Source organism: Rhipicephalus microplus, chromosome 5, assembly GCF_043290135.1.
Source record: "Rhipicephalus microplus isolate Deutch F79 chromosome 5, USDA_Rmic, whole genome shotgun sequence".
Classification (NCBI taxonomy): Eukaryota; Metazoa; Arthropoda; class Arachnida; order Ixodida; family Ixodidae; genus Rhipicephalus; species Rhipicephalus microplus.
Window position 1 is genome coordinate 134801066 of NC_134704.1, and position 144179 is coordinate 134945244.

Genomic DNA, 144179 nt, shown 5'->3' on the forward strand with positions numbered 1-144179 from the left:
CATTCCTCTTGTGTTACGTTCCCGCAGCTGGGCTTTTTCTGTAGCGATGCAAATTTCGCGGTTGATCAACAGGTGCTGGTTGCCTTCAACAACTGCTTGCATGTCTGTTCATTCTTTAGTGCAGACGAAAATCCCTACGCGGGAGCGAGAAGGAACGGTGACAAGGTCTTCGAGCATATTCAAAACGTGCCTTCCTGACGGCGTGTGTGGGAGCAGTGATTTTTCTGTGTATATTGTTATTGCCTCAGACCTTAGGTCGATGACGCCACCATGTTTACTCAAAAAGTACATCCCAAGTATCGCATGCCTGAAGCAGTGCAGTGGAATGAGTAAGCTGACGGGATAATCACGGTTAAGGATGGTAACTCTTGCTATGAAAACACCAGCTGTTGTTATTATGTGACCCCCAGTGGTCCGGATTTTAAGGCCTTTCCGAGCAGTCTTCACTTCCTTCAACTTCATCGTGAAAGGCCCACTGACGACGGAGTAGTCGGCCCCAGCGTCGACGAGAGCGGTGGTGTTGTGGCCGTTGAGCTCACTAGTTCATCTTTGTGCGTTGCGGTTTGGTCGTGGCGTCGGGTCACGGCTACGTCAGTTTGCTCGAATGCTTCCACGTGGCGACGTCAGGTCGCCTTCTGGCCGGGAAGTTTCTACTTCAGAGCTCTGTCAGCCTTGCGGCGTATTTCCTTGCAGTCGTGTCGTCGTCGGCAGCGGAGGGTCTGCGGTTGTTCGTCGTACAGCAAGCGCACCTCCATCGGCCGCTGCCCTTAATTTTCCGATTAGAGGCTCCCGGAACGACCCCTGTTGGGGCTGCTCTACTGCTGTCGCCGATTACTGGACCTGTAAGGTCCAAGTGATGATAAACAGAAGAAATATCGAGGTGCGTTTCGATACGTTTGAATGCGACGTTCCAAAATCGCAGACGGAAGACTGACTCATTAAAGTGCGCACTGCTCCCGCCCCACCACAGTGGTCTAGTGGCTAAGGTACTCGGCTGCTGACCCGCAGGTCGCGGGATCAAATCCCGGCTGTGGCGGCTGCATTTCCGATGGAGGCGGAAATGTTGTAGGCCCGTGTACTCAGATTTGGTGGCACGTTAAAGAAGCCCAGGTGGTCAAAATTTCCGGAGCCCTCCACTACGGCGTCTCTCATAAACAAATAGTGGTTTTGGGACGTTATACCCCACAAATCAATCAATCAATGCGCACTGCTCCCAAAGTTCTTTCAAACTACAGCACTCGCTTCTTGTTAGAGGCCTGAAAAGAGCCGGTCAGAAGAAATATCCTCATTGTGAATAATTCATTGAGAGCATACAGGGATGCTAAAGATGAGCTATAATGAGTAATGGTATCCACAGACGCCTAAGCAGAGCAAGATGACTCTTCATAATATTGACAAACGCACAATGAAATGAAGACATTAGTTGCACTGTGTTGCACCAACTGAAAAATGACAATTTAGGGATTAAGAAGAGGAATAGAGTGGCTCATGAACACAGCTAATAAATGAGTACAACATTGGAAGAGCGTATACAAGAGCTCATGAAACTCAGGTTGACGCTTGTGCAGAGCAATCTTGAATTCCTTAATCATGCCTTCAACGAATGATTGAAATCCCGCGCGATTGATGCGTCAAGTAGGCCAAAGGAGAACAATGTAGATTATGGCGACAACCGTGGTCACCGTTATATTTTTTTAAACGCTGAGCAGAAACGCATACATAGCATCTGAAATGGCGCCCCAGTCTACGTGACGTATTTGAAAGTTTTATTTATTTTATCGGTTGACTACCCGGGCTGTCTCGCAAACCTGGGCATTAGGACTATTACCGAATTTACTAACCAATTTCCCAAGACGCCTTTTACTGACGGATCTGTTCGCAACATCGGTGATTCCTATCTTGCATAAGTAATTGCCCTAAACCCTACGTATAAAAGCGCTCAGCCACGTGGTTGTTCTTTATGCAAACCTCGGCTTCAGTTGTTGATGACCACGCAAAATAGCCACCTACAGTATTATACATTCTGCAGAAAATGCCAAAAAGTTCTTTCTAACTTGTTTTTGAACGCGAGTAAATTGTTGTTGATTGACGATAATTTGATTTAAAACAATACTTTAAAAGTTTCCACCTTATTTGCAACCCTTTTCCTGAAGAAACGCTAAAATATCATAAAATCAGAAAAATTTTTTAAAAAACTTCGCTGAGAAAAGAACAACTAAATCAGCTACACGAAACTTTTCACGATCCGAGACAGCTTCATTATTTTCAGTGTAGTTCACATCGAGACGTTATGCAGGAGCGCCCGTCTCACTGGTTGTGCACTTGTGCGTGAGCACACGCGAAAGCACTCAGAGATGGCGCTACGGGCGCGTGTGCAGGCGTACAGGCGCGTGTGCTCCCTTTCTCCCACCCACCCTCATCTCCCTCTCACCTCCAGCGAGCGCCTTCTCTGGAAGCCACGCCTACGAATCAGCGCTCTGGGCGGCTTGACTCGGTTCCTTTTCCTTCCCCCACGCAACCGCGCTAGTGGGGAACAAAGGATGCGCGGCGCTGTATTGCCGCTGCGGCCCACGGCTCAGTAGCAGGCGGTCTGCGCTCCCGCTCGGTGGCTTCTGCTGCACACTGCTCGCGTTGGAGGAAAGATTTTGTTGAGCCAAGTGACAATCACCTGTTTTTGACCTCTGCAATTACGAAACGTCCCTGCGTCCACTCAACTCGTCCAGCCAGCGTCTACAGAGTAGTGATTTCGCATCGCAGGTGTTAAACCATCAGTGTCCGTAGCTCACCGTAATCTCTTCGGACAAACACCAGATGGTGATGTGTACAATATCCTCGATGAGATGTCCCACGAGACAAAGGTTTCCACCACGTCAAATGCATCCTCGACGTGCCATTTGAACTTTACTTTCTCGAGGCCATCGATTTGTGAAAGTTTCAATTAGCGCACGCTCGTGAACACTTTAAGCCACATGGTTACTGCGACCGATGTCTAGTTATTGAACTTGGGAATGCGTGTATCGGCGTGTTTTTTACAAGTTGGATATAAGTGCTTCCCTGCTGCATCAACTCGGACGTGGTAAGAACACGGCGCTTGAGAAAGTTATTTTGTAGTTACTGGCACCTCACTCATACAACATTTTAGTCGCTGCCAAAAATGTTCTGGGTTCACTCAAGGTTAATATGGATTCAGTTTAGTGAAACATGAGAAGCTCATAGCTTTATTTTTTTTCATGAAGCACTTTCCTTTTTGTTGGGTTAAAAGACTCGTAAATTTCTAAAAAAAATCTAACATTTCGAAAACATTTTTTGGGCTGGTAGATATGAGCTTGCTTTAAAAATGCGCCATTTATTAGCAAGAGCTCCGGAATTATCAATTATTTACCTTAGATATCGCTTTTCATTTTCTAACGAAGCATCAACAATGTTTCGTGTATGCTTTTAATTTTTATTAGACAGGCTCAATAAATTTCGCCGACCATCTTGTGCTCACTTTTAGGGGCGCGAGAAAGGTAGAAGAACATTTAGACGTCTCGGATATTTAGATGACCTTTCGAGCTAACACGGTTGACTTGGAAATTAAAAAAAATAACCTTTATAATCTCATGTGTAGCATTTGGAACCGTGGAATTTAACAGAAAAGTGTTTTTGCTGAAGCGGATGTTCAAAATACTAAAATTCGAATACATGTGTTTTTATCCACATATTGATGAGTGATTGCATACAGAGTGAAAGAGCAGTGTAATACAAGTAGCTTGAAAGTTTTCTCATAAATATACTTAACAATAGACTCCCGCTTACTTGGAAACAGAATTGATAATACCTGCACTGCCTGTGGACTCAATGAAGAAAAGCAGTCGCCCTCAGCGTTCAAGTGCAGAGTAATCTTCTGGTGGAATCTTCTTCCGAGAACATGGCCTGGGAACTGTGGTGCACCGTGTATAGAGCAAGCTGGACTTTCGCTCGAGGGACCCTTTTGGTGCTCTGTATATCAATGGCTACAGCGCCACTACTTTGGCAGTGTGACACAGTAGCGGCCTTACCAGAAGTCATACGGATAGGTAAGTTTACACATAAAACAACTCCTCCCTGATTCTATTGTCGCTTCACTTCTAAGGCACATCTCAGTGATTAAGCCTCGTGAAGCCATTCTTGTCGTTTACTTTAAAGAAAAAAAAACATTGTGAATATTGACTTCAAGCGATTACTTCGCTCATGTGCGCTAAGCTGTTCTCCGTGGGAAACTGCTCAGGTAAGAAATGTACGCTGCAATATCCTAGGACCCTGATCGTAGACTCTGCATGCATTTCTACTTCACTATACCTTTCCCTCCATTTTCCCTCTACCAAGTGCACGGAAGCCTCCCAGGCTCAGCCCTGGTTGATCTCCCCGTCCTTCTCCTTATTCTTTCTCTCTAGCTGAGCACCAAGCTGGCCATCTGCTTGGAATTGTATATTTCTTGAACTTATATTTTCAACTTTCGTCGTCTCTTAGGGCTCATGCGGACATCCTGTATTATGAAAACGAGTCTCGGGCGTGAAGAATTTTTTCGTCTGTCACAGCCTCAGTCAATGCTCGAGAGTAAAACATGTGAATTAGCGTTTTCGAATTTTCCGACGTTCTGATCTACATGCTTGTGTAGGAATGCAAGCTTCCGATCACATTACTATTGTGCTGCACATAAAGAGAATTTGAGTTCTCCTTTCATTACTATGTGCATCAGTAATTGATCTCTAACACGTGTTTAATTTCATTGAGTTCAGTGGCTGAAAAATAGACGAAGACAATTTACATCCCGGGTGAATGTCCCTGTTCATTCCAGGAAGTTCTTTTCAGTTGAATATTTTCCCACGTACTTGCTGCTTGGAGGGCACTTTTGCACGAGTGTTGTGATTAAAAAAGTTTTTTGCTGGTATTGACAAGTACAAGTTAAATTATAGGTATCGGTAAAGAAACCAAAGTGCAACGGAAAATGACCGAAGCGAAATCTGTCTTTTTTGTTCATGCGATAAGGTGAAAAGTTGGAAAAACGCATCAGGAACATACAAAGGTGGGCCAACTTAACCATATGATTACTTTATAGAGCAGAATATCATCAGCATCTGAAGTTTCATATCTAATTTTAACTGAAGCAATAGCAGACGAAAGCAGCGTACTAAAACGAGTTGATCATGAAAGAAATGCCGAGAGGTACATGATAAGTGCCAGTTTGAATGCATCGCGACAAATGAAGTCACATTGCGATGGATTAACTGTACTTCAGAGGCTATAAAATCAAATGCTATAAAAAGTGCAAACTCTGCTGCATTCCAGAGGTAAATACGCTAACGCAGTGGTAGTGTCAAGGCAAAAAAAAGCACATGAGAATAATATCAAATAAATATTAACATAAGCGAATCGCTTTATATTGCTACTTTACTGAAAAAAAAATTTAGTCGTACAAAAAGTTTGAATACTGCCGCTCGCATTTGCAACTTGGCTATATTACACAAAAAGCACACTAATTACTTCTTTTTACCTCGCTTTTATTTGGCTTACTGAGCCTCCTTGGAGAGCCGAGGGTATGCACACGTCGTTAGGCTACGTCGAGGTTCCGTAGACTCTTGTGTATAATGAGCGTATATATTTATGAACGGCAACGAGACCTATAAAACAGAATCTTTTAAGCTACTCTAGGTGTGGCACTGTGACGGTAAGTTTATCACTTACAGAACCATCTTGTTCGTGATCATCTTCGTTTTCTAGTAACTTTTCCGTGGTTAACGTTAAGTCTCAGTCCACTCAATGGAATATATCGAATTATATGGTGAAAAGTGGCAAAGTGAGGTACTGGCCTAGTCAATTTCGAGTGATTGAAATATTGCGCTTAAATCAACACGTGTATTCAACCTACCCTCTTTTTTGTCAGTAACTGTAGCACCGTATTTTAATGAGTCAAAATGAGCAGGCCAAACTCGCGTGTTCAATTCATACTTACTGGCCTTTGAACAACAAAATAAATTAACAAAACTGCTGTACGATTGATGACAAGTGATCAAGACGCATAGTCACCCGCGAGCCTCATCGTTCGAAGCGAGCGATATCTGCGTTAATACACGCATTCCATCTTCTTTTTGGAAGCGCTGCTATGCAAGATGCACACAGAAAAAAACGCCAGATTTTGACTAGGCTGACTTCGGCAGCTATTAACATAAGTACTTTTCTTTGTTTTTCTACATCAGCGGTAGGCACTGGTATCTGTCTGCATTTTTATGTGTAAAAGTTTGTCATCGCTCACAGTGTTCCCGTGGGAAAAGTTACGTGGCTGGTGTCGGTGTCTTCGCGACCCTTCGAAAAAGGGCGAAATTCTGTTTGTCTTAATTATTGGATCCGTTCGTTAAGCTATATACTCTGACGTCAGTACAAGAGCTTACGCATTTACTTCGTGACATTATACTACTAGCTGCATACCACCAAGAGTTTGCCTAATTTGGTGCTTGCTTGGAAAGCGGAAATGTTTTTGAATTCGGGCATGTTGGAGGGGCAAAACGCTACAAAAATCATCAAAATTTCATTGGGAGTTTCTTATTTAGTTAACCAATAACGCATAATGAAGAAATATTATAACTTTTTTGGAGGACTAAGGCATACAAGAGAGAGCATTATATAGAGCTTCATTGGTGGAAAACGGCACGAAAAAGTGCAGACTGCTGTGGAGGACAGGACTCACTCTATTTGCGCTACTTCGAGGCTGTTCCTTTCCAAGGATACTTTCAAAAGACGCGTGTGAAATTTAAAAGATCTTCAGGTCGAGCCATTCAGAAACACCTTTCAGAATCGAGTTTAATGAGTCATTTTTTTATACTGAAAAAATAACAAGCTAGGGAAAATTTGAAAGTCATCACCTCAAAATGACTGACAGAGAATTTTGAAAGTTATAAAATGCCCGTGCAGTTCTGCATCCGAAACGGCAAAAAGAGGCAAATAGACTGCATCATAACATATCTAGGTTCATATTATTGAATAACCTAATGGAGTGCAAGCGTCCAACAAAAGAAAGCATTAGCACAAAGAAGGACTGGAAGTGCTTGATTTGCTAGAATTTTCGGAGCAAGATACCACCGGTTTCTGGCCGAATTCATTGCGTAGATGGCAAATAGTGGGCCCATAAAAACTGCTTGCGCGCCCTTGGAGTCAATTTAAGCTGCTCATTTGGCAATATACTGCAAAATCTGAAGGGATGACGTTTTTGTTTTCACATTTTCTCATTCTCACCCCCACTGCGTCTCGTTTTGCCCTGCAGGTTAGAGAAAAATGATAATATGATGCATTTTTTATGCAATAGCGTTAAAGAACTCATTTCGCAGAAATTCTGGCATCGGCGTTGGTGTTGGCGACACTGTTTGTGAGCGAAAAATTATTTTCTCATGCGTGGCCGGAAAATTGACAACGATGCAAATAAAAAAAATGATTAAAAAATCCTGGAGCAGAGTTGGGTCTTAACCAGGATTGTTGGGGTCCAAGTGGGAATCAAACCCAGATCCTTTGCGTGGCATGCGAACGTTCTACTTCGCGGCCACGCCTCTGCTTGCGAAAACAATGAAAAGGACTTGCTCTGCTTGGAAATGCAGTGAAAGTAGCTTTCACGCTTCATAAATACATGCGTCCTGTATACATGCTTCAGAATGCAACACGAAGTATTGCGGTAGCAATGCGTGGCACAAATGCGCACTGCCTAAGGGTGCCATAATATGCGACGGTGATAATGGCTCCGTGGTTGAAAGCTGGTACCTCACTACGAAGGCGCACACGTTACTGCGCCTATTATCTTAATGCCACGTAGAGGGCGCATGAAAAAACCGAAAGGTTTTTTCATGCGCCCTCTACGTGGCATTAGTGGCAGTGCCCTCTACGTGGCATTACGTGGCAGTGTGTATTTCAAGTGTTTGAAATACACACTAGGAACAGGCAGTCGGTATTGCGTTCCACTCCTAAAAGGGAAGCTTTAGGGTTCCCAGTTTTTTTTTAATTTACAGTGAAAGCTGAAATGAGATCACAACTCTGGTCACGCGCGGCGCCGTAGTTTACCTCTGCCTCCACTGGTGTCCGTGACCACTATCACACGAAATAAAAAAAAATCGCAGCATATCCATGGAGTCATCGATGATTGGGGCGAAGCGTTCGGCAGCCCGTCCGTGCTTCCCTCCGTCCGTTCGTTATTGCTTCTGTCCATCCGCGCGACCATGCGTGTGTCCATACTTACGTCCGTCCACCCATCTGTCTGTTTGTCTGTTCGTGCGTCCACCCTTCCGAACGTCCCCAGCTGTCGAAATAAAAATAAAGTTAAATAAATTAAATGAAACCCCAGCTGGTCGAAATTTCCGGAGCCCTCCACTAAGGCGTCTCTCACAGGCCGCAGTACTTAACACGTGGTGATTTTGGTACGTTAAACACCACATATCAACCAATCTTTTCAATACGCTCGGACGCTGGACGTGCTGAAACGCGCATGCGTCAAAGCAAAGCAGCGCGGCGCGCACCTGCGAGTATATGGCCGGACCGGCGCCTGGCGTGGCAACACCGGCGTGACGCGACGAAATGAACGCCGGCGAGCAGGCGCATCGCGCCACGTCGAAATGTAATGGTGCCTTGACTGTGGCATGTAATTATGTTCAAACATGACATGCATCTTATGATTATTATGTTTGCACCCGTCGCATAACTTTGTCATCTATTGGCGTTATGTGATACCAAATTTGGCACATCTCAAGCTAGCAAAACAGCCGCGAGTGCATCATATGTGGCATGCAGTCATGTTGGGTCATCACACACATGTCGTGATTATCATGTTCGGATGTGTCATTTACCTATGTCGTCCGTTCGCGTCGCGTAATACCGAGTTTGGTACATGCGAAGCTAGCGAAACGGCCGCGAGCGCATCATCAGCGCAGTATGTAGTCATGTTGTTACGCGACACGCATCTCATGTTTATCATGTTTGCACCAGTATCATACCTTCATCATCCATTCACGTCCCGTAATACCATATTTGGTACAAGTGAGGCTGGCGAAACGGCCACCAGCACATCATGAACGTGGCATCTAGTCATGTTGTTACATGACACGAATTTAATGATTATCATGTTTGCATCAGTCACATACCTTGGTCATACATTCACGTACCGTAATACCAAATTTGGTATGTGTGATGCTACCGAAACGGCCGTGAGCACACCGTGAGCATGGCGTGTAGTCATGTTGTTACAGGACACACATGTCATGATTTTCATGTTAGGTTTTCCCGATTGCGATCGCCATGCAATCATGTCATACCATACCAGTTTTGCAACAAGCCATGTGAACGAAACCACCGCAAGAGCTGCAAGACCATGTAAATTATGACATTTATGACATACATGTCATCATTTTTTTGTTATGACTAACTGATTATATTCTTCATAAAGTCATTTATGCCATCCCAAGTTTCGTATCCATACCATTATCGAAACGGCCAGGAGAGATAAAAGTCGTAGGCGGCTAGATTGATAGATATGCTCAAAGTCGCTGAAGTTTGCTAAGAAATGCGTCGCATTTAAAATTGGTGGTTACCTGGGGTGACCGCCAAAGAACACCAGAAGTTCATTCGATGAAGCGTGAATTAGTCTCCGCACATCTTTCACAGCAACCTCTTTGATACCGCGCAAGAAAACATACGAGAAAATTTGGTGAGAACGTCTACGAATATAAACTTGGTGGCGTAAAAAGCAACGAAGGAGAGTTCGTTTGATAATACAAAACAATAGTGAGCAAACTGTCTAACTTTCTACGTGACAGGGTAGAAAGTTAAACAGTTTAGACAGTGTAGAAACAGCAAGCATTTTTTTCCAGTTCGTGACGTCAAAAAGCTTGAATAAGTTGGTTACACCAGATGAAGAGTGCACAAAAAAACGCGCCCGCGTGTGCTTTCGTCTTCAAAGTGGTTGACTTATTCACAAATTTTCTATTCACCGAAAGAAAGAAAATTGCCCCCATACAAGGAACGGGGGCAGGAAAAGAAAGAATTTTATCGAAGTTCTGAAGGAACGGAGATATCATATTTTTTCTCTGCAAAAATAATTGTAGTAACGCAAGCTTAAGGAAACAAAGCACGCATTATATTTCACTAAAATACAAAATCAAACTGCATCCCTTCGATGATCCCAGTAAGGAAATACGTGAGGTGTATGAGTGATATTTCAAAAACCTCAACATACTTCATCCGCACTCTGAAATGAGGAAAGAAGCCAGCAGTTGTGAATAAAAAAAACTAAGAGGCTAGGGTAAAAATATTGCCTCATCTTCCTCGAAAATGCGAATTAAAAATGCTTTTCGCATTTACTCCAACTACCCCTACCGGTAAACGCCACGGCCTTCCCATTCTGCCGCGAAGTATTACGGGCACCAGAGCCAGCAATGAAACCATATTTAAGCCATGGTTTTATCTCTTAGAACTGACAAGCTGAATGCCATTTCGCATTTAGTGTTATTTTTGCCGCTTCCACGGCGCTGTCACGCGCCATAACGCCCTTCTGATGCCGTTTTCTCCCTTTGGAAATGCGTCCCAGGAGATTTGAGCAGGCTTATGCAAACATTAGAAAGAATTATCACTAGTTTGAGACTTCAACATAGATGTAAGTGGAACTTTTCGTTGATGCACGCCTTTGTTTGCTGTTCCTTGCATAGTGCAATGTGGCATGTTCCGTATTCAATAAACACTAAAAAAGAAAGTGTCATATTTTGCGCTTCTTGTATTGCAGGCCTCGTTTTTGTTTATACTAGTGCCTCGAAAGGGCGCGGCAATATCTTACTTGAGTTGTCTGTTTGCTTCCTTCGTTTGTCTTCGTCAATGACTTGTGTTGCATTTATTTACTTCAGTACGTTTTACAAAAATTAATCAAAAACGAAAAAAGTCAAGCGAACGTATTAGGAACGTGCGGTAGAAATTTTCAGGCATCTTAGGGTAACGCGGCTGACATTACTCGCTATAAAATTGCCAAGAAATAATTTAGTATTATTTGAAAGTATTATCAAGGAATAGCAAACGTTAACTGATTTACCTAAGTGTGATGATATCTCATTCAATCTACGATAGTTTATAATCAACATTACCCGGCACATGGCCACGAATAGGGTGTGTTAGGGAGGTTCGTACCTCCTCAGAATTTAATTTTGCTTACGCACACATACACCCACACCTACAAATTCATGCGTGAATACATGTAAAGTACCGATAAACAGCCGTGCCCTGAACCAAGAAAATAATAATAGCAACTCTGCCTGCGCCCGTGAATGATAGCGACAATCAAATCAACTTTCAAGTTGTAAATGGTGGCCTGGGAGCTAAACAGCAAAATAAAGAAAACAGTTTTTGCTTTTTCACGAAGCACCTCGAAAAATTCCCAATGGGATTGAGCTTCATATGCGTAAAATAGTGTTCACGCCAACCGAAAGCATTCTTTGGAAATTGAGCATATGCTCTTGATCCAAGATCTCGAATCTATCTGACACCTCGTACTCAAAAGCGCGTGCGCTGGCAAGCTCTTCCACCACAGCCTGCGAACAGTGTGCTCCATGGAAAACTAAAAGTTTACGACGCGTTTTGCGAGCTGCGAGCATTGCGGCGTAACGTAACTGCGAATATCTGACTTTCTATTCTTGTAAGTCACATTGTGTTTCGAAACAGGAAGAGCTTTATTGCCCTGAACAGAATGTGGAAATAGTTACAACAAAGCAGAGTTTTTCTTTCAATCAACCGTATAGAACCTGACATGGGAGTAGAAGGGTTAACTAAAGTTGGCTTGCGTGAATGTGATTGTCAAAGCCAGTATACAATAACCTTGCTTTATATGACGTCTCAGGTTGTACCCACCATGTCGAAGAAGGCTTAGTTACTCCAAGTAAAACTACGTAAGCAGATAGAGCGGACTTCGCGTGCTTTACCAAAAGCGCAATAAACATGGCAAGTGAATGATCACGGATTTCGTCAGCAAGCGTACCATCAAATGTTAGGCCGTTTCTCAATTAAGGACATCCGCCTTAAGAGAAATTATACAGCTGGCACAATGTAGCTTGATGTTCCTAAGCTGTATTCCCATGTTGCCTTAACAATGACCAGTAACACTGCATAACAGATATTAACAAGGAAGCCACATACACTGCTCATAATATTTTGTTGTCAAACAGCTTAGTCTAAGACAAACTACTTCCTGCGCCAAATTTTTTAGACAACGAATGAACCAGACAAAAGCGGGCGCTCTTTTGCCTGGTATTTAACAAATTTTACGCAAGAAGTATTTCATCATGGAATACCTACTAGGTCGAGCCCACACCTTGTTGATCTAAGGTGAATTAGACGATTGAGACAGGAATGCAGGACTACATGAACTACATGACAATCACTAATACTAACAAACTTACGGCGTTGCTGTGAAATCTCAAATCATTGAGGGTTAATGACATTAGAACAGGCGAATGCCCATCCAGCAGGCTTTTTTCGTGTATTGCGTTTCATTTACTGTTTATCGCACGCCTAGCGTACTAACAAAATCATTTTCTGGCAGCCACTTCTTACACGTGTCATGGCTCATACTTCTCGAACTTCTTCTGCTCATTGACTACCCTCAGAATAACACAGTGAGGCATGGTAGAACATTCGTTCTGTGTTACAGAGCCAGAGACAGCTAGGAGGAAGAAGGAACCATTATGTCTCTGAAGAGAGGTTTCCCATTAGGAGGAGCCGTCCAGCGCGAATCACGAGCGGATGACAGGAAGTAGAAATAGACTGCGCATTGCCACCAGTTGCACAATTGCATTCACCCAGCGCGCCATCATTCCTTTCTCTCCTTGAGAGGCCCTCGGACGAAATGAGACCACCAACTTATGGAACCCGCGGGAAAAAAAATCTTTTCAGGAAAGGAATAAGACATAATACGCTACGTACAGTTACGCATTGTTTTGGCCTCTCAGAAGCCACAGCATTGTTTTCATTTTTTTCTCTGTTTTAGACGCTAGCACGGCGTAAAGAATGTGTGCGGTTCTCTATAGGGCGAACCTATTTTGCGGGAAAAGCGAACACAGCACTTCCTCCAGGCACTCGAAAAAGAAAACGTTTATGGGCTTGCGAACTTATCAGCCATTAATTGGGTGTTCTTTATCCCCAGGCAGTTCTTCTGACGTCGCCATCTAGGCAGAAATTATACTTTGCTGCAATAAAAGCACTCTTTTTTGACGAGTGACAATCCCCACTTGGCAAACTTTACTGTGTAATTTTGTCAATTTTTGTTTTTTACATTAATGTCATCTCGTTCTTCACTATGGGAAGCTCAATTTTTTTATCAACATTTTGTATCACTTCCTGGCTGCACAGCGCTGCGGCCGTTCTCGTCACGCTTGGGATGTTCAATCCACTACGGTTTCAGTCGACACAATTTTCATTTTTCTTTCTTTTTTTATTAGTATTCATAAACGCGATATATGTGCGAGTAATAACAAAATGAAAGATAAAATTTGCTTATTCAGCTCTACTTGATACCTTCAAAAAGACTTGCAAGGACTTTTTTACGGAATTGAAATGTGTACAATATATGAGGCAAATCTTTTGAGGCACTAAATTTACTTTCCTTGAAGCAGAAAGCACGCGAAGTGACATAAAAATAAAGCTACATGGGTGTTCCTAATTGCGAGATTCATCTCTGTTTTGCAGCTGGCCTATCGAGAAAAGCCACGTGAAAGCCAGAAATAAAATACCCATATAGTGTCTTCCTGCCGCATTACGTTAATCACGATTTTTCTTTTAATGTTTAGGTTATGTGAAAAGGAAATAAAATATTGAGATTAAGAGGGCACTAATTGATCAATTTACCCTTTAGAAAGATATTGCAGAGAACAACATGGCAATAAAGAAATACATTCTTACATATGTGCTCAATATTTGCAGTCTTCGAAGTGAGTAGTAAGTACTGCTGATATGACGTAAATACAAAGAAAAGTAAGCTGGCCACTTGTATTCTTCCTACTGTAAATCAAGCTACAACTGTCGTGGCGCTGCAACCTTCAACTATCTAGACTACGGAACTATTTTTTTATGTTTACGATAGCGTGGGCATAAGCAACAGTACGTATACGCTCTATCTTGCACAACAAGCATGAAGTAGGATAGACAGGTTTTCTCGAAGCAGAAAAAGTGGCGAAACAATTATAGTGTCTCGCGAAAAAAAACTGTTGGTTAAAAAAACCGTGAAAGCAGTTAAAATAACATATTCTTCGAATTTTATTTTTCAGTTTTCGAAACTTACTCCAACACGTTAAAGTATGTGTACAGGAGACGCTCTAAGGAGGGAAAATCTCCTACCTCCCGAAGTAAGCTAATGAATGCTTATAATATGGAATGCAAGTATTACGATATTACCTTGAAATGAAACCATTGTGTGTAATAATTTGTAGCCACACTGCTATCGGGGATTTCTCCTTCGCTTTTAACTACCAAGGCACTAATGCTAGTTTTATCATCCTCTGGATTAGTACCCGCAGAGGAAACAAAAGCAGTGTCCCTAAATAGCAAGAAGGTGAAATATTGCGCGTACGTGCGCCCTTCCAGTCAGAACTCATAACGCAAATGTTTCGAGACGTAGAAACAGTAGGGGGCGTCTGAAACAAAACAAAATAGTATTGAAGCATTTTTGAGGACTATAATGTTGATGCAGCCAGGCAGTTTCGAATATAAATCTGCATTTTATTTTTTTCAATAGATAGGCGATGCCTTCACTGCTTTTGATATGCGGAATCAGAAAATGCTCAAACTCGCCTCGAAAATTGAGCACTTTGTGTTCCACCACCATCACTGTCTAGACACTTGCTTAACCCATTTCTTTGAATGTCTGTCATTTTGTCTTATTCAATTGATGTCGAGGTCAACAAGAGAAACAGACGTGACAACATAATTAAAATAGATCAAAAATATTTCAGTTGGCTTTACTTGAACTCGATGATGAAAGTTGCATTTGACGAGGTAGGCGGTAAGCAATGATTGCTTCATAACGCACAAGAGAAAGAGTATCACTACCGTGGAGAGTTCCTCTATCCTCCAGATGAAGCATCGAGGTCCCCGATTTAATTATTGCATTCACGTCAAAGAATCAACGAGAAAAGAACACCAGGGGTCAAGAATATTGGATGGAATACAAAAGGTACTGCCGTACTAAATAAAGCAGCCTATAAAGGAGCAGCCGCGAACATGCGAAGAGATGGGGTGTGAGCTCTCGCCGTGTCTCGATGAGAGTTGGCACGCGAGCCAACTAGTAATAAACACGGAGGATATCTCTCCAGATAGTCCTTCTAAACATATACATACATAAGGGTACGGAAAGGGGCTCCGTCTTGGCGGCAGTGCTATATGACCGGTCTACCAATTTATCTAGCACGCCGCCACCGCTAAGCCCGCCGAGTGGGAGGCTGACTGAGCGTTAATCGATGCCGAAGCAGGCGTACCGCTTCCTTCGGAAACAGAGTTCGACTGTACTTCACGCTTTAGAATAACAGCCTTCGATGACAAATACGCCGGCGTTACAAGCATATAGTCGGCAAAAAATGGGCTGCGCCGGTCTTGCGTAAGGGCGTGACAACCACCAAAGCAGGAGTCGTTACCGAATGTGCATGATGAAGCCCTGAATATCTCTCTTTCCTGCGACGCATAAGCGATTCCCCCTTCGTCATTGTTAAGGTAGTTTTGGTCATTTTGCATTTGTATGAGTAATGTTTTCCCACCCGAATACATGATTCATACGTTTTGATGACTCCGGGTGCAGTGTTGGTAACTACCTGATCATCTCTCTATGGATGCGCTCAAAGAAGAGTGTATAAGTTTCCACTTTTTCTTCTTATCAGACGGGACAATTTGTCGTTCATAGGTTCTGTCCTGATGTTCTCATGATGTTTTTCTTGATTATGATGTATTTGTTAGGATACTTCAACGCAGAAATTTCTCTGTCTGTCTGTCTGTCTGTCTGTCTCTCTGTCTTTCTGTCCGTTCGTCCGTCCGTCCGTCCATCCGTCCCTCAAAACAATGCAGAAACCCGGCTAAATTTTAAGCACTTCTTTAATGCCCTGCCATTTTGATCTGGTAGCTCCGTTCATACTTTTTAACATTGTGAATCAAACAGCAAATATTGCGCACATCTCAGGAAAAACGTCAGTACTCATGTATTTGATGGTTTGTTTCATTATAGAAAATCCATAAATACGTATTTCTAAACGCGTTAGCGTTTCTTGCGTGGCGCTGAGAATGCGAAACTGTGCAAAAAAAAAGTGGGTGTTTCGTACGCTTCGCTAAGACGTAACGCTGCTGCCACCAACCAGAGGCTCTTTGACTAGCATCTTTCGACGACATTTGCAGCGAAGCAGGCACACACCTTACCAATTATGTTACTGTGTCTTTCTCTTGAATACAAACCGCTGTCAAGATGACACAACATGTAGCTTTTTTTATGTTTCGCATAGCATTGGGACTTTTTATTGCTAGCAGACAGATGCAATGAAGGAATGAAAGAAAAGCAAGAAGCAATGCTGAATTGACCCCACTGAAGTGAAAGATATATTGTGATTTCTCATACAAACTTCTTCTTGTGTTGCCACTGTCCTGCACTGACGTGCTTTAAACTGAACGCTATATACATGCTTATGTTTTCTTTTTAATTTCAATGCTTTCCTTTCAAGACGTCTGTCTTGCGAATTCTGCGCAGGGAACCCCGTTGCGATCTAGACAGCATATGAAGCTAGGTTTGTTAAAGCCTATTAATAATATCTGATGTAAACGTCTTAAAGTCGCAATATAATTATGAGAAACGTCGTATAAAACAGCTATGGAAGTGTCAACCACCTGCGGTTCTTTAACGTGAACTTACATTAGTACATGGGTCTCAGTTATTTTCGCCTCTATCGAAAATGCAGCTCAAGATTGATTCCACGACATGGCGAGTAGTAATCGAGCGCAATAACTAGACCTCTGTGACTGGTTGTTTGTGAAAGTGTCTAAGATATTATAATTCTGGTTTTCGGAGTCCAGCAAGTAACTCTCCCGAGGATTAGGATTAACTGGGCAAGTTGGCAATAGCTCATAGGCAATAGAAAGAAAACAGCGCGAAATCAATAAACACCAAGAAAGTTCCGCTCCCTATGTTTTTAGAGCTCTTTTATTTCGTGCTGTTTCGCTTGTATTCGCTATGGCCCTCGAGGAACAAACTGTGTTTCATGACTTTGGATTATCTTTTGTCCAGGAGCTCTGTCTTCTGTATAGAGTTACTTTGAATAATTATACGTTATCTCCACTGATGTCTATCTATATCATTAGTTTTTCAGACCAGATTTGCATACTCATAATCACCGCTCAAGGGTCAGCACGTGGCGAGTTTATATGCTATGTATTATAGTGTAAATTGCACTCTCGTTAGTATTTGTTTATTTGTTTTTTGCTAGAGGCGGCCATACGTTAATACCTCCAGAGATAACACGCTTTTTCAGATGGTGCTGCCAAGGAAGCCGAAATCCTGTAGCCTCGAAGGTTTCTTCTCCTAGCTCGTTATTTATTTATTGCGTATCGAATATAATCACTCGCTAATGCAAGCCAAGTACAAGAGACATGTGCGCTATGAATAAAGTGGTCTTACGCGCCAGAGCGAAGTGACTTTTCCTATGGACTACTTATTTGAAGCTGAAATTCAATAAGCTTAACAGTACTGCAAGTTGCGCAAGCTGAATGTGACAACGTTCAAATTGAGCACTTAAGAAGGAAAGAACAGGAGGGAAAAGTAAAGCAGGGGTGTTAACCAATCTGGCAGGACTGCTTAAGGACTAGACCCTGCACAAAGAAGATTGGAAAGCATTCGTGGTGTATACTCACAGGAATTAGGAGGGGTAAAAGCGCGATGAGCAAAAAGGGAGTGCAACCGTAATACCGTTCTCTGTTACCGTACCGTATTTCCGTAAGTTACTGAAAGATCATTACTGCAACTTAGGCAAAGTTTGAAAACGGCAAGTATAGCCGTGCCACACAATGATCGGCACAAGAGAATATTGATCGGAGGATTCGCATGTGCAAATACGTTTGTACACTGTCTGCGCGTATCACGTTGGGAACACTTGATTTATTTTTATGCCAGTATACTTTTGCAGACATTTCATGGGCAATATTTATGAGTAATATATTTTGTGAATGAAAAGCTTGAGTATTTAGAGGTGTTATGCTTGATTTATTCGACGGAATAGCCGTTAACGTTTCACTGCTTGCATCTTGCTAATGTATGTGACCTTGCGCGTTTGAACGGTGGAAGACGGAAAAGCGAGCTCATTTGTGTAGTGTTTTATAATGCTTTATTAAGCACAATTTCAACAGAAGAAGAAGCTACTGTCTACATTTATGCTGATGGCATCGCATTCTTTACTGCTGAATGTGATATTTATTGCATTCATGCATTTATTGCATTTATTGCATTCACATTCATGCATTTATTGCATGAATGTGATATTTATTGCAAAAAACAGTCCAGTCTTGATAAAAACCAGAAATGAAATAACGTGTTCCTAAAAAATGTAAACACAATTTTTTAAAGATTTTTTTTTCAACGTCAGCTCAAGAGGGACAATGAAACGAATATGGCTTCAGAGTTCATAGCTTACAAAAGCTGGCAGTCAGATAGAACAGCCCTAGTGTGTTTTCTTGAAACATCCTACATATCCCCAGTGGTGCATGTACGGTGAAAAAAGCAAATTTAAGTATTAAATACCAAAAAAACAACATAGAACAAAACGGGCCTTTCATGGCAACACTGAACGGTCTGAACTAAAATAAAAAAAGTTTGTTGTCGTAGTTCTATATGGTATCTATCAAGTGAGAAGTTTTGAGTAGGCATAAAGAAATACAAATTTTGCTACTTTCCATGCCCTTTTATATTTCTATTAGTTTGTAGGGAACACGAGGGACGCCCCTAAAGTTTCGGGCAGGATGTGTGAGAGGACAGTGAAGCACGTCAAAGTGGTGCTGGTCTGACAAATATTATAGTCGAGCGAAAACCCATTCAGGAGCATAAATTGCTGTCAGAGACCGCCATGGTGACCACAGTATATAATCACGAACCCCGTAAAAGTAAGAAAAATGCGACTTCTTGTATTTACTCGGTCAATGACCCATATTTATTGAGATGGCAGGCACGCAAAAGCCTAAAAATAATTGGTGGCTCACCTGAAGGACACGGGTTGATTCGCGGGCACGGCAGTCGCATTCAGTCAAAGGCGGAATGCTAAGGCCCACGTACAGTGTGGTGTCAGTGCACATTAAAGAAGACCAGACGGTAGAAATTTCCGGAGCCTTCCACTCTGCATGATGTCACATATATTGACAGCGTGTTTTTGAGAGATAAATCAGATGAATTCTTCGCACGTATACAACAATTACAACAAATTGTGCTTTCGCTACAGAGCTTAATGTTTCCAGGTGAATAGGGCGCCCCCAATGTATTTCCTGATGTATCCATGTAGTTCTGTAAGCCAGCCCCCCCCCCCCCTTCCTTTTTTTGCGTTTTCGTAAGCACCGTCTGCCAAGAGCATTGTGTAATGACTGATAACAATGTCTTGAAATAAGGAGGTACTGCGCCTTGGATGAGCAAAGAGGAATACAGGTGCTATGTATTCATCGCTTGTTTCTCTCTCCTTGTCTTGTATTGTGCATTAGATGCGGAACTGGGATACCAACATCTCCAAGTCAGATGCCCGCAAGTGAAACCACCACGGCTTGTTACATCGTGCTGTAAATCTATAGCTGCTTATTATAAACTGCTGTTTCCACATCCATCTCCTTCATTAACAGCGGAAAATGTGGAACGTCTTGATAGATCGTAAATTTCAGCAGCTGGTCAAGTTCTAAAGGTGCAAATGAAACTTTGCCCAGAGCGCTTGTTTTTTTAAAATCAATATATAGACACCAACGTCAACGAGAGCGTGTCATGATCACAAGAACGCACAATATCTCGGCTGGCATCAGCAAAAAGCTCGTATCTCTGCCTGGGTGCTTCGCTTTCTGGGCGAAGAGACTTCGCTAAAACAGCTTTGTTTCCCTAGAAGGGCCCTCCCCATTCTCTTGCACCAGCATTTCGTAAAGACGCGAGAGATCGTCTTTAAAAGCATTAGCTGCTAACGTTACCTCGTATAAAAGTTGAATTTTTTGTTATTTGTTAGATGATTCGTCCATTCAGTGAAACTGTAATTTTAGTTTATTTTAAGTTGACTGAAACAGTGACCTCAACGAAAATAAAATTACAATATAAGTGTAGTGAAAAAAAACTCTTTCTATTTATGTTTTGTTCATTGCAACTTCATACATAGTCTAACAAACTATCCAAATCAAGTGAAAAATTGAAAGTGAATGATATAAAATTGTTTATGTTTACAACCTCATGCGTAGTTTTGTTATGACAATCGAATGAAGTTCTTTCTGCTAGTCGTGCCTCGTAAGAGAAACTAATGGAGCATTTCATACTTGTGGTTTATTGCGGCAGAGAAGATCTCAGATTTATTATGTCATGATATCATGAGACACATAGGAACCATAGTAGAAATTATGAAGTCACCTTCGCACTACTGGTGACAAGCCTGCAGAAGCGCTGAGCCGGCCTACATTTTTTGCCTTCTATCTATTCTTCTGTTTAAATAATTTGTTTTTCTGTATAGCCACTTTTCTTGCTTCTGTTTATTTCTATATCTTCCACGTATGCGCGTATATTTCTTCCCCTTTTTAGCTCAGTGCAGTCACTTTTTGAGTCTATTTGCTTTTTAATATGAATCTTCAACTTCAATTCTTGCTGTTTTTTTCTCTATCTGTCGGTATTTTTTTCTCTTTGTGAATCTCTGCCTGCCTATGTTTTTGTTTTATTTCTGGTTTCCTTCCCTTTTTTCATCTCTAATAACCTCTTTTTTTTTAAATTCGATGTCATGCATAACTGTCGCCACTCCTTCTTTTTCATCTTCCCAACCTCAATTTATTTTCCAACCTGCTTCTGTATAATATACAGTACAAGGCTACGTTATGTGCTGCTATAGCGTACCTGAATCATCGAGTGGCTACGATGTCCCTTTTTGAACTGTGGGTACGCAGGTTTGAATCCCACCTCGTCAAGAGCTTGTATGTGTATAGAATATTTATTTTTCCCTCACTTTTCTTTGTTTACTCGTTTCTTTCTTTCTTTTTCTCTTTTTCTTTCTTTCTATCTTGCTTTACTAGTCCTATCTCCCGCCAGGTTTATTCTACCCCCGCCAGACAAATTGGCGCACTATTTATAGAAGCGATGCAAGAGACAAAAAAGAAGATGAAAGTGGCGTGTGTCTGCTCATGATGATGATGGTTGCGTGCTCGTGGAGTACGATGGACGGATGACATAAATAGCTTCACTGCTAAATACTGTGGAATCTCGCAAGCCAAAAATATACAAACTAAGATTGTAAGTCACGCCGTAGCTGTGAGTTACTGTGGACCAATTTAGATTTTAGCAGTGGGCCTATATAGAAATAGAAGGAAAGTGATATTTCGTTTGACATAGCACCACGCCAATGCCGCAATATCTTCACGGCCAACGGCAAAAAAAAAAAGAACACCGCGCTATCACTACTGGCCTTATCGAAAGCCGGTATCAAAAAATACGTCAACCGCAACCATTCTGTGGTCTGATATGCCGTCTTCAACTGATACGGCATAATCAGTCACTCTACTTGATATGAAAACCAAGTCTAACAATGACTGTGACGTAGGGGTAACTCGTGTATAATCTTTTACGATTTGTTTATGCAAGGGTCGCAACAGTTATGCACATCATGCTACGAGGAACCACCATTAGCATTACGAAATCGAATTACTAGAAAAGCAGCCACAGAGTGGAGGAGTGTCTCGATGCGCAATTCAGTTAGGTGGTAGTGTTAAGTGATATGCGTGTCGCAATTATCACAACCACCCATCTGAATCGCGTGTCGCTAAGTCCATTAACGACAGCAAGTCGCGAGTTTCATGTAAGATAGCAGTTTGCAAGACGTTACGCAAGTCAGCGACATAACAGACCATCGCGAACATTCCGAGAGTGATTGAGAGCGAACCAACCCGCGTTGCCACCCAATCCGTCTGTAGAGCCTAACCAGCGCCGTTGTAATGCTCATACTGTTTAGTAGTTTACACTCCTGCATTTATTTTTTCTCATTTGTTGACTGTCTGGAAAGACCAGTCGGGTTCAGGAACATTAGGATGCTCCTCTTCAGCGACACGTTCACATAAAAAAATTGTTAAGATAAAATGTATGGTGGCTAATAGCAACCAACATAGAGTAGAACAATACTTGTAGTATATTTTCACTTTGCAATTGCACTTTTTTTTTAGTAACACTGATCCACATTTCTATATTTCTAGTAGCCACTGCCGCTCTGTGTGTGAGATTGCGAAGAGCGGTTACGAGCGTTAGAACCAAACGTGGAAGCAGAAATTCAGCTCTGAACGTGGTCAAATTAAAAGGAAAAAGTACGTGTTATATAATTTCCACCCAGAGACATTGAGGATGTTACAGAGAGCGTGTGAGGAATACAATAAGGACAAAACATACACTAACATACTACCATTGTGTTAAAACAACCGAGCTTTTATCCGAATGCTTGAGCGTATAACTTTTAGTAGGCATTCTCCGCGTAACTACACAAGTGAGGGTGAAAAGCTCGCATGAAGGCTAAGACGAGCCAACCCCGAGAAATTTCGTTAGTGAGTCTAACGCACGCAACTTTCATGTTTCTGCAAGCACACCAATTAAGCAATGCAGCGTTAGATTACGCGAGCAGGCTTCACTGAGAGGCACGCACGCTGGGAAACGCTTGAAATTGTAGTCAACCAGCAGATAACTATGGCTAGCGATAACCAAATTGAGAACTGTGTTTACAAAACGGATCAACGAGAACGCTCCTGTGACAACGAAGGAGTTGAGCAACAAAATGACTTCGCAAAACAGCGCCCGGACTGCTGCTAATTGCACGGTATTAATCTCGAGTGCACAGTGACAGTGGCGCTTCGAGATTTCCCATGCCGCTCATTGAGATCTGTTACAAACTAAAGCAATAATAAAACTTGTGGCTTGTTCATCATGGAACTCTGCTTGCCTTGGGTTTTCGTGGTGCGCAGCGCAGGGCGACAAGGGACGCTAGTGCCTTGTGCACACGATTTCGTCTGGTACACCATCGTAGCTGTGTCATCCACCTCGTTTTTATTAAGTACCCGATTGCGCAGACCTTTTCGAGAGGTGGTTCTCACGTCAGATGCTTCAATTAGTGAGAAACCATTGATTGCATCATCGGCCTGCTCCGAAAAAAAATTCGTTTTTTTTTTCTGAGGAGGTTTCAATAAACAGCCATACGTCAGCTCTGCATGAAAGTTGGAGCAAGTTAAATGGGTTTACTAAATAAACGCTTGCTTCACAAACTTATATCAGGATAACTTTATTTTTCACACTTTTGAAGCTATGAAACAAATAATAAACTTCTATAATAAACACGCATTCGGAGCTCCTAATTTGTATAAATCGAGTTAAAGACACTCTAAAATGATGAAAAGCCTCGCAACGAAAGACTCAGATGCTCACTATGCACCAAAACGCACTGATAATGTTTTTTTTTGTAAAGTACAACTGAGCCGGAAAACAGCTGAAAAACAGTGCGCACAAAAGTTTATTGCAAATACCAATGAAACTGCGAAAAAGAGAGTCCAAGTGTCACTACAGTCTTTGGTGATCTATAAAGACTGATCGTTTGGCAAAGCCATAATCCGCAAGGCAGCGGCAAATTGACCATAAAGAGTAAGGGTGAAATGGTGGCTTTATTTCAAGACTATCATGCCATGAAGCCGTCTCTTCTTCGTCCTCCTTTGCGAAGAATCCCGGAAGGATTTATAATCAAGGAATGACTGTGCCCTTTGTAATAGCGAAGATTTTGTCCCCCGAACCTTTCTGCAGAAACCCCGTAATGGGCGGCGTTAGACCTCTAATTCCCCAAATGTCAACGCTGCTGCGGCCGAAGATATACCGGCTCCCCGAATGCATTGTCTATCTATATTTGTGGCTTTCCACGCCGATAAGCCCAGCCAGTAATGAGAGGTGCGCTGAGAAATAAGCTTAGAGTGGGAATAGTGGAAGATATGTGTTCAAGTGCCTGTTAGCGTGTCTGGTGTCAGTATGCTCGCTGTGATTTAGTGTTTCGAAGTAATCCAACGTACCAGTGAGCTGTTAAGTTCTTTCTACTTTATCACACTTATTGTATATTCTTTGTTGTCTGGGATTGACATCCGAAAGTTTCTTTGAGCTGAATGATTATTTCTGTGGTCGCATTGCAACTGGGTAATATTTCCGCTTCACGGACCAGGGAGCGTTGATAAAATCAAGAAAAAAAACATAAGTTCTTTTTTGTGTGCCTCTTTTTTTACACGTATGCGGCATATCAAAAGTTTTGTGCAGAACATTCTTGCGGGCATCGCTTCTTTTACTTCTAAAAACATATCTCATGGTTGCGATTATCATATGAAAAATTCGGTATTCCAATGATCGGTCTCCTTTGAATACGTTCCTTTTTTTTCCGAAGAACAGTAAGGTGTCACAAATTGTAGATTACATTACGTTCATCCCCAACACGCTAAGAAAAAAAAAAGGTGTTTAACTCTTATTCCTTTCACGTCGGCCTCACCCAGGTATGTCTCTTCAAAGGAACCCGTTCAATCTCTTTAGTAGAGTAAGTAATCTCTTTAGGACAGAATACCCGTGAGTCTTAAATGGAAGTGTGATGTGTTCCACAATTTTCCTGAGGAGATTTTCCAGAGTGGATACTGCGCATGTTTAGACCCGAGACAAGGAGACGAACGATGGAGGGTTCATCTTCGTTCATCTCGTTGTTGCCTTGCTTAACGCAGTAATCGGAGTCCTCAGCGTGATACTTTTGAAGATTTATAGACGGGAACACTGCATTCGTAGGAATCGAGAGTGAAATGACACTTTTTTTTCTTATAGTTCAGGGTGACTGACAAAAGGAGACATAACTTGATTACAGAGCCCCGGTGCAAGTATACAGGTGATCAACTAGAAAGCCAGACATTACACACACACACTGCGTCTGTCTTTAGAAACCACATCTGCAACAATTTAGATTGCTATTAGGTAAATGTTACCAATCTGTTTTTATAAAATATGGTTGAAGTCATCAGTTTGTAAATGGATTTTATATCTAAGAGCTTGCTAGTAGCGTGGGAGAAATTAAGGAAGAGGCCATGAGCTTAGCCCGATATTTGCTTCTTTGCTGCCCTGCACTATGATGAAGAAACAGGGGTCGGAAAGAAGGTGTGTAGGTAGAGAGAGAGCAAGAGAAAAGAACACACACAAGATGGGTGCTTCTATTGCAGTCTTTAGAAAGGCTGGTGGACCTCTAGATACGCCGTTGCGCTTCCAGTGCGTTCTGACGACATTGTGTGATGTCTATTGCGCGGAATTAGGGACAACAACAACAACAACAACAACTACTACTACTACTACTACTACTACTACTACTACAACTGCTACTACTACTACTACTACTACTACTACTACTACAACTGCTACTACTACTACTACTACTAGCGATAATAACATTAGTAATAATGCAATGCCTTCATTACTGCAAGTGCACGTTGTTTTTGTCACTACAGTAACTATCATGAAATGTACAATGCAGAAACCATTCGCATAAATACTGCATTGTACTACGTATCTTTCGCATAAGGTTTTAGGTAGCTTGACCCCTGTTTTCTGCATGTTATTCAAGTTTTTGTTTGTTCAGACACCTGAAATTACATATGTGGTTTTTAGTAATTATTGACAGGGACGCAATCGTGTTTTTAGATGTTCCAAAATTGGTATTTTTTTAGATTTTCTCGCAGTTTGCGAAAAATGGAAATTTTCACCTCATAGAGCCCTATGAGGCCGCAGTAACACTGGGGCGAACAATTATTTCAAAAAGCCAATTCCCTCACACCTTCACCTTAGTCATTGTCTAAATTGTAGTCTTGACACAGGATAAAAAGTTTGTGTCCACTAAGCCAGCGTCGAGACGGTTCCTAGAGTCAAGCAGTGACTGCTTTCAATTTCTTGTAATCCCTAATAAGTTGGCTATGCGCGTCGCTACCAGCTGTATTACGATACTCGTGAAGACTTGCAAAGAACGCATTTGTTATCTTTCACATTCAAGGTTATATGCTTTTTGTCACGTCGGCATCCTCCAACACTTACATTGCCGAGGATGCGTATAGTGAAGATGTTTTGTTTTACCATGACAGAATGTGTTGCGATCATGCTAGCACGATCTCACAACGAAGTTGCACAGAAACACTACACAGGGTGAGGTTTTCGCAGGGTTCTGTGTTGAAAGGAGCCAAGCGTCGACCCAGCACCTTCTCTGATCATGCCACCCATTGCTGGAGTCGGAAATAAAAGCAAGAAAACAAGGTTCAAAAAGAGCACAGACTAGTATCATCATCATCACCACCACCATCATCATAATCATCAGCAACAACAATAACAACAACAACAACAACAACAACAATAATAATAATAATAATAATAATAATAATAATAATGATGAGAAGAAGAAGTGATCGCAGATTCTTTTTACGCATTGAGTTTAGACATCACTCTTGCTCAGTCTCTATTTATCCTGCCTTGCCACTCATGGAAAGCCTTCTGCACATGGTGTGATTTTGCACTACAGGAAAAGCCCTGAGTGCACCTCGAGTCTTCAGTAGCTGTTTCGAGTTCATCCTGGCTGGGACATGAAGACGTCTCTCGAAGGGCAATCCCGTGTTTTGGCACCAACAACGTGGCGAGTGACTGGTTCTCCAGTCGTATGACTGAGACGTTCATTTATTGCCGATGCTGAATGGCAACTGCCCCGAGAACGTGCGCATGCAACCCTCAGCCTTCTCGTCTTCACGACTGTTTCGTCCGCTCCTCGGTGCTCTGTTGAACGGCTCCTCTTTCTTATCGATACCAGCGAAGTCCGCCTGATGCAGCCATTCACCACCCTCTCCCCACATTCTTTCCTGCTCTCGCCCATCGCCTCGCCTTTACGTGTGTTTTGCGCTCATGGGCAGAAAACCGCTCATGCAACACCTCAAAACGGGAATCTTATGCAGTAACTTGTGTTCAGTTTTGTGCAGATCCGTGGGGTGGTATGTTGTATTCCTTGTGTGCGCAATATTGGCGGTCGCACTGGCTCTGTAAAAGGTACCGTGTTTTGAGATAGCGTGTCGCCGTTCGTGGCGCTGTGCAAGCAATCAATGGTGAAGGGTCACTGCAACGCTACCGCATGCCCTGCGCTGTGATGAGGAAATGACGTTGATTCGAGCCACAAACAAGAAGAAACTAGAAACAAATTTTAAGGACGTTGATAATGGAGGGGGAAATATGTCTGCCACATCGCCGATAGAAACCAGCGTGCTCTGCCCATGATGTGGCGTCGCATCACAACCACTCTCCGAACTTGAGCGGACCGGCGGCGGATAGAGGCGCTGCTCTGATCCTGGGCATTTCGCAATATAGCCTGCCTCGAAGACCGGAAGCACCTCACCTAGCTTAGCGTTACCTCTGTGATTGAACCACCAGTGACGAAGCTAGGGTGCCAGGGAATGACGCTATCACGTGATGTGAGGTCACAGTAACGTCAAAGTGACGTTGCTATGAGGTCACCGCTTTGGGTACTAGAGACCTCATGGTCGCAACGTTAATGGTGCCATCGCATCATGATTTCATTCTGTATCCCTCGTTCGTAATGCCACTGGATTCGGCGACGGTCATCTATTGCTTTTGTTGAAGTATGTAAGGCTTTTGACTTACAAATAAAATGAAGCCATGAAGCGGTTCCCACCATGGTCTGCCCTGTCGTCGGCTTTATGCACTAACGGCGAGAATGAAGAATTCTAGGACCACATCGAACTTGTTTTCTTTTGACAATCATGAAGTCTATTCTCATCAAAGAACGCCGCAAAGCCCACTTTCATCACAAAAATAGTTCCTTTTCTTGTCGTAGTGTATAAAAAGGCAATAAAAAACGTTGTTATATGCATATGGCACCATAGTTTCCCTGCCATCAATGTTTCGCGCGCACAAACGGTCGCAACTAAGCCTGGAAGCGCACAGTGATTGACATGGTTTCTCTCTTTTTCAAATTCATGCTTTTTGACCATGCAATTGAAAAAAAAAGAGAAGTAGGTGTACGCGAGGCAAGAAAGAAATATCTTTTTTCGCAATCTGTACGTATTTTCATCACTATAATTCAAGCCCAAACTCCATAAGCGCGAAAATGCACGCGACAGCGACGGGCGACGCTATGAGCGACGAAACAGGGCGTTCGCGCGACGTGTCGCGTGCTCATTTTCGCGCGATCGCTCGGTTCTCCAGATTTGGAAACCGTCGCTCATCGTCCGAAAGTGCTGGGCTCAAGCAGCCAATAGCGAAAAACCGGAAAAGACGAAGACTACATAGTTGCACGTGACCCTGCCCGAGTCACGTATGCGCAACAAGAAATAACGCAATGTTTATTACGCATGCGCACATAAAAATGCTGCAAGGCAATAATAAACACTTTCCGTTCCATTACACAACAATATATCTTATTTTTTATTTGGAAACCGCCCGCTACGTGGTTTTCTAGGTGCGAGTTGACGGCCTCATGCCAGCAACAGTGGAATTCGCTCACCGAAGCCGTCGCGTGAATGAGGTTTGCCTGCGCTAGCGACTGATCGCGCGACGACGATCTACGTCGCGTCGCTCGTCGCTGTCGCGTGCATTTTCGCGCTTATGGAGTTTGGGCTTCATTGCGAAAGCGGAGCTGCGGGGTGATGTCATACATCTGCTGTCCTTTTTTCGCGGCAGTGGCCAGATGCTTCTTATGGCGCGCGAAGGACCATCGGCTCGTTACTACGATGACTGGAAGTAATGTATGTGCGACACAGCGATGTTTGAAAAAAAAGTAACAACTATCACGGCACTAGCGAGGGAAAAACTGCTCGAAAAAAGGAAGTCGCACAACCTGAGGACATATGACGGTGCCACTACCACCGTAAGGGCGCTGCCGCTTTTCAATGGCTGTGGCTTTCTCCGTCTAAGATGTAGGAACCATGGTGGGCTGTTGCGGCGAAATCGATGTCGCATTGGCTGGGCAATGGCGCTTAAAAGAAAAAGCGTGTACTGACACTGCTCTAGGCGGCACACTTGGCTGCCGGCGTTCTGATTCTGGTTTGCGTACTTTCTTACGCTCAGATTTCTTTTCTTTATGCGTGCATTGTAGGTATTTTTGCATTGTTACTTAATTTGCTTCTATTTGCGTATCTGCCGCTATCAGACTCTCTTTGTCGTTTGTCACGTCTTTTTTGTTCGTATTTGCAGCCGTTATTATGTAACGCCACGCTTCGGCGTTCCTTCCCTTGGGACAAGCTTAAACGAAATCATTTCCAGGGTTTTCATTTTGTTTTTCGCTTGATTCCACTGTTTTTACCTCAACTTTAAATATTTTACGACGTAATTTTCTTTTTGTTACCAGCGTTATCGCTTATAATATGTAAGTGTGAGCGCATGTGTGTGACCGTTTTACTGGGCTTTTCTTTGCGGAATATTTCTGTATGAATAATGGGCACGTTGTAAGAATAATATTGATGTATATAGAATGCGTTTTCCGCCATCTTCCGGGGAAATAGATTGAGGCAGCACAGGCAAGGTTTGTAGGTGGGTGACTTCGTGGTTGTCTCCATCCACTTTGTCGCAAACTCTACTGATAACGGGAGTTAAAGGAACGTGCAATGAGCGCTTACTGTTTCCATTGGCACTTATATCGGAATTACCACTGGTGGAATTGTACTATAACGTACAGCAACACGCAGTGGGAATCACGGGGCTTTTTGAGATGCGCGGGACATTTGATTACAAAAGTGATAGAGCCAAGCAGGTGCATCGTACATGTGCATTCAACCTCAGTGGGAGCCAAAAATGCGGTTGAGCTTTTGCTTCTGGCGTGATTACGGTGCGCAGATACATTTGTGTTACTACTGAATTGCGAGTAGCGAGCAACACTTTGATTATCTCCCTGGTCTAGGAAGAATACGTCATTATCTGAAGATAACTTCTTTATTGTTGTTTCTGCAAGGACCAATGATATTAACTTCTTTTTCTTCATAGCAGAGTTGTCCACAAAATGCACAATTTATTTCAGGGGCTTCAATCTCACCTCATCTACTGGGCCGTCACGAAACTTAGTCCCACGATCTCACAAGGGTCTGAAGTGTGAAGATGGTGGGTGCGCTATTGGAGGGAGTAAGGTGAGGTGAAGAGCTTGAACGAAATCTCCCAAGACCTTTCCATACATACCATATAAGGGTGAATTTTCAAAGGGATACGACGACAGGCTTCTCCAATCATGTGGGTATTGCTTTTCACAATGACCAAAATGTAGACAGCAGCTCCGAAATATAATTTTCCTTCTGAGATGATGTACCAACTCATAGTAACTTCCAGAGTATAACAATGTCTCCACAAAAAAAATGCTTCAGACCAGTCCCGTTAGTTAAGCTTACCCGAAGAAAGTGCTACAATACTGCAATAGACCAGAAAACTAGTCAATTACTATTTTTAAAAAATCTCAAATATGTGTTCCATGTTAAGCCTCAGGCAACTCATTCATGACACCTATATATATCACAGTTGAAGGCATAGGTAAAATTATTGAAAATCGGAAGATGTCATCATCTTCTTGTATTGACGATATCAATTCAAAAATAATAATCAACACTGTTTATGTGTCTGGCAATATACTGTTTCACATTTTTCGGCAGCCACTCGCTACAGAAATGTTGCCTCCTGACTGGAAGATAGCGAAGGTAGTGCCAGTTCATAAAAGTGGTAGTAAAAGTAAACCTGGAAATTATCGCCACATTTCCTTGACGTGCATATGTTGCAAGATGCTTGAGCATATCATGGCTTCGAACATTTATGCGTATCTATAATCTAACAATTTCTTTTACTCAAACCAGCACGGGTTGTGAAAGGGTCGTTCTTGCGAGACTCAACTCTTTGAGTTCACCACCGACCTACATTCTAACATGAACAGTAATCTACAAACAGATTGTTTATTTCTTGATTTTGCAATGGCATTCGATCGTGTTGCTCGTTGTCACTTGATATTAAAACTGTCATCACTAAAACTTGATTCACTCACGCTAACATGGCTCAGAAACTTTCTAACTAACCACCAACAATTCACTATCGCCAACAATCACTCTTCATCACTCTGTTACGTTACCTCTGGTGTACCACAGGGGAGTGTTCTTGGTCCCTTACTTTTCCTCATCTACAATAACGACCTGCCTGACAACTCATCCTCTTGTATGCGTATATTTGCCGATGACAGCATTATCTATCGTCCCATCTGCAACAATAGCGATCATCTAACTCTTCAAAAAGACCTCAAGCATATAATTGAGTGGTGCAAAACATGGCAGATGACACTTATTATTTCCGAATGCAAACTAATCACCTTTAGTCGCAAGCGTGATAACTTTAATGCCTAATACATAATTGATAATAGCATTGTAGAACGCACTGATCATTACAAATACCTAGGCATAAACTTGACTTCTGCACTTTCGTGGTCCACACATATCACTTCTATCTGTGCCAACACATCAAGATCATTAGGTTTTCTGTGCCGAAATCTGTACAGTGCTCCCTCCGATATGCGCAAACTGGCTTATCTCGCTCTAATCCGTCCTCAACTGGAGTTCGCATCCTCCATTTGGTCACCATATCAACAATACCTCATAGATAAGTTAGAATGTATACAGAACAGAGCTAGTCGATTCATAGCGCGTAATCACAGCTACCCGTTAGCGTAACACAGATTAAACATAGCCTTGCACTCGAGCCACTGAAAATTCGCCGCGACATCTCACTTTTATCACTATTTCACAAACTCATCCACACCAGCATGATGCCATCTGTTCACCTTATTCTAGCACATCGAACTTCGAGCAGACTACATAAAACCTTTAGCTTATCACGCATGTATGGCAATACTAACGCTTTCAACCAGTCGGCTTTTCCACGAGCTATTTGTTTGTGAAACGATTAGCCAGATGATCTTGCGTCAGAACAAGACGACACAAAGTTCTATCATGCACCAAAACCTGCTCTTTATTATGCACCAAAAACTGCTCTATCGCATCTTCGTAACCATAAGTGTTTATAGGACTGTTGCCAATGTTTTTGCACTATTGCTAGGTTGTAGTTACTGTCATAATAGCTTTTTTGTATTACCTTCACATACTGTGACTCACTTTTCTAGAATGTATTTTGCTTACATGTTCATAGGTTGAACTGCATTTTCTATTATATTCATTATTTGCCAATGTATGTGTAGATATTATGTATATACATTTTGCTAACATACTATCTGTACTGCCCCTCTTACACAATGCCCCTCGAGGGCTCTGTAAGATACTGTAAATAAAACTAACGAGAGGTTTTCGAGACCCCTCTTCTGTAGACCTATTCCATGTTTGTAAACAGCGGTAGGTGCAATCGAGAAACTAGGGTTTCTGTAGCGACATCTAGGCCAAAGCTCGCCAATGCCATCTACGATCCAGTGAGAACTAGCACTGCACCTGTTAAGCTGACTCGCGTGTGCACGCGGCCGGCTCCCCGATGTCACCAAATGTGGCGTAGTATGTCGATGGCGCGTACTATGGTTTACAAAAGAGGAATAGCTATATACACACCCCACCAGCAACGCTCATTGGGAGTCTTCGCTGGTTACCTATTGCTCTTCTGTAGTAGAATGAATTGTAAGGTTATTAAGGCGATGGCGTTCCAGACACTGTGATCAGGCTCAACTCAGTCTTTAAGGTATCAGGCAAAATATACTTGTTCATTTAACTGCGCTCGAAAGCGCCCTGCTGTCACTAGAGCGTCCCCGCGTCTCTCCTCTCCCGCTCTTCTGTTTCTCGTTTCCTTGTCCCAGCCTGGAACGTGAAAAATAATCAACATTCCTGGCCGTGCAAAGCTAAACACGTAGTTCAAGTGGGTACAGTCTTTGTATCAGCCTGATCGCAAGGTGACCGCCTTGCAGCTTGATCTTGTAAGAACGAATGAGACCGTCGGCACTGCGGTACACTTCCGTGACCCTTGCAAGTTTGCATAGCTGGCGTGGCGTGTTGTCCGCATGCACGAGAACGATGTCCTCTTGCTTCAATGCTGTTTTGATTTCGTGTCGCCAAAGTGTGCAGATCGTAATTGCAACAGGTATCATTTTGCCGATGCTTTCAAAAACTTTTATTCAGCAGCTTCCTGTAGTTGTGTCTGCGTATGGCGTCTGCTCGCTTGGAGTTACTGCTGACTTCGTCAGCGGTCGCACACGGTATAGAAGTCAACCTTCGTCCAACGAGAAGTTCAGCTTGTGTCAAAGTGCAAGGTTCTCCTGCCTCTGTCTCGATGAAAGTGAGAGGCCTAGAGTTTAAGACTGCTTCGACCTCCGCCACCACTGTCGATATTTCTTCGTAGTTCAGACGAGCTTTGCCGATGATTTTTCGCAGCGGAAGCTTCACTGATCGTAGAAGGCGCTCCCACCATCCACCCCACCAAGAAGCATTTAGTGCAATAAACTTCCACGAAATGCCATTGGTGCTGGGGTGATCAGCGACGTCCTCTTCAGAGAACATTCGGTGTAGTCGCTTTATGTCTGCCGATGTCTTGTGAAAGCTTTGTGTGTTGTCAGAGTAGATCACCCTAGGTAAACCTCTCCGAGCTGGAAATCGTCGTAGGCTCAGCAGGAAAGCTTCGGATGTCGTTTCCGAGACAAGCTAGAGATGCACGGCTCAAGATACGGCGCACGTAAAAAGTGCAACGTAGCATTTCGTGTCCCCTTTGTACGTGTGTGCATACAGACGGCTCGCGATGTCGACTTCTACAACTTTGAACAGGTTCGTTGGTGACACTCGATGACTTGTTAACGGAGAAGTCTCAGCACTTCCTGGGCCCGCACTGAAACGTTTGCATATACTGCAGCCATGCAGCACTCTTTTTACCAAAGAGCGAGCTCGACAAATCCAGTAGCGTTCCCGTAGCTGCGTTAGTGTATCTCTAACTCCTTCATGTAGGACTTGAAGATGGGCTCTGTTTGCCAAAAGTGCCGAAAAGTGGTGGCCTGACGGCATTATGATTTGGTGCTTGACCTCTTGTGTGGAATACATGAGGTATAAACGGCCTCCAACCCAAATAATTCTGTCTTTGTCTATGTAAGGGCTGTGTTCAGTGATCCGAGATGTAGACTTGAATGGTTGGCCTTTGGTCAAAGCGGTGAGTTCTTCAAGAAAGCCTTGCTTTTGAGTACATCTTATCTAATACTGTTCAACGTTCAGGATTTCTGTTGCCACGAGATGTTCCATGTGATCCGTCTTTTTTTCTGCATCGGTCAGTAAATCTGAAAACCCACGCAGTGACTTTGAGTAGTAGCTGAAGCCTGCTGTACTGTTTATTATCGATTATAGGAACTGAGAAGCGTGTCGTTAGTGCGACTTGGACTGTTGTAACTTCACCTTTGGTGACTTGCGCTATGTCTAGTTCACTGAACTGTAGGGGCCATTCAGACATCGGTTTAGTTAGCCACTCGGGACAATGCCACCATTCTGAGCTGTGCAGCAGTCTTTCAAGCGTCACGCCTTGCTGAGTACGTCAGCCGGGTATTACGTTTCAGGACAGTACCTCCACTTTGATGAATCTGAAGTGCACCTAATTTCATTGACTGTGCTGGCTACTAACTGTTTTCGCTTTTTGGCATCACCTTTTACCCACGACAACACAATGGCAGAATTTGTCCACATTGTGTAGTCAACTTGAACATTCCTGAAAGCGCTTTTCACGTATGCCAACATTCTTGAGCCGATTAGGGCAGCCAACAGCTCCAATCGCGGTAGCGTTGTCTCCTTAATGGGTGCTACACGGGACTTCGCAATCAACAGTGTTGGCTTCTCAGGACTTGACATGACGTATATCGCTGTTCCGTATGACGCTGGGCTGGCATCGCAGAAAACATATACTTGAAGCACATTGGGCTTCTTGCTACGCCGTCCAGATAGCGAGAAACGAAGACGTCTTGCAGTTGTGGCAGCTGGATGACCCAATCATCCCATTCTTTTTGCAGGTCATTGGGTAGTACTTCATCCCAGCCAATCCCTCTTATCCACAGCTTCTGAAACAATATTCGTATGGCAAGAGTATATGGTCCTACAAATCCTAACGGGTCAAATATTCTTGATGCTGACTGCAAAACAAATCGTTTTGTGTCCGTCTGTGCAGTCAAAAACCGGAGTAGATTTTCAGCCAAAAACTTGAATTTATTCTTTGCAGGATTCCAAACCAAACCCAGGACCTTGACCGATGTTTCATGAAGAACGACAATCTCATTACTAGTAGATTCTACCTGATTTTCTAGCGCTCGCGTTGAATTTCCTGAATTCATTGTCCATTTCCGCAACGTTATGCCGGCTGATTTCATTGTTGTGCGCGCTTCTCGGCAAAGTTTAGCGGCTTCCTCTTCTGTGTCAGCACCAGTGACTAAGTCATCCACGTAAAACGACTCGGCAAGAGCTTGCGCTGTTTGTGCCATGGCAGCCCGTGCTCTTTTCACGTGGTAGAGAATAGTAGCTGTGAGCAAAATGGTCTACATGTAGCTCCAAAAGGCACTCTTGTCATTTTCCACTCTTGTAGCTTGCCCTTGGATAAATCTCCTTCTGCAAACCAGAGAAAGCGGAAAGCGTTTCTGTCGTCTTCCCGAATCGCAATCTGAAGGAATGCCATTTCTATGTCCGCGATAACTGCCACCGGGTGGGTTCTGAAGCGTAGCAGAATTTGCACGAGGTCTTGGTATAAGTTATCACTTTTTTCAAGGCAGTCATCAAGGGACTTGCATCCTTTGGCATGTGACGAAGCGTCAAACACCACTCTCATTTTTGTCGTCAGTGCTTGTTCACGCATGACTTCTGTGTGCGGCATGTAATATAACTTCGTCACCTCTGCAAGTACATCACTGAGTACTTCGGCGTGTCCTGCCCTCAAGTGCTCTCTATGGTACAGTCATACATTTCGAGCAGTCCTTTCCTGGAGTCGAGACAGTTGACAAGCTTGTCCAGTCGAGTAACGGCGACTTGCTTGTTGCTTGCAAGCTCGAAATTATTCTTCCAAGGAAGTGCGACTTCATATCTTCCGTTTATAAAACTAATCGTTTGCTTAAACTGCTTCATAGTGTCGCTCATTTCAGGTGGCTTGTTTATTGTGTCCGTAATTCCTATGTTTTCAAGTTCCCAAAAGGAGCGCAAAATCTCGTCGGAATTGTTAGCTTGGGCTTTTAGAACGCACACCATCATTTGTGAAATAGTTGTTCGGGACACCAAGTGCGATGTGCTTCCCTGGAAGGTCCATGCAATCTTTGAGTTCTGTGCGATCAATGATTCGTTGCCTTCGCACCGTGAAACTTCACCGGTCAACACTTTCCACATCTGATCGGCCCCGACAATGTTCTTTGTGTCTTCTCAGGTTTCTCTTCTGTATAACACCGCATGAGCTCCAGCGTGAACGCCTCCGCCAGTGCAAGCGTTACAAACCGCTGCTTTGCATGTACACATGGTTCTCTTTAGCGGGAGATGGTTATATTTCTTTACTCTTGTTCTATTGTTGTACCTTGACTTTAGTCTGCCGTAGTAGACTACTGCTATGGTGATTGGATTCTGAGCCAAATCTCGCGGGTTTGATCCTCGCTTTGGCGGCTGCATTTAGGTGGAGGTGAAGTGGTACAGTTCTGTGTGCTGTCCGCTGTCAATGCACTCTGAACAACAACACCAGGTGATTAAAATTGACGGTGGCCTTCACTACGGCGTGTCTAATATTTTTGTCAGATGTTTGGCAAGGTAAGTTCTGGAAATATTCTTAATACCTGCTTCCTCAGTAGGGAAGGAACTTCAGTGTGACATGACTAACGTTCCTGTTCTTCCTTTACATTTAGCTATTCCTCTCTTCTCTTCAGATGCGTTTGTTTATTTTTCAAATACATTACATATGCGGCATAGGTACGCTACAATTTGGAGGTATAAGCTTGTGGCCATAGTTTTACATTAGACATTGCGCTCACTGTTTTTCAGGTGTCGTGTACGACCAGTCGTGGTCATCGGAAGAAGCGAAGCAGCTTTCACAAGCACTGGACCGGGCTAATATAAATGCAAGCGACGTCGGAGAAGATCTGTCCCAACATGGAGAAAGCGGTGGCACTCAAGCTCCGCCGAGCACCCCGCACTTGAGTCTGGCGGGCGTGAGACTAGAGCCAGAGGACATCTTCCGCTCTTCCAAGAAAGGTGAGAAGTCTTATAAGGTAAGGCGTGGACCTACTTAACGGCTATGCATAAGTCCGAATTGCGAATTCAAACATGAAGGGGATAACGATTGCTAATGTTGAGGATCGAAATAATTTCAGACTTACAAAGTTTTCAGCAAGAGGTTGAGGACGCGACAACATAAGAGAGCGAAAAACGTTGAAGTTATATCTACGAGGGCATCAAGGTGATCTGAGTTTGACGGGGAGTTATGCTCATTGTTTCTGTAACAGATTCACTGTGAAGTTGTCTAGCATTTATCTGCGTGGTAATGTTTGTTGAATGCCGACAACATGTCATCGCTGCTGACAGTATTCTACACCCGACTATATATCACGGTCACCTAAGAATATTACCTCAAGTTGATCTCACATGGCAAAGAAAACCTATGTTTACTTAAGTACAGTTACTAAACACGACTGCAACGTGAAACCTATCTTACTTTTCCTCTCCGCCTGTGCATTTATGCTGCCCAGCCACCCTTACAAACCCTTCTGAACCTAACGTGACTTTACATTGCCTCCGAGATGAAAGGCACCCCTTCTAGTTTTGCATTTCCTCCGTGATTGGACCACCTAGAGCAAGCTATCATGCGATATGATGACGTCTTAAATTCACGTTGCGTGGTCTGACGTCAATGTGAGACCACGATGACGTCATAATGACACCACAGAATTCTGCAACCTGGGTCGCCTACTCTTGATGATCATTTTTTTGTCACTCGTACTCGATAAAGCGGGTTGCGAGATGCCGCCATCGCAGGACGGTGACGGTCAAAATTCGCACTCTATAAGGCGGTGTTTGACACCCGCAGCGTATATTGTTGTGACCCGTGGCTTCACAAAAAATGAATTGTGTTATTGTTCAAGGGATGTTGCAATATTTACTGGCTTATTTCAGATAATAGTCCTTTGATTTGGTAAGCTGCAGATATGGGTCTTGTCCGAAGCATTTTTTTCTTTTATTTCGTGAATTAACTCATGCATAGCCATGTTTAGAAAGATGACCAAAGAAATTTATTTAAAAATTGGCGTTCGTATTCGGGTCACTCTACAGATCATCGTAGATATGCCGCTCTAATCTTGACGCCAAATTGCCACCAGAAAGACATCACATTTAGTTAATGAAACGCGCTTTTCGGAATTACCGTGTTAGGTGTCCACTGCCCCCCTTCCTTCTGTTGCTTCCACCTTGTTCACAAAGCGTGCATTGTATATAAAGGCCTAATTTTTTTAACTACGGCACATTAGCTGAGGTGAGTTTAAGACCATTGCCATAAGCCATCAAGTGCTTTCGCCTTTTGAAAAATTAAAAGGCAGCTTCGCAACAGCGTTGCTAAGCAGGGGGGAAGTGCACAGCTTGATGGCCTTTTGTGTTTCTTCTTACGCTTATTCTTTCATTGAACTCTCTACTTTCTCTCTTTCTCTATTTTTTAGTGCTTTCAGTCTCTTGCTATATATATTTGTTTTGTTGTCTTTAAATATATTTTTCTTTCTCTCTCTCTTCTTCTTGCTGCCTCTTTATTTATCTTCCCATCTATCTTTCGCCATTAATTATGGTCCCTCCCTTTCGCTTTATTTACCTCTTTCCTTCAACGCTATGTTTTACCCTACCTCGCCCTTTTCTATTTCTCCCCGTCACTCTCAGTTTCCTTTCTCGACAGCGTGCGATAATACTGCTTATACAAGGCCATGTTGTGCTCTGCTAGGGTGCCTGGATAGCAGATTTCTAAAGATACTCTCCTTGGGGTCATGGGTACGCATGTTCGGATCCCGCTGCTTCAAGAAAACGTTTTGCCAAAGGTTTCTCTCTGTACCTTTTTGTTTTCTTTTTTTCTGACTCGCCTTTTCCATTGGTTCTCTTCCTATCCGAATCATTGCGTCTCATGCCGAAAAAAATAAAGGCACGTGTTCCGGAAGCAATGTGGAACAATAAAAATATAAGATAACGTGTGCGGATTTGTTTCGTCTCTAAGCGAAACGACAAAAGGAAAAGCTTACCACCTACTCTAAAATACAATACTATAATAACAATAGAAATCTTGGCTATATACAATTACACGTGGGCCTGTTCTGTTGTGGCGGCCCCTGAACATTGTTTAGCGTGTGATTATGAAAAGTCCCCAAAAATGAAGAGGCAAAAGGGAGTTTTATTATAAAATATTGTTAGATATCTCCTGCCCAAACAACAAACTGCTGTCCGTTAAATTAGGTAACAAAAAATCTTTAAAGGGGCGCGAAATAGATAACCAATTTTTCATGTACTAGTGAAGTACACAGTGGCTGAAACACCACCTATAACGCAAAGTGACTTTCATGAGCAGGAAAAAGCGCGAGAAGAAAATGGCGATGGAGGCGATGCCTTGGGAATCCCCCACTAAACACGGTGAGGTGATATATTTTCCAGACATGTACTGGGTTCTTGCGTAGCTTCTAATCGATAAAAAACAAATACATCACCCCAAACCTAGCATACAGAGTTTCAGAAGATCTCGTAGAGCTTGTGTTGCGACAATACGAAAAATACATTTCTAAATTCGGGGCTTCACGCGCGGTGATTTCGGCACAAGATTTATAAACGAAACCTAAACGTAAATTTTTTCCGTTACTCAAGAATTTAGGACAGCGAAACTTGCGACATTAGAGTTCTCAGAATAAGTTTATTATTCTAAGCGAAGTCATTGTTCACTCTTTTGTGCTTTTATAAAACATTTACTGCACTGCGAGTGATACTGCCACATCGCATTCAGAGAAATAGACTACGTAAACGCCTTAGTTCGGACACCTCCAGTAAAAGTTATAAAGCAACATATATCAATGCTCTTAGCACCTCAATGTTGAGTACAATATTTTTTCCTTCATCCAAATAGATGATTTCGGTATATATTTACACCATATTTCAATTTATATTTCAGAAACGTCAAGGTATACTCTCGTGTATATTGCAGTAATGCTACATTTCGTACTCATCACTATGTGCACTACTTGCTTTGCTCTGTTTGATTTCATGCAAGCAAAGCTTGTGAATAAAAATTGCTGGTAAATGAGCACAGTTGCAGAGACTTCGCTTATTTAAATATTGGTAAATTTGAGTTTGATCTAGTGTCTAAGGCTGTACTGGCTACTATAATAGATTTAGTCCTGAGTGCTCACTGTTTCCATGCGATAAACGAAAGTCTACGTTGAAAACAGCTTCACTGCCGTGACAGCAGTTCTTCCTTCCTTCCTAACGTACTCACAAGTTGTAAACAAATTTTGCAGCGCTTTCACCTTAGTGCAACAGAAAATTTATATGTAGGTGGGCAGGGAGAAATAAATCAAAAGCCCGGTACGGCCCCATTGTTGTCTGTGGCGACTTTTTGTGAGGCCGGCTGTCGGTATGTGTAGCCAAATGTTTTTTGTCGACAGGCGGCACTTCAGCTTGAAGTTTTGTTTGTCTTACTAGCCCTGTTTCTGAGGGGTCCGTAATTTATGGTCTCCACTGTGCCTTTCCACCAAGCGAGGTGAAAGACACTCGGGTCAACGAGGAGCGAAAAAAGAAGTCGGGTCATTCTCGCGGGCGACATGAAAACGATGCTTCAGATCATTTACTCTGTTCTTGAGCATCTTGTTGCTTAGGTAACTCATTTTTCTATTTCTTTCACCGCGGCCAACTTGCTAATGATGTAGGGAAAATCTGCATGGTGGAGTGGCGCCGAAGGTACTTTGAGCAACGCAAAGCTTCAAAGCTTTGGCTTAGCTCTGCGAAGATTGAAAAATAGACAAAAAAAGTAGAACAATAGTACTACCGGAAACGCTGCGTGGCACTATTACAAAGAAAGAGCGTTAACATGGAATCATAACGTAGTGCTGTAAAAGGATTGTAACGCGTAAACCAGTGAGCACATGTTTTCCAACGCGTTAGGTGCACGCGACGAATTGAAAGAATGCTTTTTTTTGTGCGAACTGAAAAGAGTGTGTAAAGGTGGAGCTCAAATGGAGATGACTTATGACGTAAAAAACAGTACGGGAAGTAGAAACTCCAAGAAGACCACACATGTCACTCTTTGCGTAGATGCCTTTCTAAGAGAAAAAGTTGTGACCTTAGATTTTTCGAGCTAGTGTGATTAGGTACCCAGAAAAAGCTGGGACGACTCACTTTATCTATCTATCTATCTATCTATCTATCTATCTATCTATCTATCTATCTATCTATCTATCTATCTATCTATCTATCTATCTATCTATCTATCTATCTATCTGTATGTTTGCATGTGCTTATCTTTAAATATTGAGGTAATACTTACTACTCCTACTACAAGTGGTACTAGCAATATTATTATTATTATTATTATTATTATTATTATTACTATATTAGCGCTATTTTTTTAGACTGGCTACGGAAACGCAGCAAGCGAGCACCGAAAAATTATGCATAAAAAAGTGAATATAAAATTCCGAGGAATAGAGTGTCACCCTTTCAAGATCCTCGAAAAAGCGGTATATTTCGGAACGATTCAACCAAGAGTACGAAAGTCCGCCAAAAGCGTGGGCTTTGATAATTATTCATCGAGGAAAAAAGATCATGCCAGTTGATTTACTCAAACCGTTTCCAGTTTATTCACTTTTTCGCGGGTTTTGCTAAAATGCACATGCCCAGAAACGCCCGTGCACGCTTAAAGAAACTGTTCCTGCATCTGTTTATTTGCCCACGCTCTCGAGGGAAGACATTTATTTTCAATTTTTTGTCGAAATAAGCAACCAAGACTCGATAGGTTAGCTGCGGCTGTGCTCTCACGAAATTTTTACGTATTTTCAGAAATGCTCCTCTTCATGTTGATTGGATTTTTAACAAGTAAATCAATTTTCGACAAAACGGCAATGACTAACCAATTGTTTAGAGCAGGAAAAAAAGATATAGAAGTTTACATGGACATTTCTTTTTTGCTATCCTCTCCCAGGTATACTATCAATTTTCTTTAATGTATCGCGTTCTTCTTACTTAAACTTTCGCAACTAACACGCCAGAATTTTGGTTTCTTTGGTAATCGCTGTGCTATAACATTATTAGAAGTGTTTAGCGAAGAAATATATTCGGCTGTAGACAAGAGCCTGTTCAGTTTTGCTCTGTGTTGAGATATGGCAAGAGCGTTCGAAACTGTAAACCATAGTGTTTTGTTAGAAAAACAATTTTGTTTGAGCTTCAGGTCTTTTTATGATTTTTTTAAAATTACTTACTAGACAGGTTACAGGTAATTAAGGCTGATAGGGAAGTAATTAAATATAAAAATAAATCACAGATAGTGTGTCAGAAGTATGAGTGTTGTCACCATCATTATTCAATTTATATATGAATTACTTTCCCTGAGAAGTTCGCAAAGCCACTGTGTACCAGTATGCAGATGATACGGTGCCAATAACACGTCTCATACATTATGAAGAAGCGAGTAATGCTCATCAGAGTGTAACTCATAGTGTGATGCCATGCTTTGAAGAAAACAGCCCAATTGTAAACGGAAAGAACACACTAAATTGATCTGCTTTACAAGCCCTCCAAAAACACAAAAATTGTAGATACAAACTTTTCATCACACCGAGCGTTGTAAACTATGCATTTGTTCTGCAGTAAAAAATGTTGAAACATTCAAATACTTAAACTTAGTTTGCGTCGCATATTGTCAAGAGACTTCCTTTTAGGTTGCATATGCTCTTGATCCCTCCTTAATTCTTTTTATTTACTCTCTGTAATAAAGCAATGGTGTCCATCATTACTAAGTTTGTTGAAAAAAAAGCAAAATAGCTTTTGTCTCCGTAAACCCACATCGCTGCCACCGGCTCGGCCAAGCCTGGTCGCAAAAGTCCTCGAGACATAGACAGGTCTATCTCTATGTATTTATAAACTGTACAATGGAGTATTAAAATGATGTAGACTTAGCCTCTAGAAGCGACTACAAAAACGTCATTTTTGTATGCGCACGTTTTGCTCTTCGTTCAAAGAATGTTACCTTTTTATGAAAATCTGAAGCAATACCACAATGTCAAATAGATTATATAAAGAATGTGTTAGCTATTTTGAATACACTACAATGATATGTTTTGTGCACCAATGAGGACGTCGGGAAAAAAAGAGCTAAAGAATAAATACTTGTTTAGAAAAAGTCGTTTACGAATTAGAGTACAAGGTTCTACTATGGGAGAGCCGAAAAACGTCCCTTGGGCCTTGCACTTGGCCAGAGGCAAAAGTGAGAGTAGGACACATGGTATCAACTTCAAAGTAATGCAGCATATAAATCGCACAATTCTTCACATTATTGCTGACCCTACTCGCATGTTCCGCCACAGCAGAGCAACTTTGCGAAGCTCCTAAAGGCGTGTGTCTGGCCATCCCTTGTATGTATGTATGTATGTATGTATGTATGTATGTATGTATGTATGTATGTATGTATGTATGTATGTATGTATGTATGTATGTATGTATGTATGTATGTATGTATGTATGTATGTATGTATGTATTGTGATGAGCGAGACAGAGAACAAGATACAACACCCGATCCTGGGCCAGCTGTTCTTATTCTGACTTCGTTCTTCTCTTCTTTTCCCTAGCTACGCGTGCGCCGAAGCGCCAGCATCTTTCTTGGTCATGACAGTCGGCCATGACTGCGCGCACGCGGAGCTGGCGGCAAAGTTTCTGGTGTCAGGCTTGGCTGCATTGTGGTGGTCAGCCCGGACCACAATGCAAGATGGAGTGACGGTCTGGGGAAAGCGTCTCTGGTGAACGGCACTGGCTGCCTCGAGCCGGTCACTCTTTTGCACGCCACGATGTCTCTTGAAAAAGTGCTGTGGACTCAGGCGGCCGGCACTGGCTGCGCCTTTGCGGTTGACGCTCTCGGCCGTGCTGCGATTTGGTCCGGGTATCTGCCAGAAGTAGATCTGGTGGTCGAAACTGGCTGCATCTCGGAGGTCGGTCCGACACGCTGGAACTGGGTGCCGGAGTCTGCCACAAGTCTATCGGGAGGTCGATAGTGGCTGTACTTCGGTGGTCTGTCTTTACGACGCTGTGACATGAAGTAGAGATTTGGTGGACGACAGTGGGTGTGTTGAAGCAGTCGTTGCTTGCCGAGTAGACATTTTTGTCGTCTGGGTGGGGTGGTGTGGTTTTTATGCGCATTTGAATGCCGAGCCGGAACATGCTTGCGCAACAGAGGGCGAGTGTGAATGCTCACCGGCCACTGGACACAATTATGATGCGACGTGCCCGGAGCTTCCTAGCTGTTATCGCTCTTGTTTTGACCTAGCTGGTCATGGCCTGAACAATCAGGGGCGATGTTCATGGTGACGACTTCATGGGGGCCTGCACGACGTTCAGGTTGTACGTCAGGAGTCAGAATGGCGTGCTTGTCGTCGTCGGCAAGATCGTACATCATGTTGCCAGAAAGGCCGATGTTTGCTCTCTCTGCCTGGAACGCATCGATGTAGCTCACACGCTCGGCCAATGACTGCAGATGTGGTACAAACTGATCCAAGATTGTCTCCTTGCTATCCACGTTGGTCTCCGACAGCTCTGTCTTGGAAATGGCATTGGTTGCTGGCACGAAAGTTCGTGAGATGGGTCCCGGTGTGGAACCGGGCATCGGAAGAGCGACGCTTGCCTTGAAGCCTGTTTCAATGTACCCTGCGGAGCGTTCAGCCAAAAGGTCATCAAAGCTTATGCAGGGTACAGCTGCACGTTCGGGATGGTTCAGTGTGGGTATGTCGTTTGAGTGACGTCCTTCACGAGGCCCGTCTTCGATAGTGGTCTTCGCTGAGCTGAACTTGAATCGGACGACGGCAAAGAGTCCGAAAGCTCAAGTGGACTTCAACGCATGACTGCAACCTGGAGGCGGAAACCCTCCAGTGCCTTATCCTCGGTAGTCGTCAGGTTGAACTGGGTGGTGGAATGGAGATCGGAGAGTGTCCAGCCGAAATCAGCTATGAGCTTGGAGCTCCACTCTACCCAAGACTGCTGATTGAAGCCTTCATACCGGTGCCAATCCGCTGCACCTTCCTGAAGACGGTCTACAGCCACGGTCTATTTCTGAGATTCCGTCCAAGCCTCGCGCATTGCTATCGCGTTGATGGTTGCCACCCAGCTGTCGGCGTCGTTCCGGACCCCGTGCAACTCCGGTAGTTCGCAGACGGGTGGTGATTGTGAGGTGGCAGGTGGCAACGCAGAGATCACCGACGCGAAAGTCGAGCTGGTGTGAGAGCTCGATGAGAGAAGACCGAATCTCCCTGCGTTGCTCCGCTTTGCTTGCCTCAAGGTCGTGTGAGGCAGCTACATCCAACACTGCGTTAATGTCACGCAATGCTGGAAACATTGTGGTAGCTCGCTCACACATGGATGCTGTAAGTTCGTTAGTCTTGACGCAGAGTAGCGCGATGGTACGACGCAGGTCCGCGGCGCTGTCAGGTGTGAAGCCGAAGAGTCAGTGATCGCGGTCTTCAAGTAAGTAGCGGTTGCACCACTTACACCAGTGATATTGGCGAGCAGGGAAGCCTGGACGGCGTTCACTGGTGGTTCGTGTGTTGAAAGAGTACCGCAATGGGAATGAAGGCCATGGGAAGCGTGAGCGGCATTCCCAAGGGACAGAAGCCGGTGCGGATTCCTACCGTGAAACGGTGGCAGGGTTTCAATCAGGTCATAGCCTAGAACCACAGGGGAGGCCTGGACACCGTCTACAGGTGGTCTGAAGGGTGGCTGAAGTGGCGGGTGCGGCCCCATCGCTAAGGAAGCGTGAACGGCGTTCCTTGATGGAGAAGCCCTCGTTGCCGACGAACCACGAAGACACGTACCGGTGGCTTTCTGCAGAGGGTTCACTTGTCGGACTGCTCCTTTGTGATGAGCGAGACAGAGAACAAGATACAACACCCGATCCTGGGCCAGCTTGCTTGCTTGCTTGTTCCTTTCTATTGTGGCTCTCACTCACTAAGGGGGATTGGCCATGAAGCCGGTGGTTAATGCAAGTCAATACCTATAGATTTTCTAGACTAGGGTAATATGATTACTGGGTTTTGACTGTGAAATTTAATTTGGCACAAAGTAAAAAAAAGAAAAAAAGGGGGGCGGGAGAGAAATAACCGATTTTCTTAAATATCTGAGGTGGAATCGTTGTATGAAATTCTCCTGAAAGTTGAATTCAGCAAGGAGGACGACGACGAAGTTACTTAGTGATAGAACGCGTCTGTCACTACTAATTGTTTTCGTTATATTTTCCACAATTCCTGGGACACTCTCTGAGTCCCGCCTTGTGGCGATGGCAGCGGCGACTTCTACAGGCCCACGTGGTCAAATGCCAGCGCCCTCAAGCTCTTCTGTGGCTCAAGGCTCATGGTCCATCACCAGCGACGGCTCAAGAGATGCTCCTGCTCTCGTGCCCATGGACGAAGAACGAACTGCTGGTCCGTCTGGCTACAGCTCAACATTTGTAAGCTCCGCAAGGAAACGAGGCTCTTGGTGCAGCTCCAGTGAAGACACGGACATCTACTCAGTCGACGGCAACGACTCATTAGATGGCAGCTACGTGTCTGTGATGAGCCGAAAGGCTAAGAGGAGGCTCATCAAGACGTCATCACCAGCAAGCACGTCAAACGTGAAGGCAAGGAGTGAACGCTGGTCGCATACCATTCTCTTCATGCCCGTGGATCCTTCCGTCAGGCTTCGAAAATTGAACAGGCAAGCCATTTCCAATGTTCTTGAGGGAATAGCACAGAATGAAATCAAAGAGGTCCGGCTAAACACACGCAAGAGCGTTTTAGCTGTTGAGACAACATATGCAGACACGCTGGAGAAGCTTCGCATGATGACAAAGTTTGGAGATGTCAAAGTACGAGCGGTCGTACCGATGACTGGGACCTGCACTGCAGGTGTCATTTACGACATTGACTTGGCAATCCCAAACACGGATCTACCCATTCTGATAAAACCGGCGTAAGAAGGAGTGGTCATTAAGCATATAAGCTGTCTCGAGAACAGCCGCTGCGTTAAGATAGTCTTTGAGGGCGACTCAATCCCTACGCACGTCAAGGTGGGACATTTCCGGCATGTGGTACGGCATTTTGTCCCAAAGCCGCTTCAGTGCCACAAGTGTTTCAAGATCGGTCATGTCAAGGGCATCTGTGCGAACTCTACCGTATGCCCCCGGTACGCGGAGGCGCACATTGTAGACACCTGTTGTGCAACAACTTATAGGTGCGGCAATTGTCGAGGTACGTATAAAGCCACGTCTAAAGAATGCCCAAGACTTAAGAAAGAAATGGGTATCCTGAAAGAAATGATCAAGGATAACTCCACCCATGGAGAAGCTTCACAGAAAATCTGGCGTTGACGTCGCCACCGACGGAAGCGCTCCAGTCATGGTAATATTCATGCCCCACTTTGGTCTACACCACCATCAACATCCCGTAGGAAGCCAGAGAGTACAAAAATACCTCCACTGGCGAAGCCTCTCTCCCCTGAATACTGGCCAGTGCTTGCGAACGCACGGTCTTCCGAGCAGCCTTCCCGCTCTCTGCTCCCAGTGAAAGCCAATGCTGCTGGTGACGAGGCTCCAACAGCAGATCGTAAAATTATTCCTATGCTGCGATTCGATGTGAGTATCATCAGAAGTCTTCTGACAAGCATCAATACGCCAACTGCTGGGAGCGGCCTACAGGTGCTGGACGCGTTGAGTCCGGTCCTTGCAAGCCTCCAGTAAAGCCATGACCGACAATCACAAGTCGTTCCGTCAGGAGGTCAAAGAAGCGTCGATTTTCCAGTGGATCGCAAGAGGTCTGAGATCTCGCATATCTGATTTTCGCCAGTTTGTTCATCTGTACCGATTTCCTATTATGCTTATATGTGAACCAAAATTATCGCACCCAATTAGATTATCCGGCTACGAGTCATTTTTCTCTTCAAGTGACATCGAAAGTAGCAAGGTTGTGTATTTATTCGCCGGGAGCTTACTTACGTCGTGCAGCCAGGGCAACCTCACGATGGCAATCAGTATGTTTGCTTGTCTGTCAAAAAAGGAAAGGTGACATTCGCACTGCTATGCGTGTATATATCCCCATCAAGTCATTTCGACGCCAACAAACTAGACGGCATATTAAGGGCACATCCGGGTCCGTGGGTTATCACCGGGGATTTCAATGGATATCATCCCATCTGGGGAAGCTCAAGGCTTAATTCAACAGGACGCCGTCTAGCATCATTGGTTTCCAGCCATGGTCTCGTCCTTCTGAATGATGCCAGTCCTACGTTTCTACGAGGCGCTACATATAGCAGCTGCCTTGATTTGTCCTTTGTTTTACGCCGGTTTGCTACACGGGTAAAGTGGTTTTTGGACATTGAAACACACGGAAGCGACCTTATCCCCACTTACCTGAAGATAAAGGTATTTCGAACACGTACTCCTCTACCACAACACAAAGAATAGATTGGAGTGTGTTCAAAACTCAACTTGAGGATGCTTGTGAAGAAGGCCTGTCCAATGGTCTTCAGCAAGCTACTAAGGAAACTGCACATGCGACTATGCGCACAATAATATGCTCTTCGAAGTAGTCTGAATATGACCTCGAGCTGGAGTGACTTCGTGCGATACGCCATCGTGCCGAAAGACGATACCGACGCACCAATTCCACAGACGATCTACGGACAGCCCGGTGCATCCAAAAGAAGATACAACGACACCTTGACAAATTAGACACCCAACGATGGAGGAAGTTTTGTGCGTCACTAGATCCTCATAAACCACTGTCTCTGATATGGAGAGTTGTGCGAGGCCTACGTTCTGTTCCAGAGCAGCGTTTTCCCTTCAAAGCCCCTGCACTTTTTCACCACCGGCAGGAAATTGAGGTAGCAGAAGATTTCTGCGCTATGACCGTGGGCCAGACAGCGTACACAAGCCTACATACAGTGAATCATATCCCTCACTCACGGGACCCACGCATGGATCTACCGTTTACATCACAGGAGCTCGATGCGGCGCTCGTCTTATGTAATAAGTCGTCGTCAACTGGCCCGGATGACATCTCATACAAGATGCTGTGCAACCTTGGTAAACGGGCACGAGAAGCACTCCTTAACATATTCAACGATTCCTGGCAAGCTGGCGTCGTTCCGCAAGATTGGAAGATTGGCTGCTTGGTACCGATCCTTAAGCCTGGCAAATCTCCGTTGGACATTGCCTCTTACCGACCGAGTGCACTCTCAAGTTGCGTAGGAAAGGTCATGGAGAGAATGATCTTTGCCAGTCTTGAATGGTACCTGGAATACTATGAGATGTATCCGAACGCCATGGCTGGTTTTCGCCGTCACCGATGTTCGATCGACAATTTTATAGATCTCGTCACATATGTCCAGCAACAAAAGGCGGGTAAACGACTATCTGCAGCCATGTTCCTTGACGTAAAAGAAGCATACGACAACGTTCTACTTGACGCCATCCTCGAAGCCATTGAGTCAGTGGGCCTAGGCGGACAACTGTATTGTTGGATACGCAGTTATTTACAAGGACGGACCTTGTTTGTGAACACTGCAGATGGTCCAACTTCCCAACAACCAACGCATCGTGGAGTCCCGCAAGGTGGCGTCTTGAGTCCAACCGTCCTCAACCTCGTTCTCATTGGTCTTGTAGAACGACTACCAAGTGTGGTCAAGGTATCCATGTACGCTGACGACATCTGCGTCTGGACATCTGGCGTTACAAAACCTCAGGTACGCGCAGGACTTCAGAAAGCTGTGACGTTGGTATCAGTGTACTTCAAGGACCAGGGTCCAAAAATCTCGTCAGCGAAATGTGCATTGATTGCTTTTAGTCGAAAGCCAATGAGACCATACGCTATATCAATCGATGGCCAAGTCATACCATATGTCAGGACGCACAGATTTCTAGGCGTATTAATTGATAGAGACCTCTGCTCGGGCCCACATGTGGCCCACTTGAAGAAGAGGCTGACAGAAATTGCTAACTTATTCAAGTATCTCGGAGGAAAAACCTGGGGGACTTCAGTACATGCAATGATGCAATTGTACAAGACGCTTTTTTTGGCTATTTGCGCTACAGTTTGCCTGTGTTGACCAACACCTGTAGAAGCAACATTCGGACTCTCGAAAGCATCCAGACCATGGCTCTTCGAGCTTGTCTGGGGCTACCGCGATGTTCATCAACAGCTGAGACAATCGAGATCGCTAATGACTACCCGCTAAAGACGCATATCATGATGGAAGTGCTTAAAGCCCACGTGAGGCATCTTACTCGTGCCCCTGCCCATCATCTAGCATCACTGCCAGAAGCCCGACCTCGTGCCTCATTTTGCCAGACAGTCTTGTCATATCGAACACGTATTCCTACGGGTTATACGACTCCATCGAGGATTTCAACTCCCCCATGGAGTATGACCTATGCTTATGTTGAACTCACGGTTCCATGCATAGGGTCAAAAGCCCGGCTCTCATCTCCAGCGCTAAAGCAGCTTTCTCTTCTCTTGTTATATGAGAAATACAGTGAGCATACTCATCTATATACTGACGCTTCAACTAAAGTATATGGCTCTGCAGGGTCGGTGATCTTTCCTGCAACAGTGACAACGGTGAAGTTTTGTTTATCCCACCAGACATCATCGACAGCTGTGGAACTTGCTGCTCTACGTAGCGCAATTCAAGTCATTAAACACTAAGAAGCCAAGAAATGGAGCGTGTTCACGGACTCTAAGGCAGCACTACAGTGTTTGATATTCGCCTTACGCCGGGGACCTCATGAACAACTAGTGCTGGAAATTAGAGAGCTGCTTCACCACCTCTTCGACGAAGGACACAGAATCATATTTCAGTGACTTCCAAGTCACTGCGGCATATTGGGCAACGAACATGCCGATGCAGCTGCCCGATCAGCACACGAAGATGGTGAAGAAAAATCTATACCATTTTCAAGGACTGATGCTGCAATGACCATCGGAAAAATCGCTAATGCAGAATTAAAATCCCTGTGGAACACCGAGTGCTTACGGCACACGCGACTGCGTAGACTGGACACGTCTCGTCTACTCCGGCCTCCGTCTGGACTCTCCCGACTCGAGACAACGGTGCTTTGCCGACTATGGCTTTCTGTCACCTTCACCAAAGCTTTCGCCTTCCGAATCGGCATGGAGGACAGTGCTGCTTGCGGTCATTGCGGCAGCGATGAAACTAAAGAGCACGTTCTCTGTCACTGCCCTCGTTACAGCGTGCAAAGACGGCAACTAGCTGCTGCGTTAGCTCGCCTTGACGACAGACCTTTGTCTGAACCATCAGTGCTGGAAAGACGACATGATTTGTGTGCTCACAGAAAATCAGTGAAGGCCTTACTGAACTTTTTGCGTGGCAGCGGCCTATTGTATAGACTGTAGCACCCCAGCTCCACCCCCCCCCTTTTTTTTCGCGCGCGTCAATTTTCCTCTTTGCTTTCTTTCCAATCTTTCTTCCCCTTTCCCCCTTCCCCTAGTGCAGGGTAGCAAACCGGATGCTCCATTTTCTGGTTAACCTCCCTGCCTTTCCCTCAGTTTATTCTCTCTCTCTCTCTCCTGAAAGTTGAATCAATGCAGTGTATCAGCTAAATAATAAGTGGTAGTGTTGCTAGTATAATTCGAGAGCTGATCACTGACTCAGCAAGGTAATGTTCTTGTGTTATATATGAATTCGCAGAGAGCCCCGCAGATGTTCCTGTCGCTGTGTCCCAATGAAGTGGCCCCAGAAGAAAAAATATTGGGAGTTTTAAGTGATATTCCTAATTTTCTGAATAAAATTTTGTAGCACTTCTTTCTTTGATTTTTGAAACGGGGACATGTGATAACTGTTCTTATTCTTATTATTATGACAGCTGTTCTTATTCTGAATTCTTTCTTCTCTTCTTTTGCCTAGCTACCCGCGCGCCGAAGCGCCAGCGTCTTTCTTGGTCATGGCAGTATGTATGTATGTATGTATGTATGTATGTATGTATGTATGTATGTATGTATGTATGTATGTATGTATGTATGTATGTATGTATGTATGTATGTATGTATGTATGTATGTATGTATGTATGTATGTATGTATGTATGTATGTATGTATGTATGTATGTATGTATGTATGTACGTGACCGTATGTCTAAAGTTCCACCTTTGCCAACTACCCACTGCTTCGTCCTTGCAAACATCCCACTACGCCCCTTCACTGATCAACCACTTCATCTACCATAAAAAGTACTGTTGAGAAGTAGTCGATATGAAATGCAAGATAGTCGTGTACTTGTATCAAGGGCGCGTCTAACCACCAGAAATTGTTCCACTGTGTTTATTCCTTTTCTGTACGTGACCGCGTATAGCTCCATCTTTGCAAACTACCCACTACTTTGTCCTTGGAAAGAATGCACTACGCCCCATTATCAATCCACCACTTCACCGACCATAAAGCCGTTATAATGAAGAGGAAACGGAGCAAGGTATAGCTACCAGCTATGAACAATAAAATTGCTTGTATAAATATATACAGTGTTTGTCACGTCTTGAATGATGTAGTGGGCGATATTCGTGGATTGTTCAGAGTTTAGCGATGGAACGCTCCCGCGCTTCGACCTACTCATCATTATTCACTTCGTGGATATGCGGCGACTTTGTTTCAATAGTGTTCTGAGGCTGTGTACATTGTGAGCGGGATGTTGCTCTTCATAGGAAGGTAATGCGTGTTTCTTCCGCATTCAGAAAAACTCCTTATTCGAAAATCCTAAAAACACTTTATTACACGGAAGTAAACTTTCATCATTTTCCCACTTTATTAAATAGACGACCATTCCTTCTTGCGGCTAAGGAACCCTGGAAATAAGTTGACTAATTTTGTAAACGTTCAATGTGCCTGTACAGAACATCCTAAGAATAATTTGCCGACAAATACTACAACGAAGTGTCTTTTTCATAGAACGCTTGTACCCTTGTCTGAAAGTTTCTATTTGTTTTTCTGCAAATTCTGGGACCTACCACTCCCTCCTTGCGAAGCCTCTCAGAATTTTCGAGGTGGACAACCGCTACTTCTGGCAGCGGCTAGAAAACGTGGGACCACCTCAAGTGGCACAGACAACGAGGCAACAAAGCTCTACTCCGACGGCTTTGAGTCATCGGATGACGGCCACACAGTCGTCATGAGCCGCAATGCGAAAAGGAGACTGCTACGAACATCATCCACGGCGAGTTTATCCACTGTGCAGGCTAACGCGCAGCGTGTTCCACACACTATACTCTTCATGTCTGTGGACCCTTCAGCCAACCTACGGCGGCTTAACAGGCAAGTCCTCTCTGCATACCTCGAATGACACGCTCCGAAAGAGATTAAAGACGCCAAGATCAACTCACGGAAGAATGTTCTGGCAGTTGATGTTCTACACCGTAGTGCGCTGTAAAGCCTACAGAACATCTCGGAAATCGACAGTCACAGTTAAATGAGTGATCCCCCCTTACTGTAAGGACAGTGCCGGCGTTATTTATGACGTGGACATTTCCATTCCCACAGACGATTTCCCAATCTTGATACAGCCAAGTACAAACGACATCCTCACCAAGCACATCGCAAGGCTTGGTCAGTCACGCTGCCCGAAGATTGTTTTTGAGGGAGACAGTCTTCCCCGACACATCAAAGTTGGCCACGTTCGCCACCAGGTCTGTCCATACATACCAAAGCCCCTACAATGCAACAGATGTTTCAGGATGGTACATGTAAAAGAAGTATGTACCAGCAATATCGCGTGCCCGCGGTGTGCCGAACCTCATTCAGAACACACCTGTCACGCAACAGCGTTCAACTGCTCCAACTGCCATGGCGCTCATATAGCGTCGTCTAAAGATTGCCCGCGAGTGCGAAATGAACGCGCAGTGCTGAAACGCATGGTGCGTGACAATTCAACGCACAGAGAAGCTGCTGCTACTGTCAGGCGACGTCGCCGTCACCACTGAAGATCATCACGAAACGTGACATCTGCCGATAAACACATGTCATCTCAAGCAAGAACAACTGGCCCCCCGTCATCAAGCTCTTCGAAGACGGGTACACCGAAAACAAGATCAGGGTCAACACTCCCACTAAGTGAAGAGTGGCCATCCCTTCCACGAACACAGCCTGTTTCAGAAATGCATCGAGTCTCGCCAACCGCGATGCCGTCACGAACCACTGATGAAAAAACAACTGAGGATCGCCAGGTCATTAAAATGTTGCAGACCCTTATGAACGCAATGCGCATGCTCCTAAGCAACATGAAGACCCCGTCAGCGCAAAGTGCACTCCAGGTGCTGGACACTTAGAGTATGGTGCTTGCAGCCCTAAGGTAAAACTATGGCCCGCGACATGTTATCCTTTCGAGAGTAGGTCTAGAACGCATCTGTCCTTCAGTGGAACGCCAGCGGACTTGTTACGAGTTCCGGTAATACGTATTCATGAACAAGTTCTTCATAATTGTGATTTGTGAACCGAACCTGTAAGCTCACATGAGACTGTCAGCACTTTTTCAAGAGACTGTCTGTCTGAACGGAGAGCGCAGCAAGGTCGTTGTGTTCTTACGGCGAGGCTTAACATATGTTCATCGCCCTGTACCCCCTTACGATGATGATTTGTGGGGTTTAACGTCCCAAAACCACCCTACGATTATGACAGACGCCGTAGTGGAGGGCTCCGGAAATTTCGACCACCTGGCGTTCTTTAACGTGCACCCAAATCTGAGCACACAGGCCTACAACATTTCCGCCTCCATCGGAAATGCAGCCGCCGCAGCCGGGATTTGAACCCGCGACCTGCGGGTCAGCAGCCGAGTACCTTAGCCACTAGACCACCACGGCGGGGCTACCCCCTCACGAAGAAAACCAGTACGTTTGCCTAAGAGTAACAAACAAGACGACCACATTCACAATAGTCGGAGCCTACTGACCTCCATCAAGTCGTCTAGACCGTAAGCGCTTGCGCGGAATTTCAAATTCAACTCTATTGCCATGGGTGATAACTGGCGACTTCAATGCCCACCACTCGTTATGGGGAAGCTCCAGGGTCAACACTAGAGGTAGACAGTTAGTGTCTTTTGCTGCTTAATGTGAACCTATCCTCGTGAATGACGGCAGCCCTACTTATCTGCGCGGATTGGCCTATAGCAGTTGCCTAGACCTCACTTTCGTCTCACGCTCGATCGCCAGCAGAGTACACTGGTTTTCGAAATCGGAAACAAGGAGTAGTCATCACATTCCAACATATCTGAAGATTGACGGCTTTCCAAGTCTCAAATTTTTCAGAGCCACCCAGTGCACCGATTGGCAAAAATACAAGGTAATAATAGAAGACTAAGTTGGCGACCCATCCTTCAACCTCGAGGACGCAATAAAGAGTGCCCTCGAGTCCACCGCGCGTTCGCTTCCGGTGAGCTCATCTTGCAGTGATATGGACATTAATCTCGAGAAACTCCGAGCGATTCGTCATCGTGTAGAACGACCTTATAGACGCACGAAGTCACTTGATGATCTGACAGTGGCCAGACGCACACAAAAGAAAATAAAATGTCAGATGGACAAGTTGGATAAGCAACGACGGGTATTTTTTCGCGAGTCCTGGGATCCCAGAAAGCCTCTGTCACTAATCTGGAGAACTCTCCGGGGTCTTCGTACAACCAGTACTCAGCGCTACCCATGAAAATCTCTGGCACTTCACTTACGCTGCGAGGGGATTGATGTCGCAGATTCTTTCTGTCGAAGGACTACCTGCAGAACAAATTCAACTGGAACGAAGACGCCCGACTTTTCTGTATCCTCAGGTGATCCCCGAGTGGAGTGTTTGTTTTCATTGGACTAACTAGAGGCAGCGCTTGCTTTGTGTAGACGTTCTTCAGCACCAGGACTTGATGGCTTCACTTACCGTGCTCTGTGTCACCTAGGATATCAAGCTCGGAAGGCACTGCTGCTGCTGTACAACGACTCCTGGCAGACTGGCTTGGTTCCACAAGAATGGAAGTCAAGTCACCTGATTTCACTTATCAAAGCCGGCAAGTCACCTTTGGACATTTCCTCTTACTGCCCAAGTGCCTTCGCGAGCTGTGTGGGAAAAATTATGGAAAGGATGATTTTAACGCGTCTGTAATGGTACTTAGAGTTCTAGGGAATATATCTAGATGCCAGTTCCGGGATTAGATGAGGCCGCGCATAAATAGACGATGTAGTTGACTTCGTGAAATTTGTAGAGCAACAGAAGGCCTGCAAACGGTTATCTGCTGCTCTGTTTCTTGACGTTAATGGCGCATACGACAATGTCACCCACGAAGCCATTCTCAGTGCATTAGAAGGAGTGGAATTCGGTGGCAGGATATATACGTGGGTTCAGAGCTACCTACAGAATAGATCATTTCACGTGCAGACAGAGAATGACCCGACACCCGAGTATTACTGTAGCCGAGGAGTCCCGCAAGGTGGAGTGCTAAGCCCGACGCTGTTCAACCTAACATTCATTGGTCTAGTTGGCAAGCAACCAAGCAGTGTACGACTTTCCATTTATGCTGATGACATCTGTGTGTGGACATCAGGTGTGACTCGACTTCAACTTCGCGCTCAACTTCAGAAGGCAGCATCAGTGACATCGCACCACCTACGCAAACAAGGGCTCGAAATCGCAAGTGGAAAGTGTGCAGTCGTGGCTTTCACCAGAAAACCAATTCTCTTACGGCATATCAATTAACAGGCAGTTGGTGTCATGCAGCCGGAGTCACAGGTTCTTGGGAGTCGTAATCAATCAAAAGCTGTTTTGAACCCCACAAGTAAAGTACGTGAAAAAGCGGCTGACCGCCATTTGTCACCTGTTCAGGTTTCTTCCCGGGAAAAGTTGGGGAACGTCTGTCGAGTCTATGTTATTGCTGCACAAGGTATTATTTACTGGGTTCCTGCGCTACATCCTACCTGTTATATCTAACACGTGCAAAACGAACCTGCGCACAATCCAAAATATTCAAGCCCAGGCGCTCAGAATATGCCTTGGTTTATCCCGCTGCGCATCGACAGCTGAAATAGTTGCCATTGCACAGGACTACTCGATCATGACGCACATCACCATCGAAACGATGCGTGCGTACCTCAGGCCGCATGCTAGGAATCCTTCCCACCACTTAGCAACCCTTGCTACTGAGAAACCCCTCACGAAATTTAGTTCAGTTGTCTGTGCACATCTTGCGTCGTTTACGCCTGCTGAGAAACTGGTGTATCCTCCGTGGTGCCTGACACTTCCACAAGTTTGTCTTTCAATTCCAGGCATACAAAAAAATAAAGTTTGCCTTCGTCAGCCATTAAACAACTGAGCTTGCACCTACTGCACAAAATGTACAATAATCACATGCACATAAACACCGATGGTTCAAGCACAGCGTCTAGTTGCGGCGGTGCGATGGTGACTCCAGCTAGAAGAATCACTCTGCGAACCAAGCTATCACACGTCACTACATCAACGGTGGCAGAACTTGCGGCTTTGCGCGGGGCCCTAGAGTACATCAAATCCCAGAGACTGAGTAAATGGGCTGTGTTTTCCGACTCGAAATATATATATATATATATATATATATATATATATATATATATATATAATTAACTTCCTGTGAGCAGGAGTTTCCTGCTCTCGGCAAGTTATTTTTTCACCCACTTTTGTTTCTTTTTATTTACATTACATTGGTTTTAATAACTTCCCTTATACATTTCTTGGCATTATTGTCTGTTACATCTCATTAACATTGTGTCAAAACACGGAAAAATGAGCCATTACGTATACACTTTTTCCCTATATATATATATATATATATATATATTCGTATAGGGAAGAAGACGCACGTATAAAGTGATTTTACGGACGTTTCGGCCATGGCTCCAGCCTTCATCAAGCTGATGAAGGCCGGACCCATGGCCGAAACGTCAATATTATCATTTCGTACGTGCGTCTTCTTCCCTATACGAATAATCTTTCCCGGACCCAGCATCACTTTAGTTTTTGGTATGTATATATACATACCAATATATATATATATGATGTCATACGCAGGGTTTATTCCAAAAAGCACTTCGGATTCTCCTACTATGTCTTAATACGTCACATGATTCCCTATCACCCGAAAGATGGCACTGTTTACAAAGTACAAGTTTAAAAAAAGTAAACCAAAATAATGCCCAAATTCACAGTTTCACGTACCGACGGAGTACCACAATCTCACTAAATCTTTAAGGTCGAGAAAAGAGTCCGGTGAAATTCTACAACACGGATGGGCAAGGTTGACTGTTGCGTTCCTGGAAGATTGAGTCACGTAGTGGGCTACACAAGTATACTGACCATACTGCTCTGAACTCCTTTGGAGACTGAGCAAGGTTGGAATGCCTTGTTGCATCGGCAGCTCAGATCTCATCATTTTTTGTCGTGAGTCGTGCAATCCCGGTGCTTCTTGCGCTCGAGTAATTGAAACTCTTTCTCGTGATCAGTGAAAGATATAGGAATAGGTTCGTTGTGTTTCAGCGTGTTTCTTTATTTTGTTTCAGAAAGGGTTCAGCGTGTTTCTTTATTACCCGGTTGATAGTACTAATATTGTCGATCGTTAAGTAGCCTAGAATAAATGCTGCTTGGTCTCTTTGTTGATTGAGCTGTAATGCCGCTTTAAATATATTAGCTAATGTTTTGTGAATAGTTTGTAGAGAATGGGCAGTAAGCTCATCGGCCTGTAGTGTTTTAAGCCCTTGAGGTCTCCTTTTGATGAATCAAAATGATGTTGGGGTTGTTCCCAGTTTCTGGTACCCTTCCCGTCTAGCGACACTTCGTATACATGGTGGCCTGTTTTTCTAACACGTTTTCTCCACCATCTTTCAGTGGGCCCGTTGTTAGCTTATCCTCACCAGCGGTTTTGCCTTTTTGCATTCTTTCTGGGGCTTTCCTTACTTCCCCTGTCATTACTGGTAGGATGTCGAATAACACTGTACCAATGTTGCTCCTTACGATATCAACCTGGTTGTTTTGGATTCTTTACTGTTGAACTCCTCCGCCACCTCAATTATCCTCTCCATATTGGTTATGACATTGCTTTCCTTGACACTTAACGCATACATCCGATTTTGCCAATGCATGAGATTGTTTTCGCAGTTTTAATGCTCGTGCTGATTGTTTTACTGGGTCCTACGTAGCCTCCAACCAATAAAATGAAAGCTGTTTGTTACCTGTGGGTGCCATGGATTTGGCATAGAAAGTTTTCAAAAAACAATTCATGCAACCCACGTAGAAAAAAAGCGAAAAAGTTATTTTGATATAATGCGCTGCAATTTCGGCCCGAGATTCAATTATAAAACTTCAGCATTAATTACCTCCGCTACTAATTAACCTACGACAGTGAAACTGATGCGAATGGAGTTTTAAGAGTACAGACTATGAATATAAAATAATTTATTGTTTGTTCTCAGGGTCCCTGTAAAGGCTTTCGCCATCAACAAGCTGGTGTATAAAAAGAAAAAAAGAAATATATCGCCTCTGTGTTGTAGTATTCATAATGCATAGGATGCCAATTATATGTGATTGTCACTTACCATTCGTTGTAATCCTTAGAGGTTCTGGAAACAATTGCGATAACTGCGGAAACGTATTTGTGAAATTACCATCGATTGTCTGTATTACGAGATTGTGGGTGCTAAGAAAGCATTATGGCAGTGGGGCGAATACTTCGAGGCAGAATAAGGACAACGAATTAAAATTGACGAAGATATACATTATGTGGCGAAACATTTGTCATTATCAAGGCACACGTAGATTGCTTAATATTGTTACGGGTCAAAGTGAACGCTAGTGGGCCATTGAGGGGAGTACGAGTTGCGTAGAAGGTATCCAAAATATAGACTACAATGGTCTCATTAGCAAAAACATTTTTGGACTCCTTTTCTGTTCAGGTATGCTCTTTTTCTATACGGTAGGAATATTTATTACCTAAAAGTCCTAATAATACACACAGTCAACACTTGACGAATCCCCCTGATTGGGTATGACCCATGGTTGAGGCACCATTATCATCATCAAAGCTGGTGTTTTTGGCGGCCACATTAAAAAAGTGTCTCAAGTGTAAATTTATTGTGTGTGTTGACCAGCCGTTACAATTGGTGGCAGTGGCGAAATTCCCTTGTATTGAACGCTCAAAAGGGGACCTGGGACACGATGCCCTAGAAGATATGTTGGCAAGCTACGTTCAGAAGTAGAAATTGGTGGTAGAAAAAATATATCGCCACTGGAGAAGCACATATCTACGTCCCATTGTACCGTCTAGTTTTTGCGCCAGAATGACACGTGCGCAAGGTGACTTTTAGAGTGACGCTGTGCCATCTGTAGATGCTGGGTTTGATTTACTGGAGAAGCCTGAGATAATAAAGAGTGCGAGTCTTCTGTCGATAGGTTTGACTTGGGCAGATGTATTAAAAACATTCGAGCCTAACGTCAGAGGAAACAAAAAACAACAACAACAAAGAAATGTAGAAACGAGAGTCAAGTAAGAGCATAAAGCAAAAAATTTGATATATTGAGTGTTTTTGATGCAGCTGAGGGAGACTTCATATAAAGAAAAATGCAAAAAAAAACGCCTCGTCTACTCAAGTTTCAAGATTGGCATGAACCAAAACAAAAACCTTGAAGGACACTGCAAAAGTGGGTCATTTTCTAGACGGGCTCTGTAAGTTCTTTCCCTTTGGAAAGCTTTAAAAAAATCAGCCAGCCCAATCAATCTTCGGAGACAGGCTAAGTGCGCATTTACGATGATGGTTCTTTCCTACGCAATATCTTCAGTTGAATTGGATATTGCTACAGTGACCAACGACAGCAATCATCGACGGCTTCAGAAGACCCCTCAATATAGTTGCAGGTTCCAATCGGCACTACGCAAACGGCGCGTCACTCCTGAAGTCTCCGTTATTTGTTTTAGAATGCCTCGTCATTGAACGTAACTGATTATGCTCACTGATGAGACGTTAGTTTTTGCAGCTGTTGGAACGTTCGTGCGTGTGATGAAGCACGAAGGAGACCAGAGTTTTCTAATATCTGAATATATTATTTATCTGAGTGTTGCCTCGGTACGTCGAGTGCGAACGGGTGCTTAATCGTTTTATTAGACAGATCTAGTTGGGCGTCCAGAGCACCCGTACGGTCGGAGCCTGCGAGCTGTTTGGAATGGCAGGCTGCGTCCGTACGGCTGGTGAACCTGTCTAAATCTACTGAATCTCTCTAAATCTTGTGCAACTAAGGCTGTCTAGTAAGTTCGTGCTATGTTTCGACAAGAAAGCGAAAGTAATTGTGGTGGCTGGTGGAGTATTAGCGTTCTCGCATATATTATTGAATTAAAACGAGCATTCGCACCATTACGCTTGGTTTTGTGAGATAACAGATAATAATGCCAAAGAAAGTATAGGAAAAGTTGTTAGACCGAAGTGTAATGTAAACGTGAAGAAAGAAAAGTGGGTGAAAAGATAACTTGCAATGGGCAGAAATCGAACCTGGGACATTTAAATAACGCGTTCGATGCCCTACCACTGAGCTACTGGTGCGGCTATCGTCCCAACTACTTCATTGGATATATATGTGAACTTAAACGTGAGAGTGTCAGCCAGCACCATCAGTAGCCATGACGGCTAGTGCGGCACACTATTTATGACCCTATGTGGCATCACGTAGCATGTGAACTTATTACTAACTGGAAGCTGACCAATAGTCACTCGTATACAACCTAAGGCATCAAGTCTGCCAGTATGAGAACCTCGTTAATGTATAAGAGAGAGAACTGTATGCGTAAGGCCTCGTTTTTACGTGTTTTGAAACAATAATAATGAGGTCTAAAAGACAATAGGCATTTTCAAAATGCATTCTAAGCAATTTCAAAATCAAACTGAAGTGCGTTTCACTTGAGCGTAGCGGCTTGCCGTACCATGTCATCGCTTGGCGGCATGCTCAATGTACCGAAAGAGACACCGTGGGGCGTCCACCAAAGATCTCATTAGTGAATTTCAGCACGCATCACCCCGTGTCAGAAGCAACAATATTGAACAATATTTGACCCACCAATTTTGCCCATTGAAGTCAAGCATATGACTGCGTTCTACTTACTATAACGTTACCAACGACGCAAAAAGTCAATTGAGAAGGGAGCGCTACAGGTCAAGTCAAAATAGCAAAATAGCTCGAGAGAGTGCGCCACAGCATCATAACTGAAGATATTATTTGCCGCCATGGATTCGGAGGAAGGTGCCTGTGTACTTCCCGTGAACATCCACGTCGTCGAAGGGCTAATATACATGATGCAGCACAAGACGACGAAACGGGCATAGAGTACCACACAAAATTTGTATGTCTGTTTTTTATTTCCGTGCTACGTCATGATTATTAGCAAGCACCAACTAGCCGCCTGAGAATAAAGCCTTGTAAGGACGAATCCGTCTGTGCTGCCTGCGAAGAGATAGCAAAACGCCAACGCCGGCCTTTAGGCACCTATCTATAAGAGATGAAGAGGGGTGCTAAAATAAAGCGAATACGAGGTAAGGTTCTAATATTTTGAGAGTCGCCAAAGGAGCGCCAACAAAGACAGGTGATCCCGTCACTTTGTCTCAGACAAGCACAATTTAAACGATAACAGAGACCCGCCAATGAGCAGTTCTGATTAGCAGTCTGTAGTTTTCACTGTGTCGAAGTTGCTCGATTTTACGGACTACCGTAGATATTAAGGGCAGTGATGAGTGTCGAATGCATGTTAGGTGGGTGCACACAATTAAACGTGTACATGCAGTGCTCTCTGTATACGTGCTGCTCAATAGCTTTCTCTTTGTCATGCTGGATCGTTAGCGGGACGAGCGGAAATTTTCGGAATTTGTTTTTTGTGGACTTCAAGTTTGCTTCGTGTCATACTGTGTGTAATCTCTAATTATTACTTCTAATAGTTACCTGTAACACAGCGTGATGCCAGAGAGCACACAAATCATAAGTAGTGCAAAAATAAGTTCGCAAAACGAACTGAAGGAACTTCCAGGTTCAACCTTTTGTCACTTAATGTCCCGGATAATTTTCTAAAAAGCCCAAGATCATACATCCTTAGAGAAAGTGTATTTTTACTTTTTCTCTAATTTTTTTTTCTTATATAGGACTGCCGCATTTGTACGCTTTCTCTGCTACAATACTTGTTTATATTATAACGTGGATTACGTAAACGTTTAATTTTTCGGAACAGTGTGCGGCCTTCTGGAGCAGGGTGTCTTGGCAGTGCTTGGTTCCCAGGAAGCGGAGACTGCGTTACTAGTGCGCCATGCGTGCGCCAGGCATCAGGTGCCACACGTGTACTTGCACAGACAAGAAGGACAGGAAAGTGCCTTGCCAATAGATACGCTGTCGTTGACCGTGACACCGCCTGCTGAGGAACTTGGTCGTGCTCTGTGTGACCTCGTTAAGGCTGAAGGCTGGAAACAATTTACTGTCATCTACGAGAAACCAGATGGTAAGCGTAACGTTGCCGTCACCTCAAGTGTCTTTGCCTAAAGTGCTGTTACTTCAAGTGTTAATTCAAGTATTGTCAAACATGCTCTTGTTCTTCCAGCAGTGCAAAAACTGAGATATTTTTGATCTTACAGCGCTCTATTAGATGGAAAGTGGTATATAACTGCCACGCTGGTGAAGTGGTTAGGGTGCTCAGTTGTTGACCGTGGCATGAATCATGGCTTTCAGTCAAAGTGAAATGCTAAATACCTGTGTGCTGTCCGATGTGAGTGCACGCTAAAGGACACCTCCTGAACAAAACTTCCGGCGCCTCTGAATATATCATGGCGCTGGCAGATGCACCATAGGTAATAATATAAAAAATTGCGTGTTAATGCACATTTGTACACGAATAAATGGTTATGCCTACATATCAGAACACTAACTTGTTATTTACAAGTCTTCTCTTCATACTGTTTTACGCAGAGGCATTGCAGTTCTTACTGTCCTTACTCTTTAATCAATGAAAGAGGAGAAGTATGTACATTCAATATCTGCACTTTCTTGTCAGTATGTACTCAGCACATGACACGAAGATACAGAGTGGCAGCACTTAGTTCGGAAGGGCTACTTGGTGTTGGGTTGCTATTGTGACGAGAAATAAAAGCAGCAATAGTATTTTCATCTCCTTGACGACCATCCTGCTCTGGCATATTTATTGAATCTGGCATAATTAAATGAGTCTCTCTTGAAAGTCTCAAATGAGAACCAATGGAATAGCTGACTTCCAATGATCATCGACTGAAAAGTCCTCCATAAAATGCCCACCTGTCTGTGATATTCTAGATCAAGTGAATACACTAATCAAAGAAGTTCTGTAGTAGTGTTAAGCTGTGTACATATACGCTAAAACTGTCTATCTTTAGCATGATATTTTTCGAAATGTGCTGCTTGAAGGTCCCAATCGCAATGCCTAAACAACAGGTAGAAGTATTGTTATGGCGGTGAAATGCCTTGTCGTAAAATAAATTCTATTTTTAATCAAAAGCTACGTCATGCTGATATAGTTTTGGCAGGGGCCGTTTTGGCATCATTTCCAGTGCATTCAAACGTACAGACTAAGACTTTTCGAAAATTATCACAACTGAATTGTGTGCGGAACTTTCCGCGATCTAGTTTCGACTGTAGAATTCGATCTTGACCACGGGAACAAAAACCTTCATTCTTATAGCTGGGGATATTCACTTCAATTGCACGCAAGGACAATCGATCCCCCGTTTTTCTTGCATAAGAAGGTTGAACACAATAGTAGGCCGAAGGTACAACTTCTCCTCTTCAATGCCAAATTATGTATTGAGAATCATCTCTGCACGCATAGTATTGCAATGCACCCACCTTCCTTTACTTGCAGCGCTGGTTCGGCTTCGTGGGCTACTGCAGCTGCACAGGCCTGGTGGCCAGCCTTCAATAGTTTCACTGCGGCCACTTGACGAAAAGGCGGACCCTCGGCGTGTTCTGCGAGAGGTGGCCAAGGCGGGAGAAAATAATATTGTTTTCGATCTTACCACCCACAGACTTGCGGACGTGCTCAGGCATGTGCGTATTGCAGTAATATTCTCACAAATACAGCCTTTTCGCATTTCTTTGTTGAGTACCATAAATGGTATACAGATCATCACACCTATGCGAAGGCCCACGCTGGCTTAAGTTTCACGCAGTCAGCCAGCCAATTCTGCAACGTCGTTCAACACACTTTTTCACTCCGTTTCCGAAACCAAAAGTCTAACATTACCGCTTTAATACAACTTAAAATAATTTTGGGACGTTATGGAGGCCTATGTGGTCTGAAAGTTGAAGTTTAATCCAGTCATCTTTAAGATACCTCTAGAAATGTACATACACCACCAATATATTTCTGTTTGATATGCCGTCAAGAGTGCACTGAACGTTCGTGCGCTCAGGCATTATGATGAGGTTGTAGATGCGGTTACGAACTCAGTAAAGATGAAGAAGCACAGAGAGGGTTCGGCACCCATACGGTTTCTTTGTGTGCATAAGGAAGTTGTTGTAATGAGTTTTTTTATAAATAAAGCGTTGAGAGCACTCAGCGTGGGGATAGCAACGCCCTTATTAAAAATAACGAGGCTGTTTTCTGTTCGCCTGACTGTATGAAAATAACACACTAAAATAGACACACAACAGGGATGTTGTACAGGATCACAATGGAATGCAACACGGCGAAAACCTCGAAAAGAAACGCACAAGCTGAGTCCTACCATAAGAGCGTGTCACCGGTGAATACATGAAGTTTATATGAGGATTGTCTACATAGAAAAAGTGTTACGCGGGAATGTCAGGACCACAGAGATTCGGCGAAGAGCAAGGGTACGATCAAATGTAGGCATGGCGGATAAGGTAGGTGCCAAAAACAGGGCCGACAAAGCCAGGCAGCCTTCTACTCATACGCGCGGACCAGCGTCCAGAGCTAAGCCCTCAGGCTTACGTTCAATGGTGGACCTGCGGTAGCTTACCATTGGTTCTGGGGACCGTCGAATCTTGAGGTCAAGCGAAGAATGTCACTCCAACTCTTTACCTCGACCAGGCTCTCGGGGCAGACCACTACGACCGTGATGCTGGCAAACCGCCTTCCTTTTGAATCCGCCTGCATGACCACCACCTTGCCAACTGCATGGTACTCCACCCTCTTCACCTGACCTCGTGTCTGCACGCCACTCTTCTTGTTCTTCCACGCATGCCAAGCTAACCACGATGACACATTCTTTTTCATGCGCCAGGGTCCTCATTGTTTGTCCATCACCATGGCACACACAGTGGAAGGCAGAAGAGCTTTTGCACGCATATCCCATCACACCTGTATGGGTACCGAGTCATTCCTTTGTTTTAGGGACCCCGTATGAATCCCGAAACGTCCCCGCGTTTTTTCACCTTCACTCAATCAGTGACCGCATCTAAGTTTTCATTTTATTCCTCCACAAGCATTTTGGATAGAGGGTGAGCAAGTGATACAAAAAAGTTTCGGTATGATGTGTGTGCGCCTATTACCTACTCTAAATTGAAAAAACCCGACAGCTAAAATAAAGCTTTCGAAAATTACTAGCATAATTTTCCTCTCTGCGCCAAAGTTTTGTTTTTAAAAACGCTGCCACAAAAATAGACCTCGACAGTCAATGAGAAGTTAGTGTCGTCTGGGACTCCAACAATGCGCAGATGTTTTGTTTGTGGACACAAAAAGGTTGACGTTCCGTAAGTAACAGCATCACTAGAGAAGACATTCTGACTAGGGCGACTTCTTTGGCATCTCACATGCTAATCCAACGACACGAAATGCCATAGCCAATAGCCAAATACATTAGGCACCTGGCAATGATACGAAATGCAATAAAATTGGCAAAATGCGAAGGCATCCCTATCGCAAAAGCTAGTGGCACTGGCCCAGCGCATACCTGATTACTGGACCAGTGTAGCGCTGACACTGAGACACTGTCACGCCGTACGAAGCACGCTGGCGCTGCACACTGGGACACCCATTATCGGCCGAAATGTGGCTTTTAAAGTGTTTTTTTTAAATTTTGGTCATGCGCACATTCTAATTAAGGCTAAAACACGCGCGCAGCAAGAAAATCAAAAAGAAAAAAAGAGAGAAAAAGTGGTGGGCCAGAATCGAACTCACTACCTCAACACATCACACATCCTGAGCCTTACCGCTACCCAATACACCACACCTGAAAGACGAGGACGAATGTATTTTTCTTCATCTTAAAATTATTTCAGGTCACCTATATTTTGATTTTGTCGCTTACATACGCGGTGTGTCCTCTCTTCATGCCAGCGACAAACAGGTGATTGTTAGCTTATTTTTTGCTGGTTGCCTTGGATCACATTCATCGGGAATGTTTTGCCGCAAAGTTTGTAAGCGTATAGCTGCGAATGTGTTACGGCAATCTAGTGTCTGATTGATTGATATGTGGGGTTGAACGTCCCAAAACCACCATATGATTATGAGAAAGCATAGTCAAAGCATAGAGCAAGCATAGTCAAAACACGACGCATAGGTTCTGTGCCTCCCTGCCCCCCTGCAGGAACACCATTGTCGTTGGTGCCCCTCTCCCCAGCAAAATTCTGGCGGCGTCCCTGACGCATGCCCTTGATATTTGATTGCTTCAGCGTACTCGCATATACATCGATTGTCTAACTAAAACTAAAGCTATATATGTGTAGCACGTAGATGAGAGTACTATCTTGTTCGGTAAATTTTAAGCATCACATCTCGAGATTAAATATGATGTCTTACAGAAAGTGCATCGATCGCGCCTAGTTTCTTCCAATGTGCCTTTGATGTTCTCAGTGTGTGGTAGAGACTGTACAGCGTGACCAGGGCCTCCCAGTGCGCTTTAAGACACTGCCTAGGTTCAGTGCGTTTCAGCGCACTGGGCAGCACTGGCCATGCTGTACAGTGTGTCCCACTGCCTCCCAGCGCACTGTAGTACACTGGGACACACTGTACAGCGTTTCAGTGACGCCCAGCGCGCTGAAACGCCCTGGCAGACACTGGAAACGCTTTTTTATATAGGGATAGGAAATGGACAACGGTACAATACGAAGTAGGCATTATACAATGCATGCAATGGCTCTGTCTGGGAGCATTGTCTCCTTCATAAAGGTATATTCAGGGAGAGTGCGATGGAGGTGGTTTTTATAGCATCCACTCTCATTAGTCGCCGCTAGTATAGATATATTTATAGGGGAGATAAACTTTTATCACACTAGACTGCAGATGTCAGAGATGCTGCAAAAGGACGACGAACTTTTCAGAAATACGTCTGTAGCTCAATTAGTAGTTTAACATGTGGCATACTGATCTTCCAACTACAAGCTCCGAGTGTTATTTTCAGCAAACGCGGAACACTTGAACACTAAGTCTTAATTTGCGCAGAGTCATTTTACTATGGCTTCCCTCATAAAACGAACCGCGGTTTTATTCCTGAACCCCAGCAAATCAATACATAGCGTCTTTTCAAAGACGAGTCTGAATATTCCAATATATTATTCACTGCCTTCATAATTACTTTTATATTGTGGCAGGCATCTCAGCTTCACTAGATACAAATATAACGGAATTAATTAAGCGGTAGTCTAAGAAAACAGCAAAGGAAGGTTAGGTAGTAGTTAAGCTTCATAAATAGTTCTCACAAGTAGTTGAGATGAATGGGAGTATCAAAATCCTCCTTGTAAATTGTCCATTGTCGCCTGGGAATTTCCGAAAATCTGATGTTGGTGCTAATTTCGCCAGGGAAACCCAATCATCAAAATAATACATTGCCATTGCCACACTTTCGCTTTATGAGTTTATGGGCTGTGCTTGCAACGCATAGTTAACAAATGCGAAACTAACACTACTACCTTCGTTGTCGTGAGAAGTGACATCATTCTTGTCATCTGGTACTGGTGCTCTTTTGCGTTCTGGTTTAAGCCTGGTCCCTGAATTAAACCAAATTTTGTTTCTTCACGAAAGTACCTCTTTGAAATAGAGTGGGGGGACTTATAGGGGTTACCTAGGACTATAAAGGATCGGTTTCACCCCTCTAGAAGCCTCTTTTGTGAAAGCTCAAAGCAGCCAGTTGCTGTTTGGAGGAAGCATTGACACAGCCCCACATGACTTCACCAGATGTCGGGAATGTGTGATAAATTTAATGAGTGTCATATATCACACCTCCAATTTTAATAAACTGAGTGCCGCAACAGAAAAAGCAATTATGAAGGCGCTGGATAAACACTCTATTCTGCTTATTTTTCATGATTTTTAGGTACAATACTTGAAATACGCTCTATCTATATGTATAGTAACAAAAACGATTACTGCAGACAGAGAGTTTGGTGACTGCAGACAGAGAGTTTGGTGTAAGAGAAAATAACAAAAAATTGCTGGCTGATTTAAAGCAATCGTCAATATAAGGAACATGGGCCGCCACAGCAAGGTTACTGACCTAATAAGGCGAACGCACTTAATATCTCACACTTGCGTCCTCCTACGATTCATCCGCCTTTTCGTGCCCTGGAATGGGGTCAGCTGTGGCCTGTCCTTTCACAATCTCTCATTAATCATGTGGTTGCACAGCGGTGGGGGGTGATCAATTGTCCATCTAATTTTCATAATCACAAGGCAGCTGTCGTAACGTTGACGCAGCTGAGCAAATAGAATCCGTGGGACGTTAGAGCAAACACAAAATAAATCATTAACAAACCATCCATCGTTTACTTGAAACTAATCTTTGTAAATATTTTCTTAAAGAAATTGAAGGGCGCCTTGTATATTCCGAAGTGCCTATGGCGAAAGCATGTGCCCAGTACACTGAGAGTGTCATGCACAAAAAAACTACAAAAAACTACCAGGTAGTCAGTCGAATAGCCGCACGCTTTTTCTGAACACACTCGGGAATCAATAGTTGTCCATGAATATTATGTCTCTCTTCCTTGGATACATGTATATGAGCGCATTTTGAAATATTTTCATTAAAACATCGACTCTGCGGTAGCATATGCAAGAATCAATACGCCGATATATAATGCACATGAAAAATGGGAAGCCGTCAAATGACTTGAGAATGACAAATCTTGAAAATTGTTAGAAAACTGGGATACAGCTATATGTTCTTATTATGACTATTTCGTTTTTCAAAGGCCCCTGAAAAATTCTGAGGACACACCACCAAACCTCGCGAGTCCTCTCTCTCTCTCTTTCACTCTCTCATGCGCAATTCTCTTTTATCATTTTTCAGGCCCAGAAAGTTGGAATAATCAATGAGTACCACAACTTCATCACTACAACACTGGTAAGAGTCATACTTTCTACCTAATTGTGATGCTGCTCAACGAAGCTGTACAAAAATTAGGTGCATATGAAACGCTTAGTGCTACAATCGCGAACATGACTACGTAAATCCAAGGTTTCTCGAAGTTTTCGTAGTACTAACACTGTAGCAGCGTAGCCGACATCACTTAGGTAACATATATGTGCCAAAAAGTATTAGGGATTTTAGGGCACCTTAGGATTCTTAAGGAAAACTTTGTTATTTTTAATACCGGTGTCAGTCTCTTCTTTAGCTACACATGTATTAGAGGCGTAAAACATATTTTAGGGGTCATTGAGAAAGGGAAGGTTATTGTACACTTAACTTGCACGTACACAAACGAAACAACTAAAACAAGTAAAGACAGTGTATACATCTTACAAAAGAGCACCAAAATCTAATTGATCACTGGTATTGAAGCTCCTTAAAGTGCCACCCGTTCAACTCTCGAAGTAGTCGTAGTCGTAGTGTGTAACCAGTCTTACGTTTTGACCTGCAAGGTGGTGCCAGTGGGAGATTTCTACTGTGCGTTGTTGAACAATAAAAAATTTGCAGGGTGCACGTTAACTAAAAGCTGAATTCTCCTGTTTCTTATTCCCCATTAGCAGCCTTTGGCATGTACATTGAGCCGTATCTGACAAGAAAGAGTTGCTACATTATACTCACTGGGCGTAACCTCCTTGGTTCTAGAAAGGTTTAGCGAGCATTGAGCCGCAGTGCCATGAATACATATACAATGAACTCGAGGTGCTTAAACGTGGGAAGTATACACGTAGCGCAAGCCGTAAGAAATAGTGCGTGTGCCATCTCTCGTTTAGTCCTTGGAATGTCCGCTGGAAGGCGGTGCTTCTATATGGGGAATGTGGCTCTAGCCACCGCTCGATCTAAAGGGTGCAGCCATATCCATTCATCCATCCATCCGAATATATGATGAAAGGATGCGAGATGGTGGTACTTGGAATGTTGAATAGATGGACGAACGGACACACAGACAGATGCATGGTCAGACGCGCAGATGGCTGCACGGACAGACGAACGCATGGATGGATGCTCGGATGGAAGTGCAGACGCACGAACAGACGTACGCACGGACGGCAGATGAATGCACCGACGGTCACACAGACGGACGCATGGATGGATGGAAGCAAGAACGAATGGACGGATGGATGTTTCGCCCCACTCTCCATCATTCACTCCTTAGATATACTGCCATTTTTTTCATGAGGCACTCAATGCGGCCACCATTTGTTGATATATTAGACAGTTTTAGTTTACTGCGAGCAATGCCTAAGGAACACAAACGCGCGGCGCTTTGGGTACCTAACGGCTAAGGCTGTCGCACACAGCGTTACTTTACCGTATGGAACAACCGAAACATGAAGTACGCTTCGGCGTAAACAGTCTTGAATATGAGTGCTGCTCTGCGTCATCTATAGGAGAATAAATGAACTGCAGTAGCCTATAGAAGCGGCCTTTTTTTTCCGCAGAAGTCATGCCGTCGACGCTCGCAGCCGCAGAGATCTCGCGACACAGCTTCCGTTAAGGTAGGCCGCGGCCGTAGCTGGCGCAACGTCAGCGCCGACATTTGGCATGCGCATCTCTTGTACTCTGAAACGCACGCACTCTCCTAGGTTTAACGCATGCGCATTGTTGCTCTGTCTCGCCCATTGCGTGCGCAAGGCTGTCTCGCACACTAAAATAAAACTCTCTAATGTCATGAAACAATAAAATGGAATAGAAAAACTTTATTTTGTCGCAAAACAATAGTCTTTCAGAATCGGCATCGTGGTTATACTCATATTGGAGATCGATTTCGATATGTTGTTGAGTTCCGGCACATAAATATGTTGCGAAATTGCTCTCATACGAGGTATTTGACATGATTTCTTTCAAATGGTAGTGTGCCTTATACTTGCGACCAGTGGAAGCCAAGCCTGCAGCTTTAGAATTGAAGAAATTGCTTGCTCTCAGCCACCAAATAGTTCAAAAACTCACGTGGCGTGATGTCGGGTTTGATTTCACGCATCTGCCACGCAATATTACATTTCTTCATACCGCTCGTATCTCCAAATGAGGAAGCTATAGTGTATTTGACGGTACTAGAAGCTGAGGAATAGTATGGTTTTCAGGGTAAACAATTTGCCTCCGGGTAAGCTGAAGTATAGCATGGGCTTGAATGTGATGAGTGCGATGAGACGCAGTTTTTTCTACATGACCTGCGCGATCCGCTTCAGGAGCGCGCAATCGCACTGCCGGTGTTAATTTAAAACAACATGGCTCAGCTCGTAACGTGTGCGTGAATTATTGAATGAGTTCGGTGAAAGAGCAGAATGTCGTCTTCTAGGCATGTTGCTTCAACGTGGTATATAGACACTTCATAACATTCTTACTTTAATACAAAGTTTAGCCATGTGAACTGCAACATCACAAAATCGCCAGGGGTTTGTCAATACACATACTTAATTTGAATAGTGCAGTCACCTATCAGTTTTCAAACCAGTTGAAGCACTAGTCTGACATTTTGGTACACGAGTAGTACGTCGGCGCCAAACAAAATAGCTTCGATTTTGTCTATCACCCTAATACTCATCGCTCACGAGAGCATCTCGAGGCTCGCGGACCGGTGCCACGTGGGCTTCAACGATATGGCGCGCACATTATTTGCGATTGACGCATTACATGAAGTTGCGTGATTAAAAACGAACATAATTCTGAATTTAGACGATTAAAAAAATGTGACCGTAGTAAATTTTGTTGTTTTAGCAGGAAAGTGTTTATGCCGTTGTCCACCAGCGCTCCGCTGACGTACTTCCCTAGCGGAAGTGACGTTAAAAATGTTAATTAGAAGATTGCAAAGAAAAAAAACTAGTTAGAAAGCATCTGTCACACGCCAACAACCCCCAAATTATCAGCGCGTGGCGCCAACCAGTATATCACAGAGCGCATGCTGCGTGGAATGTTTACGGAAAGCCATTTATGCATACCATGCACAGCACGTTTCTGTTATAAGAGCCAAGATGGCGTCACGGGTTCGCGTTGGGTGTGCCATGAAGGTTGTTGTCTTCACAAAGCGCCCCCTTCATAGAGCGTGCTCTCTCCTGTGCACGTGCTTTTCAGACTCATAATCTGGGAGAGGGTGAAAGTCACTTTGAACGCTGCCACGGCCGCGTGTACAAAAGGAGCATGCTGCTGACACACAACGCAAGAATAATAGTGAAAACTGTTCACGCTTACCCTTTGTGCACTTGTGCGCTTGTTTCGTGCATCTATCTTTCTGTTTAGACAGCGTGCTTTAAACGTTGAACCGTGACAGTTGATAGCCCGCACACGTCCTGTGTATGCTAACTTCGTGCTTGCTTTCTGCTTGCGATGTGCGCTGTGAATTTCGAACTGCTTGGCGTTCTTAACGTGACTTTGCAATTTGTTGCTGCTGCTGAAACAAAGCGCAATAAACGCTCAACTATCGCTGTAAAAAGACGTTTCACTTTTGTGTTATACCGATTCCTATATAGGGGCATCACACACGTTGCTTTATGTATTTGGAATATCTTAGAGTCATTCATAAAACGCGTGGTCAACGGTGTATTATTTCTTCGGGAAGTATTCTATTTCTGCTTATCTTCAGAAAATATAAGTCAGCTTAGTAATTGTTCTATAATAGGCACAAAATACAAGAAATATAAACATACCACATGACGCAGCATTATGCATAACCCACAAGCTGAAATGCCGAGCATTATTAAGGGCAGAACGCATATTTCTCACTGCAAAAAACGAAGGGAAGTTTCTTTCGCATAATAAAGAAAGCCACTGCTAAAGGTTGGAGTGTGTGACCAAGGCCTCGGCTTCCTTGTGCAGCCTTACGTAAATAAATGAAAACATATTTGCAGAATTAACTGCATTTGTAAGTATAAAAAAGGGTGCTGTTAAGCATGTAGCGTAGAGAAGATACAAAGCAGTATAAGAACGTAAAATGATTCAATATACAAACCTATAGAAAGCGCTAATCTTACTAAAGTAAGTATTTATCTGTTTGCTTCTTTGATGATTTAAACGTAGTGTCAAAATCAACAGTAATTAACATTCCCAATTTCACAGTTACATGACAATTTATATTTGGTTTGTTATAGTTTGTGAGTGTCTTAGAGACCCAGTACATTTTGTTTTGAAAGTGGTATGAACTTTTAGACAAAATGAAGTTTTGTGCGTGTAGTTTATTGCTCTCAATATACTGCGACAGTTGAAAGAGATCGAATTGGTTGGCTTTCAGCAAATCACCAATACGGAGCATTGGCAACATTGAAAAATCTTTATGTCTGCCGCGGTACTCATGAATGCACAGCAAATCTCTCTTTTAGAAAGCAGAAACCAACATGTTTTATTTTCTTTGTGTGTCGTTTGTTTACAGTGCTTTTTTAAAAAAAAACTGCTGGTTCGATTTCACAATGTCTGTCGATATGAATGGAGATAGCTAGCAGGCCATATCAAAACCCACTTTGTGAACACGCCCTGCTGCCCGACTTTGCACTAGATGGGCTGGTCACAGAAAGCCTTCGGCGAAGAAAGCAGCCCAACAGAAGTTCCTGTGACATGTGTGTACTTGACAACCATTTTTGGGAATACTCCAAGTGAAAGAAAAACAACATCTGCTAAGTCATGCGAGCTTTAAAAACAGCAAATCTAATCGATTCTGATGTTTCAAGGAAGTATTTGTGAAATTTTGTCAGGCATGAATAGTTTACGCACGGGTGCGAGAGGCATGCTCAGAAACTCTCGTTAAATTCTGTTATCCACTGAACAGGATTCACTATGTCCTTTACGTTCTAGACCACACACGGACAGGGCTCGTATTTGGATTTATTCTGCTTGTAGTGCTCCCTACGTCGAAAGGCACAATACGGCTTTTTACTGACCGGTGACACTTTTGCTGCGGCCTAACGAGGCTGGCGTGTAACAGCATATTCCAACTTAGCTGCAAGGTGTACTTTTTAAGGGCTTTTTTTTAAGAACTTTGTTTGGATCTCTTCATGAAGGCCGTACATGCTCGCGATATCACAACTGCCTGTGTGGCGTGGGGATGACTGCTCCACGTGCGGGAACGTACTTGAACAGTGTCAAAGCAGATGGGTGGAGCTGGGCAGTTGGTCTGGTTGCAATGGCGATTCTCGGTGACGTCATAGCTAGGCGAGGTTTTCGATTCAGAAGCGTGATTTTACAGATAGCTCAAACAGCTTCGTAATTAAAGAGAAACGTATAGACATTTGCTTAGAACGTTCACGCTGACTTAAATACTCTTTATTTGACGAACCAACGCATTGGACTACCGCTCGAAATCGGTATAGCGTATCAAAACTCCGAGCATTATTACAGGAACAAAAAAGATTGCGACTGTAAAAGCTACCTTGGTCGCTGGCGGTTCTGAGTATTCTATTTTACATAGATGGCATGCACATGAAAGCTCAAACGGCAGCTCTAGCTACGGCGCACATGAACTTTCTTCTTTTTTTCTTTTTTTATACGAAACACAGCGGAAAGTTGAAGATACATACAGATGGATCCTGCCCGGAAGAGCGTCAGCCTATGCGTCCTTCACACCAGAACTCGAGAAAAAAAAATTAAATTATCGCGTAAACCTTCCTCAACAATAGGAGAGGCTCTTTTGAAGTAGTTAAATGTGCCTGCAATGGTTGCGGGAGATGGCACTGAGTAATATGTACACTTATGATACTTGCTCTTACCATAATTTAGGATGCATAGTTATTTTTATTAAAGAGCAAAACAGCCCAGCTCATTGTTTACACTGTAGAATAAATTTCACCGCATGGTCACAACGCGGCAGTTCAATGGATCTACTGCCACATTGAAATAAAGAGCAATGAGTAGGCTGAGAGACTCCCCCAAGAAGTCTTGGTCGAAAAATTGAAGTACACATCCCGTATGCAATGGCTGGATGTCCGTAATATTATAGCATGAAGAAGTAAAAATGTTCTATACAGAGGTGGCTGCATGTACTAAATCAAAACAGTGGTTACTGCATGAAGTAGATTTACAAAGAAAGTTCTTAAAAGCGGCACTTCCTACACGGCACATAGATACGTTAGCTCGCGAGGTTCAAATTGAAGCAGCATACAAAAACACGATTCCTAAACGTGATGCACTCCTGCAGGACCATGACCTAAAAGGCATCTTCAGCAAACGGTGAACACCTTCCCAAAAAAACTTAGAGCGTACTGTAGAGTACATATGGTGTTCTAGTCAGCAGCTGTCCATCATCATCATCATCAGACTGACTTTGCCAACTACAGAACAAAGGCTCCTCCCATGTTCCACCAGTCAGCTCGGTCCTGTGTTTGCTGCTGTCAATTAATAGTCGCAAAGTTCCTAATCTCATCTGCCAACCTAACTTTCTGTCTCCTTCTCACCTGTTTGCATTCGCTGGGAATCCAGTCAGTTACCCTAATGACCATTGCTTATCCTTCCTTCGTGCTACGTGCCCGGCCCACATCCATTTCTTCTTGATTTTAATAATCATATTATTAACACCGATTTGTTCCCTGGCCCACACTTCTCTCTTTTTATCCTTTACGGTTACACCTATCAATTTCCTTTCCATCGCTCGCTGCGTCGTCCTGAATTTCAGTGTGTGTGTGTGTGTGTGTGTGTGTGTGTGTGTGTGTGTGTGTGTGTGTTAAAGTCAATGGAATAAGGAAACTGCTATATTTCAGGCAGCTTTACACTTACCCCAATTCCCGGAGTAAAGCATGTGACCTGAGATAATAGACGCCTAAGATAAAAATAATTACAGCGTACGTACCAAGGGTTTTCAGAATGTGCCACACAATTGCATTCGCTCTATATTACAGCTGAATAGCTATTCGTAACCAAACCTCAGGCTTCTAATCTATCTGTTTCAAGTGGCTGGTGAATAATGCCTTGCGGGGATGGTAGTAATAAACACTTTAACATATCTCCAGGATGCACACATGTTAAATCAATTTCAAGGACTACGTTCGGTTGGTGCCTACGACCTCGACAACACATCCAACAAAACGACAACGCAAGAGCGCGTAAGCATGCCAGAATTTTGGAGATACCCCCTCCACATGCACCCTCTTCCGGCCAATTCGGCACGTGATGACCAAAGTTGCAAGCACCAAGCGCGGAAAGAGACACTAGCTCACCATTAGGGGTTCAGACACGGCATCTTTTACATGGACGCTTCAGGCCCTCGCCAAGGAGGGTGGTTTACAACTGCAATTGGTCAACGAAATGCCGCGGTGAATGGCATCACATTCGTTGCCCACGAATGATCATGACGCGTGCGGGGGAAGTCACCATCATGCTAGATGCCGGGAACCAGATTCTACGTGTCATAATTACCGACTCGAAAAGGGCCTATATGAAATAACTGAATTCCAGGTAAGACTACGTTCCTTAACTGGCCTATCGCATATTATACGAAACCGCGAAAGGTTGGGGCTTCCGTCGAAGTCCATTTGAGCTTGAGTTCCATATGAGATCTTCAAGGTCCAACGAGCTCGAGCTCATCTGATCCTCGTAGGACCAGATGGACTCAAGCTTATGCAAATGGACCTCGAAGGCAAACAAATGGCAGACGCCGTTAACTGCGCTCTGAACAAAGAGTTTAGACTCTTCTAAAATGGATCCCAAACTTTGTCCATCATTAACAATTGGAAACATACGGTATTTTTTATTCGGCCACATAATATATTTTTAATCTTGTAAGGGCCTCACAAAAGCAGATGAACACTTACTGCTCCACCTTTACACCAAAACACTGCAGTACCTTGTAGTTTTAAAATACTTTGTTCTTGCATATACAGAAAATTGTCCGCATTGTGTGGAGAGGTCTCTGGCCATCTTTTACATCGTGAGGGCATGTCAGTCAACCCCTTGCCTCACCGCAAAACTGAACCCTTCCCGGGAGGTTTGGGAAACGGCCCTGCTCAAGTGGCCCGACCTGACGAGCCAAGAGGCCTTGGTCAACCCATCCCGATTCGCGTTGGTCGTAAGTGGGCATCTGTAATAAGAAGCCCACCTAGTGGTTGTGAGAGTTTGCCCGGGCCAGACTATCTAACAACTACTAGCTATATATACATGTAATAACTTTTTTCTATGCGAAATGGGATCTGTTGGCTAAAGAAGAACCGTCAAACTATTCAGGCCAATGCGTCGTTCCATCAAGCAAACAGCCACGGTAAAAAAAAGAGATAGTTTTTCTTAAGCTAATGTTTGAATTGAGTGAATTTCCTACGGGATGCGTTTCTGAGATCTCACACAATGACACGACGTACACATAAAAAAGCTCTTTCATGTCATGTGTTAATGGGAGGTTGACTTTCCCCACTTGAATTTCATGAGACTCTCAGCAAATCACACAACGTGTTGTGCATTACGAACTACTTTGAGCAAGCTGAATTCACGTGTCTCTGTCTTGACATGGCGAATATTAGAAGCCTAAACAGCTAACTCATTTGGACAGAATATAACACAAAGGAAAAACTCATTTGCTAAGAATAAAACACAAAGGAAATGCAGATGTCAACTTCCTCACGTGACATCCCCTGTATTCGAAGTGGAGTTGTCGTAAGCCAATAGCAGCCATCCCCTTAAAAAGAGTAACGATTCCCAGGGACGCGCAGACTGTCGGACAGGCACCTTGAGATACGCCCAATACGTCAGCCAACCAACCAGCCATGCTCAGTCAAGCAACCGCTTACATAGCAAGAGCCCGCTCTGTCTAAGCACTACCAGCTCCAACGCTCGTTACATGCTACGACTTATCCGCCGATAGAGCCGCTTGGTTTAGGAGCCAGAAGCCAAACTTACCAGGTAAACAGTCAAGGCTCACTCTTGAGCAACCACCAACCTGGATGCATATCAACTCGACGCGGTTCGTTTACATGCTGGAGCCCTTAATTACATTGTGGATCTTGGTCCAACCACACACACCCCATTACCGTCCCCAGTCTGACAATCTACGCTACTTCGACTGAAAAAACAATGACAACGACTCTGGTGGTAGGTTTGGTGGTCCTAGGAACTTTGTACTATTATGCACTGATCCTGGGCCATGGTTCGCACGCTAGATGCACAAAGCCGAAAAAGCCTGACTGTCTTTCCCATGTGAGGAATTTCGGCCACTGCCCCATTCGGCTTTGTTTGGTGCTTCACGGCAGTATACTAGTTTTACTTAACAGGTAGAATTCAGGATTCATTGTTCACCCCGTGTAGTGAAAAAAAAATCTCTGCATATCCACGAAGTGAATAATGATGAGTGGGCGAAGCTTCGGGGCATTGTTAACCATGGATTCCCCGTACATTGCCAGTGCTGCCGTTTCATTGCAGCTGCGCGAGCCCTCGCCGCCTCTGAATCAGCTTGCCGACGTTTCCGTGCCGCTTTAGATTCGCGAGCCCTAAGCTCCGGGTCGGCTTGCCGGCGCTGCCATTTCGCTGCAGCTTCGTGAGCCCGCAAGTGTGGATACGCTTGGCGGCGCTGCCGTGCCACAGCCGCTCTGCGAGCCCGAAACTCTGGACTGCGTTGGTGGTCGTAGTGGTTAGAAGAGGAGAAAAGGCACCTAATTTCTGCAACCCGGTCGGGAGCACGGCGCAGTGCCTCGGACTGCGTTGCCGCGCGGCCGCGCTGGGCACTCCATGACCGCCGTTCTCGATAGAGAGAGAGAGAGCCACACTCCTAATAATCTCTTTTAAAACCGCAGTACGTGCCAAGAGCGAGTGCTGGCACTGCCCCGCCCTCTACCGGCCACTTCCAGTACTAGCGTGTCACGCCGGCGGACAGGGGACATGGCTCCACCCTAAGGAGCTTCACTCCTAATTCGGCATGACACACGCACGTGTGTGTAGCGTCTGGTGACGTAGCACGTAGAGTTGGGTGGTGTGTCATTTGACACACTATTGGAGTGGAGTAGCTGGTCAAATGTGCCATGTCTGTACGTAAATGCACTTTAATGTAACGGCCCTTGCCACCGTATAGTGATTCCGTTCGCAGGAACATTGAAAGGGGTGTAAATTATGCATGTGAACATTTGAAATCTCTCGCCTGTTTTGATGGTGCAAAAAATAATTGTGAATTTTTATTCGCCGGTGTCGGCTCCTTTCTTCCTACACCTTAAGTTTCTGGCTTTATCAAAGACCGATGATTTCTGTAACATCTTATATCCCCGCATCTAATAATGTTGGTTATTTGCATAAAAACTTTTATCGCTGTGCATTGTTTCAGACTTTTCTACGCATCTGCGTATCGTCTATATTGATACGGGGTGCAGAAGCTTTCTGTTCACTTCTTTTAAGAAGTATCAAAATAAAGCGACAGCTAAGGAGAGTTTGCGCCGTTTCACATTTTAGTGTTACAGAGCACCACGAACATCAAGGAGCCATATTGCGCAGTTGTTTGCTCTCTTGTGCTGTACCATAAAGGTATGAACATTACTCGATTTCTCTCAATCAAACACTTACTTAATTGGAAATTTGTAGCCATGGGCATGTCAAATGGCCATATAAACCATTTTCATTGTTCAGTGATGGTTAGGATAATTTTTATTTAAGTCGGAGTACTTAGGCCGGAACTGAGAAAGGAAAAATAGGGCACGCTGGCGTTTTCGTACCCTGTATGTGGTTTAGTGGTGGCCTCGTTGAAATGATGCGTAAAGTGGGTTACATTTTCAGCTGATTGCCATCAGATGTAGAGAAAAAATAAGGAAAAGGTGGGAATGACAATGCTATTTACCCCATTTTACCCGCTATTTACCTCAGCGCTTCGCTCGCAACTACCAGCCAGCGAAGCGCTGGCTGGTAGTTGCGAGGTTCTCGTCATAGTATGTCGCCAATACTCCAAACACTTTTATGGAGTCACTGGCACGTAGTTCTTCTAACACGCACCTGCAGTGCACCTGCAGTTCGTCACCAATTTTACAGAACCTCGATGCACTTCACAGCTTTTTAAGCGCGGAGCTCTTTCAGCTCCAGGTGGGTCTCTGACGTGTGAACAAAAATATTGTCGTGTCTTGTCGCCTAGACGTTCTTGGCTCATATCCACAAGAGGGATTGGCCACACTGTGCCTTATAATGTAAATTTTTTACACAATGCTGGCTAAAAAAGAGTGAAATTAGATAAGAACAATACTAACTTTCCTTTTAAAAATGTGAAAAGAGAAGAATTTGATAAACCAGAATGTATAAAACATTATCACAAATGAAGAAGGGGGACTAATAATTGGATATATCTGGCGGTAACACTAGCAGCGTATCCTTATGTTTGCCTGAATGAATTTCTGTAGCGCTGATAGAATAGCACTGCGGTCCGCACCCAACTGACTGGCTCCAAACGGTAAAAAGTGGATGTAATAACTGCCAATCCGAGCATACCGATCGGTCTCTCAAGAATTATTTGGCGCAGTGAGGCGAAGCGCTGGCATGTGAGAAGAAAGTGGTCTATTGTTTCCTGTTTATTGCGTACTGCACATAGGCTAGTTAATGAAAATCCCGATCTGTAAAGATATTAATTTAACCGAGGGACTCCACAGCGAAAGCTCGTGAAGGTAACCTCACAATGACGGGAAAGGCATTTTGCGGTGTTCCATGTAAACTACAAGTGCCGAAATTCTTCGGATTGTAGGAACGATGTTTTGTTGATTTTTAAGATTACCAGGGGTTTGAATCATTTGGCAGTAATAAAAGAAAACTGTAGAGCTACTAGTACCATCGGAAAATTCAAAGATGCCGAAGCGAGCAAGTCAGCAGTTTCATTTAGTGCTATTCCAGCATGCCCGGGGACCCTAAGAAACCGAACCTTTGATAGGCTACATGGTACGAGAGACCATAATACCCTAAGAAGAGGAGACTGCTTTGCGGACGTTAAATGTGTACAAACAGACGAAGCATCCAAAATAATAACAGCTTTTGATTGCTGAGAACTTAGTTTCTGAAGAGCCAAGTAATAGCATGGAATTCTGCGAGATAAATTGGCGTGAAGTCTAGCAATTGACGTGCAAAAGACATATAAAGATGACGAGAAAAAATACCTACTCCAGCCTTCTTAAGCTTTTGCGTTGCATCCGTCAAAATTGCAACGTAAGTAGGAAAATGGCTGAGATGGTCTTGAAGGAGGCCCTCCAGAACTTGATTTTGAAGTAACTACGCATGTTTTGGGAAATTCTCATCAAAAACTAAGTCAAATGGCATCGAACATAGGGTTTGGGGAGTTAAATTCTGGAAAGAAACGTGAATATTTGATTACAGAGACTTGACGAAAATGACTTGGGGTCTTTCATAACGACACCACGAGCGCATAAAGAAAGAAAGTAGACTTTTGATGAAAAGCGCCTGTGAATGGGAGAGGGGCGCATCGTAGAGTGTTAAAAATGTTTTCACGGTAAACTGTCGAAGTCTCGCATCAAGTGGAATTATTCGAGCTTCCAAATAAAGCACGATATTTGCAACAGTCTTAGGTAGCCCGAAACACAGAAACATTGCTTGCCTTTCTAGCAATTTAACAAGCCTTATTTTCCGGAAAGCAGCACTTCCAGAAAACAGAACCCAACCAAACTCCAAAATTGGGCGTACGTAAAGTCTGTATGTCATAAGTACCGTATCCCTACACCTCCCACAATTCTTATTGCCAAACCGGCGTAGCAATGCTAAGGAGCTTTCTGCTTTACGGGTGTTTGATTCCATTTGTTGCTGCCAATTTAAATTGTCCAGGTAAACAATGCCTAGATATTTTACAGCCGTCTCTTGTGGAATCGGATCATTTCGATAATGCAGTGAAATAAATGTGGGAACAGATAGAAGAAATACAAGCAGGACACATTTGCTTACAATAAGCGGAGAAGACAGCCCGCCAAGCCATACATCAAGCTCATTTAAGTACGACTGTAAGACTTGATACAAAGTATCTCAATATACAACCTCGCTTTTTTCTTTTATTTTTCGTCTTCTTCTTCTGTTTTACTCCCTGGACAAGTGCACTGATCGCCCCAGCGCGGGATACAATAACCTGATAAGAATGAAAGGAAGAAAAAGTAAGATAAAAAAATCAACGGATCCTTAACCTCTGGCTTTAGAAGTTGAACGCGATAGCTGTATCGTATCTGTGATTCGAACTTGACTTAGTGCATACTTTTTATTGTAGGATGTTACTCGAGAAGTTGGAATTTTCGGTTATTACAATGCAACCGATAAAGCTGAAATTGGCTTAATTCAGTGAAGCGTTCGCATGTGACTGCATTCTATGTAATGCGTAGCTTGCTTTAAACCGCGAACATTTATGAGCTTGCAATATTCCCGAGCCTGCTCTGCACCCTTTACGTGGTATTAAGGGAGTACGCGCAATAACGCGTATGCCTTTTATAATGTATTGCCAGTTTTAACCCACAAAGTCTTTATTACATGCTCTGACGCCCACTGGCAATGTACCGCTCTATCACCCAACATTACGGCAACGTTACATATTATATTGTGAAGCCTCGATACAGGACACATCGTTGGTAAAGCAAATTAGTTTGCCCTGTTTACATATAGAAGCAAGCACGTGACTGTCTGCTAGAACTCCTGCTTCCAACACAAATTGTCTGGGTTTGATTCTCTGTCAAATCCAACTGTCAACGTTTATTTCATTTGCATCTTTCTCAATTTTCCTGTCATGGAGAAGAAGATGGTGTTTTTCTTTTGCTCACAGCCATCGACGTCGACGCCGACACCAACGCTGACACGAAAACAAGAATTTCTGCAAAACGAGCTCGTTAACGCTATTGCGTTAAATTTCTTTGATGTGGGACATGAACCGATGTTTGCGCGACCCGAAGGCTATCATCGTAAGAGCTTCGCTATCCAAACGCACTTGCAAAGCCTTGAATAGCATGATGTAGTAAAAGAACGGGAAAGAGGAAACATGGTGAGGAGAAGATGCGAGGATAAAAGTGATGGAGTGGAGGAAGGAAGATAATACAGCAGAGTATACAAAAAAAGAGGGAACAAAGAAAAAGAAAGGCAGAAAGACACTAAAGAGACGGACTCAAGTAACGGCAATGAAGAAATAGGAGCATTCAAAAAGGATGGAACGAAAAAAAAATCTAAGACCGTAGCAGGTAGAAGAAAAAAAAACAGAGAAAATTAAACAGGGATAAACATGTAAAAAAGAAAACAAAGAGAACAGAGAGAAATAAAGAAAGAGAAGAAGAAGAACGAGAAAACTAAAGAATAACTGTGCACGTGCTGACCTGCTTCACACTTGCTTCGCACTTGGCACTCCAAGAGCATGCTGCGTTGGTGTTTTGCTTCTACGGGAGGCGTGGGGAGAAGTGGCGTTTACAAAATGTTACAGTTACTCAAAAACGGAGGACTGGGAAGAGTTCGAACCTCTTTTTACCGGTACACTGGCTGCGCCGCTCACAGCACTTGGCGGTTGATTGCATGCGGAAGCGGCGAAATTATTGCGAGTCTCAATATTCACGGCAGATGCGGTGAAACGTCGACCATATATCTAGATATTATTGTGACACAAGTTTGCCAGAACTAAGAGGGGGTGGTTTGCGTGAACCGTGTACCTAATTTTTCTGCTCAGAAAATCGTGAAATTTTTGACAGAATGCCACCAAACTCAAGAAGCAGCTCCACTTTTTGGCATTGCATATATAGCCCTTAATAGTAGAAATGAGCACTCCTGATGGGAAGAAAAGTGTGCTTTCTGAAAATATTCTTTTAGCAATCCATACCCAATTAGAATGAGTAGATATAATGCGCGTTATTGCGTTCATTAGTATGCACGCTTGGTATTTATTTGTTTTTATTTATATACTTGAACCTTATGAGGGTTATCGTTTGAGTGAGCTACGAAAAAGCTTCAAAGTATGTGTGTACGAGTACACGTGTTGAGCACAAGTTCCGGCCACAACTTCAAAATTTGTCTATATATCTTGCACCGGGCTTAACTACCACGCAGCAATAAAGTTGCCACATGTTGCTCGAAACCTTGCAAGGCTGAGTCACTGCAGAGCCAGTAGCACGTTTCCTCGTGTTTATTTAGGCACCTGCAATGAATGCCTGAGTGGTCCTTGAGTACGTGCTGGTTCAAGAGAATCTTCGAGCTACGGCGCATGGTAAACCCCGTTTGTAACAGCTGACCTACCAAAGCAGCAGAACTTTCCCAGACTCTTCGATCTGAAATCTTATAGCACGCAGTATGTGTGAGAGACATTGGGCAAATCCCGTAACATTTTAACCTATCTTATTTATCAGCTGTTCAGAATGCTATGGTGGGAATTTAGCACGTGATAGTTCATTGTAGTTATGTTTTTAAATTGACAATGCACAATAAACTTCGACCGTAACGTCTGTGCTGTAAGATATGTAAAACTAGTCGAGAAGCTCCAATTGTCTAAAAACCAAATTATTCATAATTACTGCCCTCACACGGTATCTGGGGCTGACTAGCCAACGACCTGTGGACCTGGTTACCTCCTCTGCCCGCCTTTCTGACTGCTTGTCTCTTCCTCTCATTGAACTTTAATATTTCTCTATGCAGGATTTGCACACAGTTGACCTGTCGGACTTCCAAAATTCGGGGACAAATCTGAGTGGTTTTGTGCTGGTAAAGAAAGAAGTGTGGGAACACGATATTGCTGCAGTGCGAGATGATCACTCTCGCAGTGGCTTTCATACCATGTTCCATGGACAAAGGGCCTCTAAAAAGCCTATACGGGTGAGATTGGCAATCTTTTAGATTCCTCAAATATAAAGTGTAAGTATCTACAATGTTTGTAAAAGTTCTGCACAATAATCGTGCTTGCACGACGATGGATACCATACATAGCATGTGAGGTCTGAACGCGCACGACCACTTTAGTGAACGTCACTGGTACGTAGGCACACTTTTAAAGTCTCCAGCACGTGCTTGTAAAAAATGCGTTTTACTTAATAAAAGAGAAAGTTGGCAGGCAAATGAGAATAACTTGTTTTTGGAGATGTAGAGGCCATTGAAAACGCATCATCAGGTTCATTGAAGGAATGTATAAGCGTCTGTTGGACTGCGATGAACGCAGAAAGGCTAGTAACTATTATTATATTACAAAAAAATACGCTCTATTTTTTCAGCTCTTGCGTTTTCACGAGCTCTAAAAAATTAGAAGAGAGCATCGTGTGAAGTTCTTGAAGCCCAGAGGAAAAAAATAAAACAACGACTTGCTGAGAACTCATTAGGCAATTTTACAGGCACGAGGTGCGAGTGGCTTTGAATAAGATTTGCTTCGGCATGCCAGGCACGCTCCTTCTTGAGCCCTCTTGTTCTTTGAAATCAAAAATATTTTGCAAAAGTTATGGCAGTAGATATATCGTCAATACCGTATTTTTGCGAATACGAGCAGCACAAGTGCATATCACGATGTTTTGCTCATCATTAGTGTTTCTCATTTGCGAGATTCTAATAAATCCTCCACGCCACACCTGTCTTGATTCTATATTTTTGGCGCTCATTTTGGTGGCGCAAGTTGTTTTACTCGTTCTCTTACCCTATAATATACAACTGGCCCTTTAACTGCTGATGTATTTGTCTGGTGAAAAAAAATGCGTGTCATGACTGAAGACCCTGCCGATACGAATAAAAGGCTTTCACGTAATGCACTTTGCCGGCCGTCGAACTTGGTTGTAGCTCGTTTTTTAACCATTGCGCGGTACGCCTGTTTAGCACTAAAAAAATTAGAACATTGTTTTTCGTAAGCGCAAAAAGGAGGATTGTAATTGGAAATATTAGATATGTTTAACCATCGTAGTTCGGGGCATGATACATACTGATAAATTGCATACTAATGCAGTGATAACGCCAGTAAAACGACTAATAATAAAGCATGAAGCTTTCCAGTTCTACCTTCGGTGGGTCTCAGAATTTTGGTGACACGTCAAGTAGGGTTAGGTAAGACGGTGACCAGGTTCCACTGTTTTAAATGACAAAAACAGAAATGCTACTACAAATTCTATACTACCGGATGATTCTGCTTCCATCTAGACAGATGCGGCTCTGACACAAGATGCGCTAGACCTTCTGGTACGTGCTGTTCAAAGGCTAGCGTCGGAACGGACGCTTGCTCGACCACCAAGCGTGCAATGCCATGAGCCGCAAGCGTCACGACATAGACCACAGTCGCAGGCCTTTGTCGACGCAGTTAAACAGGTGTGGGCTCCTACTTCGAGCTTCCGAAAATATGCATGTCATTTCCCTGTGTACATTATGTATACAGGCCATTTCGCCACACGTGTTTCATTCTCTCTTAGAAAATTGTTGTTTTAGGGGCGAAGTCCCTCTTAGTCTAACCTTGCCACTCGTCACGCGTAACCGAGAGAAGAAGAGACGAGAAAGAAAAGAAGGCGAAAGAAGTGGATGACTATTTCTCTTCTCATTTCCTAGATGGCGTTACTCTGTCGCTACTCTCCGAAGTGCCGCTACTCTCTGATCGGCTGCTGCGCGCGCTTTGTCGGAGGACGCAGAGAACGAGTGTTTCTCTCAGTCTCCTAGTCGCCGTACGTGTCGGATCATTGGTGGAACATGAACGAATCAGAGTGGTGGGCGCTTTGAAGACTAGTGTGCTCAGCTTCCTTGCTCGCGTCTCTGTATTTTTGAACGCGATCTGACGCACGGACGCATGCATGGACGGATGGACACACGGACGGATGGATGGAATGGCGCTTCGCCCTACTTAATTGTCATTCGCTCCGTGAATACACTGTGATTTTTTTATATTTCTTTTGCACAGTTGAATTGTACACTGCGTAACTTTAGGCGAACTTGAACAGCAAGGTATTATTTGGTGTGTTAATTTGCTAGGGTACACGTACAGCGCCACACATATGAAGGACAAAAAAAAAGCAAGAGACACGAGGGTGACGTGTCATCTGCTTCAATGTGTTTCGTATGTCCCGCATCGCAAGATTACACGAAGATTTATTATTAAGACCTATAAAAAAGAGACAATTACTGATGTTAAGAATAGTACCTTCTGTTTTATGCATTGGAGTAAGATTGAAACATTGGGAATCTCAGAGCGCGCTAATGTATTCAGTAAGAGAATTTAAGGCGTGTGGCATTGAAGTATTTAGGACTAGCTGAGGTGCTCTTTAGGGTCTTCGCCTGGCACTTGAAATTGACAAAGATGGCTATTCGTTCATTAATAAAAAATGTTCCTTCGTCTTAATTCTACGATGACACAAAGAAGCTTTCAGCAGTTATTTAAGAATGACTTTTTCAAAATTTCCTGTTTTCAGCTCCCATAAGACGTCCAGACATTTAGGCATGTATTACTAATTATGAATACATATGCATGCATAATGGTTGCCTATTTTCAGCGGTACTATACAGAGTCTATGCATTTCAAAAATGCACTCGCTATTACTACGCATCTATGCGCGAACCAGGCACGGGAAGAAACACGTTTGACAGGACTGGTGCCTACTACCATGGAATTTTATTCGGAAACGAACAAAAGCATATATAAGATTTTGTTGGCATTCATGACCAACTAGCGCATACACAAGCCTTTCAGTTAACATGTGTCAATCAAACATCAACCATCAACACAACCAGGCTGGTTCCTAATGTCGTTCACCAAACATCGTTATTATAATAACCTTCATGTCTGTCACGGCACTTCTCGCACATCTGTAAAAGCCGCAAACACAAGGTGTCAATGTGCAGAACACTGCGAAGACACATTTTATTATTTATTGCGATAGATATGTCCCGTCCAAATGCATCAGTTTTGTCAAGCGCCGCTACTAAAATACAAAGGTTAGTAGAGAAATTAAGGCCTATCACGTTCAAAAAAGTCACACTAATACCACGCTTTTGATTTGAGCTTGTTTTTAAGTATTTCCTAGTCCAATATTTTCTCGGTGTGTCGGATATATTTGAATTGTTTTTCTGCTGTGTAACAACAGAACTTCACTCTGTACAATCAGGGCGAATGAGCTTGGGAATGTTGAGAATAAGCTCTGAATGGAACAGATAGCTTCTGTCTTAACTGACAGGTGTTGTTGCTGCTATCTTGTTTACCTTGTATTATTATCGAAGAATGTACGCTACTTTACAGTGCCGAGCTTCTCGTATTGTTGTTTTTTGCAGCTCTGACACCCTTTGTTTAATTTGAATATAACACATTTCTTTAACGGCTAAGCATAAGAGCTCGAACATTGTTTCTGACTAAGCCAAGTGTGTCAGGCTGTGATACCAGAGGAGGATTATAGAATCGATGTGTAAAAGGATTATGGGAGGGCCCCTCAGCGAATTTTTGCGGGAAAGCCTTATCTTTGCTCACATATACGTGTCTTCCGAAAAGATACTTAGTTTTGACAGTGGAGAAAGTCAGTAACGACTCATAGCTTGTTTAAAATAACAGCGCAGAACACGAAAACAGAGCATAGAAAGGACACAAGACGAGCGCTGGTGACGAACTAGGAATTGAGATATAAAAAGAGCCCTGTTTATTTGAAATGAAACTGCATAAAGTTTCTTTGTGCTGAGCAGTATGTGCTCTAATTTCATTATTGCTCTTTAAAGCGAAACCTTTCTTTGGCGACTTTTAGCATTCTTATCTATCTATCTATCTATCTATCTATCTATCTATCTATCTATCTATCTATCTATCTATCTATCTATCTATCTATCTATCTATCTATCTATCTATCTATCTATCTATCTATCTATCTATCTATCTATCTATCTATATATCTATCTATCTATCTATCTATCTATCTATCTATCTATCTATCTATCTATCTATCTATCTATCTATCTATTTATCTATCTATCTATCTATCTATCTATCTATCTATCTATCTATCTATCTGTCCATCTATCTATCTATCTATCTATCTATCTATCTATCTATCTATCTGTCTATCTATCTATCTATCTATCTATCTACCTATCTATCTATCGAGCGGCCGACAACTTTAAGCTCTCCTGGTCTTTTCGATAATGGTATCAATACCAAAATTGGTGTGGCATAACATGACTGTAAAATGAGCATAAACGACTTATAAAACATGAAAGTTGGGACAATTATGTTCAGAATGTCATGATATACGTTTCATGGTCTTGCTGCTGTTGCGGTTGTTTCATTCACATGACATGTTGCAAAACTGGAGTAGTGTGACAAGACTCTTATCATAGAAACTGTGACATGCAAGTCTTGTAACAACATGACTACACGCCACACATGATGCGCTCGCAGCCGTTTCACTTGCTTCACATATACCAAAGTATATATATACTAAGCATATTTCATTGCGTAAAGCAATGAGCAAGTCCTTATGCAGTTTTATTCAGTGGTAACATCATATATAGAATTCAGGGAGCGCACAAATATGGTATAAATTAACACTTTTGAAAGGTGTTGAAATTATATTTACTGCGCAGATTTAAGAAGGCGCTGCCCCTTTAAAGCTCATCAATGTCTTGCACTCTCCTTATTATGTAATATGTTTGCGCTGAATATGCCCCTTGACAATTTGAAGCATCCCTTTTTCTACTATTAAGAACAAAGAGACAATAATGCCATCCAAAGCATAGGGGATGGTAATATAGGTAATTTGAATGTAAATTCAAAAAGAAAAGCGGACACAGCATAACTTGCCTGGCAAGCTATCTTTTTGTGCACTTATTTTCTTATTTCGGCAAACTTACATTACAATTACTTGTGAGACCTTCCGCTATGCTTTCGATGGCATTATTATCTGTTAGTTCTCAATAGTAGTGTATCTAACAAAACAAACGAGCCCATCAGATTACGCTTCTCTCCGTTTTGTAGCTGTATGTTTTGGCGTGAGAAGTCCGTGGGATGTTTGCTCAATACTTTCAAAATTTTTGGAGTAGCCGGCCCAGTAATTCTGTATTGAAATCCACACTTATGTTAAATTCGTGCAAGACACGTTCATAGTTTTTAACGAAGTAGCCCATTTGCAAGCTTTTTCTCACATCAACAAAACAAAGACATTGCGCCTGGATCATAAGCTGAAAATTGCCAGTAAATATTTGCATAACTCAAAAACATTCCGGCATATTTACGGAGTGAAATCATGAGTGGGGCGAAGCAGCCTCTCGTCCATCAGTCGGTCGGTCGGTCGGTCGGTCGGTCGGTCGATCGGTCGGTCGGTCGGTCCGTCGGTCGGTCTGCCTGCCTGCCTGCCTGCCTGCCTGCCTGCCTGCCTGTCTGTCTGTCTGTCTGTCTGTCTGTCTGTCTGTCTGTCTGTCTGTCTGTCTGTCTGTCTGTCTGTCTGTCTCTTTGTGAAAGATCTCTAACGATGCGAGCGAAGGGAGCGCCATCTAAAGAACAGGTTGCGTACAAGGGGCGGCTACGAAAGACAACTGTGGCACTTAAGCCCTTAAAGAACTTCTACCTTAAAACAAGTGAAACTGTAAAGATGACTCTCTATTCTCGTTCTCTCACCGTATTTCCTTTGCTTGTTGCAGACACGAATTTCAGGACTCACCGGGTCAATTCACATGGATTCGATGGGATGCCGACATAATATTTCTCTGCAAGTTGTCCGGATGAAGCGATCGGGTCTGGCGTCGGTTGGTGCATACTGACTTCTGTTTAGTTATGCTACGTCAACAGTTTTAACGCCAATCAATGTAGACTACTCCGTAGTACTTCTTGTTTTACTACAGCTGAAAAATAGGAATGTTCTACAGCATAGGCCCTTATGTGCGATCGTGCGCTTAAAAATTAGGCTACCTACAACACACTTTACGTTCAGCACCTCTCAGCATACGGCTCCTCACTTATAAAACACTGGTTTGTCCAATATTAGAATATGCATCTGTTGTGTGGAATTCACACTAAATTTCGGACATCAACAGAATAGAATCTGTTCAGAAGAAAGCTGTACGCTTATTTATTGTCGCTTTGACAGGTATTTTTCAACAAGTTCCCATCTTCCTATCTTACAGCTTACCAGTGTATCTTCCCGTTGACACGCTGAATGTTTAAAGTTCCTTTATGCCTTAAATAATTCCCCATAGTTTCCTTTACTCAGCAAATATATAGCACACGCTAGACCAACCACCACCCGAAATTACCATGAGTTAAACTTGTCTACCTTTGCTCATCGTACGATGGCGTTTAAATATAGTTTTTTGTTTATTCTATTGAATTGTTGAATTCTTTGCTTGGTTACGTTCGATCTTTATCACTGGATGAATATTTATTGCATATTACTAACCATTGATGTAGAGCACACTTGTTATGCTCTCCTATGTATGTATTTGCCTACTCCTGCGATAGCCCTGCGGGGCTGAAGTATGATGAAATAAATAAATAAATGTAAGGGCATTCATGATATTGTAAGGGGGAGATGTGAACGATAGCTGTGCATTCATTCATAACGGTACAACACAAACGACGATGTAAAAAGCTAACAAGGTTTGCCAGTTCCGCTCACAATAGAAAGATTCTAACCTAATTTTTCGCCGAGTCAATTGTAGAACTTTTGCTTGCTGCAGTTTGTTGGAAGGGAGGGGATTTTTAGCATTTTTCCAGCAAACGTAGTTATTTTAGTGATCACCGTGGTCACTAGGACGAATTTATTCTTTACAGTGCATTTCGACGCCTTAGTAAATGACTTCATGGATGTGCGCATTATTCCCTATGAAGAGGGTACAAGGTGCTTTAGGTGAAGGTTAATCTTCGCACCCATACCTCGTTTTACTATGTTTTTGTATGGGGACATCTTGCACACAACCTCTTTAGGTGACCCCGAAACCACCGCGCGAGCCCACGCTCACTGTTGAGTGTTGAAAAGTAAGTTGGAGAAATGTGAGTAACGGTAGAAGTGCTTTCAATGGAACTGAAAGAATTCCCTGGATCTAATATTAAGAAGTCGCCATGTGCATTCGTTCATTGTTGAGAATAATTTCGATTTACAAAACATTTAGGTTTTTTTAGAAGCTTTTCTGTATAAGGAATCTTTTCTTAACCGTAATTAAAATATTCTCGAGTTTGGGGAACTCATTCTGTCTCCTCTTAATGAGGACTTTTTTTGTGATGAGTATTTTCTTGTGGGGTTCGTACAGAGATCAAGTAGTTGAGGAATGACTTCCAAGCTCTATAACACCTTTGCATCGGACACGACATATGATTTGCCACTTGCCGGGCCCGGCCCGGCCGTAATTTTTGTCTATGCGGCCTCATCAAGTGTGATGCCCATGGGATGGCTTTCAACTCTTTCATAGTAAAGTATCAAGTACTCTAAATTAGTAATAACTTTTTATAAACACACATTTATTACTGTGAACAACCTTCCTCGTTTCTCTTCGAATAACATTGGTGTTTGCACTGTCACGCATTCTAATAATTCAGCCCACTTTCTTGAACAGACGTGAAAAAAAAACGTTTTAGCAAACTTCAAACTTCATGCTACAAACACGTGCGATAAAATTCTATACCCGAGTGCGCAGTTACAATTCCTCTTGCAACTCTTGGCTCACTGATGCAACCGCAAACCATATTCGGCAGAACCAGCCTGTCTCTATGAAAGAGACGTGCATAAAATGTTCGCTACATGAGACTGTTCCCGCGCACATATCAGCCACTTGCATCGTATTTCCACTTCACTGCCCTTTCATTGTGCAGCTCCCCACTTCACGAAACAAAAACAGCAAGATGCTCTAAAAGCTCCCAGAACGTGTCTAGCATCATGATAAATGTTCGAAAAAACATGTCTTGCATCTGAAAGATGCTTGCAAGATTCTTCACCTGTGCTTGCTCGACTGCGTAAGAAGTGCCGATGGCGGCGAAACGTGGCGAAAATTGGTGGTCGTTGTAGAAGCAGGAAATCATTAAAAAAAGCATGCACTAACCCAATGTTGAAAATTGTGAAAAATTAAAGAATATCTAGCACTTTTAGCACAATTAACTCATCACCTCTAGCAGCTGGTATTTTCATGAAAGTGAGATCTAAAGGGAGAAAAACTGCAGCAATATCACTATTGTTAGCGTGGTGCCGCAAGGCATGAAGTCATCATGTAACAGTGCAAATTAGTTTTTGAAAAACATGAAATACAATCTATAGTCTGTTTACAATCAAATTCGATCTGAGCTCAACGCTCTTGCAGTCCTACTAAGATAACTTTTTGACCCATGCAATAAAACTTGATCATTCCTGTGACGTCAAACAAGTTTGGTATTATTCAGGTAGATGGCTTTCCCAGAGAGATAAATGTTCGTGTCACGGTGGACGTTCTTCATAAGAATTGGCAGTGAAAGTTAAGAAAAGCTTTTGGAACCACTCCCGAGAAAACGAAAAGTTTAAGTCGGTATAACGAAGATTTCAATACTGATCAGCGTAATATTTGTTTACAACATAAACGAGAAAGTATTTACAGCCACAACGTAAACCCTCTGGCACGGCTCTCTTACACATACTAATGGCAGACGTGCCGAAGTTCTGGGGATAGAGTGTTCTTAGGTTTGAACTTGTTTCTTTGTTAGAACACGCCTTATAAATATAGGGGAGGGCGCGAACAGTCTATATTCGATGGTGGAATAAAATGCTGTGCAAAAGTTGCCATGATTTCACATTTCGGACATTTCAAAAATCGCTGAATATTTCAGAGGTGGTGCAAACATTTTCTACGGCTGCCACTTGCATTCCACAAAGTGATCAGGGTCGTTGCTCTAAAGCAGTGTGGATTACGTGCGTATGGCACACATCATCTCTAACTTATAAGTGAGAAGAAAATAAACAAAGTCAGTGAGAACTTGCAGTGAAATGCCATTTCCCTTTAACAAGCATAGTCTGCAGCATAAACAGTCTGTGTCTAAGCTCAATGCAATGATTCACCTACGGGTGTTATTTTTGTGTAACTCAGGCATGATATTTGCTTATTGGAATTGGTAAAGTCTGTGTTATATGCCTGCTAGTACGAGAAAGATGATTCCGTGTTATGATCATCTGCATTAATCTGAGGGATATCTTGAAGAAAGAATTAGTGGTAACTGCAAGCCATCATGCACAATCTATTGCAAAAGAATTCACAAATAGGAGCCGTAAGCTCCAGTAGAGTTAAACATAGACACGTTTTGTTCATGCAAGCTGCAGACTTTATTTGAGTCTGGCAGGCATAGGTTTATACGTCACAGAGGGGGTCGAGCTTCCTTTCACTAAACTTGGGGTCCATGTGAACATTCCGATTAAAAAAATTTTGGTTGCCATACATGCAAAACCATTATGCAGAAAACGGCTAAATACGGGACAGTGAAATAACGCGTCGACTTCTTTGTTTCAGTACCCCGTAGTCTGTTCTGTGTGAATTAGATTCTTATTATATTTATTCATCATCGTAATATCAATTACGATTTGTCATTATTGCCATCATGTAGCGATAATTTTCCATCCCTCGTGTTGCCGTCAACGTGGGGCGCAGGTGAGTTTTCACGCTTTATGAGGCATCTAAAGTTTTATTGTTAATAAAATCTGAAGGAAAAGGTTAGAAAACTTGTGTGGCATTTCCGAGTGCCAAACAACTCACGACGCAGTCAGGGGGGGGGGGGGTGACCAATCTTATTCTAAATGTCCAGCACCACTTCCGCTTCGACGCTCCTAAGACAATGTCGTCGCATCATATGTATTGTTTATTGCCATGTTAGAAGCCATACAAATGAAGTAAAACGTAGTTTTTTATTTTGTTGCATTACGATTCCACGTAGGCTCTTGATAGGAGTACCTTTGTGCTCACACAAAACTAAATGTACAATTAACGCATCATGAGCTTGCTTAGTATATGTCAAGATTATTCTTTCTAATTTATCATTAAGTCTGCATACTTTGTGTTATAGCAGTATATTGCAAGACAGTGCCTAAATACTATACTGCCATCCGGGACACCAACACGGGCTTGTTCATTCGTCAATTGAATGATATTTACCCTTTGTTTTAAACATTATCTTGATAAAATTCGTAAAATATATTTTGCATATAATCATCGACAAATGAATGGGATGGGACAGGCGTAATCCTCTTTCCTCCAGCCTCGTCCGAAGTTAGCTAATGCACAATATTGAAAGTTCACAAAAAACTCAATGATAAGTAAAATTTTTAATAATAAATAGTTCGTTCATTCAAATAACATTGCGTCCGAGATCGCATTTGGTTATCATTGCAACAGGCTATAATTCCTTGTGTGTGCTAAACATTTTTTTATTGTGGGCAATGCCTATCGCACGGCAAGTTTGTTGTTAGACTGCGCCAGCATTTAAATATTTGTGAACGGCACAGTGTGGCCACATTACCTTACCTACCCGGTCGTTTTCTTTTCATTACTGAGGTCGGAACATGGAGTGCCTCCACCGGTCTCACCATGACCCAGACGGAGCAGATGTTCCAGCAAGAAATCTTGAGTGCCCTGAAAAGCAAAACTTTCAGGATTACTACAATATTGGTACGCTCGGAGACTTCCTAATAAAATGTATCTCATGTCTGGGAGTTTATTTCCTGTTGGAATCACTTACGCTTTTGTCAAGTTTATTGCAGGTCGTCCAAACACCTAATTGTTTTCATACATGTGCCACATGTACACGAAACCAGATCTCCTTTCATTAATACTGACCGCCATACAGTTTAGAGAAAGAATTGTGCGCTGTAATGATAAACAAGTTAATTAACCTCACAACCTAAGGGCTAAACTTAAAATAAGTGGCTGTACGTTGTGCCTACTTTAAAGAAGCTGTATCTCTTTCAGACATTGTTTACAACATTAGGCCTGAGCATTAGGTTGCAGTTATCCTGATTGCAAGACGAGTCATGCTACCATCTTTTCTACCTTTTGTGCGTGTGTTGTCCTGCGCTTTAAGAATGTCACGGTGAATCTCAAACAGACAAAACTTGTTATATTGATGCTTTATTTGCAAGTTGAATGTGGAGGTAAGTCACAATTATTACAACTAAAGAATGTTATAAGTCTCAACTGGAAAACTCACAAGGTAACAATGGAGCTAATGTTATTTTTTGGTCATCTTAACAGACAAAGTGTGAAAGTGAGTGTCCATATATTTTTTCGAGTATATTTGTGGAACAGAGATGTTGAAGACATGACATATTGCCTCGACAGCATTTTCAAAGCCAACTGAATAGCGTTGTACAAATTGTTTGTAGAAGCTTCAAGTGATTTTTTTCTCGTCACAGAATGCGCCTTACGTTATGGAAAAAGGGCCATCAGAGAAGATGGTGGGTAATGATCGCTTCGAGGGATTCTGCGTGGATCTGCTCCGAGAAATGTCCCGGCTCCTGGGCTTTCACTACCAGTTGCGGCTTGTCAGAGATGGTGCCTACGGCATCCGAGACTCCCACGGTCATTGGAATGGCATGGTCCGTGAACTACTCGACATGGTAAGACCACAAACGTTTCTTCGCCTACGTGCCTTCACTTATAAGACTGCTGCGGGTACGAAGCACCTTTTTGTAAGCAATACATAAAAAATCGAATAGTTCGTGGACTTTACAATGCTTTGAAAGTAAAAAGAGAAGCCGGTACTGCGCGATATCGTGCCTCTTCGTGCACGAAAAAAAACAGCTTGTGTAAAAAATTGATGTACACAATAGAAGGAAGCTTTACATCATGCCATTTCTTGGCATAGACGCTTGTGTTCAGTACTTTTGTACGGCTTATGTTTCTCTTTGGCGGTCCTGATGAGGAGAAATACTTTAGAGGCAAGTGTTTTCCGTATGCTGTGGTCACATGCTGTCGAAGCCTAAAATATTAATATCTGCGATTGAAGTCCCGAAACAACAATACAAAAATAAGGGACACCGTATTAGAGGGCAGGAGTAACGGAGGTAAAGTCAAGAATGGAATAGTGATCTGTATCATAGAGAGCGCGCGCTCCTGCCAATGAAGTGCCTTCTTCCCGTTGATGTTCAATTGCCTTGACGATGATAAGTCCAGAGCTCTGAAGGAACCTCGGCTGTGGTGTGCGGCCGTATGCTGTGGTCGCTTGCTATACGCAGGAGATACCGCGTTTACAAATGAAAAAAAGAAAGAGAAAGCAAGTGAGAAATAGAAATCGAGAAGAAAAATGGTAAGAAAAATAAAAGAAGCCACAAAGAGAAATCTCAATGGAGTGAGAGGAAGACAAAATAAACATAAATAAACAGAGGGAAACTCATAAACACAAAAAAATGTGGCTGATTCGCCTATCTAGGAATCGCTGTAGCACGAAACTAAAGCATCTCTTCTTAAACGAAGTTTAGCGCCTATTGTGCATTGTTTCAGAAACAGAAAGAAATCAGGAAGTCATGGCAAGAACAGCAAGCAGCTTCTTTTGTATTTTTTTCTGCATTTATTCGTACATACTTTTCAACGTCGCTTCCATGATGGAAGTACGCCAGCACAGCCATGGTCGACCCCGGCATCAAACAGTTAAGTGTTATAATTTAAGGAAACAAGGCCACCAGCCCACCCTCGCACGCCCTTCAGGCTTCGCCCCACTCATGTGAAATTTCCTGAATTTCACCACAAACTTTTCTGTTGGCGTGCATTGGTTCATAATTTTGAAATGAATGGCGTGTTTAATAACCGCAGTGCTTATTTCAATATTAAAATTAGCAATAGTGCTTTGGTGCTAAGCGTCTGGTGAATGTTTCAACTTACCTGTTGTGTAGGAACTTCTTTTCAAGGTGATATTGCCTAATTCTGTGCACGCTGCTGACTTTCATTAGCTGTGTGCACAATCTTATATTGGTTTTACTACTATTATATTGAATAAAGAGTGAAATGTCATTGCTTCTATGTAAATCAAAAAAATGTCGTAGATGGAAAGCTGTACATATGCTTTGTGCCGCAGTCGTGTAGTGGTTATCATATATATACGTGGCTGCTTACCCGAGAGCCGCGAATTTAATCCTGACCTCAGTGGTCTCATTTACGTCAAGCTAAACTAATGACCGAGACCTGCATGCTGTGGGATACTAGTGTACATTAAATACCTCCAGATGGTGGAAATTTTCAGAGCTTTCCACTATGGCATCACACATAAATGTATCGTGATATTAGCGTGTTAAACCCTGAGAGAATTTTATATATTTTTATATCCCACATTTATATCAATATGTTTTTATATTTTTATATTTAGGCTGCTCTGTGGCCTTTTCTTTTATGCAGCATTTGTGGCAATTTAATGAAATAGCGCTCTCTTCTTGCAAGTATATAGATGTCCTTTTTTTGGTTCTATATGCCATACGAAATGTGGATGGAGTCCGAGAATGTTCGTATACCACATAATAAATGCACGTTTAAGAGTATTGTAAAAATACTTCTACACTAGTTCACTTCATATAATGCTGCATTAGCTACAAAGCAGTGTGTAATGCCTGTTCAATTAACGTACGTTGTTGACGTGCTCATAACTTCTGCGTTCTTAAAAGACCAGAAAAAATATTCCTTGATTTGTGTTCATAGTAGATGTAGAGGTCATACGTCACATCTGCACCAATGATGCAATTAGCCGATGGGTCAAGGCGCTTGGTCTACAAAGGCGAATTTGTTAATGGGCTCGTGTCGCAGAAATTTTGGTATCAGTGTCGGCGTCTTTGGTTGTTAGTGGAAAATCAGCGTTGTACATCACCCATAATTCTGGATAGAGGCAAATGAGTTAATGAAATTTTTGAGGCTTGAGTGAGGTTCCAACACAGACCAATTTTGTGGCAAGCAGGTAGTCTGCTACCAAGTCACGTTATTTGTTCGAAAGCTGTGAAAAAGTTAAAAAGAAATTTACTACAGGAATGTCATGTAGCTAGGAGTATCCTTACCGCGTCATACATTGGGTTACAGAAGCGCATATTCACACCAGGTGTCGATATATGTTATTTATGAAAGAGTGGGCATTTCAAACGTCTGCTCATCACATAGCGCACTGTCATGTCCTAACGTCAGTATCAGCTATAAAATATTCAACAAAGTTTGCAACTCTGTCAGTTAACGTGTGGCCTTAGTGCGTACCCGTATAGGGCCCTTTCCTAATTCACAAAATGAGTGAATAAAGTTCAGTGGAAGCCGTGCAGATATTTTGCAGCAGGCATTCTGAAATAGTTTGAAACAGCCATTGGCAAGTGAGCCGGCAATCGATTGCTTACGGAACGCACCAAGAATCGAAGGCAGGCTCTGTAGTATTTGAGAAGCAGAAGCGCATGGGGCTCGACTACGCTATAGAGATCTACTCTCGAAGGCGAGGCTTTCTATAGCAAAACAGGTGTGGTCGCCTGCTAACTTGAGCGCCTTACTCTACATTGGTGACCCAAACTTTTCATAAATCCGACGATGAGTGTGACACACGCAATATGAAAGAAATATCAATGGTAAAGCCCTGCTCTGGAGGCATGATAACGCTTTTGATGCTCACTTGCGAGAACCTTGCTGTACAGAACGGGAAAGGAAATTAAAAGCGACCACCACAAGAATTTATTTGAATCTTTGTTACTTTCCAAATTGTGATCGGTGGACTGCATAGCAACAGCTGGTAAGACATGTATCAGCACCTCTGCATAGCTTTTAATGAAACATGAACCATCTACAAATTTCCGTCTGTCACCTGCGGAAGTGTTGTCTAATCTTGTGAACTTTCTATGCTTGCGCAAGTCTAGAAATTCGGCACCACTTCGCAACGAGGCTTCGTTGAAATATGGCGCCCTGTCCTCTTATGTTGGTCTGCTGGGACGTTTTTGTTTCCATTATTGGGCTGTACCAACGATGAACCAATATACGATAAAAATACTCAGTCAATCTTCAACACTTCTGGACTACTTTGGCATTAGTTATTCTCTTATCGCGCTGCTCTCATGAATCTGGGCTACGTCGACTATTTCTACCGTTTTATGCTAACAAGATACGCACGTCGTTATTCAAATATGTACTGAGCATTGAATTTTGTTCCTATAGCTAAATCTCAGTTGAAAGACACAGTAACAAGATATTCATTGTTATTTTTTCAGCTTGCCATACGGCACCTAAAGTATCGTTTTGCATTAACTATAAACGAAGAAAACGTAATCTCTGCAGTTTCAGACTTCCGAAAACCCAGCGCACAGGCTGCTGCGGGGTTCTTTGAAAAAAAATATTCTATGTTCCTCTCTTTGCAAGATAATAAGGTTCGAAACCATCCAACGTTTAAATATGTTTTTTTATTTCAATCTTGTCTAAAGACGTAAGAATACACTTTAATTTCCGTAAATATTCAGGAAATTCAGTTTTTTTATCTTCCCAAGCGCTGTTAGACTGAGTATTTCTATTACGCTTCAATACGATGCTAATACATGAAAAAAAAACTCTTTCTGCATTTGGCATATTACGCAAAGACTGTATACTAATGCCGAATACACCACTGAAAAGAAAGCTTCTCGATTTTACATTGACGTGTTTTTGTACAATGTTTTCTGTGCTTGTGCCGGTAGATGAAAAAAGACTCGTAGCTTGTATTCAGGGACACGTTTCCATTGTTATTACCGAAAATTCGAAACTTGAAACCATTGCCGGGTGTGTGAACCTGTTTACTGACAGCCTAATTTACACGAGAGTCGTGATGGGAATACCAATACATATGAAAAGCCAGCAACGAAATCAATTTAAGGTATGGTCCACTTGCACTAGTTTTTGCTGACTGAGAAGTCAAGCCAGCTTTGCACTAGTGGTTCCACCTATGGTGAAAGTGGGTATGCACGCTCCATCATTTCAATGTTTTAGTTTCTAGTTTTTACACTTCGCTATACTCGTAATTTGTACTTGAGGTAATCGTAAGAAACACGGGCTATAAATAAGCTGCTTATTTTTTTTAATCACAGGAGGCTGACTTGGCGATTGGCGACCTGACCATCACCTACGCCCGCGAAGCAGTCATTGATTTCACTATCCCTTTCATGACTCTCGGAGTGGGTCTTCTCTACCGGAAGCCCCAGCATGACCACTCGCTGCTCTTCTTCCTGTCCCCACTGTCCACAGATGTGTGGTTGTGTGTAGCGGTAGCCTACGTAGTGGTCAGCTTGTTGCTCTGCTGCGTGGCTCGCGCGGGAGGGGCCCGCTGGAGAAGCAGCTACGTCTCGACTGGAAATTGCTGCTGGTCGTGCCAGGGAAGGTCCATTTGTGGCGGGGGGGGGTGGATATGTCGCCCGCAGTGATTGCGGTAGTGCGGGCCTCGATGTCGTAATGGCCGGCCGATCTGGTGAGTTGCGGTCACGTCATGGCGAACGGATGTTCAGTGATGAGAGAAAACGCGACGAAGTGAGAACGGTCAAGAACCAGTTCACTCTCCTAAACAGTCTATGGTTCATTATGAGTGCAATCATGAGACAAGGCTGTGACACTTCCCCGAGGTAAGTTTTTTTCTCAATAATATAACACGTGTCGTAAACTTGAAGCACAAAAAAAAGTTTTCATGTGAGCACACGCTGAGCATACTCTGCAGTATTGTTCGTGGTATTCTTAGTGTAAATGATACCGTCTATGTCATGCTCGTATTGAACAGCCAGTAGCCTACTGTCAAATATATTGCGCTGATTTTGTGCTTATCGTTCGGTGCAAAAAAAAAAGCAGTGAAGAGGAAACTTCGTCAAAGCAGTGAAGAGGAAACTTGGGATAGGCAAAAGTCGGATGTATGCACTAAGGGACAAAGAAGGCAAAATAACTACCAATATGGATAGGATAGTTAAAATAGCGGAGGAGTTTTACAGAGATCTGTACAGTGACCGAGACAACTACGACCTTAATACCATAAGAACTAGCAGTAACCCAGATGACACCCCACCAGTAATGATAGAAAAAGTCAGACAAGCTTTGGAGAGCATGCAAAGAGGCAAAGCTGCTGGTGAGGATCAGGTAACATCAGATCTGCTGAAAGATGGAGGACAGATTGTGTTAGAAAAACTAGCCACCCTGTTTACAAGGTGTCTCCTGACGGGAAGGGTACCAGAGCCTTGGAAGAACGCTAACATCATCTTAATACATAAGAAAGGAGATGGCAAGGACTTGAAGAATTACAGGCCCATCAGCTTGCTCTCTGTAGTATACAAGCTATTTACAAAGGTAATTGCTAACAGAGTAAAGAAAACATTAGAATTCAATCAACCAAAGGAAGAAGCAGGATTTCGAACAGGCTACTCAACAATTGACCACATTCATACTATCACTCAGGTAATAGAGAAATGCTCAGAGTATAACCAACCACTATACGTAGCCTTCATAGATTACGAGAAGGCATTTGATTCAGTAGAAATATCAGCCGTCATGCAGACACTGCGGAATCAGGGCGTAGATGAAGTATATATAAACATTCTGGAAGAAATCTACAGGGGATCAACTGCTGCCATGGCGCTTCATAAAGAAAGCAACAGAATACCAATCAGGAAGGGTGTAAGGCAGGGGGACACAATCTCCCCAATGCTATTTACCGCGTGCGTACAGGAGGTTTTCAGAAGCCTAGAATGGGAACAGTTAGGGATAAGAGTTAATGGAGAATACCTTAGTAACCTGCGCTTCGCCGATGACATTGCATTGCTGAGTAACTCAGGGGACAAATTGAAACTCATGATTACGGAGTTAGACAAGGAGAGCAGAAAGGTGGGTCTTAAAATTAATCTGCAGAAAACGAAAGTAATGTACAACAACCTCGGAAAGGAGCAGCGCTTCGAGATAGGTAATAGTGCACTTGAAGTTGTAAAAGACTATGTCTACTTAGGGCAGGTAATAACCGCTGAGCCTAACCACGAGATTGAAGTAACTAGAAGAATAAGAATTGGGTGGAGCACATTCGGCAAGCACTCTCAAATTATGACAGGTAGATTGCCACTATCCCTTAAGAGGAAGGTATATAACAGCTGTATCTTGCCGGTACTTAGCTTGGGAGCAGAAACCTGGAGACTTACAAAGAAGGTTCAGCTTAAATTGAGGACGACGGAGCGAGCAATGGAAAGAAAAATGGTAGGTGTAACCTTAAGAGACAAGAAGAGAGCAGAGTGGATTAGGGAACAAACGGGGGTTAAGGATATCATAGTTGAAATAAAGAAGAGGAAATGGACATGGGCCGGGCATGTAGCGCGGAGACAGGATAACCGCTGGTCATTAGGGTAACTAACTGGATTCCCATAAAAGGGAAGCGGGTTAGGGGGAGACAGAAGGTTAGGTGGGCAGATGAGATCAAAAAGTTTGTGGGTATAAATTGGCAGCGGCAAGCACAGGACCGGGTTAACTGGTGGAACATGGGAGAGGCATTTGTCCTTCAGTGGACGTAGTCAGGCTGATGATGATGTTCGGTGCAAAGCAGTTGAAGTCGTCGGTGATCCGTGTAAAATGCAGAGCACAAAGGCAACGTTTCAAAAAGTTCATTGGGTGTTCCGTTACGTATTCACAAACAGAAGCAAGGAAATGTGTATAAAGATGTGTGGTTTTAATGCTAAAGCTCAACGGCAGTGTATACATTTCAACCGACTGGCATATCACTGAAATGACCCTTTGCATAAAAAGTGGAGCGACATGTCTTATGGAAATGTACGAGCCACGAAATCTAAAGCTAGAGATGCCTGAGGTTTGCCTAAGAGCAGAATGCGAAGCCGTAAACTGAACCATAAAATTAAATTTAGAGCAGTTGAAATTACTTGAAATTGAGAATGTTGTCTGAAGCAACGTAACCTGATAAATTTTTTTTCTGGGTGCTATTTTCACAAAAGTATGTCAGAATGAGTTTCAATGCCACTGGAGTGATAAAGCGCAGCCTAGACTGAGCATGTATAATGATTTTGGCGGCACATGGCAAACTCAAAAGAGAGTGACGACTCAATACACAGGGCATTGCAATACCCCTTTCTCTGCTTCAGACCTGCCATGAAGACGCAGATTGGAAAATGCTCCTCGATGCAGTATCTTACGCCACCATTTTTAAACATAAAATGTGCACTTTCTAAGGAAAGAGCACGCCGCAAACGTTCCATCATCGTTATGGCTACTACGCGCCGAGGTTGCTTTTGGGGAAGATTTCGACCCGGTGCGTTTGCAGTGATGCGGGCAATGGCATGGAACGTGCTCGGATAACAGCAGCACCTACAAAGAACACATTTGTTTTGATATCGTGCGTTGCTTCATAGCATCCTTACCTCCCCTGCCACTACACGCTACGTGGAGTGCCTATCATGCTACGTCCACCATGATTCTTGATGTCAGCGCAGCCAATATCAAGCACAAGCTTAAGTCGTAACGGTGCAATCGCATTAATTAGGCTAGGGTGGCAGCGGTGACTTACAGCAATTGCACATCTGCATTTCACTGTTTCATCAAGAGGACTACAGTATTTTTCAGCATTGACTGCCTCCGCATGTACCCTTATACTTCGCTGCCTATTCGCGATTCTACGGTCACCATGACAACATGGTAGCGCAAACAAACCGCACAAGGGACACAAACTAGCGCAAACAAAAACTTGGGTTAAATCGTAGCAGAAACATATGCAAGTTAAAAAAACGAGGGAAAATAAGTTACAAGGGAAAAAACAGCATCACGTATGGTCATCAGGTGTAGTCGACGAGAGCAATCTCACAATCTAAACGTGATAAAGAGGGGAAACTGGCACAAATATCAGTGTTCCTCTTTATGAAAGATGCTTCAGCTACCTCCTAAACCTCGCGTCATGATGAGCGTATAAAATAGAAGTGCATGAAAATGTTGGTGTGGAACCACGCTTTGCGCAGTGTTCAGACAAATGGAAACTGTAGGCGCAGGCCTTAGCGCGCTGTAATGTTCTCGAAAGCGCACATTCACGCAGCATCCAGTCTGTCCGGTATATAGCCTGGTGCAAGACAATGAAATGCAATGACCCACATTCATTGGGCAGTTATTAAAGTGATTAGCATGATTGGCTGCGTTTGTTTATGTCCTTTGTCCCGTTTGTTCGCGCTGCTAAGATGTCATAACGTGCTTCTAAGATTGTACACAAAGAGCACACGCACGTCTTTTCTCCAGTGGTTGGTTCGTGTTTGCTGAGAAACGACTCCCGTTTAGAACCAGTTGAACGCATTTGTTGTAAGAAAAGCAATATTATTGCCAAACTTATGCTTGCCGTTGGGAAAGCCGGACATGGCATATAACAGAACAATATTGCTCGTGTAGGAGCATTTTTAGGTTCCAGAAATATTTAGATTACAATATCGCCCATGTCATTGCGACTGCAGCATGTTTTCTGAAGAAGAGGTTTATACTCCTATTTCCTATTTATTTATTTGATTCTTTTAGTTCAGATGACGCTGCAAGGGGTGAACGTCAGCAGTGTTAGTGAAACTCCCAATGGTATCCAGAAAAATAATTGGCCCCATATTTGCACGTTAATCTGCAAATATCATCGAAACACGACAGTATTTCGTGTGGAGAGAGTGAACAAGACATTTATTTGATGTTCTGCGCAAGAATATTGGTGAATGGTATTCTGGAGACGCTGCGTTAGAGTGCCTCGAGCGGGCAGCGGAGGCGAACGAATGCATCAAGTCACGTCACACGTGAGACATGAGTGCCATCTGGCAGTTTTCTTAGAAAACAAAGCGCGTGGCATTAAGACGAGTGTGCGCGCCCATCTAAGAGGTTATAAGGTGTAGAACGCTAGGCGACGGGTAGGTGCCACTACCGTCTCGTCTTAGCAAAGCGTTGGAAACACTCTCTTCTCCGTGCAAGCGTTGCATGGTCAGCGCAGCGTGATAAGCGCTACAGTCCTTAAAATTACTTATGTATGTCTTTTCTAGTAAAAGACGCACATGCAGAATATATACGTGTTGTTATGATGCCCCAGGCATACTCAATAATTGCTTTTTATTTGACAATTGCACAAGCATGAACGCTCTACCTTGAGCAACACTGGTGGGTGCTTCGGAAGGGGTCAGCCGTTTCAAATACCGAATGCCATTAAAAGTGGACAAACAGACAAGTGCACAGACAGACAGACCAAACGTTTTGCGTCGATGGTCTCCAAGAAAGACTATCGTCTTTAATAAAGTGCCCGATTCAGCGACATGAGTTACCAATCCGTAAGAAATATTGCCTGATGAACCACTATATCTTGCAGGTCAGCATCCACACGAATTCTCGTTGCTGCTTGGTGGCTGTTTTCGTTCGTACTGGTATCGTCATACACCGCCAACCTGGCGTCCTTCTTGACTCGAGAAAGGCTCCAGTCACCCATAGAAAGCGTCGAAGACTTGGCGAAGCAGACCGAGGTTCTGTATGGCTGTGTCCGCTCTGGATCTACACAGGCTTTCTTCAAGGTATGAGCTCGTTTCTGATCTCTATGCTTAATGTTTTCAAATGAAAGTTCATATGCATGAACTTCTCGAAAGTTGTTGGTGCCTCGCGAATTTTTAGGTAGAATGAAAAAAATTATTGCAGAGCTCGTCCTACTTGTTCATGATGAACTTAGGGCCACCAAAGCGGAGCACACAAGAAAAACAGACACAAGAACTTTTTACTTCACTCTTGTTTGCTTGGTTTCATAGAGCGGAACTCCGAAATTCTTTGTCAGCAAAAATATCAGTAGGCAGTTTAGTAAAATTTGTTTGTAATATTAGGTTATAGATTGAATAATCCATAAACGTCACGTGAACTAAGCTTAAAAGTGAAGATGCCAAATCAACAGGCAACATCGAAGTATAAATGCATGTGCACTGTTACTACTACGCGCGGAGGACATAATTGTGTTTACAAACCATAATTGGTATATACCTTTTTCATGCAGTATATGTTAATGTTACATATATGTAACATACATCTGCGGTTCTATCCTAGAAGCGAGTTTCGTTGTCGTGCAACCACGACATGACCACACGCTTCTGCAATCGGTGGCCTAGCAATCGGATATTGAGCCTGATTGATATTATGGAAAGAGCGTGGTCCTGATGACTTCATATGGAATTAGCTGCTCGGAATTTCGACGTTTTCGCAATCACGTCATAAAAATTTGGCCATTGACGGCGCAGCAATTTTGAGTGTGGTACATTTTGAGTGTTTGTGACACACACATGAAATGGTGCTCTTTATGCGCAGGATTCTAAACACGAGACATACGAGAGGATGTGGAATGTCATGAAAGACGACCTGGTAGCGTCCAACACCGAGGGCGTTGAGCGGGTAGAGCGTGGAGGCTACGCCTTTCTGATGGAATCAGCCAGCATAGAGTATGTGGCTCAGCGTCGATGCGAACTCACACAGCTCAGAGGGCTTCTGGATTCAAAGGGATATGGTATGGCGATGCCACAAGGTATGTGATAAAATTGCTTTATCGTTTCTCCTGATGTAAAACGTGCACGTACATATTACTAAACGTTGACCAGATTATTATGTGAAAATAATACGACGAGCTTGAGTTATGGTTGCACTGCTTATTTATGAACTAACGTCACACAAAATGATATATAGGCTTTACTGTCAGGAGGTTAATGAACAGACAAGACTTCGGAAAAAAACTGATCGGTTTCGTCACTAGGGCCAAGAAATGAGTGCAATAGAAAAACAATTTATTATCCCGTGGAGACCGACAAGCATCTCGATATATTGAGCACGCCGTTACGGCACTAAGAAGGATGGCTGATAACGCAAAGGTCTAAGATGAACAAGTGTTATCTCGTTACGCCTTTGTATTTGAGGAATGCGCTGAAAAATGTCTGCAATGCAGAAGACGACGCTCTTGGATTTGTTTCAACATGAAAGTGTTCTATGCCGGTTTCCACTAAGACTTCATTGACTTATCTCCGTCAAGGATATGACGTTGTAAGAATAACGTCGCCACATGAGAAAGAAAGAAGCATTCAAGAAGTTTTTTCATCAATCATCAAACCTCTGACTCTTGGCGAAACGGTAAAAACCACCATATGATTATAAGAGACGCCGTAGTGAAGGGCTCCAGAAATTTCCACCACTTGGGGTTCTTTAGCATGCATCCAAATCTGAGCACACGGGCGTACAACGTTTCCACCTCCATCGGAAATGCAGCTGCCACAGCCGGGATTCCAACCCGCGACCTGTGGGTCAGCAGCCGAGTACCTTAGCCACTAGAACACCACGGCGGGGCAAGGTGTTGAGGCAAAAGGTGGGCTTGGTGTGAACACGCCCTATGTCTTTCACACATTCTCGTTAACTCCGCGCTTTTTGTAGGGGAACCTCGGAGGTGCTGCCATGTGTGAGTGCTTAAAATAAGCAATGGAGCACAACGCAGTTTAAGCAAGGCATTCAAGATTGTGCAGTGGCGTGCTGTCTTGGAGGCAATGATTAAATCTTCACGTTAGCAGTGAACAACCCTGACCGAAGGAGCATCGGAGAGTCACCGTCGTAGTTATGTCTTTTTTTCTTTCGCTGGAAATAACTTTATGTATACGTCCTGTACAGGGTGCGGCCACCTGCCTGGCTAATCCCACGTTGGGACTGCGAGGTCAAGCCTCGCTTCTTGTTAGCGCGTAACCTCTCAATGTTGAAGTCGTGCAGCTTTTACACGCATGTTACATGCATGATACGTTCCCCACCACCGACTACTTCATTTGTGATAGCAGTGGTCACTTTAATAAAGCTGCTGCAGTAAGCAATGCAGCAAGAGAACGATGTCGACGGGCGAACGTCGCGCCTAGGTGGAGCGCTACTGAGACCAGCAGGACGTAGAACGCCGGCTCGCGTTCTTGGCTCAAGCTGCGAACCTTTGTGTCCCGCGTGGCTGAAGCGCAGTTTATATGCGCGACCGCTCGCGTAGGTTTCACGAGCGCACACCGTGCTGTTCCTCTCCATAACGGAAGATGTTTGAAAACGCGCATAAAAAATAAAAGTGCTTAGTGTGTGCTTGTTAATGTCATCTTTGTGCGCAAATAACGATACGATGTGTTCAGGTATATGTCGAAAAAGTCAGCAGAGTCCCCGTACCTGGAAATTAACCTTATGCCAAGCATGCGGAGGGAAGCTGACTGTGTTGCAACTTTTTTATTGAGCAACACGTCATGAATTTACGTCCCGCTGCGGTGGTCTAGTGGCTAAGACAATCGGCTGCTGACCCGCAGGTCGCGTGATCGAATTCCGGCTGCTACGGCTGCATTTCCAATGGCGGCGAAACTATTGTAGGCCCATGTGCTCAGATTTTGGTGCACGTTAAAGAACCGCTGGTGGTCGAAAGTTCCGGAGCCTTTCACTACGGCGTCTCTCATAATCATATGGTGGTTTCGGGACGATTAAAAACACATACCATTCAATAATTCATGAAATGACGCTAAATATATGTACAAATGTTGCACACGCAGACATATGTTGAAGAGTTGGAGATGTTCATATAGCCTGTTGTTTGCACTTGCGCAACGATGGCAACTGGAACATGCGTATTAGCAACACACACAACCTGATTTGAAGCGCTCAGGCTCGCCAGAATGCTGTGCCAGGACACTGCAACATAATTCGACTTCAGCGCATGGCAACTTACGACAATTGACGTTAACCAAACGTGACGGCTGTATCAAAGAAATACATAGGTAATGTTTATAAAATTACGTAGGCAGTACTGCAAAACTATTGGCGTTTCACGAAGATTAGCATCTACTTGATAGTATTCTCGATACCTGGCACTGATACACAAGAAGGCGATTATTGAGATGCTGGTGAGAGAAAAAGTAGAGGAATTGAGAGTATTCCTTTAGAATATATTCAAGGCTCTGAACGGTGTAACCGACAGTAGCTTTGATAAAATGAAGGATAATCTTACTCGTATTATAAAAAGTGTGCAAGAGAATTTTGAGGTGCAGTCACTAGACAGAACACTGGCAAACTATCTGAGAAGCCAAAAATGTCCTTAAAAGATGCCAAACCATGAAAGTGAAAATAGAACCATCAAATAAAGCTAGTGGAGATTTCGAAGTTATTCAATAGGCGTAAGGTACCCGACACCAGAAAATATAACATGGAGAGAACAGAGCAGGCTGTAAAAAGTGGCAGAAGCCGTAAAGCTGTGAAGGCTAACATGTGCATGGGCGAAAATTGGATGTATGCATAACAAACAAGTAAGGAAATGTCATATTAATTATATATAGGATAGCTGGAGTGGCAGAAAAGTTCTACAGAGATCTGTACGGACGCCAAAACAACCAGAAAGATATCGTAAGAAGAAATACTAACTCAAGACTAATTCAACATCTTACCAGTAACAACAGGGCAAGTACGGAAAACCCTACAAGGAATCAAACTGCTGGTAAGGATAAGGTAACAATAGACCTTTTGAAAGATAGCAGAGAAATTTTTCACTGGCCACATTACAATCGCAGACTCTATTGGCGTGAAGGGTACCAAAATCTTAGAGGAACACCAACATTTTAATGCATAAGAAAGGAGATGTCATGGGCGTGACAAATACAGGCTCATCAGCACACTGTTAAAAATAATTCCTTGTTTACCAACTATTTACAAAAATAATAGGTAATAGACTGAAGGAGACATAAGACTTCAATCAAACAAATGACCAAGAAGAATTTTGTACAGCTAGACATTTCCGCAATAGACCACATTTATAGTGCCAACCAGCTGATAGAGAAATGCACGGAATACAACCAACTCCTATGCATAGCCTTCACAGATTACGAGAAGGTGTTTAACTCTTTCGAAACATCAGCAGTGATGTAGGAACCGTGGATTAGGCACATCGACGAACCTTGCATAAATATGCTGAAAGAAATCTACAGTGGAGGCACAGCCACCATAGTTTTCCACAAAAAATGCGACAAAATCCTAATAAAGAAGGGTGTAAGAAGGAGAGACGCGATCTCTCCAATGCTAGTCACCTTATGTTTACAGGCGGTTTTTCAGGGTACTAGATATACACGAGTTAGAACTAAGAGTTAATGGGAAGTATCCTAGTAACCAGTGACTAGCTAATAAAATAGCCTTGATCAGTTACTCAGGGGATTATTTACAGCTCAAGATTACGGGATTGGACACGGAAAGTAAAAGAGTAGGTCTGAAAATTATTATGTACAAAACTAAAGCGCTCCGCAACAGTCTCGGCAGAAAAGAGCGCACTGTGAAAGGGAGAGAGATGCTGGAAGTTTTAAATGAATATCTACTTGGGACAGGAAGTAACCGTGGAGTCAAACCTTGAAAATAAAATAACTAGAAGAATAAAAAAAGGGTGGATCCCATTCGGCAAGTGTTTTCGAGTCATGTATGATATTCTACTACTAACCAACAAGAGCAATATTTTTGCCGGTACTTACCTACGGAGCGGAAACCGGGAGGCTTACTGAGATGGTTCTGTTAAATGGAGGACGATGCAACGACCGATGGAAAGGAAAATGATCGGAGAAACCTTAAGAGACAAGAACAGGGCAGAGTGGGTCAGGAACGAAACCGGCGTAAATAATATAATAGTTGAAATTAGGAAGAAGAAATAGACATGGGCCGGGCACGTAGCACGTAGGCAGGGTAATCGCTGCTCATAAAGGATAACTGGATGAATTCTGAGTGAAGGCAAGTGCTCGAAAGGGATGCAGAATGTAGGTGGGCCCATGTCATTGAAAAGTTCGCAGCTATAACGTGACAGCCGAAAGCACAAGACCAAGTTTATTGGCGGATCATGGGAGAGTTTTTTGCCCTGCAGTGGACATGCGTACGTCCGTCTGTCCGTCCGTGCTTCCATCCATTTGTCCAACCGTGTCTGTCTGATTTTGCGTCCGAAGAGCCGGACGGCAGCACGGACAGATGGATGGAAGGGTGCACGAATCGACGTGCCGATGAACGGACACATGGACAGACGCTTCATCGCACTCATCATAGTTTACTTCATGAGTATGCTGTGAAAACCACTAACGCCACTTAGATATTCTCCTAACGCTCGGCTTACTATTACAGTGATCGCTCCATATACCATACTTTCGGTGTACGGTTTCATTCGCAGATAGAATATGGAGCGATTTCTAGTTGACTTTAAGATTTATTTGAAAATTTTGGGGCACATATTGCGCTTTATTCTTTGCGTCGCTTATTTAGGGAAGCCTCAACTACCTTTCGACATTGTTTTGTGACCTTGGCTAGAAAGTGTGGCAGGGTGCCCTAAAATAACCTATATATGAAAGAATTTCATTCAGTCTTATTTACTGTTGCCGTGAAGACACCTTGCCGACTTTGATGGGACGACATTAACTAAATATAGCCATCCACTTGCACTACTTGTATGCATGATTAATCGTTATGTCACCATTCGGAGACCAGTATGCTTGAAACGCTATCTGTAGTTGCGTCAAAAGTCACATGTGCTTGTGACAATTCAATCGTAAAAACACGTGTCACAAACTTCAAGAAACGCATTTTTGCAACTGCCAGCAGGCAAGAAGATCACGTATAGCGAAGATCTCGTATAGCATCTCGTATAGCGAAAATTGCTGGCTTGGTAAAAAAACAGAAATAAACGAATATTTGAAACTGAACTTTTGCTATGGGGCCACCTAATTTGAAGGTCTCCCTCGTGCAATGGTCCCCTGGTGGTGAATAACAAATTTAGTGTGGCACTCTGAATGTACAGAGCATGGGTTGAACTTCTAGCTATGACTGTTGCATTACCACGAGAGCGAATGACAAGAATACTCATGTTTTAAGATTTGTGTGCATGATAAGGCACTCTACACTTTAACAACTACATACCATAGTGCTGCACTATTTTTGGGAGAGTATTTTCTTGTCCCATCTTTCATTCTCAATCCCAGAGTAAATCACCTTTTTTGAGGCAAAGTTCAGTGATTCCCCCAGAAAGGTTTAAGGTATCTCACCTGAAAAGAGTAACCTCACCCGAAGTGCTCTTAATGCCTTAATGTTTTCATATCACAAGTAATGCCCATGATCTGTCTTCACATTTTGTAATTTAGATATGCAGATTTGAGTGTTTCAGCACGCGCGACAACCAAACAGATTGTGATTCATGTGTTTGTTTTGTGTCTCGCAGGGTGGCAACGTTGATCTTACTTGTTTCGCTGTAAACAAAGATTAGTGTAGCCGAAGTTTTGTGTGGTGCTCGAACTGACTCGCTAAGGGGTTAGCCATTTATGTGTACAGGAAACATCGTACTTCTGGACTGCACACTAAAACAATGTCGTTTTCATCATTCATGATATATTTTCGGTCATTCTTGTTCAACTCGTGTGACTATAAAGCAATATAACTTCGCTGTAGATGTACCATACATTAGGCTTATGGAAGCATACTCTGTGTTTAACGTTCATAGCGAGAAATATGAATTACAAATTAACAATAAAGCATTATCCGTTTCAATTTAGCTTCGAGAAAGACCAATTTAATGAGCTCATATTATTTTATGTAACAGCATGAATACACAGCCACAAACGCCGAATTTTCATTCAAGTGCCTCCTGGTGCACGAAAATTCACTTAGAAAGCTGAAAGCACTGTTTTTGTAGTATTTGTCTTTAATGCCACAACAAGAAATAAAATAATTTTTACTGCATATATGGTCGGGTATTAAGTAGTGATAGTCCAGTCGTGGTGCGCAGGTGCATCCATATATATAGATTAGGAGCGTCAGTATAACCAGGTTTTACTCTGACATGCTTTAGGAGTATGTGCGAATTCCACTCGCTTCAATAAACGTAAAGTATAAAGCAGTTTCACTCTCTCTTTTCATACAGAGTGAAAACGCATTTCACTTTATCCGATGCTTTGCGAAAGTAGAACACCACTTCTCGTTTCTGGCACATCTGCATTACCTTCCACAGTCTTTAGAGTGTACTTGATAGTAGTCCGCAATTACGGCGTGGGTCATTAACAAGGTTGTTGTCATCCAGAAAACACCTGCAGGTATTGTTATTGTTAGGGGTCCATTCCTATGCGTACCTCCATGAATACGCTTCCAGCATAACCGTTTGGCAGCCTATTCCTAATTCAGGCTCTTTTGTAATAAAGATTCAAAAGTCCTGTTTTTTACAAATGTACAGTTACTACAGAGCGTCTGTAATTACTAAGTGAAACAAATATATTTAGGTATACGTTGAGGGTTTAATGAAAATGGACTTACGAACAGCTGCTCGCACTAATTCGATTTGGGCATCGTGTTGATGACACGCCATCACAAGCGGGGCCCATTCTTCCAACGCAGGTTCTCCGTACCGTAGCGTACTCTCATCAACTATTCTACGTCTTCAAGAAAGCGGGACATTACAAACGCTCAAGGACCGCTGGTGGAAGGTCAAGGACCCAGCGAGGCGATGTCCTGATGGCCAGGCGGCGTCCAGGACCGACGCAGTGAGCGAGCTAGGCCTGCCCAAGGTGGGCGGCGTGTTCGTCGTACTGCTTGGCGGACTTGGTCTCGCTTGTCTCATCGCTTTCACCGAGTTCTTCTTCAAGGCGCGTTCATCGCGCGAAAAGCGTCGCAATGCTTCGACAGGTGCCCCGACATCGGGACAACCGGTAGATGTGAGTGTCCTCAACGCTCTCTTTTGCTTTCGACGCAAGCGCGAACGCATAAGCTGCTCGGCTACTCTCATGTCATGAAGTTGTTTTGGTCTTGATAGAATTTGTCTTTGTTTCTGTTCCCATTGTTGCAATTCACACCTGAAGGAGTACGTACAATATTATTTATTTAGGTTATTTCGTTCGTTCATGATTGGCTGAGTCATTTGTGATTAGTTGGTTAGTTATTCATTAGTCGGTCAGTCAGTCAGTCAGCACGTCAGTTATTCAGTCAGTCAATCAGTCCGTTAGTTCCAATACCTTGAGCCCTCCAGTTTTGGGTTTTCACATTAGGGTTAAGAAAGGGTTTATAATAGCATTTGTTGTTCAGCATCTCAAAACACGGGCATGCGAACCAGAGATAGAGAGAGAGAATAAGGATGAAAGAAAGGTAGGGAGTTTAAGCATTGCTGAGTCTGGTATGCTGCCTTGCACTGGAGAGGGAGTAAGGGGAATAAAAGTTAGATAGGGAGAAGGATAGAAAAGTCACTCATTCAGTCGACAAATCTTTATTTATCTTCATTTTTATATTAAGGTCTATGCTACGCGTCGCTCGCTAACCACAATATTTCATTCCGACTAGTACAGTTTTTTTTTTACCTTGCTGCGTTAGTTTGATTTAACTCATCATTATAGCGATGAATCGGTGATCATTAAATAATAGTTACGTTGTATGTATGAGTGATTTTTTGAGAGCTGTCATATAACGCATTGCTACCGTTTGTAGCTCCACATATAAAGGACCGAGGTGTAGGAGTGGCGTAATTTTCAGTGTTAAAACTACGATAAAAATATGAGACGTGAAATAGCAGTAGTCCCTTAATTAATTTTGAGCACCTGGTGTGTTTAGAGTGCACTTTCATAAGAACAGTGTTGTTATTTGAATTTCGCCATCATTTAGACGTGGTGGTCATAACGTTGAGTATAATCTGTGCCATTGACCTAATTCAATGGTGTTTGCAGGTTTGTTGTTTTATTATCTTTCCTTGAGGAAACTGCGTATATCTTTTCCAGTTTAGTACTTTTGCAAATTTATGCCAATGACAACAAAAACAAAAACGGTAGTATTGGGTGACTGTCATAAGGAAACACCAATTTGTTTTCCTTCTTTCAATTTCTTTGCAGATCAATGACAAGTACCTCCTGTAGGTGGCCTCATAAAGTGGAAAAACGGATTGTTCAAAAGTTTCTACCAATGCTGCCAACGTCGACAAATAGAGCTGAAGTGTCTCCTTTAAAAGCTGTCGACTGTATGCAACTGCCACATCATTTTTTTTTCAGGGAACTACGCGAGACTTTAAGTACAAAGAACGTTTAATAAATTTTTACACATTCCGTATCTTTTTGTCTTCATGGATTTTCTAGAATTGAAGTTAAACTGATCTGAAGATTTATGCAGCCTCTGTCTGGAAGTTGTCGCCTAACCATACAAGAAAATGTGTTATTATCATGACAAGAGCTTATGTATATAAGAAAAATAAGTAACAGCTAAGGATGGCTGACAATGGAGATTTGAAGTTCTCTCACAAAATATAATATTACAAAATATACCTACCGAAGCGTCTAAGGAAGTCTGAGACTGGGCGTGGTGCTTTGTTGTGTAGTCTCTTAATCTGCCTGTGTCGGTGATATTCAGTATTTCGCGTGCTTTATCGATGAAAACGGCATTTCCGTAACATTACTTCCTGCTTCGATTCATTACTAGAACCTCAAGCAGCTAGTAGTAGTAGCCTTGCTGCTGTCAAGATGGTTAATGTATACTAACAGTATAAGCAAAATTGCCCGAAACTATCGTGCATTTGTAGCCTTGTAGGCACGTGTGCTTAGATTCGGGTGCCCGTTAAAGAACCCCAGGTGGTCGAAATTTCCAAAGTCCTCCACTACAGCGTCTCTCATAATCATATGATGATTTTGGGACGTTAAACCCTACATATCAATCAATCATTTGTAGACCTGTTCACAACACCCCAATTTTAAGGGTGTAAATGGGGTGTTTTGAAGGTGTTTCATTCATGAACACCTCAAAAAAAATAGAGCGTAAAAGCGGTGTTCATATAGGTGATTTCAATGTGTACACCCCTTTTCACACCTTTTAGGGTGTAAAATTTTTAAAGTGCATGAATACATCTTCACAGCCCGTTTACAACGATGCACTGACTATGAGAACACCTTACTAGATGATGCCCATACGTCAACATATTTTTATGTATTTTCTGCTGCCCACCCGCTCTTGCGTATGGCGTGTATATGCAAACATTTATTGCGTGGCAAAAAGGAAAAAAATTAAAGTACCTTAGTCCGTACCACAACTATAATGACAGGAAGAACGCGATAAGTGGTACTGAGACACACGGGGCCGGCTCGCGCACACCGGTAGACAATCCGGTGTTACGGTCTTTAAGGCTAAATATTTTGTTTCCGTATGCACGTGCTCCACTATGTGCACAGATTTCATTGTTGTAAAAGCTTCAAAATTACATCCCTTCCCCCCTTCAAGGCGATCAAGCAAGATTCCGCGTAATCTCTTTTTAGAGGGTTGCAATCTTGCTGCCGGTTCTATATGCATAAGGACTCGTGGTTTTGCTCCCCACTAAATGACGTGAGAAGAGTCATTGATTGATCTTGCTGTCGCTGGAATGTGCTGAAAGCAGCCGTCGGAGCGCGCAGGCCACACACTCACGCGTTAGTTTAAAAAATGACGGCTGTACACGTTTTTGCGCACAAAGAATAAATGCATTTTCACAGATGACATACTAAAATTGCAGAATTATATAAAAGTGTGACATTGGTCCCACGAGATTGAGTTGTGATATTGAGGTCAGGTTCCACCAACTGAACAATGAATTTATTTTATCTAGAACAGGTGAGCTTGTATTATTGCCGTAAGAACATAAATAGGATTATTAGAGATAATAAAATTTTCTGAACTTACGTCGCGATGGCTGTTCCAGTTATGTGAAAGGCGGTGTTTTTTATTGCGATAGCAAATATATGAACACTCTCAGCTGTATTTTGCCGCCTGCGTCGGCATGGGCGTCAATGTCTTGCACCGTATATGTATACGTATCTATATATATGAAAACGCTAGAACGAACAAAAAAAAACGCGGGAAAAAGACCGTGGCGCGCGGAATCGAACGTGGGACCTGTGCGTCGTGAATGCGAGGCGTTAACCAGTACTTTTTTGGGCGAACAAACGGCAAGCTATTCATACCTACCACTTACTGATGTTAGCGGGCATCTCGGGGAGGAAGGGGGGACTATCGTGTTTTCAGCATTATCAGCAAAATGGCGCAGTGAGCGCGTGGTGGCGCACATCTCTCACGCGTACTTTGGCCCGCGCCGAGAATAATAGGGTGTACGCTCGATCACACACCTTTATCTTGCAGTGAAGGAATCTTACGTCTTGGCTATCCTTCGGGTTCCATCGGAACAATTCTGTTGTAGTTACCGGGCGCACAAAGGTCACTGCAGTCGTTGCGCAGCCTCCGTTAGCGAAAAGGGCGCGCTTTTTCGACACAGCGAAGTAACAACTGAGACTTTTATTTGCGTTATTCTGTAACTGTGAGTACGTTTCGTGCGTCATTTGTGTGTGAGAAACGCGGGGCATCTTACAATGTGCTTGCCACTCTGTGCGTGTCCTTCCAATTTGTTGCTATCGAGTTCATTGCTTCGCCTTTGCGGCAAAGCTGTGACTTTTTTAAGTAGGCGTCCCAGTTTTTACAACATACTGAGAATTGCGGAGCTGCAGTGCACCACAATGCACTTCTTCGCTTTGACCTTCCCTGAAAAAAGTGATTTTATATTCCCATTTTGAAATTTCCACTACGAATGGTTTGCGGTAGTTATATATTGTTTCATGTAATCAACGTGGCTCTATGATAAGCGGTCCAATTTCCCCCTCCCCGAGTGGGAGATGACGTGTATAGCCAGCAGTATTATACGCGTACTGGTCGCTAAACGGGCCGCGCTTCACATACAGAAAAGGGTTCGCGTTTCACCCTCACATCGCGGCTCTCTACTCCAGTGGGCTTACACGCCCAAACAATGTATTATTCAATTCGATTCAATTCAATTTTTATTTCTTTTCACACTTGAAAGAGAGGGGACAGGGATAAAAGCTACTACAGGTTGGCAGAGGTGCTGCCCCTTTACAAATGACAGCAACACATTGCAGAGAAAAAATAAGCAACACATTAAAAACAAAGTAATACGCGATAACAATACAGCTTCAATAAAAAACAAAACGTTTGTATGCATCAATATATATTTATATATGTAGAAACAATTAAATATTTGCTGTGACCGGAAATACGGATTTCATGAATTTGCATTTTTATACCCGATACACAAGTATAAATATGCAGGTCGATGTACGCACGTGCATACGCCTTTTGGTAACATGTTCTACACAACTTAAATGCGAAGGTAAGGTAAAAAGGAAAGAAATATACATTATTCACAATAATAGGAATCTGTGGGGCCCGACTGACGAAATCGTCTTATTTCTTGATTGGAGTTGCACAAAGGGTCAAAATCGGCCTTTGTAAGCTTTTTAGGTATAACTAGCACAATATATTTATCAATTGTTCGTCATATTTGATTCGAGGAGTATGGACATGCCATTTTTTCTCGCCTAGTATGTAGAATACTGTGGTTTACATTGAAATCAGTCAGCGAAAGTATAATATATTTATTGGATTTTCGGTATGGCTTGTAAGGTAAAATAGGCAATAATCGTACAAAAAGAACACAGGTAGAATATGAAGCTTTACGAACATATCTGTCTGGCTCCTCCACATTTCTGTTCGATGCTGCTTACCTAGCAGTGGATACGCGCCTCTAAGGAACTCAGCAGGTTTGGATATATGTAGTGTATCAGTTGACAAATGCAACGCTATTAGTGAATGCTATACAGTAAGGCTCTATATATAGTCTGGCTGTTTTATGGAAACATTGTAAGTATGGTTTTTCTAGATAAATATGTTTTTGCAAGGACCACTCCAATATGGGCAAGTAAACATCGAAGCGTGGCCTCTTGGTGGACTGCTGCAATATAATGAAGTTGAGAGTTATAATTCCCAAAATACAGGAGGAAAACAAATTTCAACAAGAAAAAGTCAGCGAGCTTACTGGTATTTGCTTCCGAAAAAATTTTTTCGCATTTTTTTTTTGCTTTCGCCGCAACTCTGCTGCGTCTTCTGCGCAGGCCTGGCGTTTTTTTTTACTTGTACAGTTACGCTGAAACGTGACGCATTCTAATTTCATAAATACATTTGGCACAAGAGCTATTTATCCTGACCATCGTCTATTCGATGAAAAAAAAAAAGCAAAACTCCCCACCACTATTACGACACCACTTGTTTCTTAGCAACTAGCTTCAGATAATTCAGCCAGCTTCGAATGCACGAACACTGCTACGCCACCAGCCCGCTTGCCTGGACACTTCCTCGCGCCACACATTACTTCAGGGCCAGGTGGGCATGTGCTCCTTCTTTCCGTATAAAGGCGGCACGCAGTAGCACCGTCCAATTATAGGGAGACCGAAGCCAAAAAAGCCGCAACACTGGGAATCACAGCGCGCTTTCAAGCGAGACTACTGGGTTCGATTGCTTCAGCGTGGTATCGCGTTCCCAAGCGAGACTACTGGTCTCGACTCATTTAGCGTGGTAGCGCGCTTCTAAGCGATACTACTGGACTCGACTGGTTTAGCATGGTAGCGCGTTTCGAAGCGAGATTACTGGGCTAGACTCGTTTTGCGTGGAAGCGCGTTTTGAAGCGAGACTACTGGGCTCGACTTGTTTAGCGTGGTAGCGCGCTTCCAAGCGAGACTGCTAGGCTCAACTGGTTTAGTGTGGTCATCGACGTAAAGCAGCCGAAACAGCGAGATTCAACTGTGACTAACTGTGCTTGAACTTGGCATCACAAGACATATATTCCTGTACCTTAAAACTACTTGGTCTAACTTCAGTTCATTTAGCATCACCTTGTACGCCAAGACCAGACAGGAACCGATTAGCGCCACTACGCCTTGGTCCTTTAGGGCAAGCTACGCACACTTTTTTTTCCTTGAATTTTAAATGGGATGAAGATTCTACCAACTCATCAGAAATTGTTTACTTTGCTTGGATAGACAGAAAATACAAAAACGTAGGAGAAATAGGGAGCAAAGAGGTTGAAGGTTGCACTTAACAGGGCACAATACCTTCCGTTTATGCCGGGAAAGCAGGAGTGGGCATCTACTCAACAGATTTAGATTGGACTGATTCACTGCGAATGCCTAATTTGACGCCAATATTCCAGGCAGAAATAATGGCAGTGATTCTGGCAATACGCAAGATTGCAACATATATCTCTTGGGTTGTTATACTGACCAATTCGTGGTCAATTTGCACTGCTCTGACAGCACCAAAGACATCACCTTGTTTGTCAGAATTTCATACGTATATACCCAATACAGTTAATGTTATCCTATTGGTTTGGAAGCCAGGTACACTGAACTAAAACTAAATGAAGCGGCTGACACACTGGCGGGAGAATCAATTCAGGAACCCCGTCCTGAATATTATAAGACCCTGCTGCCTCTATGCAATCACACGATTCTGAAATTTCTGTATACGGCAGGAACACACCAGCTTCTCTGTTTTAAATGGCGTAGATTTGCAGCTCCTTAAGTTTCGCTGGTGCAGCGCCTGGTGTGCAACAATACAATTCGAAGTGACATTCACTAAATTGCGATGCACTATTCTTCCTTTAAACTTTTGAGTATACACACTTTGTTTAGTTTCTGCCCCTCATTGTCACTATTGCACACAAACAGAAACTATAAAGCGCGTTTTAAGAATATCGCAGGTATGAAAATTTACGGCAACAATTTCTATTACCAGCTTTTCAAAAACACGGGCTTGAGCTGTCTACAACAGTACTGCTCTTCCTAGGGGCTTCGGCACTAGGTCATTGCAACAGAGACATATATGGGGCGATATACAACCATATAAAAGAACCAAAACGGCTACCATGCTAATCTCACAAGTACATATATACTCATTACATATTTTTGTAATTAGTCTACTTCATATAGTCGTTAGTGTACCTAATTTTTTATTATTTTTGTTTTTGTCTCTTTTATTGTTAAAATATCATTATCTGCCTGTTAGCACAACTAATCTTTTAGTTCATATAAAAAGTAGGCATCACCTTCCTTATTTTCTTTCATTTCCCCGACATCCCACTGCCACGCGATTCACGGCCGATCCCTCGCAGTGGCTTGAGCCATTCCTCTTAGGTCCAACCGACCGACTGACCGACCGACCGACCGACCGACCGACCGACACCGACCGACCAGCCGACCGACCGACCGACTGACCGACCAACCGATCGATCGACTGACCGACCAGCCGACCAACCAATCGACCAACCGACCAACCAACAATGTCTGTATGTTCTTTCAGGAAAAAAAGCACGGAGGAAAGAAAGATGAAAGAAGCAACATAGAGGAAGATAAAAGCTAATAATAGAAGGGTTAACACCAATAAGCAATGAAAAGTTTCCCAACAACGCAGTGTCCTTCAAGCCCACAATTTTGTAATACGTGCAAGCGAAATTGATCCGATAGCTTTTGCAGACATCTTCCACAAATAAATAAAATAACATCACTTGCAGCAATGTTTCCAGTGGATCATACGATTGCACGTAATAGTTGCCTATTTACTTATACGCGAAGACTCACCTTATTTCTGTATTTATCTAGGCTACCACTGCCCCGCAGGCGAGGGCGTTACAAAGAAGGGTTGAGTTGCTGTCCCCTGCGAAACCACAAAAGGAAGAAAAAGAACAGAATTGACGTCAACTAAACCCGACAAGAAGAAGAAATGAAGCGTGCTAGCTTTTTAAGCAGCGGCCTCGTTCTAGCGACTCCCATTTTACTCTATCACGAAAGTGCGGAAATCTCGACACTGCGAGTCGGCGATACATGAGGTGCGAAACGGAGCTTGAAGCGCACTCCGCGCTTCTGGATATTTTTGCCTACGTCTCCACCTGTTTTCCTTTGATTGTTCATTCTTTACCTTCTTATTTTGACACTTTAGTCTTTTTTTTCTCGTGCTTTCTGTTCCAGAGCTGCTTACATAGCTTTTGTTTGTAGGGAAACTTCTCACGCGTATAATTTTGCCACCCTTGTTTCCTTCTTTCATCAGTCGCACACTTCGTTGGTCTTGCATTGACTGATCCTGGCACTTTGCGCATAGCAGTTGAACCCAGTGATAATGAAGAATTATCGCGTCTCGTGTTTTTTTGTGCGCATACACCAGTATTTATCAGCGTTATCTGAACGAGGAGCTACTTTATAAAACAAAACTCGCCAATTTGTGTCAGATTTTAAGCAGTAATAGATTAGTCATTCACATTATTTTTACCAATTTCACTGCTTACTGCTGAATTTGACTGCTGAAGATATGTTATTTACATCATTCAATATGGGCAACATAATCTGTATCCATGTGTTTGGTCGAAAATAAAGCGACTTCAAGACATGTTTGGAAAGCTAAAGGTGTCCTAGCAAATATAAATACTCTATCGTTTTAACAAACGCCAAATATGGCTGAAGAGCTGCATTCAGCAGATTACAAGACCAAATTGCAAAAAGATGTTTACAGAAATTTCGGTTCTACCAATGATATTTCTAGTATTCAGGTCGTGAATAAATTGGTACTTGTACATAACGCTCTTTACCATTTCACTCCAGAGATAATTCCTTGACGTGAATAATTGAGAACAAAAACAACCTAAACAGTACAATTGTAGGCTCCTCCGCGTAATTTACAGTTTTTTTATCGATAGAACCATCAGTTCTGCGAAGTACGATCGAACCGTTTTGCCGTCATATATCACACCTTCCGTATAACTGTCTCGTTCAGGCGCCTTAACGAGCGGTAAGGGGGACAGAAGACCGAGCGATCGAATGGGCTTTGCCAATGCAGCATGGGTCACAAGCGCTTTGACATGATTGGAGAGACGAAGCAGCCGATACACATTTTAAGAGGAAGATGGGCACTCGGCGTGCACCTGTTTGCATTTTTTGCGGTGCTCGTTCACAGTCGCTTCAAAACTGCGTTTACTTCAGTGCTCTGTATGAGCTTAAACTTGCGAGTCTTTAGAGAAAGAGAAAAAAGGAGTAAAAAAATGGGGGCAGTTTCCTTATATAGGAATCGGTACAACCCGAAACTGAACTGTGTCTTTACTGAGGCTGTTGAGCGCTTATTGTTCATTGTTTTAGCAACGGCCACAAATTACAAAGTCGTGATACCCTGCACTGGGGGAAAGGACGAACCTATTGAAGAAAAAGCATTGTCTGGGTGCATGTGCGCCTGTTCAATAAACGCGTACAGGCGGTCACTCTATTCTTTGGATTTCAGAAACGTTGCATTGATTGCGTCACTTTTATGGCCTGCGACATGTAGAGATACCAGAAAAAGGTCTACGGCCTAGTTTATTCAATGTATTGCGTATAACGTTCTGTTCACTCACAAAAACATTACAGCAATACAGTAGACGTTCTTTTTGGTGACTAACTCATCAGTCTCAACTTGGGGTGCCTTCCATTCTTAAGCGACATGAGTTCGTTTTATAGAGCGTTACTTATAAGCACAGGCGGCACAGAAATGTTGCGTCACGGCAGGGCAGGTTTAATGACCCTTAAGCGTCTGCGATGGGTGCTATTTTGTAGGTAGTGGTTCCTGACATTGGCATTGCTCTATTAAGTGTTTAAATCGCGTAAGAAAGCGATGGAACACACCTGTCGCGTTTGCTATTGAGAAGGGTATTGGGGCTGTCTGGGTGTTGTCGTGGGTGAATGAGAATCATAATTATTGACATCACTCCCGACAATGCCACAATGAGCCGGAAATCAGTGAAACATAACGTGTGTTCCTTTATAAAAGTTGATGAATGACTTCTCTCATTTCGATTTCTAGCTAATTGTGGGCTCTTCATCACAACAATGATTGCAAACTCTGAAGGGGTGCCTTAGAGTTACTGAAGACAGCCAATTTTTATGCGTGGCTTACGGGATACGTAGCAGTACCACGGCCGCTGAATAAAAAACAAGGTTCAGCCTTCTGCGTCGTGTCTGTGCTCGTGTCTGTGCGAAGTGCCTTGCGCACAGAAACGGGTGGAGCGTTTTCGTTTCATTTTTGTCCCATTTTTTTAGCTGTCCTAATGAGTCTGTCTATTTCAACACTTTTGTGTCATGGAATTTAGGAAAAAGGTAAAGCTGCAGTATTATTTCTGAGTTTCGAATGCAACGTCAAACCTTACATATCAATCAATTAGTTTTGAAAGAAATAGTTTTTATTGACCTTCGCGTTATTGTAGGCTCCCCCGCAACGAAACACATTGAAGAAAATTGCGTGAAACTGAGTTGCGTCAAATCGTAAACCAAAAAAAGGGTTCACAATTTTTTATACAGCGATGTGTTCGGTATTAATATTCATGTTGCGCGTTTAGTGTCCTCAATTTCTCGGAGTGAGAACAAAAACGTGTGCTTTTCATTTTTTGTCACATATACTTATAGAAAAACTAGTAGGCCATGTGAACCTAATAAGCTAGATTTTATTTTCGTCCGTCCTAAGAAAATGTTTGTGACTTTCGCTGTTTATATGCAATTTTTACGGTTTAATAATCAACACAATTTTCGCAAAAAAACGTAAAACCCGCAATATCAGACAAACAAACACGTATGCAAGTTAAGGCGAATCCGTAATTCAAAAACTCAAATAAACCTAGAGATATTTATGGCTGGGTTTGGCCCCCCTGCCTTTAAATGAAGGAGGAGCTTCGTGGAAGGAGTGCACGATTTAAAAACTCAGATTTGAAAGAAAGTGCATTGCCTCTGAAGAGTTTTCGTGTCCAAATTATAAAAAAAAGTTGGAATCGTTTTTCACTCTGGCAATGCTATTTGTATTGTGCATGTCGTCAACGCATTTGAAGTTGTACACATATTTTAATGAGAACTTGGAGATGGGCGAGTTATTGAGTACACAACGTCCTGTCTTCACTAATGTGGCTGTCCTTAGCGCAAACATAATGATCTTTTGAACATAACTCTTCTTGCCATTTCACTCCATAAATGGTTCGCGGGCTTGAATGCTGGAAATGAAAACAACTTATACAGTACAATCATATTTGATGGTACACGTAATTTCCAGTTCTTCTCAGTGAGAGCGACATCGCTACAATCCATGCTGCAGGATCCGAAAGGACATCAATGCCTAGTCGCAGACACCTGTGAAGTAGAATGTCACCGTTTTGTCGTCATATATCACAACTCTCCTATAGATGTGGAGTTCAGGCTCCCTAACGAGTGATAACGGTTCCATAAGGCCGTGCGATCAAGTGTGCTCTGTCGATGCGGCATGGGTCACAAGCGGTTCAATACAATTGGATAGACAAGGCAGCCGAGAGACATATAAAAACGAAGATAGATACTCGGCGTGCACATGTGGGCGATCTATGCTACGCTCTGTCACACTTGCTTGAAGACTGCGTGTACAGCGGTGCTCTGGTGAGCTCTAACTCGCGGGTCTTGGGAGAAAAAAACGGGTAGACAAAAATAATGGGCAATAAGAACACAAAAGTGGTGCTACAATCACGTGCATTCAGCGGAGAACGGCATCACACCACTGTGAAGTGAACATGGCTATACAGGATTAAGTGAGATGAAAATTTAAAGAACATTTATCAATGCTGGCAAGTTGGGAACACAGCCGTTATTGAGAAAAAGGGGAAAAGATGTTTGCAAACGCTTTTATAATACTTGTTTTGGATTACTTTGGCTTCGTTTCTCCATCCACGGGAGTACAGACGAAGCAGCACTCGATGCTAAGGTTAATGAAAATGCACTTACATTCTCGCCATATTTCATTCAGTTTATTTACGGTCTCTTTTCTATGGCAAGCATCTAATAAAAGATGATGAACCTTACGTGATACTGAGAAGACATAGGCATGATTTCTTGTTAGGATGACCGTCTATCAAAAAACTCAGCCGCGTGACTTTGTTTGGGAGGGTGTGAAATTTCAGGTCTTGCTCTAAATTAGCAGTGCTGTGTGGGGATAGAAAAATTGAAACCACTCATGGAGACTTGAAAGAAAAACAAATCAACAATCGAGATAGGGAGCGACATTATTCCAATGTTGTCTCCGCGAGACAAGACGAGACCTCGTAATAAAAAGGTTCATTTACTCACCCAGAAGAATCCGCGTGGCACTGCCCATACTCAAACGATATACAGAGAAAACGCACGTAAGTCTCTTCGTCTACGTCGGCGTCTTTTTTTTCTACGTCAGGCACGTGCTTGTCGTTATCGACAGCAGTTTCCTACCATTCGGCCATCCTGAAGCACTTCACGTCCTCGTTAAGGCTCTCTTGACAATGTCACTGACCAACTTGACAAGCAACTGTTGTGCTTTCCGAATATGTCAACTACCCAAAATAATTGACACATGATAGAAAAAAGATAAACAAGAATGACAGAAAAAAGCAATCAGAACACTACACAACATGAATGAGCCATAGGATCATCAAAACACAGAATAATTAACCGGTTCGTAAGATTAAACTCTGAATAAAAGCAATATCGACCGGCCATCTTGACTGGCTTGACACTGTGGAAAGCCACAAAAAACTAGAAACACATTTTGTGCCGTAAAGAAACCGTTTGTCACTAAACCTATCCGCACCCACAGAAAAGCGAAGCCATGGCACAATATTGTAGTCTGGTCGGAAATGTGCGTTCATGTTGCGGCAGTTGTACTGAGTTTTCTTCTTGGGACTCTTATGATGCGTCATTGTCATAATATGATGCTCTTGACATATGACACCAATTCTTTCGCAGAGAGGCACAGGAAGCAGCTGCAAACTGACCTTCCCCTTCAGAGCTGAGTCAACGATGCTGTGAGAGTAATCGCAGGACTCTTTAGTACGATTTTGGTCGTTCAGTAAATGTTCTCGCACATTGCCGTTTAATTCTCGAGGCGGTTGGCATGGTATTTCGGTATCGGTCATCTGCTGAAGTTGCACTTCATAAAACTCAGCTTGTAACTGTGAAGCACCTCTGGTAAATTCTAGCCAGTACTCATTCTTAGAACACTGTTCAAGCTTACATCTTGGTTATGCTGTTCAGGATGATCGTTGGCAGGTGTGAGTTCCCTTTACAGTTCGTGCATCATGCCGCCTCTACAGTGGTTTTAAACGAAGGAGTCTGTGAGAGAGTGATCGGTGGACCTCGCGACTAAATTCAACATATCAGTTTGGAGCAAACATTTTTTTCTTGGTATCAGTTTCAGCTCAGACAGGTGTTTGAACTGCACTAGACTTAAGAAAGTGTAGTCGTGCCTTACAACAGGACACGCGCGTATCGTGAACGCGCCAGCAATTTGCCAACTTGAAGGAGAGAAACACTTAAATAGCCCCTTAAGCGATTGCATGAACGTGTTTGTGAGATATCAAACTGCCAGTTTGATAAGGTAAGTACGTCTGTGCTTTTTCTGTGGATATGCAGCAAATAGGCAGAAATAACCAAGCACATATTTACACGTACAAGCTGGTTTATTCTGCATTGTGCTGGCGTGAACCAAAGTGTTAGGATACCCCCTTCTCCCGGGGTCGCTAAAGTGAAATATAGGAAGTGTGTTAGCAGATGTCGTTAAGAACCGCTTGGTGTATAGATTATGCGAGAATGCACGATGAGATTGCGGATAAATCTTGCCGCATCGGCGGAAGAACTGGCAGTAGCTGGATTGCTGAAGTGATAGCTGTAAGACTCAGTCACTCCTCTAGAACCACCAGTTCTACAACGCAGGCTCAAATTGGAAAGCTTAGCCGATTAGCTTCATTATCTCCCCACTCACTGTTTTGCTTTTCTAAGTGTGTAAAAAAATTTTTTTTGTATCATATTTTACGGGCAACCCTAATAAAATGCAATTGTTCTTCTCTACACACATTTGGGAAAAAATGGAATATATACAAAATATATAGCCGATCCCTCTTTCAAGGAATCGATATAACACGGAAGTAAAACGGGTCTTCAAACAGGTACTTGAGTGTCTATAGTAGATTGTTTCTTCACAAGGGCGAAGGCATGAATGCTACAGCAACAAATTTTAGTCACACGAAGAGTGTAAGCAGCTCGAAACAAGCATCACGCATGTCAGACAGAAAGCATGCACAAACTTAACTTACACAGAATGAGCATAAAGTAACAACTGCCACAGCTCGACACATGAAGCGCACTGTTGAAACAGAAAGGAAGACGCATGAAATGAATGCACAAGTAAACACAGAACAAGCACAAGCTACTCTTACTTCTTACTTCGTCACAATTCTCACATCTTCATGTGCGAGCAGGGGGCTCCTTTCGTAAACGCAGTCGCAGCATCGAGTGGTGTCACAGCAGTGAGTGAATCCCGAGTCTAACATGCGTGCGCGCAGAAGAGACCATGCTTCGTGGCGGCCCATGTTTATAAAGCGCGAGAAGTGCTGACTATTAGAGCACGCCAAACGGGAGGTCTTTGCGCTATCTCGCTACTGATGACGAAAACAACCTGCAGTCACAAAGCTCCGAGGACTGCCAACTGTTATAAGATGTATCTAAATAGCTTGCCCATAGCATTCTTATTAACACACGATCCAAGGTCAGTAAATAAATCTCATGCAAAGTTACTGCCATCTAGCTGCCCGCCGTAGTGTGCATGTCACCATATTAGAGGCTCGAGTGCGGCGCTGTGCGCACACTCCACGTGTGTTTACTTATACGTATACGTAAGGCGTACCAACGTGAAACGTGTATTGCCCGATAATCGCAGTGTCGACGTATTGCGGCGTCCCTTGCTGCAGAAGAATCGGAATGGTGAAGGAAGAAAGGTAAGCCATGAACTTTGCCCTTTGTTATTTTTTCAAGCTGATGACGTTTTCAGCGTGTGCTCTGATTACTGCACCTGAAACACGTGTTTGCGTTCTCCTTTCCAAGCAAGTAGGACGTGAATTAGCAGTTGTACTCGTGTTCCCTCAAATCGCTGCATGCCAAAGTTAGACAGTTTTTACAACGTTTTCGCTATCAGCTGTTTACCTAGAGAAGGCATCTCGTACGTTTCACGCAGAAACCACGTTGACGCAACGTGCTTTATGGCAGGGTACATTCCGCGCCAACTCTCCCAGCCTTAGCGCTCGACCATCTCCAATTTACTTTAAAAAATTGACAACTATCTACCCCAAGTCAAAAGTGTTTCCCCAAAACATTTTGTCAAAAAAGTTTCCAGTTCCGCAAGCCTAATTTGAACTCCTTGGAAAAGCTCAAAATCATAGCTCGTAAAACGTTGTCGAAAAATCCATTCTTCCTGAATTAAATTCAGAGAAACTTTTACTTTTAAAAAATGGTAAGAGTTCTATTTAAAATTGTTTATGAGAGCTTTTACGCTTTTGTGGATTTTTCATGAGGTCTCAAATACGGACAATCTGGTCCATATTGGGGAGACTTTCATAGAAAGACAACAATAGGAGAAATTTTATGGTTAACATTACCATATTGCCAGAATGTTTTACTGCAAACTAAAAACAATTTCAAGCGTATACAGTGCGATATAAAGTTTACAGCTGGTGGCAAAGAAGCACAAATGTACAATTTTGCATGTGCACAGGGTTTATCTTTCTTCCTATTGCTGCATCTCTTGCTTCCCACCTAGAAATGTAGCAATACGCCGGCATAACGATTATCAGTCAATACATGCCTGATGTCTACACGTCTTACGTATACGCATACGTAAACACCCACGGACTGTGCCAACTGCCCCGCGCTCGAGCCTTTAGCGTCGCGGCACGTGCACGACGGCCGACAGATTGCAGCAATTTCGCATAACGTCTATACCGCCACGTGCTTCGAAGGGAGAGGTCGCTCATTCTTCGCCGCGCATAGGAACCCCTTCTTCTCATTGTTTTATTTGCGATATTTGGTATATAACTTGCAACGTCATAATCATGAGAGAAACACGTTAGCAGAGACGTAGTGGATCCTGGCGCAAAACACTTGCGTGTTCAAAATTAGGGGAGGTACGAACTAGCGGTGCACAAACTCAAGAAATACAGCAGCTGGTGCCGTTACTCCTCAATTTTACCCACTGATCGCATGAACATCGCTTCGCTTTCTCAATTTCTTTTCTCACAGAAATGATAGAACGTGATGCACGAGTTACTCAAAAGTGCAATGTCGTCGGTGAAAGTCAGGTTACTGAGGTACTGTCTATACACTTTTGTCCCTAAATATTTCAATTCTACGCTTTTGAAAACCGCCTGTAAGCACGCGTGAAATAGCCTTGGGGTCATCCTATTCCTTTGTCTTACACCTGTATTCATCGGTATTCTGCCAATTTCTTTATGGAACTCTAAGGTGGCACCTGATTGTAATCAAATAATAATAAGACTGACACACCACGGGCAGCGGCTGCTTACACACTGTTGTTTTATTAGCTGCTGCACAGGTATACACCAGCACAAGGACACAGTTTTGCCAACCTAAACACTGGAGCCAAAATTGCAGAATACACTTTCACTCCATCATTTATTTTAGGTTTTGGGAAGGTGTTAGTACCTTAGTATATATTAGTATAGTTTCATCTCGCCCACATGCACACCAATATATACACCTCAATATATACACATCAAATACACTCAGTATATGCACGCCAAATTATCTATGCACATGCAGAAATATTGAATACATTAGGTATACAGGCACACCAACTTCGAACTATTTATCCATTCACAGTTAGTAACCATATAGGTCCGGCGGCCATCTCTCATGGTTTTGCTCAATGTGGTGACAAGAAGGGCACGGCACCACAGGTTCGTCTGCAAGGTTGACGGGCGGACGTGAGACAGTTTCTGAAGCAGGAAACTGTCCGGTGGGTGATCTCGTTGGTTACCCGGAATCGTTGCCTGCACTAGGCACAGATTGCGCTACGGGAACACTTGCCTTCACAGACACTGGCTGCCATGCTGCAGCAAGAAGTGTCGCATCTAAGGTATCGTGATGGAACGACGATTCACACCAGCACACTGTTGTTCACGACCATTGTCGCTAGGGTACCGAGGAGGCACCTCCTTGCACAACTTCGCCACGTTCCACGTTTTGCAGTCGCCGAGAATGAAGAATGCTGGACCACACTGCTAAATTACATTCCTTGGTTTCGAAAGGGAGATGTTACCCTTGAATGAAAGCAATGGTTTCTTCACCCACACCGGGTCTCCCACTACCCCTGTGGTCGATTTTGTCGTTCGCGTCATTTCGGTGCAGGCTTTGCTGTGTTCTTGGCTGCACGGTTGCCGGATCCTGGTTAGTTCCTGATAGGGTGTCTTTGCGAAGGATTCAGGCGATAACGCCAAGATGTCAAGCTTCGTTCTTCACAGTCTTCCATGTAACAGTACCGCAGCGGCCCCTCCTGTTGTAGCGTGTGTCGTACACCTGTATGCGGCGATATAATCCCGTAAAATTGTTCGCAGCAGACGTTGTTTCATACGGGCCAACTGGAGGTAAGTGTTGAACGTGCGGTTTAACCACTCGATCAGAACTTTTCCTTGCGGGTAATAACATATGAATGTGACACACGGATCACTCGTTCTTGTAAGAAGTTGACCAATTCCTCTAATGTCAACTGCGGCTGATTATCGCAAAATATCTCTTCAGGATATCCTTTCCGTGCCAATACATATAGCAGGAATTCAGTCACGGTGCTTGTAGAAGCTTCCCTTGAAAACTGTACTTCTGGTCATTTTGAGAAGTAGTCCACTAGTGTCAGGACAAATCTGCAATCTGGATGCGCCCTCTCTAGGGGACCAACAATGTCAATAGCAAGTCCCTGCCATGGTCTCTCTGGTAACGCTACAGGATGCAGCGGAAAACGCGATGTCTTTGCCAATTTATCTGCTGCTTGACAGATGCTGCAATTGTGGACTGCTTCTTCCCCGTGAATGTCCATGCGGGGCCACCAAAATTGCTCCTTGTGTCTGGCCTTGGTGCGTTCAATGCCCTGGTGCATTTCATGCTCTGTTGCCACAAATTGAGCCTCGAGAGATGAAGGAAGTACAAGCCTCTCTGCACACATCAGTAATTCGCACACTACGGACGATTTCTCTCGAACTCAGAAGTATATTTGCAGATCTTGCGGCAGGTCCTGGTGTGATGGTCAAGACTCATTTACAAACGCCTTCCCCTTTTGAAGAGTGGAATGAGCCAGAACCATTTGTTCAAACTGCTCTTTTGTCGCACCAGCTGGTTGAACCACGGAAACAATTTCTTCCTCAAAATTGAGCTATCTATCTGCCATATGGACAAGTAACCGTGACAAAGCACCAGTTACTCTGTTGGACGAGCCTCTCTGGTACTCCACCGTGAAATTGTACCGTAGTAGCCATGCGCACCAACGTGCAATTCTATGTGGGCGCTGGCCTGAGCCTTGCGAAGACAAAAGTAAAACGCTTGCTTGATGGTCTGTTCGGAGAGTGAAGATCCATCCCCACAGGTATGTAAGCCAATGCTCACATGCGCAAATGCATACAAGTGTTTTCGTCTTGCCAACTGCATACATTCTTTCAGCCGGAGATAGCGTACGTGATGCAAAAGCAACAGTATGAATCTTATCACCGGTGTGCTGATATAGAACTGCTCCTAGGCCACATTCAGATGCATCAGTCGAGATGATAATTGGAAGCGCGGGATCATTCATGTGCAAGAAAAGGTCTGATGATAATACCGCCTTTACCATTCAAAAACTGTTATCCACCGCTACAGAGCAGGTAAAGCTTTCACCTGTTCTAAGAAGAGCCCTCATTGATTATATTATCTCAGCCAAGTGTGGCACAGACTTGGCATAGTATTGCACCAACCCCAAAAAGAAACGGAGTTCAGCGATATTTCTTGGAACTGGGGTCTCTGGAATCGCATCCACCTTCCCCGACAGTGGCTAAATACCGCAAGATGTCACTTTGTGACCCAAGAATATGAGCTCCTGAACACCAAACACACATTTAATGTTGAGTTTTATACCTGCGTTTTTTGTAAACTGCTTCCAAGTTCTTTAGGTGCTCCTCAGCCAATTTGCCAAAAATAATGACATTGCCAGTGTGAAAGAGGACAACCGCACAATTGCGGAATATTAGATACATCATACTCTGAAAAGCAGCAGGTGCTGAGGCTAGCCCAAAACAAGCGCACTTGAAGCTTCATGTGTAATAAAGGCTGTTAAGTCTCTACTCTTCGGATCCAGGGTAACTTGGTAATAGGCAGATGCTAAGCCAAGCTTTGAAAAGTGCGCGGCAACCGCCAAGGCATAGAGCAACTCATTCATGTGAGACTGCGAAAAGCTGTTCAGAGCGATGTCCTTGTTAGGCTTACCTAAATCTACACAGAGCCTAATTTTCCCATCTTTCTTCCGAATGAATACAATAGGGAACACCCATTCTGACGCTTCAATACGTTCAATGATATCCACTCTTTTCAAGCACTGCAGTTGGGCAGACACGCATGGTCATAACTTGGAAGGAAGCCGGCGAAATTTTGATGCTACTGGCTGAATACCAGCACATGTCTTAATCTTATGAACAAAAGCTTTTGCCAGCTCGAGCTGATTTGTGAACAGAGAGCAAAACCTTTGCTGAAGTGCTGATGACAGCTGTATGAATGAATCTATCGGACATGTCCGAGATGCTTCGGCGTTAGGTACCGTGCTGGTTTGAAAATACTGCAGCTCAAACCCTTCAATGCGCAGCTTCAAAGCCTTAATACCATCCAGGCCAACGAGAGAAGTACCATGTTCGACGACACAAAACAAAAGAAGTGCACTGCGGTTCACGAAAAAAACCTCAGAAAAGGAGCAACCTCAAACTGATATTGCTCTTTTGAAATAATCTAAAACCGTCACACGCGGCACGGACACAAGCGGCACGCCAGAAACATGTCGGTGAAACACCTTGCCTGAAAGAATGGAAACGGAAGAGCCAGAATGTACTAATAGCTTCATAGCGACCTGCTCGACTTTAACGTTACTGTATATTCGAGATGTAAAAGGCTGTTGAACATCAAAAACCTTCATGGTGGCATCCTGAAATGGGCTATCTACTGAAACGTCAAGGACAGGTGCCTGCGACCACTTCCGGTTGCAAAAATTTTCGAAATGTCTGATATGGTCAAAAAACAAGCACGTTTTTCCTTTAGCCGATTGATCGGAATGATCCTCTTTCTACAACGATCCTCTCTATCTAATATTCTCTTGTGACGTATGATCCTCTCTATTATTTCTCCAGGATGTTTATATATGCTTCACCGACGACCTGATTCCACAGTGTCTGCATGACTGTGGTTATCGCTACTGAATCGAATGCCTTTTCGTAAACTATGAATGCTATGTGTAGTGGTTATAGAATTATGAGCATTTCTCTATCACCCGATTGATAATTCTATCACCTGTGGGGACGAATCACAATAAAATAATCACTGAATTGGGCATGAAGAGCAGCAAGTCATAAATAAATTTGCAGAGTAGGAAAGTACTGTACAACCACATCGGAAGAGAACAAACAGGGTTTCGAGATAGGTAGCATTACCCTAGAAGTGGTAGAATAGTACGTCTATTTAGAGCAAGTAGTAACCACGGAGCTGAACCACGAAATGGAAATACCTAGGAAAATGGGAATGAAATGGAGCTCATTCGGCAAGCAATCTCAATTGATTACTGCTTGTTGCGACTATCCCTCCAAATGAAGGTATATAACAGCTGAATCTTGCCGGTATTACCTACAGAGCGTAAACTTGGAGGCTTACAAATTGCATTCATGTTTAATTGAGGACGAAGCAGCGAGCGATGGAAAGTAAAATGATCGGTGTAACCTCAAGAGACAAAAAGACATCAGAGTGGGGCAGAAATTATATCGGGTTGAACCAGATCATAGTTGAAATTAAGACGAAGAGATGGACACGGGCCCAGCATGTAGCACGTATAGGCGGGATAACCGCTGGTCAGTAAGGGAATTATGCTAGATTCTCAAGCAGACAAGCGGGTTATGGAAAACAAAAATTTAGGTGGGCAAGCGCAGCCCCGATTGGACTGGCAGAATGTGGAAGAGGACTTTGTCCGACAGTTGGCGTAGTCAGACTGATGATGATAATAATATGTGAGGTAAAGTTATGCTATACCAGCCTATATTCTTTCTCTCCACCTTGCTCTAATGTCAGCCCCTCAACACACATTTATGCTTTACTATGCATCGTTATGCTATGCTAGCAGCTGCTTCTCACGTCTTTCTCTTTCCTGCCCCTCGGTATGCTATACTGCACATGGCTATGCCATGAAGTGTATGATTTACCCTCTCACCTTCTTTTTTCTCCCCTCCCCTTGTAGCACGAGTGCACCTTGCCCCCACTCTCTCTCATCCCCTTGCTAATATACTATGCTTGGTTAGGAACTGTTTACCATTTCCCATCCTCTTTTCTTCCTCCTCAACGTCACTTCTGCTTTTCACTCATTTGATATGTTATACTATATTATGCAAGACAAATGCTATAGTGGCAGCTGTCTGACACGTAACCACATTTTTTGGCATATACCCGGTCAGTATTCTGCGGGAAACTGCGTACTTTCAACGGCGTACAAAGTCTAAACATGTGCGCTGTTGAAATCGTTTCGGGTGAGTTGATATCTCTCGATAAAAAGCCGAATAATACACAAGCAGCACTCTGCAAGGAAGAACATGTGCACTGAAAGTATCGTTTACTACCGCGACCATTGGATGAATGTCTGCAGACTTCCTGATGTAGTTTTACAAATAAGCACGCAATAAAAAGAAGTATTGTGCCATCAAAAAAAGCAGAATCCCTGCTTTTGACAATTGCTTCGATGAGCAGTGTTTCGTTATATAGTGTACCATGGTCTATTTTGAAAATTGAAGTTACACGCATTCACATGAAAGGCGAGAAAGCTGGCGTTTCTCTTTGGTTAACTGTGTCTTGCTAAACCTCACAGTGATGATAAACAGTGGAGGTGGCTAGTGTCATTTATGTTTTATAATGGCCAACACTACTCAAACACAAAACTTGGCCGTCCAATAAATCTTTGTGTTGATTGCTTATGCTATAAAATGTTTCCAAAGAAACATCCCAATACTTACGCTGTTAAACTCACGATACCTTTGAATTGAAGCTGAAGGTTGTGCAAGAATATGAGTATGACAAATCACACGCTACAATAATAACCCAAGACACGAACGTGGGTTTAATTTTTCATAAACATGATGTAACTGCTTGCTTTCGTGCTGATGATGGTATCGATGGTAAAAGAATTGGAAGAAATATGTGTACACATATTCTTCAGGAGTTGCAGGCACTACATTTTCAATATCTGATTGCACCTTTTGGCATAGACAAGGGCAAATATTCACAAAAGCTACCGAGAAATTTTCTTCAGTCAATGGTTTATGCAGGCGCGCATGACCCATTTGCAGTTGTCGCTTGGTGAAATGATCTTTAGGGCAAAGACACCGGGCGCTGAGAATCTCGCTTTTCAAGCAAGACACATTTGAGAACTATTTGAGCAGCTGTGAAAAAATTCATCAAGGTATTGAGCTGACATTCAGGAAATGGTTGCGTATTGATAATTTAAGCCGAGTTGAGCGAACTTTCTGAAAGAACTCTGATTAATGCGCTTGCTACAAAGGGCCGCTTCAGCGACAGTCGATGCCAAATCCGCCTAAATGGGACTGCCGTTCACGAGGCTGCATACCCGTTCGCATAGCTCGCTTCAATAGCAGCATCCTTCATGCTTCAAACCTTCAAATAGGGATCTCGGTCATAATCGAAACCACTGGCAGCGTGAATATCTTTGGGTCCTAATGGGCCTAATTTCTTAAGCGGAATGATTGGTGAAATAAAGATCTTTTGGAGAAAACTGTCATAAGGCTATGTCATGTTTGTACGAATATTTTCAGGCTATTTATCTCAAAGCGCAGTTCGCATGTTACGATAAGCATTCGTACCTACAAATCGATTTGTGGTAGAATGTGACCGACCTATCGCACTTGCCTTTACATTCTTTACTGGGAACTAGTGCGTACAAATATGATGCAGGCACAAAAGAATACTTTTAATGGGAAAGCGGTAGGACCATGATTATTATCACCTTTTTTCGCGGCTATTTTGTATGTGATGGGATCACTTTGCAGCATAATAAAACACCAAGCCCACTGGATAGCGTCATTGTTTTGTTAGGAAGCAGTACATGCATGCTCGTAGAGTGGCTGGTTCAAAGCGTAATACGTCGTTTGTTATTTTTTAGGGGGTAAGAGAGGATGTGTGAAGTGCCGTATGCTTTGTGCAGAGGTTTTGGAATGATAAAACGTTTGCCTCGGCAAAACAATGCAAGTACATATACTTGCACTCAATATTGCGAGTATGTGGACCAATTGAGCGCCTCGTAGGGAGTTACATAAACAACAAGTTAGGGAAGAAGCAAAGGTGTTCTCTAAACAACCTAGAAAAAAGCTGTTTTTTTCCACAAACAACAAAACAATTGGAATAATATATTTTGAAACAAACACATAACTCGAATGTTAATATTAAGAAGGTGATTCATTCATAAGTCGGGTTTAACGTACCAAAGCCATCATATGCATGATATTCTGCGGTTGTATTTAGACGTATATGGGCACCTGTGTGTAGCTGAAATAATGCTCAGCTAAGCCTGTAGACAAAGGTAGCACTGGTATATGCAACAGGCAAATTCAGAGATCAGGGATGTCCGCCCATTTATTTTGAAGATCATAACAGAACAATACCATACTAAACGAGCTTCAAATTGTGTTCGTTTTTTTCGAATTCTTTGCAAGTTTGCAGCACGCTGGCGTACAACTACTCGTACAACTCGTAAATAATATGGAATCCAGGAGGACACCAAAGTAAAAAAAAACTCCAACATTTAGGGTACTGGTTAATACAAATCCTTAGCACAGCTTCATTTTATGTCAATGCGAACTGTGCTTTACGTTTTGTTATACGCAGCTGTAACAATGCAACATTCGTTACATATCCCCACCGCCACTGTTCGAGCTTGAATTCTGCGCACATCACTCTGTGTATCCTCGGCTCATGATGGCGTGGTAGAGGAGTGCGAGTAGGAAGACATATTGGTCGAATACAGTGACATTACAGATCATTGTAGAATACGCAGAGTCATATTCCCGCCGCCTCACTGTAAATCAGCACAAAACAAAAAGACGGCATATTAACGGAGTGAATGATGAAGAGTGGGGGAAAGCTCTTGCTAATTAGGATACCTCGCTGCACACCTGAAATGAAACTCGTGAGTAAAATGTCATTAAACAGTGTTTATTAAGCAATACCGTTTATTACTTTCGGTTTTTGTTTTATTTTCATTATTAACGCCTTATGGTCAGTGAATCGCACCGAAAGCGATTCTTGCACTCGCCCCGCCACGGTGATGTAGTCGCTAAGGTACTCGGCTGCTGACCTGCTAGTCGCGGGATCGAATCACGGCTGCGGCTGCTGGATATCCGATGGAGGCGGAAATGTAGGCTCGTGTGCTCAGATTTGGATGCACGTTAAGGAATCCCAGGAGGTCGAAATTTCCGGAGTCTTTTATAATCATATAGTGGTTTTTGGACGTTAAACCCCACATATCAATCAATGATTCCTGCACTGGTTGTACTATCGGCGTCAAATGAAACCCGAACAGTGGAGCACCTATTTCAAGCATTGTAAACAGTGTAGTGTTCGCCGTCCAGCTATCATCATTGACAAGCGTGCACATCCGGTTTGGCAGCACTGCGCGATCCACCAAGATTGCGTTATCCCCGTTTCTGCTCTAGTTTTCGTATGGTGACAACGGTGAAAATTGTGGGCGTGCCGAGCGCTTTCGATCGTATCACTCGCAATTCCTTGATTTTACGGCAGCGTCGCAGTGGAATCGCTGTCTTGGCACGATAAACAAAAAGAAATATAATTGGTCCGTGGTTGGTTTTCAAACGATTGTCGTATCTCGTTCGCATGCGCTCATACACTTACACCCTTTTTTCAGAGAACGACCCGAAAAGGCTTCGTTTAAACTGGAAATGCCGAGCGTTTCTTCGGAAGAAAACGCGCAAATTCTTTCGCTTTACCAGCGCGAAGTGAAACAGCGTGAAATTGCCAGCATTATGAACTGACTTTTGTCTACTATAAATAGAATTTGCCAGGGATTCCGTCATAATTGCCTGCGTGCTGAAAAACCGTGCTACAATACTCGCCTTCGCCTGCAGTATTTTAACCTCTGTGTTTCAAGGGTCGATGCTCCTTAAGACCTCAGGATGTCCGCCGTCTCCCGTATGTCCATAACACGTCTTCATATGTCTGACATTTCTGAACCATTTTTCATGTAACCTTCAACCTATAAGCAAGAGAGGGCGTTGGTGGTACCCGTTTTGTGTGTAATCTTCAACTTATAAGCAACAGAGGACGCTGTGGTAATAGCAGATGTGATGGCTCTGCTGTCAACGCTATATATGTATAACCACGTTCCATACCACACATTTTCTTCTCTCAAATGGACGAAGACGAACGCAGGAAGGCGCAACGTGCTGAGTATCAGCGTCACCGTCGACGGGAAGCTACCACGGAGACAAAAGAGAAGGAAGCGGATGCAAAGCGGTGACGGTGACAACAAAGTTTTACCCCCCAGACTAGGGCTAAGGAAGCAAAGGCTAAGCGGGAAAAACGCCAAGCTGACGCGCAGTTGAGACAACTTGAACCGGATGCAAGGCAGCAATACCGACAAGAAAATTTTACACCACAGACAATAGCTAATGAAGCGAATGCTAAGCGGGAAAAACGCCAAGCTGACGCGCAGTTCAGAGAACGTGAAGCTGATGCAAGGCGCGAAACCGACAAGAAAAGTCAACACCAGAGACGAGAGCTAATGAAGCGAATGCTAAGCGGAAGAAACGTTGTCTGCCGGAAACGAGAGGCGCTGACGCTCGGTTTTAGCACGATTTCCTCGACCGGAGTTTCGGGCACAGTTGCAACCAAGATCAGCAACGTGCGAAGCGAAGAGTTGCGCACAAGGGCACTCGAATCACTGCAGAAAGATTTCCCCGATGATGACGATCACGGTCAGTATATGGTTTGCTCGACGTGCAAAAATTTTTTGATAGCCGGGACGGTTCCTGCAATGAGTGTAATGCATGGATATTGATACCCACCCAAACCAGGGGAATCAGCAGCCTTGAATGTCGTTCAAGAAAGATTGATCGCTCTGCGGCTCCCCTTCATGAGCATCAGGCGTTTAACACACGGTAGTGGACAGTATGGAATCAAAGGTCAAGTGGTTAACGTTGCGATAGACGTGCAGGAAACTGTTCAATATATAATACCTTTCCAGAAACATACCAGACGATGTAGCTATAAACAAGCACATAAAAAGAAAGTTGATGAGCAAGCCATCATACAAGTTCGACTTGTTCAAGACGAAGCCTGTATGCGTGGTTAAAGTATCTGGAAGAATCACCGCTCTACAAGTACCTAAACAGATAGATTGATTGAAGTCGTCTCGCTCAATATAACGATGACGACGTAGGGTGCGCCGACAATATCGAACCAGCGCCCGAAATAACAGATCTCGAGGACCCACTGCAAATGGCCATTGCTCTCAACACCATGAGTCACACCATGCTCTACGACGAAGGCGCACAGCGTGGATTGGTATACGGTACGCATACTCTTCACATAGCTACAGGTGAGGGTAAGACACCTATATCCTTACTTTTTGACAAATATGCGAAGGAACTCCCGTTCCCACAATTATACCTCAGCGTGCCTCGCAAAATAATGGGACCCAAAGCGACGCCGTTCACTTTGGCCAGCAGCGAGGTACGCAGAACCGATCGGCGCGGAGTGTGTCCGGATCACGTACTCTAAATGGCGATGAAGGTGATGCGGTACAACGTATCTCAAAAAACGATGACTTTCAGAACGAACGCCATTACAACCAAGATTACGCATAATCAAATCAAAAACGGTGGACCAGCGTTTCTGAACGAAGTGATCGACAGAGATTTGGCGTTCATGCGCGGCATTCCAAACACAGAACAATACTGGCAAAACCGACGCAGGGAACTCTGCTATGATCAGACAGCTCGGCAAACCACAAGCATTCTCGATGATTTAGGCCTCGGAAATTCATTGGGATAGATTGGTCGAAACGCTCAAACGGTTGCGAGTGGAACCTGAAGGGATTGGGCGAGCGGTTAACGAGCTGAATAGTATGCAGAGGGTCGAGCTACGCAATAACAATCCGGTCGCGTGCTCAATTTACTCGCACAGAATTTTCAGTGTAATACTCAACATTCTCAGGGACAAACGGCTCTTCCTATTCAAACCGTACGTCGTCGCAGACTACTTCAAGCGAGTCGAGTTTCAGCGACGCGGTAGTCCGCACATTCACGTCATTCTCTGGTTAGACAATGCGCCCGAAGAAGATCTATGCGGAGACATGCCCGAAACCTTGAAGATCGTCGACGCCCTGCTCTACGTTGACATGGATATACTGAAGCGACCACGCACCCAGATACACGCACAGACCCACACTTGCTACAAGCGCGGAAGAGCGAAATGTAGGTTTGGAGCGCCGTTCATAGCAATTCACGAAAGAGGAATAGTAGTACCGTTCCCTCCCACCGATGACGAAGCGGATAAAGCGAAGCGAGATAAGCTGCGAAAGTGGTACAATGAAATGCAC

At 43.3% G+C, this 144179-nt stretch overlaps 1 protein-coding gene across 1 annotated transcript; it reads left to right on the top strand.

The window, feature by feature from the left end:
* The first annotated feature begins 2941 nt into the window (after nucleotides 1-2941).
* Nucleotides 2942-117695, top strand: LOC119173709 (glutamate receptor ionotropic, kainate 2). Its single transcript, XM_075895951.1, has 17 exons — nucleotides 2942-3076; nucleotides 3809-4058; nucleotides 37273-37482; nucleotides 63737-64000; nucleotides 65390-65574; nucleotides 70776-70829; nucleotides 86409-86585; nucleotides 87885-88049; nucleotides 92343-92447; nucleotides 97200-97313; nucleotides 98057-98260; nucleotides 102704-102978; nucleotides 103118-103231; nucleotides 107956-108154; nucleotides 108930-109143; nucleotides 116004-116320; nucleotides 117482-117695. Exons 2-17 carry the CDS (start codon nucleotides 3911-3913, stop codon nucleotides 117503-117505), a joined length of 2769 nt encoding a protein of 922 aa, XP_075752066.1. The 5' UTR covers nucleotides 2942-3076; nucleotides 3809-3910; the 3' UTR covers nucleotides 117506-117695.
* Nucleotides 117696-144179: the final 26484 nt, after the last annotated feature.

Coding starts and splice junctions, on each gene's coding strand:
- LOC119173709 (XM_075895951.1), top strand. CDS start 3,911: ATGGCCTGGGAACTGTGGTGCACCGTGTATAGAGCAAGCTGGACTTTC. Junction 37,483..63,736: donor CTTCCGCTCTTCCAAGAAAG/GTGAGAAGTCTT, acceptor TTTTCGGAACAG/TGTGCGGCCTTCTGGAGCAG. Junction 92,448..97,199: donor AGCGATCGGGTCTGGCGTCG/GTTGGTGCATAC, acceptor TTCATTACTGAG/GTCGGAACATGGAGTGCCTC.